We start from the raw sequence: 144,179 nt of genomic DNA, 5'->3' as shown, positions 1-144,179 counted from the left end.
TTTCAGGCAAGGAAACTGTGCTTCTAGTAGATTCAATGAATCTTCCACAAATCATCCAGCTAGTTAGCAGAAGAGCTGGCACTTCAACTTAATCCTTTCAATTCCGTGTTCTGTCTGCCACTTGTGACCTGACAAGGACAAGGTAGGTGGTGTCACATTGTCCAACTAGCCAGGTTGACAGATGACCAGGCAGTTATGAGCCCAGAGCAGGGATTGGTGGCTGACTTGGGAAGTCCTAATCACCACAAGAGTCTTTGATGAGGTTGAAGTTTATGACAGCTTTTAAGAAATGGGCATACATTTAGAAAGAAGAATAAAGGGGGACATGTGATCAGGTGGTATGACACACAGAAAGGGGCAGATGAAGAAATAGCCTCAGGAATGTGTATCTGCCAGACAGATTATGTTGATTATTTTGCACACCTCTGAATTATCATGCATGGGAGAGTGGCTAGAATGTAGTCCAGGTGCCCGACAACTCAACACAACCTGCTAAGCACACATTTTAGAGTTTGTGAAGTGAAATCATATGCATGTTTTGATGTGGGCCTTCAAAACCACTCTCTGATATTTGAATCATTATTAGTATTATTATTCCTCTTCTACAGGTCAAGAAAGTGTAAGGGTCAGAGTGGAGGATTTGGTCAGGCTCCAAGGTCAACTAGCAGAAGGACAAAGACATAAATCTAGGACTGTTGACCTGAAATCTTTTAAACTTGTTTACAGCACTACACCTGGTTTTAGTCCTGTTCTCTCAACCTGGACAAAACCTGAACTCAATCCTCTTTCACCAGTGTAGATAATTACCATCCTACCTACCCATGGCACTCTTTGTGAAATTTATATTAACAACCCAAATGGAAGCCCACTGAAAAATCCAATATACCAGGCTATAAAGAATTGGTATGAGTTTCCATTTCTGCTGCCTTTCTGCTCCATGACTCTCAGTCTTAACTCGTGGGGCACCATCTTTCTCTGCTGGCCAAATGAATGATCTGAGCTTGCTTCAGCCGTCAGCACAGTGTGTCCTGATTCTTGCACGGGAGGCTCCGGCTAATTACGGTGCTGTTGTTGGATCAGAAATGTCAGAATGTCAGTGTGGGAAGTCAGATCTCATGGGTCAAGCTCTTCTTTTTGCAGGGGAGGGTAGGCAGGTTGGCAGTGGTGAAATGCAACAGGCCCAAGGTCACACAGATCGTTAATGGAAAAGCAATTTCTAATAAACCATCTGTGTTTTTCTTTTCTAGACCTTTAGCCTCTATTTAGGACTTTCCTGTCCACATCACTGTATTCAAACAAAGGGGGGAAAAAGGATACTCAGACCCCTTGTTTTAAACTCCTTTAACTTTCTGTCCTGTGGTCCAGGTCCAGGTCTAGGCAGGGGGTGGCAAGGAGGGAACACTGATTAATCATATCACCTCTTGGAAGAGTATGTTAGCTAAGGGTTTTTTGTTTGTTTGCTTGTTATTATCAACACTTTGGCAAATGTAATAGGCTTCTGGCTGCTTCCAAAAGAGGAGAAAAGTAAAAAGAGAAAAAAGAGAAAAGAGGTGGAAGATAAGATACTGATGGCATAAAGGAATATGTGGAAGTGATAATAATAATAGTAACTAGTATTTGTTGAACACTGAGTGTGTGCCTAGGAGCATGCTTTACAACATCCTAGTTAATCCGTGAGAAAATTCTATGAGACAGTTATTATTTGTTTTGTTTTGTTTTTTCAACATTTTTTTATTGAGTAATAGTCATTTTACAATGTTATGTCAAATTCCAGTGTAGAGCACAATTTTTCAGTTATACATGAACAAGTATATATTTACATTTTTTTTCACTGTGAGCTACCACATAATCTTGTATATATTTCCCTGTGCTATACAGCATAATCTTGTTTATCTATTCTACAGTTTTGAAATCCCAGTCTATCTCTTCCCACCCCCTGCCCCCTTGGCAACCACAAGTTTGTATTCTATGTCTGTGAGTCTATTTCTGTTTTGTATTTATGCTTTTTTTTTTTTTTTTTTTTTTTTTTTAGATTCCACATATGAGCAATCTCATATGGTATTTTTCTTTCTCTTTCTGGCTTACTTCATTTAGAATGACATTCTCCAGGAGCATCCATGTTGCTGCAAATGGTGTTATGTTGTCGGTTTTTATGGCTGAGTAGTATTCCATTGTATAAATATACCACATCTTCTTTATCCAGTCATCTGTTGATGGACATTTAGGCTGTTTCCATGTCTTGGCTATTGTAAATAATACTGCTACGAACATTGGGGTGCAGGTGTCATCCTGAAGTAGGGTTCCTTCTTGATATATGCCCAGGAGCAGGATTCCTGGGTCATATGGTAAGTCTATTCCTAGTCTTTTGAGGAATCTCCATACTGTTTTCCACAGTGGTTTTCCTTGCTTCCCTCTCCCACTCTTAATGATTTAGATGTCTTCTTTTACAATTTTGTGTTTATTCTATTTGTAATTCATGGTAGTTATCACCTTTCCAGTTATGAGGTTCTCATTTTTGTAGTATCTTGCTTCTTTCCTATTTAGAGTAGACCTGTCAATATTTCTTTTAGCATGGGTTTAGTGTTGCTAAACTCTTTACATTTTTGCTTGTCTGTAAAGTTCTTTATCTCTCCTTCTATTCTAAAGGATAGCCTTGCTGGATTGAGTATCCTAGGCTGCGTCTTTTTTTAATTCAGGACTTTGAATATATCTTGCCACTCCCTTCTGGCCTGTAGTGTTTGTGTAGAGAAATCAGCTGAAAGCCTTATGGGGGTTCCCTTGTAACTCACTCTTTGTTTTTCTCTTGCTGCCTTTATGATCATTTCTTTATCCTTGAGTCTGGCCATCTTGATGATGATATATCTTGGTGTGAGTCTATTTGGGTTCTTCCTGTTTGGGACCCTCTGAGCCTCCTGTACTTGGATATCTGATTCCTTCTTTAGGTTTGGGAAGTTTTCAGTCATGATTTCTTCAACTACCTTTTCAATCCCCTTTGTTCTTTCTTCCCCTTGTGGAACCCCTATTATGTGTAGATTGGCACACTTTATATTATCCCATAGGTCCCTTATATTGTTTTCATTGTTTTTTATTTGTTTTTCTCTCAGCTGTTCTGATTGGGTGCTTTCTGTTGTCCTGTCTTCTAAGTCACTTATTCGTTCCTCTGCATTACCTAGTCTGCTTTGCACAGCCTTTAGATCAGCTCTCATCTCAGCAAATGAGTTTACTAATTCTACTTGGTTCTTCTTTATAGCTTCTATTTCATTTTTGACATATTTTATATCTCTAAACACTATTTCTTTTAGTTCCTTCAGTACTTTGATCAGTCCTTTTTTGAAATCTTGATCTATTAGGCCATCAATGTCTATTTCCTTGATCGTGCTTTCAGGGGATTTCTCTTGATCTTTTAATTGGGAGTGGTTCCTCTGCTTCTTCCTTCATATTGCTCATATCTCTCTGGCACTGTGGCTGGTGGGTGGGCAGGGCACTCCCCCTCCTGATGCCGCAGTCAAATGCTGCACTCGGGCGAGGAAGGTGGGCGGATCTCACCCCCTCCAAGCACCGTAGTCAGGTGCTGCATTCCTGCAAGGAAGCCGGTTGGCTGCCCACCCTCTCCTGGTGCTGGTTACTCTGCTGCTCTGTGCAGCTGCCTGCTCCACCTTGGTTGGTGCTCCATAGGCAGGCTCCGGGAAGACCATGGAACAGCCCCGCCCCTGCTCTGTGCCAAATGTCAGCTCCTTGTTTGTCTTGGTGGCGCTAGTTCTCTGAGGTGCCAGGGCAGAAAGATTCTATCTGCCTCGGGCTGTAAACAAGTCTCAGTCCTGTCTAGGAAGTTGCAGAGCCCCTGGGTGTGGATTCAGGTCTCAGCCCTGCCCCCACCCAGGCGCTGCGCACAGGAGGAGATGGCAGCTGTCACTGCACCCTGCCTCTCTTCTTGTAAGAAGCACCAGTAATGGCGCCATGGGTCTGAGGAGACAAAGGCTATGGCACCGCCTCTCCCCCCCCCCCAGGGAACACCAGCAATGTTGCTTTGCTTTTGTTGCAATTTATGGGGGACCGAGGTGGTTCTGCTCCATATCCCCTCCCAGCCATGGCATGCAGCACTCTGCAGTCCCCCGGGGCTGCCTCAGTGTGGCTGTCCTGGTCATCTGCCTGGCTTGGGCAGCCTGTCCCGGCCCCCAGCTGCCAGCTTGCATCTCAGGCTGGGTGTCGTGGGAACCCTTTGTGCCCATTTAACTTAGTTCTGTAGGCCAAGGGGTGCTCGGGGGCAGATCTGAGCCTTGAAGACTCCCCCTCTGTCCCACTGGTCTCTCAGTTGGAGGGGGGAGACCCAGCAAATGAGCACTAGTCCTCCTTTGCCGCTCCCTCCCCACGGGACCAATCCTGCACTGTTTTGCTTTTTTTTTTCTTTCTTTTTTCCTTTTCTCCTATCAGATTTTCGGCATCTTTGGCCTTCAAAGAGGGCAATGTTCTGGTGGAGTTCTGCAGGTGCTCTGGTTAGCTGAGTAGGTCCGTAGATGTGAGTTTTGGTGTATTTGTGGGAGAGGGTGAGTTATGAGTGTCCTCTACTCCACCATCTTGCTTCTCTCCATTATTATTATTACTTTTATTGAATTATGGTTGATTTACAATGTGTTAGTTTCTGGTGTACAGCAAATATATATAAATATATTCTTTTTCATATTTGTTTCCATTATGATTTATTCCAGGATATTGGATATAGTTCCCTGTGCTATACAGTAGGACTTTGTTGTTTATCTATTTTATATATAGTAGTTTGTATCTACTAATCCAAAACTCCTAGTTCATCCCTTCCCAGCCTTTTTCCTTTGGTAGCTGTAAGCTTGTTTTCTATGTCTGTGAGTTTCTCTTTTGTAAATAAATTCATTTGTGTCATATTTTAGATTCCACATATAAGTGATATCATATGGTATTTGTCTTTCTCTTTCTGACTTACTTTACTTAGTATGATAATCTCTAGGTCCATCCATGTTGCTGCAAATGGCATTATTTCATTCTTTTTATGGATGAATAGTATACCATTGTATATAAATACTGCATCTTTTTTATCCAGTCAGCTGTCAATAGACATTTAGCTTGCTTCCATGTCTTGGCTATTGTAAGTAATGCTGCTATGAACTTTGGGGTTCATGTATTTTTTGAATTAGAGTTTTCTCTGGATATGTGCCTAGGAGTGGGATTGCTGGATCATGTGGCAATTCTATTTTTAGTTTTTAAAGGAATTTCCATACTGTTTTCCATAGTGGCTGCACAATTTACATTCCTACCAACAGTGTAGAATGGTTTCCTTTTTTTCCCACAGCCTTTCCAGAATTTGTTATTTATAGACTTCTTAATGTTGGCTATTCTAACCAGGGTGAGATGGTACCGTATTGTAATTTGATTTGCATTTCTCTAATAACTAGCAAAAGTGAGACTCTTTTCTTGTGCCTATTGGCCATCTGTGTATCTTCTTTGGAGAAATGTCTATTTAGGTCTTCTGCCCATTTTTTGATTGGATTGTTGGTTTTTTGTTATTAAGTTGTATAAGCTGTTTCTATATTTTGGAAATTAAGCCCTTGTCAATCTCACGGTTTGCAAATATTTTTTTCCAGTCCATAGATTGTGTTTTCAATTTGTTTATAGTGTCCTTTGCTGTGCTACAGCTTATACGTTTGATTAGGTCCCATTTGTTTATTTTTGCTTGTATTTCTATTGTCTTGGGAAACTGACCTAGGAAACTGATGAGATGATTTATGTCAGAAAATGTTTTGCCTATGTTCTCTTCTAGGGGTTTTATGGTATCATGTCTTTATTTAAGTCTTTAAGCCATTTTGAGTTCATTTTTGTGTATGGTGTGAGGGAGTGTTGTAACTTCATTGATTTACAAGAAGCTGTACAGCTGAAGCAGTTATTATTATCCTTAGAAAAAGGTTTAGCTCGAGTGAGTTTACATGATTTTGAGCAGCATGACAAGGTAGTAAAAGGGAAAGGTGGGATTTGAACCTGGGCCATTTGGTGCCAAAACTTTTATGCCCATGCATTATACTACATGGTGGGCAAGTAACAGAGAAATATTTGTTTGGTTGCTAGGATTTTCAGATAATCAAGATATCAATGATGTTAGTGCCTGGTAGTGGTAGTGCTATTCACATAGAAGATGATCTGGAGTCCTCAGGGACTCATTTATTCTTTCATTTGACAGGCACTATCCTATAGGTTAGACATTTTAAGCAAGTGATATATAGCTGGTGAGAGCTGTATAATTGACCTTTCTTGATCTGTGGTTCTTTGTTAGCTGTGTCAGGCAGAATTTTAAGATGATCCCAATGACCCTCACCCTTGTCTAGTCTCCTCCCCTATACTTCCAGCTCCTAAATGTCTAATATAACCTTAACTTTTGGGTATATACCTGGTAGATTTTCAGATGCCTCTAAGTATTGTAGTTCTCTTCCTCCTGAGCATGTGCTACAATTGCACTTTTCTTGCCCCTTGCAGTTAGGCTTGACTGTGTGGCTTGTTCTGGCCAATGAAATGTTAGTGTCTCACTTCTGGGAAAACACGTTAGAACCAGTTCATAATTGCTATGTCTCCTTCCCTTTGCCACTGTAATCTGCAATGGTTTTGAGAGGACTGCTCTGATGGCCTGAGCTCTGGAGAGAGAACAACCTAGAGCAGCCTCCAGCTAAGCCACGGTGAGCATTTATGTGAACCAGAAATACATTTCTGTTGTTTTAACCCATTGGGATTGGGGGATTATTTGTTACTGTACCATACTCTAGATTATCCTGACAACTACAACATATCGGTAAATAGCACTGGGTTCCTCATTCTTGAGTCATTCCAAGGTGGTTACAGGACACCTGCCAAGTGCAAAGGGCCATTAAAAGAACAGCAACAAAAACAGCAACATAACAACAAAAATAGAAGCAGCAGCCACAGTAGAAGTAAAGACAACAGTAGCTCTGCCCCCTGCTCTCTGGATATCCATGGCAATTATAATCACTGTGAGGGTTGCATTGGCTTTTCCAAGAGCTCACTCTTCTTTAAAAGCAAGAGCTATCTATCCACATTTACCATATAATTTCTCTACAGCTTGTCCTTAGGGTGGAAGAATATTCCACTGGCTGGGTTTATGATGTTCTGCTTCACTCTCTCTGTCCTGAAGTAAAGTTGAATTATAAAATAGGGCTAGCATTATCTTAGGCAGTCATGCAACAATGGTGTCTGGAGGTGAGTACTGAAATATGTCTTGGGGCTTTGGGAGATGTTTTCAATTCAATATTCTGTGATCATTGTCCAAAGATTCTTGATAGTGTCCTTTAGGAGTCGCTGAATACAAATAGGAAAAAAGAAAAGAAAAGAAAAGAAAAGAAAAGAAAAAGAAACAATCTTGCATTCAGATGCCTTAAACTAATAAATAAGCAAGTAAATGTCTAGAAAATAATTTGTGGATTCAGTAAGGATAATGACTATAATTTCATGTAAGTATCACAAGGAACATTAATAACTAGTATAATCATATATAATTACATAAACTCACATATATTAGGGCTCGGAGCCTTGGTAGAAGACTACATGGGTATCAGAAGACTTGGATCTTGTTTCAGCTCATCATTAATCAGCCAGGAAATCTTGGGCAAAAAGCTAAGCTCCTTTACATTCCTCAGACTCAGAGAAGTTTGCATTGTCGAGATCTGAAATCTGTAAATTTAGGCTTACAACGGAGCACCCCTCTGCCTGCCCCCACTTCATTAAGTTTGCTCTTCTTAAAAGTGTGTCACTAATTTTTCTACCAAGTGCTCCTAAAGGCAGAGGCAAAGGAGAGACTACTTCAGTGGGTATCTCTGATCACAGCTCCAAGTTATCCTTTGCCTGTTAGTTACTCACTGCTTTATAACAAATGACACCAATAACAAACCTTTATTATCTCGTAGTTCCTGTGTAGCTGGGATCCAGAAAGAGCTTGGCTAGGGTCATCTGGTGTCTACAATTAATGAGTCAACTGGAGTTTTAACCATGACAATACTCAAATGTGGAAGGATACACACCCAAGTTCACTTGACCAGTTGTCAGCAGAAGTCTGTTCCTTGTAGGTGATATGACTGAGGACCTCAGCTCCTTGCTGATCCTTCCTTGCCATGTGAACATCTCAGTAGAACAGCTGACAGCATGGCCACTGGCTTCATCAGACTGATTAAGTGAGGAGAGATAGACAGGGAGACAGAGAAGGGAAGTCACAGTCTCTCATAACCTAATTTCAGAAATGTTATCCCATCATTTTGCTGTATTCTATTCTTTAGAAGAAAGTGACTAGGTCAAGCATACTTCAAGGGGAAGAGATTACACAGGGACATAAATACTGGGAGGTGGAGATCACTGAGACCATCTTAGAATTCTGCCTGTGACACCTTGTAAGCCAGATGTGTCTTTGAAACTTTGTGTTTTATCCTTAAAATATATGCATATTTGCATTTTATGATAAAGCATATGTTTATTTTAATAGGATGGTAATGTTTGAATTACTCATTATCAGAAAAATAAAAAAGCTTTTCTAGGAAGATGCACCCTGCTTATCCACCAAATTTCAGTGTGCCAGCTTGCAGGCATAGACTGTGTTTAGAGGTGCGTGGCATTGGGTCATTTCCATATATCTTCAATTCTAGTTTCATCATTTATATAGGGGAGGAAATTAAGGCCAGAAAGAGTCAGTGACTTGCTCAAGGTCACTACCCCTCAAGACAATGACAGAGTTAGCACTAGATCCTGGGATTCTGGGTTTTGGGTCCAGTGTGGTTTTTTCCAAGACTTTCCTTTTCTTGGGTGTCTACCATCTGCTCCAGTATGCATCACCTATGGCCCTCAGCATGCTCAGTGTCCAGTACATGTGGCTTGTTCGTCTAGTGATGCTGTAAGGTCTCAAACTCAGGAACCAGGTCCCATTGTTCCTGACCCATTGCTAGTCACATAAGATGTGCTCAAAGTCTATTACATATACTCTTTTTTTCTTAATTTGGGGAGTCTTGATCATGAAATTCCTGATAGCTACTGAAACATTCTTTTTCTTCACAATCTCTCAAAATGCTCTCTCACTCTCCTCCAAAGCCCTCACCCAGGCCTTCATCTTTGCTTTTTGGATTTATGCTAACAAGCTCCAAACAAATCCCTTGATTCCAAAGTTCTTTTCCATTTTATTACATTCTCCTCCTTTTAGTTTGAGGAGGGAATTTAAAACAGATCTCATTTCCCTGCTGAAAACCCACCAATCTATTCCCATTTTTTTCAAATGTGTCTGGTGTCTTAGTTCGGCCAAGTACCATCTTCATGACAAGGTCCTTGGCTTAGTGATTAGTCTCATCTCATCCCCCCTTTGGCATGAATCCTACTCAGGGGATCTGCACTCCATGAACATTCCCAAAAAGGCAGCGCTCAGCCCTTGTGCCCACCTCCGTCCTGCACCTTCAGCTCTGAGTCACCTTTCCTCTCGCCTCTTCTCTCTCCTACTCATTTGTCAAGATGTATCTCAAGCATCCTGCTCTTTGAAGCCTTTTCTGTGGCCCTTCTCTCCCAAACTGCATTTCCTACCATTTTTCTACACCTCCCCTTCACCTATTATAATTACTCCCTATAACTTCAGTGTGGCACCCAGAACAGGTGCCATCAATCACGAATCTCAACAAAAAAGATACAGCAATGAGCTTTTAGGATATCACTTATTGAGTTATTATGACATCTCAAACACTCCACTAAGTATAATACACATTGTCCTGCTTTTCTCACAGTAAATTCAAATGTTCAGTATTATGAGCTTTATGAAAAAAGTGAAGTTCAGAGGTTAAAATACACCAGATCTCACAGCTAGTCCAAGGTGGAGCTGCTCCACCAGTCTGGGTCTGTCTCATGTTCTCACACTATGATCAATTTCTGAGCTTTAGAATGTTGAGGCAAATTATCAGGTAAAAACTGAATCAGCGTGACCTGTAGGACATTGTCTCTGCAGTGTTCCTGTGCACACCCTTGTGATTGATCAAATTTGTGCTACATTTGCTAAACCCCAGAAACCTTCACTTTTCCTAATTAAATTTGAGGATTCATTTGAAATGGCTCCTGGAGGGTGGGTACTAGGAACATGATGTGGGTATCACACAGAGCTGTTCCCCTGCTTTGTCTCTATAAAGTCTTAATAATTGCCTTTGAAATCCTCACTGATCTGGTCTCTGCATCTGGATTTGGGGCATCAGCTGTTTACAGCAGTGGATCTCAAGCATTAGCTTGTTAGATACAGATTACTAAACCCTTAGGGTTTCCAATTCAGCAGTGTGAGATGGGGTCTGAGAATCTGCATGTCTAACATGCTCCCAAATGATGTTGCCGCTGCTGCTGGTCCATGGACTGCAGATCATCTAATGAAAACCATTGATTTACAGAAATTGCCTGGGAGTACTAGGGGGAAGGAGCCAGTTGTCCCACCACACAGGAATTAGCCAAACACTGCTCCTCCCACTTGGAGAAGGTTGCAACCACTTTCCAGTCCCTCACCCCAGCTGACCTGCTTTCTAAGCAACTAAGAGTGAGATTTTAGGGTCATTTTAAGATAACCGTATAAATTACTTGACATTATTATTATTAAATCAAGATTTTTTTTTTTTTACTTTTTAAATAAATATCTTTATTACTTAACTCAAATTTTCTTGGGGCATCTGTTAAAGCATCTTAAGTGATATGGACCTGTACATGAACTTCTGAAAAGTCTCATTTCCTCTTCGATTCCTTCACTCATCACTATCGCCGTGACTACACTTTTCTTTTTCCCTCCTGTTGAATGAGGAAGGGGTCTCTCCCTCTATCTCAAGTGGACATTTTGGTTCCCTTCCCTCCAGCTTTACTGAAGTTCTTATTCCAACAATTAACCCCTTTAACTTTCATTTATCAGCCCTTTACCTTGTCCTCTTCAGCATTTAACACGTTCACGTCTCTTCCATCCTTAAAATAATATTCAGAAGATGCTCTTCTTTTCCACTTCAACTGCAAAGCTGAAGACAAAAGTTGACAACCAGACTCTCCACAGCCCAGAAATTGTTGACATTTCTGAGGCTATGAACACTTACTGGGGGAAGCCCTAGTGGTTTTAGACAAAGCAGTGTTGACCTCATTCTCCTGGAAAGAAACAGAGAAAGTGCCAGCTTGGCAAATGGCGGGGAAATAGAAGGGAATGTGCTGTTGTCTATGTGAACTGTGCTTGTATGCAGAACATGCCTAAAGACATTGACAGGGACTTCAAGAAGAGCATAAGTTCTATATATGGTCACCTTCCTTTTGTAGAACATGTTCAAGAAAAAGTCTCTCTTGTTGAAATCTGAAATGTCTTTTTTTAAACATTTTTTATTGATTTATAATCATTTTACAATGTTGTGTCAAATTCCAATGTAGAGCACAATTTTTCAGTTATACATGAACATATATATTCATTGTCACATTTTTTTTCTCTGTGAGCTACCGTAAGATCTTGTATATATTTCCCTGTGCTATACAGCATAATCTTGTTTATCTATTCTACAGTTTTGAAATCCCAGTCTATCTTTTCCCACCCCCTGCCCCCTTGGCAACCACAAGTTTGTATTCTATGTCTGTGAGTCTATTTCTGTTTTGTATTTATGCTTTTTTTTTTTTTTTTTTTTAGATTCCACATATGAGCAATCTCATATGGTATTTTTCTTTCTCTTTCTGGCTTACTTCACTTAGAATGACATTCTCCAGGAGCATCCATGTTGCTGCAAATGGCATTATGTTGTTGGTTTTTATGGCTGAGTAGTATTCCTCGTATAAATATACCATGTCTTCTTTATCCAGTCATCTGTTGATGGACATTTAGGCTGTTTCCATGTCTTGGCTATTGTAAATAATGCTGCTATGAACATTGGGGTGCAGGTGTCATCCTGAAGTAGGGTTCCTTCTGGATATATGCCCAGGAGCAGGATTCCTGGGTCATATGGTAAGTCTATTCCTAGTCTTTTGAGGAATCTCCATACTGTTTTCCACAATGGCTGCACCAAACTGCATTCCCACCAGCAGTGAAGGAGGGTTCCCTTTTCTCCACAGCCTCTCCAGCATTTGTCATTTGTGGACTTTTGAATGATGGCCATTCTGACTGGTGTGAGGTGATACCTCATTGTAGTTTTGATTTGCATTTCTCCGATAATTAGTGATATTGAGCATTTTCTTCATGTGCCTCTTGATTATTTGTATGTCTTCCTTGGAGAATTGCTTGTTTAGGTCTGAAATGTCTTTGGTTTTAAAAACAAACAAAAACAAATCTGCAGCTTTGCTTTAAGACAGACATTTCTCTGCACTTCACACACATGAATAGGTAAGGTTCTTAAAAGAAATGTGAAATAATTTGAATGAAAACTCAGGTAGTTTGATCCAACAAGCCACATCAATTTTATCCCCTGTCCCCCTCCCCCTCACTGAGGCCTTCAGAAAGAGTTGACAGTAAACTGTCTCTAGTTCTTGAAGTTCAGTTTTAAATTGGCTACAATATGTTCTCTACCCACAAAGGCAGCACTGACAGCCTTGGGACAGTTCAAAATGATCTCTTAATTTTCAGATTCAGTGGACATACATCAGCCCCTCATTTCACCTAATTGACGCCATTTGACACGGTTGACTATTCTCTTCTTTAGAAAACTGTCTTTCCATCTTCATCTTTCACCTTGGTCCTGGTCCTCTGTCTGTCTGTCTTTTCCCAGTCTTTCCGGGCTGCTTCTCACCCTTTCTTGTCCATCAAATGTTTGCATTTCCCTGGATTTTGTTCCTGGTCCTGTATTACTCTGTAAAAACTCCCTGGGCAAATTCTCATGGCTTTCCCTCTATCAGTAAACTTCCTCCCAGTCCTGGACATTCTTTAAGTCAATGGTTTACCTTCAGAGACATTTTGAAAATTTGTGGGGATTTTTTTTTTTCATTATCATGATGAATGAGGGAAAAGAGCTACTGTTATTCAGTAGGCAGGGCCGACGGAGGCTAACATCTTGTGATGCATTGGATTGTCCCTCCCACACAATAAAGAATTGTTCTATGCTCTGCATGACTTTGAATGTTCATTCTATCATTCATGTGAGTGAAATAAAACCTGATTACATTGGTTGAATCCAGAAAGTATATCTGTTTTTTTTTTTTTCATAAAATCCTGAAGAATTTTTTTTCCTTTTTGTTATACTTTAAATTTCCAAGAATGAAATGAATGTGCAAATCAATAAGTAATTGTACTTTTCTTTTTCAGGATTTTATTCTGAGTAATATTACTGATCACCATTTTGAAAAATCACATTAATGATGACCATATTGTTCATATGATTTGCGTCTCCAATTTAACACACTTGTGTCAGTCTGCATTCAAAAGCTTTCCAGTTATTTATACCAATATGCCTAATTATCCCTTATTTTAAAATGCCACGTTAAAAAAATCAACAATACTTAGCTGGAAATTACGTTAACATTTCTTTTTTTATCTCAGCCTGTTATTCTTGCCTTACTCCACATGGCTAGCTCTAGACTATAGAGGGGGAGAAGATATGTAATGAATATCAATAAGTATTAGAAACACCGAAATACCATTCATTAATTATTAGGCACTGTTATAAAGACCTGGCATATTTTAACTCAATCCTCACACTACCTCTAAAGGTAGTTATTATCATTGTTCCCAGTTGATGAGGACATGGAGTTTAGGTAAGTCTCCCAAGGGAAAAATGGCTAGTATGTTTAGGTCTGTGATTTGGATCAAGAGTCTGTGTTTTTAAATCAACATGCCAGACTGATTCTGAGAAAGGCAGGAGCTTAGAGGATGGTCAGTTAGTGAAAATGTAGAGGAGGGAAAATATCAACATTTCAGAAAGTCCTAGAGAGAAACCACATCGAAAAGGGCCTATAAAACCTGTTTATTCCAATTGCAGGTGGACATGTACATTGAGAGGCAGGGTATTATTAATAATTTTTATGGAAAGACAAAGTCCAAGTTGGCAGAGCTTCCTGCCACGTAGCCAAGGGCTTGATCTGATAGAAAATGTGTCTAGTGCAGTGTTTCATTTATTCAGGGAGTCTCTCCACTCCAGCCACTCTTCTAGCCACTCTTAAGGTTGGATTTCTGGTACATTACCTCCATTCTGCTCATGTCTTAGATCCTATTTTCTAGCTCCTAAGGGCTGCTAACTTAGTTGTCTGTTGTCAAAGTTAATTTTTCTCTCGGCCGCTGCCTTCTTTATTGCAAGGCCCCGTCCTTCCCATCCCAGACTTCCAGGACTCTGGCTGATGTGCAAATCTCTGGACTTCCGTTTAGTTAGGATGAAGCATAGAATATCAACAGAATTTCTTCTGTGTCCAACAGAGAAAGAGCTGCTGGAATGGGTGTCTCTTAAGATTCTTTCTTGTTCTAATGATGAACATTTTTTTTTTTCAGTTTGCAAATGGTCCCATCATTTAATAGTGTTTATGACAATATGTAATAAACACCATAAAAAAGTATGAGTTGTTCTGGGAGGTGTTAGCTCATTAAAATGAATGCTTACTAGATTCTGTAGCAAGGTTTGGAAGCGTGGTACTAACTCATGTAAATTACCAAGACAAATGTGTTTTACGACCAATAAAGTGTGTCCTGATTCATTAATAGTCAGATCCACCATCTCCCTGTTGGTTCCCCAGAAAAGTTGAGTGGAGATCGGTGGAAGAGAAATTGCTGCCTGTGTTCTCCCAATCTTCAGGCATTCTGATTAGCATGTGTGATTTGGAGGCTGTCTTTTGTGATGCTGTGCATCTGCGATATTGCCCTCCCATTTTTGATCCTGCAAGCTCTGGAAAGGCCTCAGAGCTCAGTACATTCTTCCTGCCAATGCTTGATGTGAAGTCGTTGGATTTATGCAGACTCCCCAGCCTCCTTCTGGCTCAAAAAAAAGAAAAAAAAAAAAGAAACTTTACTGAGCTTGGAAGGGGGCTGCCAGATTAAGCTCAGCACAGGTGAGTGGCAATGGACTCAGTCCAAACAGTAAACAAGCATATCTCCTGTCTCAGAAGCACAGTGGAGCCACAGGCATAAATATGCAATAAAGCTGCACTGAGGGGAGGCAAACTCATGTTTTATAATGTATTTATGTTCTACACAGCATCTGAGATTCCAGGCACAGATGAGACTGTGGCTGGTGGGGTTTTTCCAGGAAAAAAGCACTTCCCTCATTACTTAGTAAAAACACGATTTGATTTGCAAGAGGTAGATACGTTGAAATATGCCTTTGTTGATAATTTTGCTTTCAAGCCTTGTTGTTTAATTGTATTTTATCCAAGCTGCTTCAAGAACAAAAGATTGAAAGATGTGTTCAACAGAAACATGTTGTCCTGGGAAGTCACATGTCTCTAGACCTCAGTGATCTGGGGAAGTTCTCTCACCTTTTACACTTTTTTTTACAATTTACAAAGTTGACCTTTCATAGTGCATCTGATAGAGATGTTGACTAAATCCGTGGGGCACTTTAAACTTTATTGCACAAGCTCATGAGTGTCCTTTGATTGATTTCTCTAAGAAGGCATATTTCCCAGTTTACATTTGAGAAAAATGAGACTCAGGATAGCTAAGGAAACCGCCCACTATCATACAGCAAGCAGGCAATATACAAGAACTAACTCACGTCTCCTCATTTTAAGTCTCATGCTTGCCTCACTCCATTTAAGTGCCTTTTGGTGGGGAAACGAGCATGCCCTCTTCACTACTTCTACGTCCTGCATTTTCATCTCTTCTGGGGAGTAGACCTTGCTGAGCTGAATCTGTCTGCCCCGACGCTGGCTCCTATCACCTTGTGTTTGTAGAAGACAGTCAGATACATGCCAGATGGGAGTCTATAAGCAGCCAACTTTGATGCTTTTCTGGTGCAGAATTTACTATACATACAGGAGAATAAAGGGAGCTATAAGATTGAGTTAGTCAGGCAATAGTCAGGCAAGATCTTGAGTGCCTTCTAAGTTCCAAATATATGGTTTTTATCTTTTAGACTGTTTGGAGAAACCAGATTTTTATGAATATATCCATCTATCCATGTACCTCCCATCCTATCATCCATCTATCCATCCTACTATTCATCCTGCTATCCACCCTACTATCCATACATCCAGTCATCCACCCATTCTTCCAATCATTAGTAAGTTTAAATCATTTAAGTGCTAAATAATATGTAATAGGGTCTCCTCCAAAGAAAAAATAAATAAAGGGAGAAAAAATAAACCTCAAAACACAAAACAAATAAAATTCCTTTGGACTTAATATACTCAAACTAAGACTAAAAATTATCTTCTTGAGAGTAAATTGCCACATTTATGTTTTCTGCATCCTACTAGGGGCCAAGTATTCACTCAATAAACTTATGTCCATACTATATGTTGAGCTTGTATAGTGACCACAGCCAGAATTGCCTTGACATATTGGACTCCTTTCTTCCATTCTCATGTCATATATTTCATGCCAATGAATATAGCTGACCTCAAGCATATTCCTCAAAGTTTTCTTTCCTTTTCTTTCTAAGATGAAGAATCTCAGACATAAAGGAAGTGCTTTGACAGTAGCTTTGAAAGCTTTCTTATATGTGGATTTACTGCTATTTCTAGTTATAACTATCAGCCTGTACTTGTGTGTCTTTCCTATGTAATTGAATACTTAAAACAATGAAATATGCTTCATAAAATGCAGGTGTAAAATCAATTGCAGCAAGATTTTTTTTAACAGTCTATCAAGATTTATTGGCATTGATTTTATTTTATTTATTTTTCATTAGATTTATACTTCAGTTTCACTACCTCAATTTCTTATTAAGAGACTGCATAAAAAATAAGTCTTTATGCAAAAGTCCAAGTTAAACAAGGACTAGACACAACTCGGTGAATGCATTATTGTAAAAATGAAATATTTACCAAAAATACAGGAGACAAAAAAGAAGAGCTAATGTTTACTGGGTCCTTACTAAGGATCAGGCATCAAGTAAACACACATGATTAATTAATTTACCTTCACAACAATTCTTTAAGTTAAGCAGCACTGTTACCCCATCTTACAGTCTGGCAGTTGGGGCATGTGTGAATTACGCAGTCCATCCAGCAGTACGGTGCTAGTCAGTGGCGGAGCAGGGATTCAGAACCACATTGTCTGAATCCCACTACTGTTATTTTCTTTAAGGAACCTTGGATCCATCAAGGCTCACTCTTCAGCTAATAGGAAAAGAAGCTTCCATTTCCCCTTTCTCTTAGCTTCTTTTCTCAGCAAAGAAATAAACATTCAGGGATTGGTGAAAACACTTTAGATAGCAAAGTAAGCTACCTGCTTCCTTGTAGCTAGAAAAGTGTTAAAACAGGCATTTCAAAGAGTGAGTGAGATATGAGAGTGGGTGGGACCCTGGACATGCTATTTGGAAGGACAAATAAAAGATAATGAAGTGAAATTTTGGCTACAATAGTAATCCATCTGTGCTTCAGTTAAAGTGACAAGGGATAGTAGAAGACAAAGTTTGGTTGAGGGTACAGTTAGTTTGAAAATGTAAAAAGAAAACTATAAGCAGGAAGGTAGATAAGTGAAGACACCTGCGCATATTGGAGAAGGTGGGAGCAGGGGACTGGTGGGTTTGAGAGTTATATTCCTTTAGGAAAATATTAATGAGGGGAGAATGTTGGTGGTGTATAACCTGCTTGTCCTCATTACAGCCTAGATTTCAATGTACTGTGGCTTAACTTCTACTGTTTGACATAAAAATCCCCCCAGGAGTGGATTCTCTCTACCTGCTTCTAGCAACTTTGTCCCTTGGCAGGTGCATTTGTTTCCAAGGGCTGCCATGATGCCACAAACCTAGTGGCTTAAAACAACCGAAACTTATTGTCTCACTGTTCAGGAAGCTGGAAGTCCAAAATCAAGGTGTAGGCAAGATTGGCTCCTTTTGGAGACTCTTAGGAATAATTTGCTCCATGCCTCTCTTCCAGCCTCTTGTGGCTATGGGCAATCCTTGGCATTACTTGGCTAGTAGCTGTATCACTTCAGTGTCTCCCTCCATCCCTTGCATAGTCGTCTTCCATCTGTGTCTCTCTGTCTTCACATGGTGTTCTCCCTGTGTGTCGGTGTCCAAAATTCCCTCTTCATATAAAATCACCAGTCATACTTGATTAGGTTCACCCTATTGACATCGCTAGATTGATTATATCTACAAAACACCTCTTTACAAATAAGGTCCTCTTTATAGGCACTGGGTGTTAAGACTTCAGCACATATTTTTTTTTGGGGGGGGACATAATTCAAATTACAAAATCAGAATTAGTGGGTATGATGCTCACTGCTTCCTCACATGCTGGTTTTCCAGATTCTACAACTGACAAAACCAAGGCTTAGAATTTTCACTATCAGGTTTTATTTGCGTGAGTGGTTCTCAGAGTTTCATAGCATATGTAGTGAGCCAAAGGCATTTCCAGGAATCTCAATTCCAACAGCCAGTCCTTCCCTACTCACCTGTCTGACCACTCTGGAGGGATGGTCAACACGAGGCCAAATCATTTGCACTGAGGATACTACAACATATTCAAAATATCTACTAATCAAGAACATGTGAGCCCACCTTCTCATAAGGAACCAGAGCTTTTGGGTCTGAACAATGACAAGCTGAGCCAATTATTATTGGGGGAACCTACAGTGAAGGAGGAGAAGAATATGAAATGAACGTTAGTCACAGTACTGCACTGACAGACCCAGTTTCTACTATCCAAACTTCAGGAGTCAGAGCTCTGAGTTTTTTAAATCTAGTTCACTGAAGATTTTAATGGAAGAAGTGATTAAGATGGAAATTTCTGCATGCTTGAGCCTATTAATTTGGAAAGAAGTTGAAATAATTTTATTTAAAATAGATGGATAACTAAATCAAGAAAAAAACTTTGGAAGGGGTTTAATTGATCTGCTCTTTAAGATTAAGGAGTTTAGAGAATCAGATGACTCTGAACAAGGCAAATGTTCAAACTCTCAATTGCATTTTTACACTGCTATGGCAGAGGTATGGACTCACCAGACTCATGCTCTAAAAGGAGAATATACACTTTGACTCTGCTGATTTGTTTGAGGAATTAGAGGCCCTCAGAAGCAAACTGGACATGTGTATTGAGCAGATGGAGACTTGAGATGGCACCTAATTCCCATTCCTACACTACTCTGATGTCAGTGGAATCACAACTGTCAAAGAATTGTAGAGCTATGCAGTAGAAATGAAAACCTAATTTCAGAAACAACTCATAAGTTTGATGGACATGCATCATATCTTATGCTTCCATGTCTGTCTTTAGACTCCCAGCTCTCAGGGTGTATCTCAGTCATTTAGCATCTGCCTCATCTTTGAGGTTGAATTTCCAGAAAATCTCACTGAACCCAAGGCACGATATGGTTGCCAAGAAGATGGCAGAGCACAACAATTTGAGAGACAGGCATAAAAACCCCAGAGATGGCTAATAAATTGTAGTTCTGTGAACAGATTTTGGAATGTTGGGTCTATTGGGCTATGTGAGGTTGTATTCTGTTTCATAAAATGACTGAAACTGGAACATTGAATCACCTTCAGTAGGATATAGGCTTGGAGCTGGTGCCTCACAAAACATTCCACTTTTAACAGCTGCGTCCTGATTGACTTGATCAAAATTGGTCATTGACTATCAATAGACTACAGCAGCACACTCTTTTAAGAATAAAATTGATTGGGTTTATTTAGGCTGTTTTTGTATTACCTTACAAATCCATTCATTTACATAGCTAATAGTCTAATACTTTCCATTGCAATTGTTCAACATTCCATGAGGATTTTTGATCAAGAGAGTTACCACTGAGAAAAGAATGTAGATTTGTGGTAAATCCCCATGATTTTCTTGAATTGTCAGGACTTCTGACCATCACTAGTGAGGAACTTACAATGCTGACAGCTCTTTATCTAAGCTTTTTCATTTGTCAACTACTGAGAGCTTTCGGGGTACCTGGATGTTGCAACAGAGCTGTGTTCTAGGATTAATCACTTCCTTCTGAGCTCTGAGCACTGAATCTGTTTTATTCTTTCTGTTGTTGTTTGCTTTTAATATGAGGAAGAGTTCTCTTCCCTACCTATTTCAGTTTCTGTTTCCTTAATCATAGACCTGAGAAAATTTACTTGGTTTCCTAATAACCTGGGAAAGTTCAAAACAGAAACCATTCAGTGGCTGTCATCAGCATCTTAAGTAGTCCCTGTGAAATATGGCCAAGTGTTGCCATGGAAATGTGGTGTCCTGGATGGAAGAACATTCTGGATTTCACAGATTGCTTCATTCTTTTATCAGAAATGTCATTTTAATGATGGCGCCTACAGGGTGAGCTGTGACATCTTATCTAATCTAAACATCTTTCTTCCTCTCCTTCCAAGTTGTGGAAGCCAATGATCTCATTCCATCTCTGGCCCCCAGTGAGGTTTAAATTACACAAGCAAGATATATTTATTATCCAAATGCTGAAGATTGTTGGGGGTAAGGAGTGATTGTTTAGCATCAACATTAATGACAGTTAGAAATCAGATACAGGGATATGAAATTCTAAGCCTCTTATGTGTTCTGAAAAGTTAAATAACTGCTTTGCATTAGTTGGTGCCTTTTTAAGAGGGTCTAGGGTGGATGACTGAGGAATAAATAAATGGATTCTCTTTTTAAATTAACACAAGACAAGACTGGAAAAGAAAGAAAAGAGAAACAAGAGCTGTATTATGATGAATATTGAAAACACGTTAAAAGGTGAATTCAGTATTTATTTTAGGGTTTTCTGCTCATTGTGTCAAAATTGTCACAGATTTTAGTACAGATAAATTTTTTTTTTAATGAGGGAGGTGCATAAGACAGGTATATATGTAGAAAATCTCACGTGAAACTCAAGAGCTTCAAACAAACAACTATGTTCTACTTCTCCATGACTGCAGTGTCTTATTTAAAACTCAGTGTCTTATTGGCAGAATGCAGACATGCTTCACAGAGTTATTCAACTGTCAAGCCATAGACACAGTATTGGGCACAGCTAGAATGAGGAAGGACTCTTGTCTCTCAGTAACTCTTCCCTCTCTGCTGCTAATCCAGCACCATGGCTTTTGACAACTCTTGAGTTTCATCTACTTCAAGAGATTACCTGGATTCCCTGTATCAAAAGGCTAAAGTACTGAGTCAGGACTCTGGCTGACCTGGTCTGGGTTAGATACCTACCACTGGATGAATCACTGAAGCCAAAAGTTAGGTATCCTGATAAAGAGAATGCTGGTTTCAATGGCAACCTTGTGGTAAACAATAGTATCACCCAGAAACCTAGGGTGAGAAGCAATCCTTTAGTTAGCCAACACTCCTGTTTGTCACATAATTGAAAATGACTTCCCATCTTCTGTGACTGTTATCAAGACCAGTGCACACATTGCCCCCATCTCTAGAGAAAAATGTAAGACCGTGTGATACGAAGTTTACATGCCCTGTAAAGTTGATGAAGCAGGAACCCTGCCTTTCCATCCATACATCCCTATCTAGATCAAAGCCTGGCACTGTGGCTTCTCAGCAAACATATGCTGAATGAATAAATAGGAAAAAAGATCTGGCTTTATTTTATTTCTTCTTACTATTTTATTCTCTTCTGTTTCCCTGCTTACTAGTGTTTAATCTTGTTGTTTTGTATATAATTTTGAAATCCATCTCAAATCCAAAGGACAAGGAAGGAAATTGTTAGGATTTCAGGTGACCAGAAATAACACTCCCTTTCTCATTCTGAGTTTAGAATTACTGAGAATAAGATGTAGAGAAAGTCTGGGGTAGAATATGACTTTAGGGTTACAGTCAAATAGATTTGCTTGTCTTTCACTTCAGAGTTATACAGACTTGTCAACCTAGCTGTTGCCACAGAGAGGCAATTACAGACATGCCCTGGAAAGGGCTGAGCAGAGCCTTCTCCATTTCTTCTCACATATTCGTCACTCAGATAAATCTCTCTGTCTATTGGGAACAGAGGGAGTCAGAAGAGAGATCAACACTCTTTGTCTAGTGCAAGTCCCTTATATGGAAACCCAGGCTTACAAGGGGATAGAAATTATTCCTTAACACATATAAAGAAAGACATGGAGGAAAGAGAAAGGAAGTAGAAAATCTGCCAGGAAAAAAAAAAATCAGACAAAACCAAGTTCTTATCTGGATACTCCTTTGACATAGTTAGCATCCATACCAAGCCTCTGTCCCTTCCACACTCCACCCACCTCTGTTTCAGCAACTGCTTTCTTTCTTACCTTGCCTTTGAGTTTTTGTCCCAGGGTTTCAATATCCTTGTTCTCTTCCTGAGACAAGTTTAATAATTATAACAAAACTGGCAAAGATATCAAATCTCTCTATCATTTTCAGCTCAAACATCCATTATCTTAATTAGCTGTAATTATTAAATAGTTTCAAGACCTGTGGGATGAGAGGAAATCTTTGGTCATCACTTAGAATCCATCCCATGGAGTCTAAGACATGGATATGAGAATAACAAACCCTTTTCTCTTTTCTCATGTTTACAAAGTGGAAAGTGGTGAGGAAACTAGAATTATGTCAACTCAGCCAGATATTTATTGGCTTTCTAACATATGTAAGACATTTTACCTCAAAAAGACTAAAATTAAGTTTGATTCATGTACATATTTTTAAAATGATATTTAAGAGAACAAGATAACACCATCAAAAGGTGGCCCAGGACAACAGCCAGATGAGTTATATATAAGGGTAGAAGAAGGAAATTAAAACAAAACAAAAACAAACAATGACGATAATAAAAAATGTTTAAACAAAAACAAACACAAACAAACAAAAAAACTTCCCCCTTGTGCAGACATTTTGCCAGTTGCAAAGTAAGCGTGAACTGGATCACTAGAATGTACAGCATAGTAAAAAGACCCATAAAAGGTCCTGTTATTTTTTAAACTCTAAATAGTTAATTTAAGGCTTTTCATGAAAGGTGAAAGAAAATTTATGAATGAGTCAATCAAGAACATGAACAAACATCTAACAGATAGTCTTCTCTCATAGACTTCAAAATCCATGAAAATAAATCTTTCCTAAGTGGTAGAGAGATAAAGGAATAAAGCAAGGAATGAAAACAGCTGCACATTAGTGATAAAAGTACCAGAGGATACGAGTTGTACTTTAAATTCCGCTTCAATTGTTTTTCTGAAAATATAAATGCAATCTCTTACATTAATTTTTTAAATCACAATTTAAATATATATATATATATATATATATATATATATATATATATATATATATATATAATTTTTTTAAACTGACATTGAATGCTACATTTTCGGAGATTCAGCAGTCCACATCTGGAAATTAGATATTAGCTAAAGCAAGACCTGAGGACCCCTACAAGAAAATGCAGGCAACAATGTTGACTGACCTCTAGAGGGCTCCCTGTAAATCAGATCTGTTTCATGAAATGATACCAGTCATCACAGAGGGAAGGCACTTTCCTTTAAAGGTGGTTTACACAGATTTAAAAGATTTTTACTTAGAGATACTCATGCCTAACTTGCTTTTACAGATGACAAATGAATCTTCACTAACCTCCAGGCATAGCTTGGTACATTACAAATCTTAATCTGGGTTATTTGCCTTCTCTGTAGTGCTGAACAAACTGTACATTCCAGGTGTGCCCAGTTACCTTTGTACCCAGCACCTAACACAGCACCCTGCATAGAACTGGGTGACCAAGAATTACGTGTTGATTTGAATCGATCTGCTCTTGTGGTTCAAATGGTGTCTGGAAAATATTATCAACACAAGAGGAAGCGGGAAATACTGAAAACACATTTGACATTTTTGTAGCCTGTAATACTTAACACACACTTTCATGTGTATTACCTTCCTGAAGGCTTAAAATATTAGTGAATCAGGCTTTATTATTGTTTACATAGATGAGATGATTGCATCTAAGGGACCTGATGTAATAAAGCGGAGATTCAAATTTAGTTCTTTTGATTTCAATTTCAGTGACCTTTTCATTGACTCATTGCTGCTTCTGATTATCCAAATAATGAAGTGACAAATTGGTAACCTTTCTTAAAAGTGTCCCTTGGTAAATAGACTCATAAAACCCGAGCAAGGGAGAATGCGTTAGATGTGTTCTCACCTAATTAAAGCTGGTTGACTCATGAAGGAAACCAGGTAGTGGGGCCTTTATGTATCAACTCCTGGGGAGACTGAAGGCCTCAAGCCTAATTGTTCAACTTAACAGGTGCCAGGAGTAGAGATCAGAGCCAGAGAGGAGAGCCATTTTCTTAGTTGAAAAACCAAGGAGGTAAACAGATCTCCGGGATGGTCCCCAAGTCACAGGATGAACAAGGCCAGAGCTGAGTATCAGGTATGAATGAGAAGTCACGTGGAGGAGCACAAGAGAAAGTCATCAGCGTGGGGTCCGGTGGACCTGAACCTGGCTCCAGGTGACTGGGTCTGACTGCGGAGTCCTAGTTTATTTTGCCCATGCTGTTTCTATCTTACTGATGCAGGGCTCGGGACAGGAGGAGGAAGAAGGGATAGAAATTGTTAATCTAAAAACAAACAAATGATTCATTTTCTTCCTACTCATCAAATGATACCTGGCAGTTAACCTGGGGAATCATAACCAAGAGAAATGCATGCTTTGATAAATAGAACATCTCTATATTTGGAAATAAGAGTAGGTTGATGGGGCTGTTTCTAGACAAAGCACCGAGTGTGATAAAATATATTAAGGGCTGAAATGGACAAAAAGTGACAGAGAAGAGAGGATGAGTTCCCAAAGGTCAGTGGCACCAACCTTGCAGTCTTGCTATGGACTTGTCTTCCATCACATAGAAAGAGCAATAAAGCCCAGAGGCTAAGAGTACAGGCTGCCTGGGTTTGAATTTTTTGCGCCTGTCATTCACTTAGCTGTATGCTTTGAAAATATTTTGTAAAATTAAATTTCTCTTCTGTAGAGTCAGGATACTATAGCATCTACTTCTTGGGTTGTTGTAAGAAAAAGTCTTCATTTAATCTAGGGCTTTTTCAACTTTACAGAAGTCCTAGTTTAAACATTAAAATAATTATATATGTGTCTTATTCAGATCAGTAAACCCCCAATAAGTTTCAGTTATTTTGATGGGAGTGGGACTTTGGTGGATGAGGCATGACTATGCTGCGAAAGTGCAGCAATTTGCACGAGCAGAAAATCAGATCGGATGTCACATCCTTAGGATACAGATACCTCTTCAGGGTCTACAGGAAAAGTCTGGACGTTTTAGCATGAAAGACTTTATCGTATGTTAATGAAGTTCTTACCCATATCCCTCGTTTACCTCTCCAACTTTCCGTCCCAAAGGAAGGCATGCATCTGTTCTAATTTATCCATTAATTCAGCAGATAGTTATTGAACATCTATCCTCCAATGGCATGATCTGTTCCAAGCACTGAGATACAGTGGACAGAATTCCCTGCCCTCTGGGGACTTATGTTCCATTGGGACTCCCTTAGGTTCTTGCTCATGTTCATCTCTGTGCTTCCTGGCGGTTGTGGAGAATGGGTTTCATTTTTGCTCTAAGTGTTGAGGACCCTAAGCCTTTTTACACTGCTATGTCCTTTGGATATTTTTCAGGAAAACTGAGCTTCATTTTGGTGCCTGCTACCCATCCAGCTACCAGAAGGGATAGTTAAGAGGGACTCCAGAGTCCTACGTCCACTGGTGAGCAGAGCACAGGACCCTGCCTTCTCTCAGCTGGGGTCTACTGACACTGGCATGGAATCCTGCTCTTGATTTTTGGTGCCTTGTCATGAAAGCCCCGACCCAGTCATGAAACTGACTGGGATGGCATTTCCTCAGTCTCCGTCAAGCCTGTCTGCACGTGACCCAGCTGTGCTCTCCCAGAGTGACTGTCCCATGGGACTTCCTGTGGGATGTTGGCAGAATCTTCTGTTCTTTGATAGTCACCTCTTTCTCCAAAGGTTATTCCCTTCCTGAGTTCCCACGCCTGGCCCACCACCAAGACCTAGTAAATGTTTGTCAAATGAATCCAGGTGGTCTGCAAGATGATCTTACAGAGAATGTGGATCAAGAATAACTCACAGAGAAAAAAATGTGACAATGAGTGTGTATATGTCGATGAATGACTGAAAAATTGTGCTGAACACTGGAATTTGACACATTGTAAAATGATTATAAATCAATAAAAAATGTTAAAAAAAAAGAATTTGTGTTTTAAGAAGTTAATGTTTACTTTAATGCTTTAGGAAAGATCTCACTTGAATGAATAGATGAATAGATTTTTTTTGAAGACCACCAGCTTTAATTGTGGCACAAAACTGATCGAAGTCTGAGTACCCCTGGCCCAGTGGCTGATAATACAAGCTTTATAGTTTTACTAGCTGGGTTTCAATCCTGGTTCAGGCACAAACCAAAAAAGATCAGCTGAGTGACCTTGGGAAAGGGTTCTCTGGACCTCAGTTTCCTTATTAAAAATGAGGCTAAAAAGAGTACTTATTTTGTAGCATTGTGGCCAGTAAATGAAACATAAAATGTGTAATCTATGTGAAGTGCTAAACTCTGTAGCAGACATGTGAATATTCAGTAAATGACTATTATTAATCATTGCTATGATAACATAACTACCACCTTGTCAACTCCTACTTTGCATCCAAGTACCATTGAATGGAAAGCTCAGGATGCTGCCTGATTCCCAAGAACTTGCACAGGACTTGGAGTAGGCCCAGGGGTGTGCAGCAGACACCAGTAGACATGCTGAGAGGAACACAGGACATAAAGTGAGAACTGTGCAGGGCCAAGGAGAAGCTGAGGCCCAGGCAGACGTTTTGTGACTTAGCTCACAAGCACGTCTCCCAAGCAGTGGAATGGGAAGGCTGCAACCCCTTCTGACAACCCGGAGACTGCTTTGTCTTGCCAAATTTTTTAAATTGATGCACTTTATCCCTTGAAAAAGTGACCTGGCTTTTCTACATTTTAGATATATGGGTGCTGAGTCCATATTCAAAGCTATGAAGCAGAAATTCTGCAGAGCAGTAAGGAGAACACACACATAAATAAGTTTTGTTTAATCATAAAACCTGAAGTTGGTTAGTCATTACATTGTAATCTAACCTGATCAAAACAAGGCAGTGCACATATGCCATATAAGCTTTTTCTCTTCTAAAAATATCTCATTATCATCCACAGGAACAGGTAAATATAGGTATTTTGTTTTTATGGCCTTTATTTCTGAAACATAAAAGGTTTTATGTTTCTAATCCCCAGACAATTTTTCATGGTATTTCTGTTTATCTTGCATTCTACTTTCAAACCATGTTTTTGGGGAAAAGTGCAATGATTTCAGGAAAGTCTAAAGTGTTTTTCAATTATTGTGAGTGAATCTGGGACTAGAGGAGTCATTCAACTCCTCTGATGTTAGACAATTGCTCTGAGTGACAAGAGTTACTCAGGTTGGGTTTTCACCCTCTTGGTTTCTTTTGAATTCTCTGTGGTCCATCTCACTTTCTTTTGCGTTTCTTTGTTGTTTATTGCAGTGAGTTTCAGTGGGGTTTACCAAGACTGGTTTTGTTACAATAAAGAATGGTTTGGTTGAATGTTTTCCAAAATGAGAGTTTCATCATACAGAAAAGTAACAACCTGGAGTCAGTTTCAAAGAACTTGGGGTAGATTTGGACAAAGAAGTCTGAGGACGTGAATTGAGCAGTGGTAAATTTTATGTACATTCCTCCCTAGGCAAGGCAATTTCTGTGGTGTGCAGCCTGTGCAATCACAAAGGTCTCCACACTTAGAAGAGCCTTGACCTTGGTTTAATGCTCTGCTGGCACTATTTGACATTCTCAATTTTTGAACAATTTCTTATAAAGTCATGGACTGCCCCAACTCCAAGCTTGATGCCACAAAATGCTCCAACTGCTTGGAATGCCACCACTTACTTCTTCCCTTCCTGATGAACTCATAGTTTAAGGGTCATTCTCTCTGCATAATTTTCTCTCCCTTCTCCAGGCAGAGTTAGTCCCTCAGTGTCTCCATGTTTCCATGGCAACTCACGCACACCTTTAGATTGTACTTTTCATTCTGTAGCATATGTGAAGGTGTAACTTTCTGTCTTTCTCAGTCATGAACTCCAGGGCAAGGATAAGGTCTGAGTTTTCCCTTTTGTTCCTCTGGAATAGTTCTTGATACTTGGCAGTGCTCCTTCAATGTGCAATAATGAGAAAAGTTGCAGTAAGCATTTGCATTTTGCTGCAGCAACATGAAGATTTTAATTCATTTCCTTTGTGTATTGCTCTCTCTGCACAAGATACTATTCTCCATTCTTTGAATATGCAGAACTATTATCTTGAAATGTCCAACTGAAGGTCACTTCTTCTGGGTAGACTTCCTTGAATATAAAAGAAAGAGGAAATCACTTTTTCCTCTGTGCTCTTGTAGCACTTACCTCATGGAATTGTGTTTGAAATGTATATTTCCCCCTGACTGAGAGCTCCTAGAACCTTGTGTGTTATTCAACTTCATATCCCAAGCCCTGGCTTGGTACCAAGAAAAGAAAAATGAAAGAAAGGAAGGAAGGAAGAAAAGAAGAAAGGAAGGAAGGAAGGGAGGGAAGAAAGAAAGAGAAAAGAAAGAAAGAAAGAGAGAAAGAAAGAGAGAAAGAAAGAGAGAAAGAAAGAAAGAAAGAAAGAAAGAAAGAAAGAAAGGAAAGAAAGAAAGAAGGAAAGAAAGAAAAAGAAAGAAAGAAAGGAAGAAAGAAAGAAAGAAGAAAAGGAGGGAGGGAAAAAAGGAAGAAAAAATGAAGTAAATAAGCAAAAAGGAAGAAAGTAAGAAAGGGAAAAGGCAAGGGAACAAATCAAATAGTTGCATGATACCAAAAAGATGATGTGATAGATGAAAATTCCAATTAAGCAATTCAGTTGTATTATCTGACATGCTAAGAGTTGATTCAGTGTAGTTTTCTTTATACCCTAGTGTTTGGAAGAAAAATAGAGGATCCTCTAGGCTAACTGATTTTTTAACACAGACTTGAATTATCTAGTTATCAGTTTTATGGATCCAGCTAAACTAGAACCCATATTATTCTCTAGGAAGGAAAGAAAAGTTTTAAACTTTAAGATTAAAAAAACCAAAAAGGTAGCTCCCTTAAAGTCTTACATATGTACTGATCAATATATTTTATAAAGTAAATTGTGCTTGTGTATTGTGCATTGTATATTCTTGGCGCCCTCACTGAAGATCTGTTGACCATATATGTGTGGGTTTGTTTCTGGGCTCTCTCTATTCTGGTCCATTGGTGAATGTGTCTGTTTTATGCCAGTACCATGCTGTTTAGATTACTGTAGCTTTGTTATACATTTTGAAATCATATTTCCTCTCACTTTGTTCTTGTTGTTCAAAATTCTATTGGCTCTCTTGGGTCTTTTGTAGTTCCATATGAAGTTTTTTTGTTTTTTTCCTATTTCTGTAAAAAATACCACTAAAGTCATTTGAAAAAAATTGCTTCACTTACTTCACCCAATACCTCTGCTTAGTAAGCACAACTCTGACCATTTTCCTGGTTAAAAAAAAATGAACTTAGAAAATCTGAAAATCTTATTCATTGTTATTTGGCTGATAAACAGCATTAGAGCCAAACAAATTCAATTTTATCCCAAACACTATTTTGGGGTTTTTGCCAGTGGTGGTGGTGGTGGGGGGTGTTTCTTATCCTAATAGGCTAAACTTGTTTCATTTTAAAGATTCAGAAGGCAAAAACTCATTCTAGTTAATAGGTGCCAACTAATTCCAATAATAATCCTTTGCAAGTCTCTACTTGCTAGAGAGTGTTAACTGTTTAGAAGTAGTCATTTTTAACAAGCCCATAACATTGCCATTACATGAATTATACATGGCTTATAAAATGATTATTTAGTCAGTGGAAAATTAAATCTGTCAGTGTTTTCCAAATCGGAGCTAGGACATTCATCAGAAAAAACTGTTAAATTTTTAATCAACTGTACTGTGGTTGATGTAGCTATCAGCCTAAATTGCTCTTTCTCTGTCATCTCCCTTGTTGAAGAATATAGTGTAGAATTACCAGCTCTACGAAGCTAATTGATTTTTTTCTCTTGCAGAGATTTAAGACACAGTGACATGCCATACAGAATTGAAATAAAAAAGTTGCATGAGAGTCAAAGACACATGTCACATACACTGAACAGTAATTTAACATTTTAGATTTGTTTTTGTTTCTGCTTTTGTTTTTTACTTTTCTCCCACTGACCCAGCTCCTCAAATTGGAGTCCACCTTGAACCAAGATCACATTCTAAATATTCAGACCCCAAAGGTAAATTTAAAAGATAATATAGTGCATTAAAAGATAATAATTGTTATGAAAAAAAGCATAAGAAAAAGGAACTCCCATTTGTATATCAATAACATAACATAATAAAACAGCAGATTCCTCAAATGCACAAAAGTATGACTAAAACTCCATACAGATAGATAACTCATGGGACATTTATCACAGCCATAAAGTGAGTTAGACAGTTTCTCACTTTTTTTTTTTTTTAAATAAATCTCTCCTTTGTTTTCCAGTGCACTTTAAGTTCTTCTGATGACAATCAAGGGGAATTTTTATATTTTTCTTCAGAGAAATTCATTTATTTATTAGCTGAATCTTCCAAAATTGTCTTTGTATCTATTTAAAGAAATACCTTCATAGGTAAACACAAATAAAGAAGGGCCCTGAGAACACTTCTTTGCCTACAATTCTGTGTCAGAAGCACAGCTTGAACCAGTAATCAGAAGAATTCAGTGCCTACCTGTGCCCTGACACAGCACTGTGCATCCCAGGCCCCGGCTGTGTGTTTCTGTAGTTTCAAGTCCTCTCTGGCTTTCTTAGGCATGACTTATTGTGGGCAATAACATGTTTATCTAGACTAGTATCTCTCAGAATCAAATATTCATGCAGCTCACCTGGGAGTCTTGCTGAAATGCAGATTCTGATTTTGCTCATTCATATAGTGAGGGACACCATAAGAGATAAGAATACACTTGCTCAAGGCCCCTATTGTCTGTTCCAAACATTTTCAGTCCCACCGTAGTCTGGATATAAACATTCACTGTTTCCCTAACATAGTCTGTGCTTAGAAACCTCTGTAAATTTGCAATCTCTGTTCCCCCTAACTAGAATATCCTTCCTCCTTTCCTGCTTGATGAGATTTTGTTTATCTTTCAACATAGAACTCAAATGAGAAGCATGCTCTGTCCCCTGCCTGGGCACTCCCCACCCAGGCAGAAGTAACACTCCTTCCGCTGGCCTGATGTTGCTGTTTTAACAGAGAATAACAAACCTGACTCCGTATTGAATCTATTCCTTTAGTTCTAACCTTTGTGATCTGTTGCCTGTGCTTAGTCATGCTAGCTCTGTACCTTTTGTAAAAGGATTTTGCCTATAGCCTGAAATATACACAACAGCCCATTCTCAAGGCTCTGACCTTTAAAGGCATAACACGTTTCCATTCATACAGAAATAAACAGAGAATAATATTTGTCTTGTTGGAGGTTTATAGGAACATTGTGACCAGATCTAGCAAGATCCAGCACCAAGAAATTTGCAGCAACCAACCATACCCTCTTTCCTTTTAGTATGAATGAAGCCTGAATTCTAACTCAGGTAAGGCAGTTTTTTAGGACACTTGTCCACCATCTTCTTGGTTCACTGGCCTTCCAAATAAAGTCACTATTCCTTGTCCCAACAACTCATGTCTCTATTTATTGGCCTGCCATGTAGCCAGCAGTGTGGTCTTGGACTCAATAACACTGTGATAGCATCTTAATGGTTCTTCCTGCTTCTGTTCTCACAAACTCCACCCCACCTTATAATCAATTCCAAATTCTGAAAATGTAAATCAGAGTGTAAAAATCCCCATGAATGGCCACTTAAACACCTTAGTAAAATTCAATCTCCCTACCCTGGTCTACAAGCACGCAAATGACACATCCTTGTTTACCTCTGGGACTCCTTTCCATGCAGAATCTCCTCCTATATAGAGGCTCTGGTTCCATCATGCTTCCATCTGAACCTGTAAGAGGGTGAGTTTGTTCCCTCTCAACCATGAGCTGTTCCCTCTTCCTGGAATGTTCTTCCCCAGGAGCTTCACTTGCCTGCCCTCTTCTCATTCTGGTCTCAGCTCACTTCATCAAACCTAAAGTTGAAGTGGCCACAGGGCTCTTTCTGGGTATTGTTCTGTGTTGCTTCCATCACAACCTTTATGATTACCTGATGTTTTCTTCTTCGTTTATTGTCTGTCCTCTTCTACCAGACTTACTAGTCCTCTAAGAGAGGGTACTCGGCCTTTTCTATGGAATGCTGTCTTCCCAGAGTCTAAAGCAATGTTTGATGTTTCAAAGACTTTTAAATAAATATTGCTTGAAAATATTCAACAAAATGAAATCCCCTTTAGAAAAACAGACCTGGGCTTGAATGCCAGCCCTGTTTTTTGTGAGCTACTTACCTCTCCTAAGCCTCACTTTTCTCATCTGTAAGATGGGAATATTAAGAGTCACACCCCTGGAAGCTGTTGTGATAAGTAAAATCAGATAATGCACATAACACGTGTAGCACAGCATGGCATAAGGAGCAAGCTCAGTCAACGCAATTATGATTTTCATTACCATCAACAGTTTCTTAATTTACACAAAAGGAGCAGGAGGTGGGGGGCGGACCAAGGAGAGAGTGAAGGCACATGCCTTAGAAACACATGGGAACCATGGCCTTCTCTCCTAGCTCCAGGAGATATCTCAAGATGGGAAATATTTATTTAGAGAGTCAGCTTGAAAGTTAGTAATTATCTGATTAATGATCATCTCACCAAGGGCTTCTGTTCCAGGATGATGGGTTTAAGTGTATCTGGACTCAAGGGGAAGATTCTAAACTGCTGCTATATGAATAGTGAAATGTTTAGAACTGGATGTATGGAGCAGGAAGGTAATTATGTGTGCAGAAAACATATGGCAGAGGCTATATTTCTCCTGCTGAAAGAAACAAGTCCAAATATGTAACGTACACACATTCTCCTTCCTATAAATACACAGATTGGATGATGCTGTGGCAACATTTTGTTAAGTACCAGAATCCCAGAGAAATCACTCGAAGCACGTTATCCAAAGAACAGATGGTTGGTGTCCCTCCTGATTTGAAGGTATTTCTGGCTGTCATGTGGTTATTCTATAAATAAACCCCACTGTGAGGCAGTGGAAGGTAAACAGTCAGATGCACTCTCCAACTTTACAAAAGAAAGCCCTGGGGAAAAATAATAAAGGCTGGCTATTTTAGAGATGATTCTATCACAGAGACCGAGGGCCATGGGGCCTTGAGAAAACATCAAGACCATCTGCTCTTCCTGGGTGAAACATCACGGAATTAGACTCAGCTGGACTTTGAAGACCTGCAGAGGATGACTCCAAATTTCAATCATGACGTGTGGTATTTTTCCAAAATGCGGGCCGTGTGGACTTTGTCCACCCAGATCCTATTCTCTCAGCTTCTTCTCTCCATAGCCCACACCCCCGGGAACTTGTTCCAGGTCAGGTAGCCCAGAGCCAACTCAGTGTTTCTGCTGGTCTTGCTGTGACCTTGGGTCAGGACCTGTGAAGGGAGGGACTGGTAACCAAATGCTAACTGTCCCTCAGACCATTTGCATTCGACCTGTTTTTTTTTTTTTTTTCCTCTCTCTCTTTCTCTCTGTCTCACAACTGTATTACAAGACCTGTTTCATTATTTTTATTTTACAGACAAGGCTTTGAAGTCCAAGATATTAACTCTTCAATCAGGTCACAGAGGTTGTAGTTATAAATAAGATAGAGACTGTGCCCAGGTTGTCTGCCTCCTCGCCACTTCATCAAACCTGTACAACAAGCTTATCTTTTCTTTCCAAATTCCTTATGCTTAATATCCCTATGGAAAGTCTCTTTCCAGAACTAAGGGACAAGCATTTATCCTCTAAAGTAGAACACAAAACTCACATATGGGTGGGCAATGCATAGCTGTAGAATAAGAATCTCTTAAGTCCATTCATTCATTTATTCATTTTTTTCCCTTGAACATGATCATGAAATGGAAGGACCTATTGCTCAAGCCAGAAACCTTCTGTCATTCTTTAAGTGTCTATTGCTACCTCCATTTAATCCTGATTAGTTACTTGAGCTTTGGAACCATAGTTTCCAGACCTGTAAAACAGAGACATTATGTGCCATAGCGAGTGGTTGTGACTATGACAAAGTGCTCTCTGTGAAGTGCCTGTGCCTTTAGCTGGTATTAGAACCCTTTCTCTCTGTGAGCAGAATTAAGTAGGTTGGAGACTACTGTCACATTTACCATAAACCTTCCTTCAGTATGGAAGAAACATGTGTCTACTTTCCAAATTCCTGGGACTGGATCTGTAAGAATTACTTAGAGTTTAAGCTCTGTTGGTCTAATTCATTGATGTGCGCTCAGAACCAGAGTAAGAGTAGGGCCAGTCCAAAGCCGGTATTTAAAGGGATTTTGTTGAATACACATATTGATAAATGGAATCTGGGAGCAAAATAACTTTTTCTGAAAATTTTCTACTCATTTTAGTTTTTGTAAAATAGACTTGTTCTTCACACATTAATAATCACTATTTTTAAAATGACACCTTTATATTGGATTTTTATCTTGAAGTGGTAATAGTCTCAGCCATTTTTAAAGAAAATGAGTTTTCAAGCTGCTAGGAAAATTTACATTATTCTTCAAATTCTTTGTTTCTGCATTTTAAGAATAACCAAGATTTCCAACTTGAAGACCTCAGTGAAAGAATAGCCTTTTATTTTTCTATTTAATTTTAGAAATTGATATTTAAGATCATTTTAGAACTTACATTTTAGGGAAAAAAAAAGTCCTATGTTGTAAATAAAGGTATATTGGAGGCTTTTAAAAGACTTTTGCATTCCTGTGTCATTTACAATTACTACTTACTTTATGTAGAAAAAACATCCATCAGTTAGGGAAATGGCATTTTGAACAATACAGCTGTAATTTCATTGGCAGAGGTAACCTGTTTGCCAACTTTTTTTTTTCTTCAGCAATCGAATTTCTTTCTGAAATATTAACTATATCTCTATTTTTCATTTTGTGAATATTTCTTTGGCTCTGACATTCACATTTCCTCCAGAAATACAGACATACGGAATTTAGAATTAGAATGACAGACAATCCCAAGAGATGAACAGATGGCAGGGGTCCTGGCTTTGTGCCTACCCTGGGGTCACTGGGGGAACTTGGACCAAGACACTTGATCCCTCTGGGACTCAGGTTCCCCAGCTGTGAATTGTTTAAGTTGGACATTTTTTAAAACATTTTTTTATTGAGTTACAGTCATTTTACAATGTTGTGTCAAATTCCAGTGTAGAGAAATAATTCCTAAATTCTTCTCTAGCATTCTTAAAAATTCTTCTCTTTTTTCTTATTAAAAATAACATATGTTCATGGTAGAAAAATAAGCTACAGGAAAAAATCTCTTTTGAAATTATCATCTTTCTATTTATATCTACTTATGCATATTTGCAAGTGTGTATACACACCCTCAACACACACAGAAGCAAGCATGACTTGTTATAAATAATTTGGAACCCCTTGGACTAATCAGAATGAACATTACAACCTGTCCTTAGAGCACCTTGCTGCCTTTGTCATTTTTATTTTTACTTTTTGGAAATAATTACAGATTCATAGAAAATTACAAAAATAATACAAAGAAGTACCATGTACCCGACCCTTCATTCTATGACTGAAAGAAATCTGGTTCTTATTGTATACAAGATATAATTCTTATAGTCCTATTACACATATAAAGCAGTTTCAAAACTGCTAACCTGTATCCCTGTGAGAAACAAATTTACTAACTAAATTGCAGTATTTGTGTAGAGTTCTTATTGTCTTTCACTTTACTAAGTATATCATCCAAATTTCAGTTTTTCAAAGTTTTTTAGGCTAGTTCTTTGCTTTCTCAAACTCTTCATTTTTTTTTTATTTGTTGTAATGCAATTAAGTTCATTTGATATTGTTTCTATTCCACTTTGGATTCTTTGCATTCTGGTTGATTTTAATTATTTATTTTGGGTGTTTGTTACATATTCCTGTGATTCTAAGAGTTGGAGCTATACCAAGAGCTGTCCCCTTCTCCTTATCCCTACTACCTATTTCTGTTCCATGCTGTTCAGCCTTTTCCTATCTATCCTCTGCATGGAACCAGTCTCTTTAGTTTTTGATTTATCCTTCCTGTATATCTTTTGCAAAATTGTGTTTGTGTGTGTGTATGTGTGCATTTTCTTATGTCCTCTTTTTTCTTACATAAAGGGTAGCTTACTGTAGACAAACTTTTGTACTTTTCACTTGACAGTATATTCTGAAAATCAAATTTGTTGAAAAGATCTTCCTTTATTTTTGTTATAACTACATATTATTCCAGTGTGTAGATGTATATTTTTTGTCAATAATTCTTCTTTGTAAGTATTTAGGTCATTTCTAATATTTTGTAATAACAAACAGTGCTGCAGTGAATACCCTTGCACATCTATGTGCTTCATTCTGTCAATTCCTGGGAGTGGAATTGTGGGGTCAAAAGATGAGTGAATGGTAGTTTTGTTGGGTCTTAATAAACTCCCCTCCAGATGGGTTGTGTTGGTTTCTGTGTCGGCCAGTAATGTTTGAAGAGAATGTGTTACCTCACAGGTATGCTAACAGGATATGCTATCCTACTTTATATGGTAAATAGAACTTACGTTTTAGGGTAGTTTTAGGTTCACAGAAAAACTGAGTGGCAAGTAGAGAGTTTCCATATATTCCCTGCCCCATATATACACAGCCTCCCTCGCTATCAGCATCCTCCACCAGAGTGGTACACTTGTTACAACTAATGAACCTTCCTTGACACATCGTAATCAACCAAAGTCCGTGGTTTTCACTGGAGTTTACCCTTGGTGTTGTGCTTGTATGGGTTTTGACAAATGCTTAATGACATGTATCTACCATTATACTATCACATAGGATAGATTCACAGCCCTATAAATTCTCCACACTCTGCCTATTCATCCCTCCCTCTTCCCTAAACCCTGGCAACCACTGGTCCTTTTACTGTCTCCATAGTTTGGCCTTTTTCAGAAAGTCATTTAGTTTGAATCACACAGTATGCAGTTTTGTTTTGTTTTTTTCAGATTGGCTTCTTTTACTTAGTAATATGTGTTTAATGTTCCTCCACGTGTTTTCATGGCTTAGTAGCTCATTTCTTTTGAGCCCTGAGTAATAGTGCATTGTCTGGATGTGTTACAGTTTTATTATCCATTCACTTGCTAAAGGACATCTTGGTTGCTTCCAAGTTTTGGCAATTATGAATGAAGCTACTATAAACATCTGTGTCCAGGTTGTTGCGTGGATGTTAGTTTTCAATTCCTTTGGCTAAATACCAAGAGATGTGATTGCTGAATCGTATGTTAAGACTATGTTTAGTTTTGTTAAAAACTGTCTTTCAAAGTGGTCATGTTTTTTTGCATTGCCTCCAGCAATGAATGAGAGTTCCTATTGCCCCACATCCTCATCTGCAAGCATTTGATGTTGTCAGTGTTTCGGATTTTAGCCGTTTTAGTAGGCGTATAGTGGCATCTCATTGTTGCAATTTGAAATCCCCTAATAACATATGATGCTGAACATCTTTCATATACTTATTTACCATCTCTGTGTCTTCTCTGGTATAGTGTCTGTTCAAATCTCTCACCCATTTTTAAATTGAGCTTTTTTTTTTCCTATTTAAGAGTTCCTTGTATACTCTTTTTATATTTCTTATTTAAGAATTCTCTCTTATTTAAGAATCTAAATATAAAAAGTGAAAGCATACAAGTAGTATATGGGCGATCGCCTCTTTAACTTCAGAGTAGGAAAGACTTTCTAATTTCTATGTGTAAAGGAAAGACAATCCTTTATCAGATGTCTTTTACAAATACTTCCTCCCAGTCTGTGGCTTGTCTTCTCATTCTCTTTATAGTGTCTTTCACAGAGCAGACATTTTTAATTTAATAAAGTTCAGCTTATCAATTATTTCTTTCATGGGTCATGCCTTTGATGTTGTATCCAAAAAGTCATCAGCATATCCAAGGTCATGTAGACTTTCTCCTATATTACCTTCTAAGAGCCTCACAGTTTTGCATTTTACACTTATGTTTATGATCTGTTTGGAGTTAATTTTTTTGAAGGGCATAATGTTTGTGTCTAGATTCATCTTTAGCATGTGGATGTCCAGTTGTCCCAGCACCTTTTGTTTTCCTACTTTTAAATCTTTGTCAATCTGAGAGGTGAGAAATGATACCCCAGTGTTGTTATAACTTGTATTTCTTTAATTATGAGTTAATTTGAATATTTTTATATGTTTGAGGGCTATTATATGTATATGTTTTTGTGAGTTATCTGTTTATATTTTTTTTCTGTTTTTCCACCATTTTTTGTCTCAGAAGTTTTAAGAATTCCTTATTTATTAGGAATCTTAAGCCTTTGTATATGGCACACATTACAAATATTGTCTCACTATTTTTTAGTTCTCTTGATTTTTATGGTGTTTTGTGTCATGAGTTTTTACAAATTTTTCTGTAGTCAGCTTTATCAGACTTTATTGCCTCTACATTTTAAGTCATAATTACCAAGTCTTTCCTACTCTGAAATTAAAGAGGAATTCACTCATATAGTACATGTATGGTTTTATATTTTATACTTAAATTTTAAGCCATTTAGTGTTGATTCTTGTGTATAGTGTGAGATATGAATCTAATTTTCACTTTTTTTTTCAAATGGCTACCCAACTCTCCTAGCACCATTTATTTAAAAATCCATCTTTGTCCAGAATTTATCTTGATCACTGTGTTTTGGGGCATCTGCTGTTTGCTACGGTCTTTATTATTAATAAAAGTGAGATACTAGACTTTCCTTTCACTAACACTTGAAGAACAGTTTCAGTATATATATATTTATATATTTATAATTTGATTGCCAGTGAACTGTAGCTTCTCCTTAACATGCCGCATAAAGCAGCAGCTTACCTACTGGGCTAGTTGAAGGTGAATGCTGTCAGACACTGTAGTTCTCTCTGTAGCTCAGCCTGGTACTCTGCAACTGCCAGCTGGAGTGTTGGAGATGGCTTAAACATCCTTCCACAGAACAACCTTTGCTGTTCAAAGTGGATGTTAAAATCATCACTCTCGTTTTAGGAAGCCAAGGCCCTTTTTGTATACCATTTACCACTCCTACCCTCACCCCCATATGGTAGCCTATAGGTTGTAGACTATGGGGGACTGATTTATTGTCTGCATTGCTGATTAGTATATATTCAGGGTCTAGTAAAGTACCTCATACACAGTGAGTAATAAATTAAATCTTTATTTAATGCCTATGAGAGTAAAAGAATAAATGAGTGATTGCTGTATTCCTGTTAAATTCTTTCAAGTACAGTGTTGAACCAGTTATGATATCATGTTAGCAGACATTAAATACCTATTTCTTAATCATATTTAAATAAGAAAAATGCTATTTATGAATGTGTGTTTTCACTAGGGATCAGTTATCTGTGGGTGTTTCTACTCTGGATTAGGTATTGCACTTGGACATTCACTTCTGTAAGCTCACTTCATTCTCATTGCCACACTATGAAGTAGACATTACCTGCTTAGCAATGAGGGAAGGGAGCTCAGAAAGTTTCAGTGATTTGCTAAGATGATGCCAGATCTTTGGGCTTTGACTCTACGTATCTTTTTTCAACAGTATATTGAGAAGTGTTAAGATTTTTTTCCTCCAAATGCAGAAATTTGGGAAGTATAATAAAGGTCACAACTCACTCCTTGCCATGGCTGATGTGTGATAATTTACTGATATTTACAATTTCTTGAGAAAGTATCAGAATTTTGCTGCTTCTTACAATATTATTAGCATACCTTAATCTGTAGCAGGTAATAAATAATTCAGACTGAATTTGGCAAGAACAAATGTTTATCTTTTTCTACTTTCTGTTGGCTTGGGAGGAAATTATTTTCCTTTCTTAATTGTTTACTGAACAAAAATGTATTTACATTGTTTTCTAAGCCATGTGTGTGGTCTTGCCTATTTCCCCCCATTGCTTTGATAAATAAATTGTGTAAAATCCACTTGCTTTAGTAGCAGGAGATCCTGCTAAGAAAACGTTCAGTTAGACTCACACAATAAAGCACACCAATCTGACGCCTGGGTCAGATTTAAGAAATCAATTCTCCCCTGCTTCCAAAGAAGTCATTTTATTCTGGAAGACAAACTGTCATGGTACAACTTGGAAAATGAAAATCTTTATTTAGAACCACTCTGGGTTTTAGTGGGTCAATAGTCGTATTTAATATATGTAAAGATAGGTCAAAGGCAGTTTCAAATAATGATGACATTTTCTTAGTCAGGGCCCCTCCTGATAACGACATGATGGGAATATCATGCATTTGTCTAGGGCGTTTTATTGTCAGCACAGTGTGGTTCTGCATCTGGAGTCCAGTCCTGCATCTGGATGGGCAGGAGGATGGAAGCAGAGCTGGATTTGGAGTCAGACACTTCAGGTTCAATTTCCAGTTGAATGACTTGTTAGTGACTTGACTGAAACAAGTGAATTACCCTTTCTGAATCAAGTAAAATGTGTAAATTTAAATGAGATTTGCATATGAAACGCTTTGATATAATTTAAAACACTATGCAAATGTAACATTTTTTATTCCTACTATTTTTCTTGTATTTTTTCTTCTCACTGATTTAGTAAGGAAGATAAAGATGGCAACACCCACCGAAATTTGCTTGAGACATGTGCAGAATAAGGTTTCTGGTTATGCCCGTTTTGTAAGGAGGAGAGCTGCCTTTGGAGAGGGAGAAAGCACAGGTCCTCCTGTCCAGGCTTTTACCAGCTTTTTTATCTTTTTTACACATATACCACTCTGTGCTGATTCCTTTTCAGACGCTGGGAAGAGACTGAAGAAGACCACGTTTACCCTGCTTACTCAATTGTTCTGCTGCGTAAGGCTCAGGGACTATTAGAAAAGGGTAAACCCTAATTCCTCCCCTCAAGGTGCTCATGAGGTATTAGGAGGGAAAGGCTGACACACCACTAAATAATTGTGACTGATCAGACCCACTTCACAGGTTTCCAGACAAAATATATTATATTTCTCTTGTTCTTCAGGCTCTTGGCTGAAGTCTCCTTTGCTTTAGTTTGCCACAAGTTCAAATTCTCTCCTGAATTCTTCTTCTTCCTCCTACACCAACTGGCCAAGAAGCATGGGATTAACTGTATCTCCATACAACAGAGAGAGAGAATAAAGCAAAATGATCAGTCCTTCTGTGGCCCAGCACATGGTGTTGTGATTCTTTTGCTGCTCCCCGGTGCCTCACTACTCTTTGTGTCCCTGAGGAAGAACCAGCAGCATTTCATGGTTGTGGCTCTCTAGCTTGCACTCACATGCTCGTGGTTCTAAAGCATGGCAGTAGCTGCTTAGACGGCATTTCTTTTCTTTCATGACCTATCCAATGTGGTGGCCACCTGTGAACTAGAGCACTTGAAATGTAGCTAGTCCAAACAGAGGTGCACTTACAGAAAATACATCCCTCCCACACTGTTGGTGAGAATGTAAATTGGTGCAGCCACTATGGGAAACAGTATGGAGTTTCCTTAAAAAACTAAAAATAGAGCTACCATATGATCCAGCAATCCTATTCCTGGGCATATATCTTAAAAGATGAAAATTCTAATTCAAAAAAATGTTCAAATATAGCAGCACTATTTACAAAAGAAAAGACATTGAAACAACCCAAGTGCCCATCAGATGATTGATTTAAGATGTGGTATATACACAATGGAATATTACTCATCCCCCCAAAAAAGAAATATTGCCATTTGCACCACATGGATGGTTCCAGAGAATATCGTACTAAGTGAAATAAATCAGACAGAGAAAAACAAGTATCATATTATATTACTCATTTGTGGACTCTAAAAAATAAAACAAATAAATCTGTATACAAAACAGAAACAGACTCAAAGACATGGAAAACAAACTCATGGTTACTAAAGGGGAAAGGAAGTTGGGGAGGGGTAAATTAGGAGTATGGGATTAACAGATGCAATATACTATACATAAAATAGATAAGCAACAAATATTTATAGTATAGCACAGGAAACTATAGTCAATATGATGTAATAATCCTTAATGGAAAACAATCTGAAAAAATATATATATAACTGAATCACTTTCCTGTACACCTAAAAGTAACACCATATTGTAAATCAACTATACATCAATAAAAAAAGAAAATACAGACTTGATTTCAAGATTTAACAAATAAAAATGAATATAAAAATATCCGATCAATAATTTTTATATTATTTATTTATTGAGATGATAATATTTGTAGTATATTATGTTGAATAAGATATAGTATTAAAATTAAGCACATGTTTCTTCCTACTTTTTTAAAATGTGGCAGCTAGAAAATTAGAATTACATATGTGATTTGCAGTATATTCCTGTCAGGTATTACCAGTTTAGTTGGTGGTGTTTTCAGATTACTTGTTTAACTGCTTCTCTCCATGATAATTTCCCCTTGGTGTTCTTTGGTGTTTTTTATCACTAGCAACTTTGGATTCTGACCATCATCATTCATCAGAGATGCTCTTAGATAGTGGCCCTTAAAAGAGAAAGAGGTCGGAATCTAGACCCTTTTCTTTTCAGGAGGCTCCTTCTCTCGTTCGCAAATGTACTGAGCCCTGTCTCAGTGCCAGCCGCACGTATCAATGAGCATCCACTTGTATTCCACTTAAGAGATTCGAATTGCTCTAGTGATTTCTCTCAGAACAGAGACAAGTTGGTGCCTCCACCCAGACTGGTGTAAAGCTGGTAATGCTTTAAGCAGCATAATTTATTACGCAACGTGACAAGCCACTTAATCAGTTTCATTCTTACCATCTATAAAATAGGTACAGCACGCTCTACCAACTTGATGAACAAAGTCCATAATGCGGTTGGCAAATTTTATAACACTAGGACCGAAAACAAAAACCCAGGAGGAATTTAAACTGTCAAGTGTGTTTAAATGGTGTTATCTGCACACCAGCTCATCTCGAGAGAAAAACAAAAAGAAGCAGCTGATGGGATTGAATCAGCTAGAGATGTGGCTCCCCTAGAAGCAAGAGAAATGTGTGAGAGCTTCAGGCATAACTCTGTGTGCCAGCATCAAAGCTCTAATAACATGCCTACTACCCCCCGGGGCCAAAACTAATTCTCCAGTGATCCCACAGCCAGACCATCTTCCTCAAATAAAGCATCCCTCACTGTAACAAAGTCCTTAAGTCTTAAGAAAGGACTTAGTGTGGATTATAGCAAACATCTCAGTACATCTTTCACAGCAAGGATCTTCAGGCTCCACTGGGGTGAATTTTAAATATGATCTCATTAACATATCCCTTTCTACAGCTCAGAAAATACAGGGAGGCACTCAGAATGTGAAACCTGGATTCCTTTCACTAAAGGAGTGCAAAATATTTGCAAAGTGGTAATTAATGGGATTCAAAGCCACTAGCCAAGGGAGCATCTGGGATAGCCAAGTGAGCTTCTGAAGCAATTAGCCTCAGGGATACTGTGGGTTTGGTCCCAGACCACCAAAATTAAGCAAATGTCAAAATAAAGTGAGTCATACAAAATTTTTTTTTGGTTTCCAGTGCATACAAAAGTTATTCTTACACTACACTGTAGTCTATTAAGTATATAATAGCATTATGTCTAAAATACGATAATAAAAATACTTTATTGCTAAAATATGCTAACCATCATCTGAGCCTTTGGCACGTTGTAATCTTTTTGCTGGTGGAGGGTCTTGCCTTGAAGTTGATGGTGCTGACTGATCAGGATGGTGGTTTCTGAAAGGCTGGTGTGACTGTGGTGATTTCTTACAATAAGACAACCATGAAGTTTGCCCTATTGATTGACTTTTCCTTTCACAAATGATTTCTCAATGCTGTTTGACAGCATTTTACCCACAGTAGAACTTCTTTTAAAATTGGTGTCAATCCTCTCAAATTCTGGTGCTGCTTTATTAACTAAGTTTATGTGATATTCTAAATCTTTTGTTGTCATTTCAACAATCTTCACAGCATCTTCACCAGAAATAAATTCCACTTAAGAAAGCACTTTCTTTGCATACCCATAAGAAGCAACTCCTCATTCATTCAAATTTTATCGTGATATGGCAGCAATCCAGTCATATCGCTAAGCTCCACTTCTAATTCTAGTTCTCTTGCTGTTTCCATCACACCTACAGTTACTTCCACCACTGAGGTCTTGAAACACTCCAAGTCATTCACGATGGCTGGAATCAATTTTTTTCCAAAATCCTGCCAAAGTTGGTAGTCTGAATTCTTCCTATGAACTATGAATGTTCTTTATGGCAAATAGAATGGTGAATCCTTTCCAGAGGTTTTCAATTTACTTTGCCCAGAGCCATTGGAGGAATCGCTATCTATGGGCACTACAGTCTGACAAAATGTAGTTCTTAAATAATAAGACATGATCCATGGCTGCAGAATGGTGGTTGTGTGAGGAAGCATGAAAACAATATCGATATCTTTGTACGTCTCCATCAGAGCTCTTGTGTGACCAGGTACATTACCTGTGAGCAGTCATATTTTGAAAGGAATCTTTTCTTTCTTTTCTTTTTTTTTTTTTTTTTTTGGTCTGAGCAGTAGGAATCAACGGCAGGCTTCAAATATTTAGTAAACCATGTTGTAAACAAATGTGTTGTTGTCTGGGCTTTGCTGTTCCATTTATAGAGCACAGGCAGAGAAGATTTAGCATACTTCTTAAGGAGCCTAGGATTTTTGGAATGGAAAATGATTACTGACTTCAACTTAAAATCATCAACTGCATTAGCCCCAGACCGTCCTTTGAAGCACTGAAGCCTGGCACTGGCTTCTCCTCTCTAGCTATGACATTTTAGATGTTATCCTCCTTCAGCATAAGGCTGTTTTGTCTACACTGAACAAAACTGTCTGTTCTTTAGTGTAGCCACCTTCATTGTCTTAACTAGATCTTCTGGATGACCTGCTGCAACTTCTCCATCACCACTTGCTACTTCACCTTGCGCTTTTATGTTATGAAGATGGCTCATTTCCTTAAACCATATGACCCAGCCTCTGCTAGCTTCAGGCTGTTTCTCTGCAGCTTCCTCACCTCTCTCAGCCTTCACAGAATTGAAGAGACTTAGGGCCTTGCTCTGAATTAGGCTTTAGCTTAAGAGAGTGCTGTGGGTGGTTTGATCATCTACCCAGATCACTAAAACTTTCTCCAGATCAGCAATAAGGCAGTTTCATTTTTTTCTTCTTTTTTTTTTTTTTTTCTCAAGAACTCTTCCTGTGCAATCACAGTTTGGCTGTTTGGTGCAGCTTTTGGCCTAGCTCAGCTTTCCACGTGCCTTCTTCACTACACTCAATCCTTTCTAGTTTTTAATTTAAAGTGAGAGATTTGGGACTATTCCATATGGTGAACACTTAAAGGCCATGGTAGGGTTATTAATTGGCATAATTTCAGAATTGTTGTGTCCCAGAGAATAGGGGGGCCCCAGGAGAGGGAGAAAGATGAGGGAATGGTGGGTACATGGAGCAGTAAGAACACACACAACATTTGTAGATTTGGTTAGCTGTCTTTCATGGACTGGTTACAATAATAACATCAAAGATCACTGATCACAGTTCACCATAGCAAAGATAGTAATAATGAAAAAGCTTGAAATATTTTGAGCATTACCAAAATGTGACACAGAAACATGAAATGAGAAAATGTTGTTGGACACTGGACCACTCCAATTTGAAGCAGGGTTGCCACAAACTTTCAGTTAGTTAAAACTGCAACATGTGCAAAACACAATAAAGCAAAGCACAATAAATTGAGTCATGGCTATGCTCAGAAAACCCTAGGCTTCTTTTCAGTCTAGAAAGAGACATTCAGTTTAAAAAGGAGCTATTGTGTACCTCCTCAGTAGCTACAGAGTGTTGAAGTGTTAAAACGAGGTCCTAATTATTTAAACAAGAGTGGGAATGAGGAAGGGGCATTGACTATTACTCTGTCTGGCTGTGGTATCCCAGGAGATATGGATTATGAGGTATACCTTCTGCAGGTATTGAAGGCTGGGGATGGGTGGTGGGAGCTTGGGGGTTTGATTCAAAACGCTGGGCTGAGATGACCTAAGGAACAGAGGTACATAAAAGGCCTTTCTGCTCAGGAAAATCTGCTCTCCCACTCTAACGTCTTCTAAAGAGAGTCATCAAGTCAAATCTGTGACTGGCAATCCTAGAATTAAAGTTAAAATACATGCTCACAAACAGATATGTAAGCACACATTCATAATAACTTTATTCATAGCAGTGAAACACAAAGTAAACATTCACCAACAGGTTAATGGATACAGAAGTGTAGCATCTTCATGCAGTGGAATACTTCTCAGTCACGAAAAACTAACAAACTACTGATAAATAAAAATAGCATGGATGAATCTCAAAAACCTTATACTTGGTACAAAAAGACCATAAAATAAAATGATGTGTTATATTATTTCATCTATATAAAGTTCTAGAAGAGAACTAAATTATTATTTAGAGAAACTAAATTATGGTGACAGGTGTCAGAGCCGTAATTGTCTTTAGGGATGAGAACTGACAGGGATGTGATACTAAGAGGGAACTTTCTGGAATGATAAAAATGCTTGGCATCATTGTTTGGGGTAGTGTTTGTACAAATGTATATATTTGTCAGAACCCATCAAAATGTACATAAAATCTGTGCTTCATTCTATATAAATTATATAGAATTATACTCCCATTTTTAAAATGGCAGAAGGATAAAAGCCATTTTTCAAGTTTAAATACAATTTCCTTAAATCACAGCTGTTCACAGGTCTATGGGTTCAATCTGACTTCAAGATTCATCCATACATGCAGTCTTCTCTTTTCCATGACTTTTAATAAAACTTTTGTCCTGCACTATTTTCCCGAGAAATTAGGAGAAAAGGAAAAGGAGCCTGAACATGAATGGGCTTTTTTTCCACCAGATAAAGGGTTAGCCCAAGCATTTGCCTTTAAAAGGTGAAAGAATAATTTCCCTTTCATCAAATGTCTTGTTTCAGAGATGGTTTTAATGAAAATTGGCCTATAATGGTTCCCTTAGCAACTAGCAACTAACATCTGAAGTAGAACTTGGAGTTTGAGGAAAAAATCTTGAATTATTCTGGTCACTTTTCCAAAGGGACCAGTATCTAGAAAAAAGCATCTTCCTTTTGAACAGAACGACTGTAAAGATAACATAGACTTTAAAACAGAGAGATGATAAACTAGGTTTTACTGTACCCTTTTCTACTTCCTTGATAGTCGGTCAGCAAAGTTTATTCTGGCCTCAGTCTGTGTCTGTTGATCTGTCAAGTTCAAATGAGTATATGATGATTAAGTGAGCCTGGATGTGGACCACTGAAACTAAATTCTCTACACGTATTTTATAATTTTTCAACTACTCTTGATAAAGTAAGCAATCTTATCTCAGTTGGTGTAAAAATGATCTCATATAAACACCAAAAGAGCATGGGGGGGCCTAATGATAATAATTAATAATCTATCTATGCTCCAGTTTCCTGACTTTGATGGGTTCTCTTTGACTTTCAAGCATAAGATGATAAGAATGATGATGATGGTGGTGGTGGTGGTGGTGGTGGTGGTGGTGATGAAACTGCTTGTGAGAACGCTGGCTGCCAAGGAGAATGTGGGGAGCAAATTTACTGACTGCAATAATTTCACACAAGGAGTTTCATCTTGCGGCTGGACCGCTCTCCATTCCCTTGCTCATACTATCGTGTAACATCAAGACTATGCTCTCTGCCTAATTTACGAGCCCATCCAATCTTCTACAGCTCCTGGACATGCCAGTGACACCTTTTTCCTCACCATCACATGATCAATATATGCTTATTCTTATAATAGGAGGGTTCTATCTGGCATGAAAATAAGCTCCTAATTATAAAGGGACCATTCATTAACTTTATGTATTTTTAAAATTCTTCTTCCACAATGTTAATTGAGTGTGTATGAAGCACAAGCCACTGTATTTGTCAGATATAGGAGCACAAAGCCATTAAATAATTCTGATGCATTTATATATAAGATACAGATAGACATAGGTAAAGATAATCAAGTTATAGAAAAACTATGGAATCATGAGTAACCAGATTTGCTAAAGTGGCTGTATGTTGGGCATTGGTTTTCAAAAGTTCAAACGACTACAGTGAAAGTTTTTATTTTAAGAGCAATCATTGAAAGAATCAACTGACCTTGCTCTTCTCTGTCTCTAGTCAGAAAATAAACAGTGCAAGTGTATATTAGTGGTTTGCAAGTGATTCAGAGCAGGATGCTCAGCTATTAGAAAGACATCGATTGGGCTAGAGGAAATGAGTTGGCTGCAGCATGAGATATAAGCCAATGCCCAGGATTGTGAGGTCAGGGAAGGATGCCAAGGTGCACTGCATTACTTGGCAGGAATTCAAGCTCATTGCTAAAGGCCTTGCTCTTACTCTAAATCCAGGGTTTTCAATCCCTTGCAAAACTCTTACCTTGATATTCAATATTTTTCATTCAATCTTCCCATTTTTCAAGATTCTTGATATTGATTTGAAACATTCCTCTTTGATTATGGTCCTCAAAGCCACCTTTTTAGGTTAAAATTCATTGACTGTTTTTCAACTACTGTTCTTTTAGATTGATAATCAAATTTGTTCACAGACTCTGTTTTCAGAAATATCTCTCACTCTGGAAAATAAACAAGTCTGCCAAGAACATTAGTTGGAAAAAATATTAATGGTTCAAGAATATCAAATCCATTAGCCACCCTCACCAGACTGCTTCAAACAAGGTGTACTGGGAAGGGTCATGGCTGAACGGGAAACCAGCAGACATCAGTTCTATTCTGGGCTTGACTTCTGTGTGACCTTGAGCAATTCACTCAATTTTTCTGCAGTTCAGTTTGCTCAGGTTTCAAAAAATTGAAATGATAATACCAGGATGTTATGGAGAGTCATCAGATTAGCGAGATGCTTTGGACTCTTGAGACACAAGCTAATGTAGAAATAGAAGATATCCAAGACGTGCCTCCCAGCAATGCATCTTGTATCCTATGTACCGTATTCTCCTATTTCCTTTCCTCACTGCTTTAAAGCCCCATGAATTATTCCTTTCAAACACTGTATTGTTCTATTTGAATTGTTGCTTGGTTACAAATGATGGGATAAAGGTACAACCTACCAAAATCAGTTCAGTTCAATTCAACACAGGAAGGACTGATGGAGTACTTATAGAAAGGTTATTAATTTGATGACAGTCCATAATCTCCTAATATTAGAAGAGCCTCCTGGTTTCTGTCTCTTTTTCTGAACCATAAAGCATCTGAAGTTGTTTTACTAACATCACCTCATATTTGATAAGTGATTATTAGCTGCTAAACACTTTGCTTGCCTTATTTCATTTAGTTTTCACAACCCCATGAGGTGTGTTTTATTAATATCCCTATTTTACAGACCAGAAAACTGAGTGAGAATTAGCAAAGACTCAAGTTGTCAGGAGCATAACTGCCATTCAACCTAGGGTCTCTTAGCTTCTAGCCACTAACTTACAGTTTCCCAAAACTAATGATTGTCAAACATGGGCATGACATGCTTTTGAATATGTGACATGCTTGTTAAAGATACAGATTCCCACTCACGCACAGATAGTCTTGATGCTATGGCTGTTAATTGTGCTTTAGAGACATATCCAAGAACTGAAAGTGAGGGGCCCTGTTGTGGACTCGGTGAGGACAGAGGGTCAGAACAAAGACCTTAGAGAAAGCCAGTATGGGACCCGCCTGTTGCTAGGTTGAGATGAGTAGATGGGGACAGCAAACCTTATGACTTTCAGTCATTAAGTGGTTAAGCAAGTGTGACTAGAGATTGACAAAATGCAACTGTTTAAGTACCACTTAGCCACAACTCAACTCTTATTCCCATTAACTTTGGAACTGCTGTGGGAGGTTGCAATAAGATAGTCACTGTAAGTCAGAGTTTCTCAACCTCAGCGCTGTTCATTTTGGGCCATATAATTCTTTTTTGGTGGGGATTGCTCTCTATGCTGTAGGGTAGTTAGCAATATCCATGGCCTCTAACCCCTAGTAGCCTGAAGCATGCCCTCCCTAGCGATAAAATTTTTTTAAAAGCTCCAGATTTGTCAAATGTTCCCTGAAGGGCAATCACCCTTGCTTGAGAACCACTCTTCTCTTTAATATTGGAAACCTTAGGGTATTGAGAAGATCTGGCTGTGGAAGTCTGTGTTCTTTGTACAACTTATTACTTGAAATGGATCTGAAAAGAATCCAGAGTTCAATAAGGCCTGCTTTTTGCAATTAAGACATCTATATTCTACTAGAGGAAATACCATATTTGAATATATAACAGTAATATAAAGTATCAATGAATGTAAGAAATGTTCCAAAACCTGCATGGACCTAATGGCAGGTGCCCACCCCAGACTCCTGAGAAGCTCTAAATCTGGGGACCATGATAAGAAAACCATCCAAGCAAGAAAAGATAGAAGACTAATCAGAAATAAAGGCTGAGAACCACAATTTGGAATAGCTGTGGAAGCCAAGAGGGGAGATTTAGGGACATGGCCCTACTGATGGGGCACATTCTCCACAGAGAGTGGAGGGAGGATGCAGAACAGCCAGGAGCCTGAGGGAGAGACAGCCCTTCTTGACTGAAACTAAAGCACTTTGGCTGAGGAGACAGCAGGCGGATGGCAGCAAGGGAGTGAGAAGTGATGGAAGATGAGGAAGTGGAGGCAGAAGAGGAAACCAGTTTGGGAAAGCTTATTTTGGAAAAGAGTGAAAGCTATGGCCTGAGGGTAAAGCAGAAGAGGGAAATTTAAGCTGGTGTATTCACAGAATGATTCCAGAACCAGACAGGCTGGGTTTATAACAATAAAGGTGTAAAAAGCAATGTTGTTTAGGTAACTAAAGGGCTCTTTTTGTTTTGTTTTGTTTTTGGGGTTTTTTTTTTCATTTTATTTATTTTTGAACGACTTTGAAGATTATGCACCACACAAAGGTGAACAGGAGGTAACTGGCCAGAACTCTTCACAGAAAGGAAGACAGTCGCAGGGATGGATCTCTCTTTCTTGCTGGCACTTCCCTGAGAAATCACAGAAGGAAGATGCTTTTCTCTTCAAGCCTCTAAGAGCCAGGTACCCCTTTAAAGCAGTGACTTTCTCAGGACCGCAGCTGATGCTGTGCCAGAAGCTGCCTCTCTGAAACAAAACAATATGAAACAAAACAAAACACTCCAATTTGTAGCATTTGCTGATTTCTGTGGTGTCAGTATCCAGCCCCTGTGCCATGGCTAAAGTTAAGCTAGCATCGAGAATCTGTTCTCCTAGGGTATGGTTCTTGCTAGCTGGTGTGAGCTGGCTTCCCGCATGGTGAGCCAGTATGAACTGGTTGCAGCTCACCAGCGTGGCCTCAGTCTCCATCCGCTAAGTCATGCTCTCTGGAAGGCTGTCTTCCCAGCATGTATGTCTTGACTAAATGTTTGGGCAGAAGCAAAACTTTCAAGTTAAGGGCTTTTTAAGTGCCCCCTTGTCTCAAGGTAATAGTTTTTATTTTTGTGACTTTCCATCTGTAACTCCACTTAGAATGTACAGGATTGGCTTACACATAGAGCCAAAGGCTAACTTGAAATTTGCAGGGCAAGTGTGGTCCACCAAAGATGTTTAGAACAACTACAAAAAGTGAATTTAAAAAGGGGAAAAAAATGACCAAAGTAAATGGTTCATGGGGGTAGAATTTAAATTGGTAGCTTCTTCTGTTTGGTTATTTTGAGAAGACTTTCACTTTATGCATTTGGACAGACAGAGAAGCAGTTATGTTTTTTTCTGGGTTGGGCTCAAGGAGTAGCTGTGTAATAGAGGACTTCCAGTCCTGAGAGCCATCTGCAATCCTGACAAGGAGAAGTAGTTTGTATATTCTGAGGTAGAAGAAGGGAGTAGGGAAAGACAGGGCATGTGGCTGGATGCACTGTATCTAGAAATTCTCACCTTTAATTCCACTGAATTTACATCATGAGGCTAGGACATTACATAAACTCCCAACTTAAGGGTAAAGATCATTGGTGCCCTTGTCTTTTGTTTCTTGTTCATTATAGGGAGGCCAAGAATAATTCTTCACACATCAGTGTCATCAATTTAGGATCCAAATGGCCAGGTGTGCATGGTTTGGTTGCCTACTGAAAACATTTTTTGGAGATTTTTAAAAAATAATGTATTTTCATGTTACCAAAATATGTAGGAAAAAAACAATGAATGATGGAGAAAAAAAAAACAAACCTATAATCTGAGAGGCACCAATGTACTTTTGTCTTTTCCTCTCTGGTCTTTTTTTCTTATTATTTTTTACTATGTCTTTTATCCCTCAGGTCTTTTGAACAATGAGGTATGTTTCTAGTTCGTATCCTCCTTTAGAAAAGAAGTATCAGTTGGTTGATGCTGATGAGAGAAATAAATTTGTTAACCTACCCCTGTCTTGCCTCTTCTGTCCCTGAGTATGTAAATTAAAGATATGACCAAAGGCTGGTGCAAAAAGTCAGAATATTGAATTCCTTAATTTGAACTCAAGGCAGGTATGTGGGTTGGAGAGCTCTCTGGGGAACAAGAGCAGAGCTTTTGTTTGCTTAATAACTGGAGGTGTTGAGTTACCTCATTAGGCCCATGCAGGTTTAATGATGCTTTACTGAGGGTGCACTGGAAGGTCCCTGCAGAGGGCAGAAATTGTTTTCCTTGAAGATTTCTAAGGCATTTGTAACTTCTTCTCTATAATTGCCCCATTTGGTTTTGACTTTCTTTTAATAGCACAGGCCTTTTCCTAAACATTTTTATTTTCCATCTATCATCGTTCCTCTCACACAGTTCTCAGCTGATTTTTCTTGCTGCGGAGCCTATAATCACTCAGCTCTCACTGGGCCCTGCACTCGTGGAGAGCTGGGGATCGTGAGATTTTCTCCTGTTGACCCCTTATAGCACCCAATGGCTAATCATGATGACAATCCCTGCCAGTTCCAGGACGTGACAATCTAACTGGCTCTTTTATAAGCATTTTCTCAGTCTATCATCACACACCTGGGATGAATGCAGGAGAGGGTTTTTTTGGGGTAAGTGGTACAAGGGGAAACCCAAGCATTCGGGACAATATTACGTTTGGAGGTAAAGGTACTTCAGCACTTGTCTTAAAACTTTCTTAACTTTGTGCTTTGCCTTTATCTCCTCTTTCATTTATCAGAAAGGATCCATTGCCTAGTTAGACAATACTCTTCTCTCACAGATGGTTTTAAGGTTGGCTTTTGTAGCTGTGTGTTTAGCATGGAAAAGCTGGAATTATTTCTTATGTGTCATCTGTGTAATCTTGGTGCTCCCTTACCTACTGATGCTGGATTTATGCTCCACATAGCATCCCCATTGCCATGGTGATCTAAAGTGGCCTAATCCAGAAAGAGGGAGGCTTTCCAGGACTGAACCATCCAAAAGTTCAGACAAAAAGGTGAGATCATCAGATCAGTCCTTTGGGAACAAATGCCTCTGAATTTAAAGCACAAGTCACATTTCTAGACTTACTCTTGTAATCTCCTGGGATTGCAGCAAGCAAATGTGCTGTTGGGATATCAGAACTGCTGAAATAGAATTGGATTGGCAAAGGTAATTTAATGGGCAATGAGACTGGTAAATTTTTATAAATAAAGCAAACATCTTTTTCCTTTGAATTGAGCTGGACATATTGCAACTTCTGCTTCTATGACCCATCCATGCACCAAGATGTCAACCTTTTCCCTTAATATTCTACAAGGCACTCACTGTCTTATCCTTGACAAGTCCAGGGAGCCTTACTGAAAGCTGTGTATGTCAGAAAGGTGGGGAAGAGGTGTTGAGGGCTTCTGGTAATTGCTATGATGTTATTATCCCACTTCAAATGAGCCTGAGAGCAATTTTCCTGCAGTTCATAATTGGTCAAGAGTAAAAGATGGAATTCAAATCCAATTCTGCTGTGAGGCCTTCTAACTCTGAATCCAATTTTCTGTCCTTTCTATCCTTGTTGCCACTTACATGTAGAGTGTTCACTAAAGGTTTGTTGAACTGGGTTAAATAGAACTGCAGGGCAAAGGGAGTTTTAGATCTGCCTTTCCAATAAAGGACAATTTCCTCTGGACCAGATTCTCAGCTTTCTGTTCTGCCTCTGAGTTCATTTGATAAGAGACTTGATTTGGGCTTGTTTTAGCAGATAAGTTCAGTTAATATTTACTTCAGGAAAGTGGGATTAGTGAAGATAGGTGGAGAATGAATTATACATTCTCTGAGCAACTGAAGGTCATTAGGAAAGCATGCAGCGGTCAGAGATTTCTAAGTGAGACCTGCACAGAGAGGATTGGGGGCAGTTTCCAAATGTTCTGGCTTTTATTTTTCAGAGTCATTTTGGAAGTGGTGAACTGGGACAATTAGGCTGTTAATTCAAATAAAAGGGAACTTTTTAATACAGAAAGTGACACATGCTCATGTAAATACGGAGAAGGCAGCCACAGAAGGCTGGTGGACAGGGCAGGCAGTCGGAGTGGGAGAATCACAGGAGCTGAGTATTTTGCTGAGTCAGTATATTAATAACCCAGGAAAAGGGACATGAGTTAGGGAGAATCAACTCAACTAGCAAAACAGACCCTAGCAAGGGCAGTAATTCTAATGCAGAGTCCAAACAGTGTGTGCAATTCAGGTAGCTTTTTGATAATATTAGCACTGGACATTTGTCTCCAGAGGAAAAGAACATCTCCTGTAGGATGAAACTGGAGGTCAAAACAGGGCGATACCAATAGCTACTAGGTCATCCTTCATCCTCCTGTCCCATAGTCCAGGCACTGAGCTAAGTACTTCGCATAGATTAGCACATTAAATCCCCCAAATAGCCTTAAATGTCAGGGACAGTCATACAAAATTTGCAGATCAGGATAAACTGAAATTTTAATTTTTTGCCCCAATTCATACGCCCAAAGTGGAGGATTATAATGCAAACTCAGATTCAGTTGATGTTGAATTGTTATTGTGTATCATGTATCAGAGTACCTAAAAGTGCATGGCATGCTTCTTTCGAAGGGAAAACATGAGGGCTAGGACGAATGTTGTTTCAAGAGTCCTACAGAGAGATGGACTAGAAGCATTACAATTTGAGGCGGGGAGGTTATGGGTTTCCAGAGTTCATTTCTATCACAGGACAAACTCAACCATTTGGAGAGGAACTATCCAGACCTCATCAGCTGATGGGGTGGAGGTTAAGGATCATCTTCTTTCTCTATTTAGAACTGACTGGCTCAGGAAAAGGGTAAACATGTTCAGGTGGGTAGAGTGGATGCTGCTCCAGTAACAGAAAGCTGGTGAAAACAAAGGCTGAAGAAAAAAGATGATCTGGGTGTCACTCACTATTCATTCAACAAATATTTGTTGAGTGTCTGCCATTTACCAGGTAGTGTCCAGGTGTCAGGACACAGTACATGATGCAGGGAACAAAACCATAATTAAAAGGAGCAGAAGCTTTGGTGGTAGGCAAATCCCAGCATTGTCACTGACCAGCTGAGTGACCTTGGGCATGATACTCGACCTTCTGAGTCTCTGCCTCTTCTTCAACATGGACATAAAGGAGTCCATCTCTGAGAGTTACTGTGAGAAGTAACTAAGATGATTCATGTGAAATGCATGGGTCATGGTGGACACACACTAAATAGTAATGATACTTCCACTCATTACTGAGAACTTAACTCTACTGAGAAAATACATGTCTAGTTTTTTTTTTTTTCATAATGTAATAAGATGTCATCTTCCTTGTGCCGCTTTCTAAGTATTCTACAGAATCTAAATGTTTCATCTTGTTTCCTGGAGGACACTAACATATCAATGGATTTCTTGGGTCTTAAATTCTACGTTTCTGGGCTCTACTCATCCTCTACCTCCCTTTTTCCTTCTACATAGCTTGGCTAATATGATGGTTAAATTTATGTGTCAACTTGACAGAGCCACACAGTGCCTGGACATTTGGTCAAACCTTATTCCGGTTGTGTCTGTGAGAATGCTTCTGGATGACATTAATATTTGAATAAGTAGTCTGAGTAAAGCAGGTTGTTCTCCCTAATGTGGATGAAGCTCATTCAATCAGTTGAAAGCCTGAGTAGAATAAACAGGCTGACTTCTCCCAGAGTAAGAGGCCACACCTTCTGCCTGACTGCCTTGAGTTGGGACGTCAGCTTTTTCCTTCCTTTGGACTTGAACTAAAACATGGGTTCTTCTTGTTTCCTGAACCTGCTGGCTTTTGTACTGGAACTACACCACTGGCTCTCCTGGTTCTTAGGTCTTCAGACTGGGACTGAAAAAGTGCCTCTCATGGGCCACCAGTGTTCAGCTTGCTGGCTACAGATCTTGGGACTTCTCAGCGTCCTTAATGGCATGAGACAATTCTTTATTTTAGATAGATAGATAGATAGGTAGATAGATAGATAGATAGATAGATAGATAGATAGATAGATAGATAGATAGATAGATAGATATAGTAGATAGATAGAAATAGTAGAATATATCTATATCTATCTCTATCTATCTATCTATCTATCTATCTATCTATCTATCTATCTATCTATCTATCTATCTATGTATATATCTCTACTGGTTTCTCTGGAGAACCCTAACACAGTTGAGGATGCTGAAGTGTAGAAATGGGATCTTCCTAAGGTCATGCTAGTTCCCAGGGGAGAAAACAGTAATTTCCAGCTGTCTTGGCTTCCAGGCCAGGGAACCTCCTGTATATGTCTTCACTTCATGCTTTCATTCTGCCTCCCAGTAATAAATGCTACTTCAAAATTAAAGAAGAAGGGAATGTAGATCAAAGATCTTCACAAGTTAGATGGGATCTAAATTAGGCAGCAATGATGCTACCTAGACTGAGAGAGAAGACGGGCCCTGCCAATGTCCGAGGGGAGGGGACTGGCTTATTTATTCAGCACACGCTCTGTACAAAGCACACTCACAGCTCTCATCTTTTAATTTTCACGGAAATCTACCTTTGCCTCCATTTTTAGATGAGGTCATTTCTGAATCCAATGCTTACATTCTCACCACGATGACAAACTCACTCCCCGAAGCCCAGCAGAGGAATGGATGGAATGCCCTGGAGATCCCTTTCCAAAACTCTGAGTAGGAGAGATGCTGAGGGGGCCTGAGGATGTGTGAGATGGCCAGGTTCAGCTTTTCACTCTGATTCTAGTCTTGCCTCTTTCCCTCTTTATCACCAGCCCCATATGCCTGTGTGGTGCACATGAGTCTGGGGAGATGCCAGGGCCTGGCAGGCAATGCCTGTTTTACAGCCAAGCACACCTGCTTTCTGCAGCCTGCCAAACCCTTTAGCTGCTGGCTCCTGGGCTGGATGATTATTTCTCTTCAGATCCCATGCCTACTTCCCTTTCCGTGGAAGAAAGAATCCTCTCTCTCTGCCTCTCTCTCCCCTTGCAACCCCTCTCTTCCTCTCTCCCTCTCTCCTCTCCTTTCCTCTTTCTTTTTGGTTCGATTTTGTTATTCTACAAAGATTAAAAAAAAATCCTCTCTCAAACTTTTGTGCTGTAGTTGAAACTTGTAGACAGGACTCATTCTATGTAAAAACCTTATGCCTCTGGACGCCCCCTTTTGATCCTTAGTTTGGTAACCATTTCCCTTTGCTGCTTTCTCTTCCTGCGGAGTGTTTACCAAGCCCTAAACACTGATGTTTGTTCTGACTGGTGCTCTGCTGTTGTTCATGCAAATAGGATTTCCGCTTCAAACATGGTTTTAATTTAATGGATGTTCTGGTTGTTTGTCATGGAAGCAAGATCCTGCCAGTAGAACATTTTCTTAGCCAGCTCTGGTAACTCCCCAAGTTCTCATAGTTACTCCAGTCATTTAGTCTTGTTATATAAGGCCCAGATATTAGTGAATTAAAACCACTTTGATTATATGCATTAAGTTCATAATCTGTAACATTTTTACATACACATATAAATGCATTTTTATCATAGATTTTTAAAAGGTTAAAAATAGAAATAATTTTTCAATGTTTAGTATATAAATACATATATGCACATATGTTCATACACAGATGTATATATGTGCATACTTAATATGTATATATACTTCAAAGCTGTGAGTCTGCAATTACTTTATACTTGTATTCATGAAACTAATGAAGTCTTTTATTTACCAAAAAAAGCCAGAGAGCTAGATCCTGGTGCCCAGTTTCATATGCAGAGAGAAGGATCAACAGTAGAAGTCTGGAATTGTTAGGATACTGTGTGCTTGGATGAAAAGGTGTGTGTGCACAAAGTCCATAAACAATGTAATATACAGTTGGCCCTCCATATCTGCAGGCTCTGAATCCACTGTTTCAACCAACAGTAGATGTAAACTATTCAGAAAAAAAATCCAGAGATGATTTAAAGTACATGGGAGGAAGTGTGTAGGTTATATGCAAATATATACCACTATACATGAGGGACTTGAGCATTCACGGATTTTGTATGAGGGTGAGGGGAATAATTCTCTGCAGATACCAAGGGATGACTGTAGGGGTCAGGAGTGTAGTAGAACTAGAGACATGCAGAGGGTGTCAGGGGTCAGCCCCAGGAGAGCAGAAGAAGAGAGTCTCTCATTAGCTCAGTATAATTTATACTGAGATAAGACCACTTAAAGTTAATCCATAAAAATGGGATCACAGATATTGGAAAACATAAAAGCACGTTTGGCTGGGATAATGTATGATAAATAAAACTAGCAACCATGAAAATAAATTCATTTATCATATTTAGAAGTGCAAGTTACATGCGCAATTATGATTTAATTCTTAGAATGAACAAAGAAAGCATCAAGTGGATTTCATTGTTTTTGAGGTGGATGAATGATTTTTATCAAAAGTATATGAGATCAGAATAAAATATTCTTCACTCCCAACTGCCCTTAATACCATGACCTCAAAGAGAGTACTGTTTATAGAAAGAATATTTAGTACTTTACTCAAGTACCAAGAGCCTTTCTTAATCTTTTGGTAATCAAATTATTTTCTCCTGAAAAACTTTAGGGTTATCTTTGTAGTTTGTCCTTTCTTCAATTGTTAATTGATTTAGCCTGGCACTTTCTTATCTATCAATGATTTTAAAGGAGAAATGGGACCTTCTCCAAAATCACCCATCACTTTCATCAATTTAATGAAATTGTTTGCAAATTTTGCAATTCTTTTGCAATTACTTGGTATTGTATTCCTCAAGTTGGGACTATCATATCAAAAGAACAGAGTAATTTATAACACCTGACAATCCTTAAGAGTCTAACCAAAAAGACATTGATACAATAGATCAGAATGAATGTCAACGTTAAAAGGGAGATACATGTGATTAGTGACTCATGTTATGCATGGTTATTTCATTCATGAGCATTCTTAAAATTATTTTGACTTTTGCTTTCCTAGAAACTGTATAACTGTGGGAACAAGGACAGGGAGAATTGAATAAAATATAACACCTTTGGTCAAGAATTCTGTCTTAAGGGCTGCGTTATAGTTTGGAAGCAAGAGGGAAGGAAGTGTTCAACATCCAGAGATACAGGAAATAGACCAGAAATAGAGAAAGTCAGAAATGGCTTATTCCACAGGCCCTGGGTGAGGCCTTTCCAGAACCTGGTTTCTGCTGGGGACTTATGTACAGGTGATGGACACCTTGGAATTATAATAATGCCATAGATTGTGTTCTCTGGGAAAAAGGCTGAAGTGGAGATTAGCAGGCAGGAGGTTTTATCAGGGAGTGCTCTTAGTATCCACATCTGTGGCAGGGAAAGGAAAGAAGGATTTGGCAGTGGAGAAGTTGCAACACAGTCTTATCAGAAGACTCAGTGAAACTTCTGAGGCTGAGATGACTTCAGAATTATTCTGTGTTGAGAATGAGGGATCCAAGACCAGTTTAAACCTTCACATTAAGCAGTCATATGTGCAGACAGTCCCAGGGAGGTCATGTGAGTTCGGGCAGGAGCCTTTGTTAGCAGAGGCAATTCCTATAAGATACTGATGGGTGAGGCTGTCTGCCAGGACAGTCCCTGAAGCTTGGGATGATAACAATAATAATAATAACTCATATTTATTGAAAGCTTACTACATGAATGTGTAGTCACTATTCAAAGTCCCTCACTTAAATTCTTTTTTAAAGAAGAATTATTCTAACAAACTTGTAAGAAAGATGCCATTATCATCCCCACTTGAAAGACGGGCAATTGAAAGATGATGCAATTGAAGTTTAATGTGTAGGTGGAAGAACAGTAAGCCTACTGTTTACAGTGCAACACTCTGCCCAAACCATCAGCATTTATCAAACAACTCTGTGTAACGCCTCCCTAACCACCAAAGCAAACTGCATAAGCTATCTTTCTACAAGTCACGTAATCCTCATCTGGCACATTGCTTTTCTATTCTTTCTTTTCATTTGTTAAGGGTGCCTTACAGAGTATACTTCTCCTCTCTTATTTCCTATAAGGGACGGATGCATATGAATCCATATTACAGAGGGGAAAATTGAGGTTCACTTATTCATTTATCTCTGACATTGAAAAGTAGCTAATCAGCATCATTATGTAACAAGAAAGGTGTGAGTTTAGGAGGAATCAGTAATAAATAATTTAGACAAAGTCACTTCCCTTAGCAAGGTTATAGCCCAGGTACTCACAGAGATAGACTTTTCCAGTCATAGATGTGACAATGGGCAAAACCAGGACTGATACTGGGACATGTTGACTCCAGAATCTCTGTGCTTGCCTCTGAATCTTGCGTCTTTACTACAACTTCCTCTCGCCTGGACACAAATGGAGGGGCTGCTCCTGGGAAATTTGCTTTGGGCTCTCCAGTCCCCATGTTGAAATCCTACATGGCAAAGTCACCCACTCAGCTGTCCTGACCTAATGCTTGAGTTGTCTTACCTTAACGCTTAATGCTTTTCACTGTCAGCCAACAAAATCAACAAACACAGAAATAAAGCTAACTGGAGAATAAATAGCCTCATTTACAATCAGCCTAGACAGTTTGAATTTTGGATAGATGATTTCAGTGCAACATCCACCCACAGGCAGAAGCATGACCCGAAAAATCTTTAGCACTTCTTTCCCACTCCGTGAGGCTGCCATCTCTCCTTCAGAAGAGAGAGGACTCACTGAAGTGGGGAAGCTGAAGGACAAACGTAGGTGATACAGATTTTTAGAAAGATCTGAACCAGGTTAGTGTAGAATGGATTTCCACAGGAATTGATCCATTTCTGTGCACAGTCATTACCGTACAAAGTGGATGCCCCAGAATGAGGACTTTTCTCCTTTCCTGCTTGAGGTTTTCTTGGCTGATGGAAGTCAAGTGGATTTACAAGTAGTTTCCTTAATCTCTATGAATACATTTCAGTTATGACAATTGTATAAATCTTTCCTCCTCAGCCATCTGAGCTAAAAATATAAAAACTATCAATACTTACCCAGCAAATGCAAGAATATAGACATCCTGGGTCAGGAAGATGGGAAATAGCCACTAATTCTAATACATCGTGTAACTGCAGCTCTGTCATCATTTATGAAAGTTTTGTTTTAATGCATTATTTTTATCCCTTTCACATATATTAAGCAATTAAAAATAATGGTATAAGTTCTACCATTATTGAGGTCCTACTATGCACCAGGAACTTGCAAAACATTTTATATGCACCACTGTATTTATCCTTCTACATCTGAAATCAGATTCTTTACTCAGAACACTTAGATTTTAGAGGTAGAACTAGAATTTGAGCACAGGTGTGTATGTGACTAGAGATTGTGATTTTCCCTGATCACATTGGCTGTCCAGAATTGTTGTCCATGTGCACATAGTTGTATGTGTCTTCATCTCATAGGTTTTCTTGAGCATAAGGAAGGGCTTTCAGAGGCTGAATGGTAACAACTATTTCTTGAGCTCCTACCATTGCCAAGCACAGGAGTTGACATTATAAAGGAAGACATAAAACAGACATTGTTCTCACCTGCAAGCAGCTTACAATTTGTAAGGAAATAGTACATTACCATTTACAAGCACTATGGCAAAATATAACTTATATTTTTGAATTTCGTCATTCCACTCACCTTGTGAAATAGAGAAGAGCAGGTATTATTCACCTACTCTGGAATATCAGTTGCCTCACTTGTGAAGTGGATTCCCACTTCATAGAGTATCTGATACAGGATTGCAAGTGCTTTCATACATGGTACACATTACTTCTGGTTCAACGGAATTTCATGTTTACATGTGCAAAAGTTAATAAAATTAAATTAAAATTAAATTTTAAAATATAGATTCAGTATTGTGGGAGTGGGAGAAAAGATAAGGAAGGAAGAGATGAAGGAACAATATACAATTCTAGTGCAGGTCTTCTTTGTATGAAGTGTTCTGTATATTCCAGTTTTGCAGAGAGAAAGAATAGGTAGAGAGATGTAAAACATTTCGCTCAAGATTTCATAGGTAGTAAGTGATACAGACAGGAATGAAATTCACTCAAACCTCGTACAGCATCACACAACCAGCCCCAGGGAAGGGCATTCAGAGGAAGAGGAGGTTTTTCTGGGGCTCAGGGAGTATCGCAGTGTCAGCTCTCAGGACAAAGACTAAATTCCTCTTTTCTCTCTAAGTGCATGTCATCGTTCAGATTGGTAGCAGGCAGCAGTGACAATCAAGGGATTAGCTTTACATAATTATGAAAGCTTTTTTTTTTTTTGGTTCTGCTAATATCACTGATAATTGGATCAGACTCTGGATAGAATAGACAATAAAGACAAGTATCCTAGCACAGATGTCTTATATTCTGTTGCTAAATATAAATATTAACAAAGAAAATGCACTTCCTTCCATTTGGGGAAATCAGTGCTTGCCACACAAAAGCTTATTACAAATCAGAGAGTTTATTTATAGGTAAAAAGTGAAGTGTTCACAAAAGTGAAGCCTAGAAGTGGTGATGGTCTCTAGTTCTGATTTCTGGGTATTTTTGGCTCTCTTCTTTCTGGTCACATGGGAACTTCTGGTGCCTTTGAAGTTAGGAAGAGCTATATGAATAGTTTTAGGTCGAGCTATATGAATATTTCTGGCCAATGAATTGTGAGCAAAGGTGCTAAGGAACAAGTATTCAATTACTAGTGTGAGACCCTTCAGTCTCTCATTCTTTCTGATATGTTGACTGGTAATGTGTGAGATGGTGACTGCTTCATCAGGTCGGATTTCTGAGTGATTTTAATGAGAAGAGCCCCCACCCACACCCTTCCCCTAATGACCTGCAGTGGATATGTAGCATGAGTAAGAAATGCATGTTTCTTATTTTCAATATTGAGATTTTGGAATCAATTGTGCTTATTATCTACCTTAGTCTAGCCCGACTGAAATAGGAATAGTCATGGGACACACTCAGTACAAACGTTGATATTTTTTCCCACAGTCTTCTTTATTATAAGCCTTTCTTGTGCATCCTTTTAAGAGTGTTTCTTGAAGTCTAAAATAGCAATCCTTGCAGCTGAAGAGTACCTTCTTTTCTTTTCCTGAGATCATCTCTATGCCTGTTCCTAACATAATAGATTCAGAAATAGAGAGACAAATCTGAAAGTGTTATTTGTAGACACATTTTGGATTGTGGATGATGATAAAATCTGTGTTCCTACTGTGTGTGGAATGCATACTAGTGATAGGTGTCACTTAACACATGGTAAATTTAAGATTTTTTACTTCTGAGAGAATCACGTGGGCCACCCACATCAGTCAGTGGAATTACTACATAATCCTGAATTTCAAATATTATTGAGGAACTTTGTTTATTCTGGATTTTGCCATCCTAGGAAGTATAATAAAGCATAACTTACTGACCTTATATTCACATTTTTATATGAAAGTAGGCTACAAAATCATAGTTTTATATGATTTAAAACCCAATGGCTCAAAATTGAGAATAAAATCCATAGAAAAGAAAAAATCATCTTCAAGCAGTTCAACTATAAAAAAAACAATCAACAAACACACAAGAAAACCTTTCATTCTTACACACCTCAGAAACAAAAGGAAAAAAGCTTTTTTTTCCAACAACTTATAAATCTATGCAAAAAAACCTCAAAAATATATATCTGTGTATTAAACACTTAGCTGTTGACAAGCAGAGGTAATAGCCACCAGGAATTGAAAAGCTAAGCAGAGAGCCCTTTTGAGAAATGAAATCCTAAAATAATGACACACAGGAGAAGCAATTTTTAAAAAAGAAACCTTGGCAAACTTCAGAATTTGAAAATAACTTTTCTTAGATCTTGGAGAGAATTATTCAAGACTGACAGAAAACTAAAGTATACATATAGGTAACTGGCTAAGGTTATCTGTTCAGCATCATTTATTTGCAGACAGTTTCAGACAGATAATTCCTTGGAATGCACACTCACATATATAAATGGCTGTTTATACACACACACACTCTCTCTCTCTCTCTCTCTCTCTCTTTCTCCTTCTCTCTCTCTAATCCTTTCTGATTTGACTTTATTTTTATATGTATCATCCTTTGTTCTAAATTTTTTGTGTATTATTTAAAGACATTTATTATATCCATCATTGTAAATTTCTTCATTCTATTTATTTAATACTTTTTGCTTTCCTATTCAATTATATCTTACAGTACCTGAACTCAATGCCTTTTTGTAAGTAAAATACCCACAGACACATTTAAAAAAAGATATGTACATGTATATTCAGCCCTAAATAATGTATAATAATTTTCTTTATATCTTGAATGATTCTTGATATTTTTGCATTTCTTTCTTAATCTTTATCCTTTATGCAAAAATCACCTATAAATGACTGGTTATAAAGAAAGATTTGGTTACCAGTGATAAATATTATAAGACCTAGAACATTAACTCCCTTTCCTGACCATCAGCCTCCTGATACCAAAGCAGCTTTTTAAGTAGCCCTGTTGTCCTTTTTGACTCATGCTGAGTTTTCAGTCTTTGAAAATTCACCTTCTCTCTTAATTGCAGTTCTAATACCTAGTTCATAGAATTTTTAAATTTTGAACAAATGGCTAGAAGACATAAGGTGTTGGTTATTATAATTGTTATCTTGCTCCTTCTCCTTTTCCTGGTTCTTCTCCTTATTATCTGCAATCTTTGCATCACCAACTTCTTCACATTATTCATGTCTCAGGGAGAGAGAGGGAGAGAGTTCCTTCTCAGAGAAGCCCTCCCTAATCACCTTAGCAAAGAATTCCTTATGTCTGGGGACTCCTCTCTAGACTAGAACTATGGTTTACTAACATCATAATATTTTTCACGGTCTGAAAGTTTTTTTGTTTTTCATGTACATGACTATTTTACTGACAAGAAATTTGGTTCTATGAAAGCATTTTTTTTTCTATTCTGCTTACTGTCCCAATGCTTAGAAAAGTGCCTAGTCCTAATAAGACTTCAGTAAGTATTTGGTTAATAAATAAAAATAAACTTTAAAGTTAAATCCTTTTAATTCCATAATCCACACTTTCTCTTAGTCAGTAACATTTCATAATTGCATGCTATAATTCTCCAGGCTATCCAAAAACTATAGTAGTGCAGTAGCATTACCAAAGAAAAAAAGAGTGATTCTGACTGGTACATTTTAAGATAATATTTTGACTGGATCTTGGAGAATGAACAGACTTTTAACTTGAGGAAACCAGGCAGATAATAATAAGAGACAATTTATTGCTAACAACTCTCACACAAACATCAGGCAGGAGGTGGAGAAAAAAAAAGGCAGGATTTCTAACATTCCCCTACCCAATCATAGGCTAATGATAGATTTGAAAATATAATAATCAAGAATATAATAAAACCATCAAACTAGTGCAAAATCAGTGACATATATTACAAAATATATCATGATTCAATTCATTCTGCAATAAAATAGAAAAATGAATCTTTTTTTTTTTTGTTGTTGTTGTTTTTTTTTTTTTACCAAGATAGGAAATAAAGACAGAATAAAACTATTACCATTGATGATATAGCTTCAGACTTGGCATCCTAGTAAGTTGATTATATCAACACTAGCACAGATTTTATATCCCTGGCTCATGTATTTCTAATTCTATAGTTGCTTTGACAATCCAATAATGATATATTGTTCCTTCCTCAGTAATTTTGGATTTCTTAATAATGATGATCAAATAAAGATCTTTCTTTTTATTTTATTTAACTTTTTCTAATTGATAGAATAAAATAATCAATATTTTGCATTACCAATAACTTCTATCCATTTTATTTGTGATTTGTCTCTCTTCTGCATTCTATTTTTGGTCTCTCATCTTATCTGGTTAAGAAATTTTAGGAAAAACTGAACAGGAGTTACTCATTTCCCAAAGTTTAAAAAGTCAGTACCATGGACAGCACCACAGACTGCATCACTGCCTTCACATTTAGTTACGTTAGACCAATTTTCCTCACTTGTGTCATTCTTCCTTTCTCTTTGCTCAATCCTATTTTCCTCTAACACAAATTCTAATTGTGTACTGCTACAAGCTTGCCTCATGAATACCACACAAAGTATAGTTTGATACCATGTCTTATCAACCTAGTTGCACTTATTTAGCTTTATTGTTTACATTCTTTAATTTTGGACACTTATTTTGCAGTACCAGGATTTGTCAGGTAAAAAGAAGTACGTACAATTCTTAGCAGGAAAATACCAAGTAAGTGGGCCTTTGTCAAAGTTAATTCAATCAAGAGGTATTATTAATCATTTAAACTGTGGTACGTTCTGGGGAAAGATGCTGAGAGAGAGGGAGAGGGAGAGGGGGATGGGGGTGGAGAGAGGGAGAGAGATGAAGAAGAAGGAGAAGAAGGAGGAGGAGGAGGGAGGGAAGGAGAGAAAAGGGAAGATAAATAAAAGATACAATCTCACTGACAACGGGTACTCTTATTATAAAGAGAAGATTGACATATGCAAAATTATCTATCACATTGGATCATCTGTGATTAGTACCATGTTAAAACAAGCAATGAATTTACTAAATATGAATCCTTTACAATTTTATATAATTTTAAAACTTATAGCTAATGTTCTCATATACTTAAAACTTAATTAAAAAAACAGCTCTGTAAGATCAATATCCTACATAACATGCCTTATTTTATAAATAAGAGGAAACAGTGAGATCAAATGACTTGTCTGAGTTCTTAGAACTAACAAATAAGATGTTTGGTCCTAAAATCTAAGTCTTACTATCAATATTTCCCAGTATTTGCCTATTTTTAAGATGTATTCCTTCTATGATGTTTTATTCATATTTTAGCTTCAGTTTTTTTGCTTATCAGCTTATCATTCCAAGTTATCCTTTCAAGAAAAGGAAAATAGTACTGGTCTTGGTTTGTGAACATTTGTGTAATATAACCTGTATAAAGACATAACATTAAAAGTTATATTTCAAAACCACATAAATTCATTAAAATACTTTTAATTATTGTCTACATGTGCAAGATACTATGATAAGCACTACAAATTCTAAGTTGAACAAAATAGAGCTGCTCATATTTAAGAGCTCAAATGTGAAGAGACAAAGAATATTATTCATCTACTCTTACAGAAAAAAGCACAGGGTATGAGTCAGGAAAGGCACAGCAGGAACCATAATTCAGCACAGATGGTACCCTGTACTTGCAGAACTCTGAGAGTTTGTTAACTTCTTTGTTTTGTGTTCAGGACTCTCATTTGTCTCACCCTAGTCCTAGCTTTGGTGGCAGTGATGCTAATTCTGTGATATTGCCACCTGGAATATACATGTATATAAACCATCGGCCTTAGTTTTCAAGAAAGGTAGTATGAGAGTGGAGTAGAAGAAATAATACAACAACTTAAGTTATGTATTGATAAGCTTCTTGATGATCATGATTTTACTTTCCCACCACTGACTCCAGGTTACTCCTATTCACTGTCAAGCCCTTAGATGCAGCTTATTCCTTGTAGGGTGGCCCAAATATTTATTTCTAAATAGTTTATCTTTGATAGATTGTCATAATTTTTTATTGAGCAAGACTATTGGCAACGGAAATGACTCATTGGGTTCTAATCCGATTTCTCCTTTTTCCCATTGGGTAGAAGCATCTTAATTTCTCTTTAATTAATATAATCAAGCCCCTTGTAATAATCACCTTCTCTTTCAGTTCAGTACTATGGGGAACAGAAATAACCAGTGCATTTTCTTGGCTTTTAAGTTAATAGGAACTTGGCTGTTCTCCCTGTGGGAAACATTTTTTGCTTAAAGAATACAATAATTGGGATTCAAAAACTCTCTAAGTGAGTTATGGGGTTCTAAGAATGATTTCTTCTAATTCCAGTACTAGTTCCCTATCTGGCTTTGGGGAAAATGACACCATGGGATGGTTATTGGTTTAAATCACATATTAGATCATGTAAGACAACATTCATACATGTGAGTGTCCTCTTCCAGCTAGTGCTATAAGTAAGCTTTAGATAGCAGTCTTGGCAGCAGGGAAGGAGGCTATGTATGAGCCCTACAATTCTATTGGGCCAGATGTTTATGAACAAAGAATTACATGATAAGATAAGCAAAATTGCATAAGCAAAAGCATTGTTTCATTTAATTTGCCATGTAATGAGATTCTTAGTTGGAAAAGATGTTATATGGGGCACCAAAGTGATGAGATTGGAATTCTGTAAGTCCATAAATCATGGTGCTGTCAGAGCATGGTAGGCAGTAAATCCCTGTCCAGAATAAGATTCTCAAATATCTATTCCCCCAAAACACAAATTATTATCTCCATGGTGGAAGAGGTCCAGTGTAATCAAGTAGCCATTAGACCACTAGTTACAACCTAAAAGCATACCACCTCACAAACACATTTTAAATGTTTCATCTTCTCTTCTGAGGTTTCCCTGTTCCTGCTGAGATGTGACGGATGACTCAGGGTCCACCCAACCATGAAGTGCAATTAAATTAAAACTATGTGAGTGTAACTTTGACCAGTGGAAGTCAATGGAAAATGACAAAGTCAAACATCAACTAAGGAAATGAAAAATTATAGCTTTTCATCCAGTTTCCACCTGATGTTGGTTCACAGACCCAGTCAAATGATTAAAAGCAGAGTCAGAATCCTTTAAGCAAAGACCCTGTAATGCCATCACAGATATATAATAAATATCTCTTTCATAATTCCATAAAAGTTCTTTTAACTTCCAAGGAAACTGTGCTCTGGGAATATTTGAATTTTTAAGACTTTTGGATACAAGGTTTTCATGACTTTGGTGCTGACACAATCTAGAATTGTCCTTATGGTTCTCTGGTTAGACTGGGAGCTTACAGAAGCCAACCAAAAATGGAGTTTGCCCCAAGTCCATTTCCAATTGTGTTTAATACATTTGCAGACCTAGCCTGTGATTATATCCCTGGTCTTTTAGTCTGTAAGTATGAACTATATATATATGTGTGTGTGTATATATATGTGTGTGTATATATATATACACACACATACACACAGACGTATATATGTATATATATGTATGTATATATATGTATGTGTATATATATACATACATATATATATAAAACAGCTAATAAAAACTTTATATTGGTTCTTTGTCCTGTAGAGTAAATGTTATTATGGCATATATGCATATTGATTACTAATATTAAATATGACTTAGCTGGTGAAACAGGAGACTAGAGAAGGTATACAAATGTAATACTGGAAACAAGGAGTTTTAGTAAAGTGATACATATATGAACAAATGGGATTTTAGCATATGGTGTAAGTCAAGATTTTTTTTTTATGGATACACTTTTTTTTCCCCAACACCACTATTCAACAGTCCTTTTATTTTATTTAGCTCCAATGTGGCACATCACTCCTGTTATATACTAAATTTAACATGAATAAGGATCTGTTTCTGGAGTTCAGTCTATTCCATTCTGTCCCCCACCTGCATCAATACAATATATTCTCCTAATTGAAACTTTATAGTAAGCATTTGTATTTTAAGCCCTCATCTCAGTTCCCTCTTCCCATTGTTCCTTTTTTCAAAAAAAATTTGATTATGTGGATCAGTTTGGATTTAATTCACTTTACAGTAAAATTCTTCATTTACGTTAGTATGCTCATGTATCAGTTTGGGTCCAATCAGGAGAGAGAAACCACTTAGTGAGGTGAACACTGTTACAAGTAAGAAAATTAAAGTTTTTATCAAAAGACTCTTGGAAGAAAGTGAATATCCAAGTTATACACTTAGAGAAGACAGGGATATCTTTTACAATAATAAAGGATTGATGTCAATATTATACAGTAAGAACATTGATAACCCAACAGAAAAATGTATAAGAGACACAAAAATGCATTTCATAGAAGAGCAAACACATATTTGGTAAAAATATGAAAAAATAGAAGGGGGATAGCCTCCCTTATTAGCAAATCAATATTACAATGACATCATTTTATAGCTATTGGATTAATGCAACTTAAATGAAATCACAATACAATATGTTGAAAAATATTTTTTGTATAATTTTTATGGACATGTAAGATGGTAGAATCACCTTGGAAAATCGCTTGATATTATTTCCTAAAATTGTCATACTTTGACTCAGAAAACCCAGTCCTAGACTAATGCTGAAAATAAAACCCTTACTTATTCATGAGCAGAAGCCATATATAAAAATGTTTATGGCAGTGCTATAATAAATACTATAATGAATACTATAATGAAAACCTAGAACCAGCTTTAAGTCTATCCTCAGTGGAGTAAGTGAATAAACTGATAGAGTCACACAGGAATATTATGCAGGCTCAAACTACAGAAACAGTATAGATGAATGGTTAGTACCATAATATTAAAGAAAAAAGTAACTCTCAAAAATTACTTACTACTTAAATTTTTAAAAATGTGTGTGTTTTGCTTATAACATTTAGCAACTCAAATAGAAGGCAGCATGCTAAAAGGAAATCAAGGGAATGATAAACACAGGATTCTGACTGATATTTACATCATGTTAATGGAAACAGTGATCTGGGTTGATGAGAGAGCCTTGCAGAGGTGTAAGCTATTATCAAGGTCCTAGTTTGTGTTTTCATCTTGGGTTGCCATATGTTCATTATATTATTAAAAATAGCTAAAAAATCTAAATAAAATTGGAGTAAATAAAAAAGAGTAATCACCTAATATAGTGTGGACCCAGGGAAATTCTTAAATCTTAAACATATTCTTAGATCAATTTCAGAGGATTATGATAAAATGTCATATAGTATGGTATTTCGGAACATAGGCTCTGATATATTCAAAGCCTGAAATTAACACTTACTTAGGTAAAATTTCTAATCTCTCTTGGATTCAGTTATCCTACAGCTAGTAGTACTTTCTTTTTAACAACATGAATGATAATTGTGCCAAACTCAAAGGGTTGTTATAAGGATTATATAAATGAATACTTATCAAGTACTTAGTATGCATCCACAGTAAGAACACAGTAAGTCAACACACATAAGTGCTCAAAAATGATTTTCCATTTGTTATCCCATTTAAACCTCACAATAAACATGCAAGGTTACCCCTGTTTTACTTATGACATTCATATTGGTTACTTTCCAAAGCCTCTTGGTTTAGGATTTGAACTCAGATCTAATGGGCACCAATGTATCTCTTGCGCTTTCTTATACATCTTCCTAACGTATTAATTTGTTATGATCATCAGATCTGATTGGGGACAGGAAAGGCTAAGTTTGAATTAAAATGGTTTTAATTTAAATGTAAGTAATATCTACTTTTTCAGTTTGAACTTTATTATTGAAAACGGTGGGGTCACACTGAACAGATTTTATATAGTTTTGCCATTTAAAGTAGGATGAGTGATCCAGAGGGAACCTTAATTCAAAAAGATACATGTTCCCCAATGTTCATAGCATGACTTTTTACAATCACTAAGACATGGAAACAACCTAACATTCATTGACAGATGACTGGATAAAGAAGTTGTAGTATATTTATACAATGGAATATTACTCATCCATAAAAAATAATAAAATAATGCCATTTGTGGCAACATGGATAGCCTTGGAGAATGTCATTCTGAATGAAGTAAGTCAGAAAGAGAAAGAAAAACACCCTATGGTATCACTTATATGCAGAATCTGAAAAAAAAAAAGACTAACCAACTTATTTACAAAACAGAAACAGATTCAGACATAGAAAACAAACTTATGTTTACTAGGTGGGAAGGGAGTGTGAAGGGATAAATTGGGAGTCCGAGATTTGCAGATACTAACTAATATATATAAAATAGATAAACAAGAAGCTTATACTGTATAGCACAGGGAACTATATTCAATATTTGGTAGTAACTTATGGTGAAAAAGAATATGAAAACAAGTATTTGTATGTTTCTATATGACTGAACTATTGTGCTGTACACCGGAAATTAACATAGCATTGTAAACTGACTATACTTCAATTAATAAAAAAAGTAGGGAGAGTGAGTATACTTGTCCCCGAGCTTGGAGAAGTGAGTTATTTCATTGATAGAAGGTAGGGCAGAACCATTAAGATTTACTTAGATTCCCGATACTTTTGGTTGCAAGCCATGTTGTCTGAGGACACTTTCCAGGAATTTGCAATTGGTTGAGACTGTTCTCCATGGCCTGCTGAGTTCTGAGAAACATGCATCAATAGGCAATTGTTCACAGTGATCACATTTCACCTGAAAATGTTGTAAAATACAACTCAGTGTGAAAGGCTGTATCTCATAGAACCATTTTCAGATTTAATCTTTTTATTACTTACAAACTGGGAGCACATTCACACATACATACACCTTTACTCAGAGCAACGGAAGTCAACATTTTCACAGTCAACAGACTTCACGTTCAACAACCAACAGAAAAAAATACCAGCTTCACTCAGTCCCTTGAACACCAAGATGAGTTTCTCCAAACTCTGTGGTGGGCTTTTTTTTTTTTTCAGTTAAGAATAAAAAGATCACTACCATGGAATGAACAAAAAGCAATTTTTTTTTAATAGACTGAGGAGTTTGGGATCAAGAATTTCTTTCTGATCCAACCTAAGCCGATGAGTGGCATGACTGATGGGAAGATACTGGATTAGGCGTGCAACTCGAATCAAAACACGTCTGTATTTTGGAGCCTCATAGGTTCTCAAAAATCAGTTGTTTATGCATGTGAGCCCCTAAAGGTGAACCATGGAATTCTTCCTTTCAATTCTCTCATTTTGCAAAAGAAGATAGAGAAACAGAGAGAAATCTCAAATTCCTGGACTCAGTGTGACTCTGAATACGATGTCTTTTCTGTTCCACCAAAGCAGTAGCAGAGATTAAGAACGTTTGCTGTCCTCTAGCCCTCAGAACGGCAGTCCACGCTGTCACTTCACGTCTCACTTCCTGACAAGTATTCTGCGAACAGTATATTGTCTAACAATCCAGTTGGCAGATTTGGGGTTGTCATTCCAGACCCCATCCTCTGTGGCACTCTCAGCATCTCTCTGTGTGTTGACTTCTTATCTTTGTCTCCCATATACGTTAAGTTTTATTTTAACTTAAGTAAAACCTGCCACAGGCTCTGTTTGTGAAGTCAGTATAGCTTCCTTTATTTTCACGTTCAGCTCTTAGAAGGACCTCTTCCTTGCTCATTACCTGACACCTCGCCACAGTTTTGTTTTGTTTTTGTTACTTGGTTTCACTTCATTTTGTTCCTTTGCTTGTCTGTTTTCCCCCCAGATGTAAGAGTTACGTGTGAGGTGATTCCATTTTTCAGCAGTGCTTTTGCCTCAAGACTTTTAGCCTCCATCTCTTTGGAAATATTCCGACCACGTTTCCACACCCTATGCTGGAGGAGGGATGAATTGTTCTGTGAGGGAAATAATGGGGTGGCATGCTAGTTTAGACTGGGGGTGCACGAAGAGCCTCCTTGTGGAAATTACACTAAAGTCTAGTGTGGAGAATGAGGATGCAACCAGGTGAAGATAGGGATAGAAACATTCTGGGTGCAGGGACCAGCATGTGTACAGCCAAGGCTGCAGGGATAGAGAAAGTAGGCTGTAGGAAATAAGAGTGGAGGGTAGAAAGTAAAGCGGGAAGTGGAGTGAAGAGATTTATTTCCACATGATCTTCTTTTTTGTTGTGCTGACCTGTCCCCCATCCACCATCACCTGCTTCCATACTTATCCACATCCTTCCCCCAAAATAGAAACACAGATCATGGATCACCCTAGAATGAATAGCCCAATTTCCTTCCTCCCTAGGTGAATTTAGAAGATTCTTCTGCATGGTTTCTATTTCCTGGCTCCTGAGCATATCTCATCATAAAATTTTTCAATTTTATTTGTAATCTTGCTGTATGGAGGTCATGTTCTGCTCACCTCCATGAACCCAGAAAGGCTGAAAGCAAGCACAAAACCGAGCCTTCTGATTTGCCTTTAGAAGGTGCCCCTGGGCACTCAATCAGGTGTGCCTCCCACGTGGATGTAGAAATGGAGAAAAGAAAGCCTCTGTTCTGCGGGCTCACTAGGCAAAAAATAGAGCCCTGAAGGGGCTACGGCTGGCATTCTTGACCCTCCATCCCAATCTGGGCAGTAAGACAAATCACTCCTCCTCTTACAGAGAGGTCTGAGTGAGAGGTGGATAGAAGGGGGAATCCTTCTAACTGATACTTGCAGGAGGCCCCATGCCTCTACCTGTGGCATGGAAGGAACACAGAGAGAGGGAAATGAACTTTCTAGACAGACAGCACATGCTCTGAAGATCTTTAGAAATCGTTATTCACTTGAGATAAGGGTCACTCATTGCACTGTCTTCATTCGTTTTCATTCATTATTTTTCAATCACGAAATCAACTCCTAAAATACATAAGCCCTGATGTAGGCACAGGAGATGCAAAGATGCATGAGAAGTCGTCCATGCATTAAGGTTTCCACATAACATGGGGAGGGAATAAACACTGATTTTGTTTATTACAGAGAAAGATCTCTGTGGGAGAGTAAAAATGACCTTTTGCTAAAGAATAATCCAGAAGAGATAGAGAATGGACCCTCTGCCCTCATCACAAAAGTAGCTTAATTGAATGAGGGACATCATAGGTTATTCGTGGGGTTTTGAACCAGATTACCTGGGTTCAAATTCTAGCTACATGGATCACTTTGGGTAAGGAACTAACTACTCTGTTTCCTTATCTGTGAATAAAGAAAGTAAAATGAACTCTTCCATAAGGTTGTTTAAACACCAAATAAGATAGAGCATGTAAGGCTCTTGGCAAAGATCTTGTATATAACATGTACTCAATGCATGTGTGACTTTAAAAAGTAAGTGAATAAAATGGAAGGGAGAAACTCAAAGTAAATTCTATTTACTGTCTTAGAATAAGAACTGACCACTGCAAGCAGGAACTTAGTCTGACCTCTTGTAGCTCCCCCACATTTGCTGTTCTTATAGTATTCTGCCCTTTTCCCTGTAGTGATTACTCTGAAAAGGAAGGTTTTGATGGACTTGCGTTAGAGACAGTTAGGCAGTGAAAAGCTAAAGGTGCAGCACCCTGTTTCACAGTGTGTTTTGCGAAAGGCTGACTCCCAGGACTCAGAGCAAGGGTAAAAATGGCGGCCTATGCCTTTTCTCTTTCTGATCAGTAATTATGTCTTAATTCAGTGAACACCCCAATGTTGCATTGATTTCATCTGACTTGCTCAGTGGTGGATTTGATGAGAGTAATATCCGTGTTCATTTTCATTGTTTTGATTAATAATTAAATCTTCTTTACATCAAGAATTTCTAATGCAATAGTCATTAATTTTATGTGATTTCTACCAAATGAAGTTTATTCACATCTATTATTTCTAGTTCTAAGCAGACTCCCTTTTTGAAAAGTTGCCTTTTCATTTTTCACCTGTTTTCTTCTTTGAGATATGTTTTTATTCTTTTGGACTATATCACAATCTCAGTTTGTACTCATTCAAAATGATCTGAAGGGTTGAAAAGTAAAACACAGTTGAATTCAAAGTCTACAAAATGTTAATAAATTTTCATCAAAAATATAATTAAAATTAATGTATAGAAATCAAAAGATGAAAATTATGTTTGTTTATTTTTCAGTTTTCTTCTAAAACACTCAAAATTTTAAGTTGTTAAAATTTAAACAAAATATCGACTTATAATTCTTTATGTCAAAATATCAAAAATTAAATTTAAATTATTTAAATAAAACTGAATTTTTCAATTGAGGTATAGTCAGTTTACAATGTTCTGTCAATTTCTGGTGTACAGCACAATGTCATACATGGATATACATATATTCATTTTCATGTTCTTTTTCACCATAAGCTACTACATGATATTGAATATATTTCCCTGTGCTATAGAGTATAAACTTGTTTATTTATTTTATGTATACCAGTCAATACCTGCAAATCTCAAACTCCCAGTTTATCCCTTCACACCCTCTTCCCCCCTGGCAACCACAAGTCTGTATTCTATATCTGTGAGTCTGTTTCTGTTTTATATATAAGTTTATTTGTCTTTTTCCTTTTTAGATTCTGCATATGAGCAATCTCATATGGTATTTTTCTTTCTCTTTCTGGCTTATTTCACTTAGAATGACATTCTCCAGGGCCATGCATGTTGCTGCAAATGGCATTATTTTATCATTTTTTATTGCTGAATAGTATTCCATTGTATAAATATACCACAACTGCTTTATCTAGTCATCTGTTGATGGACATTTAGGCTGTTTCCATGTCTTGGCTATTGTAAATAGTATTGCTATGAACATTGGGGTGCAGGTGTCTTTTTGAATTAAGGTTCCCTCTAGATATATGCCTAGGAGTGGGATTGCTGGATCATATGGTAAGTCTATTTTTAGTCTTTAAGTCTATTTTTAGCCTTTTGAGGAATCTTCATAATGTTAAAACTGAAATATTTTGATTGTCAAGTTAATTAAATGTTAACTTTTTTTTCTTTTTGGTGATATGCTATTTAGTGTTCTAGTATGTTATGTTTATCCAGTTACCAATGTAAATAATTGGTGTCATGCTTCATGCCTGTTACATCTACAATGCAAACATATAAAGCTTTCAGAGCAAAATGAATTGCTTAATACAGAGAAATGCTTCCTAGCTGTCCTGAAGAACTGATGTGACCACCTCAGTGGCTCACATTTACCTCTGGAGCCAAGAGATCCAATATGAGCACAAAGCAAGAAAATGAATGCTTTGTGTCACTTTGTCATGCTCAAATCTCCTGCATTTGTACTCTCTGCAAGAAAAGACTTCACAAGTTAATCAATTTGTCTGTTCCATGCTTTAGTTGCTCCTGCTGCTCACATCCTGCAGCATCCATCTGTGATGTTGGCAGTAACACAGCTGCAAACCTTCATTATGTTCAGATGCACTTACCTTTTTTGAGGACCCAGGGTAAGAGATGTGGAGAAGCATTTTCCTGGGACTGAATGCTCACAGGAGTGGAGGTTCAGGGTGAGGGATCATGATGTGTCAGAACTGAGAGCTGGATGGCAAGAAGCAGAGGTGATGGTGATGTTTTATTTTTTTAATAAATGCATCTTTTACTGTGTGTGCAATATATAGCACCTTCTAAAGCATGGGGCCCAGAAGAGAAGTCCTTGTTGTCTCCACCCAAAGGCTACACAGGGAGGTGGGACAGTGACCATACTCAGGGTGAAACAAGGGTTCATCTTCAATTTCATCCTGCAGACAGCCAGGAAGGAAGGAAGTAAATAAGTAAGCAAGAAAACTGTGGAAAGCTAACCTGTTTTAAGAAGTGGCCTCAGTGATATTTGACATGAACATCAAAATAGTTTCAAGACTCCACTTAACTATGGTTTCTGGTTAAAATAATGCCAGAGATGCTACCTCCTCCAAACACACACACACAAACACACACACACACACACACACACACACACACCCTGAAGGATTTACAGCCTTACCTTGCTTGTGAATTTATTGGACTCTGTGGCATAAAAGGCAGAAGTATGACGTATTCTCTTGTACCTTAATCTACACAAAACGTCAAAGTGCCTGCAAAAAATCCATCCCAGACATCACTAACAACATTCCCTTGGAGACTGCTGGAGTCAGCAGTTTCTCAGATCACTGTATTTTAGAGACCTTCAGATTATCAGGATGATTTACTAGGTCGTTAAGGTAATGCTTGGATTTGCTAAGCAATGCAGATTCCCTTCCTTCTGCCACTGAGAACTGTCTGGTCAGATTTTCCATGTTGCTCCTAGAAAAGGCACTAGCCTGGAAGTCAGGGATCTGGGTTCATGAATCTTTCATTCAAGATTACAGTCTGTGTGCCTTCCATCCAAAGGGACCATTCCTGTCCCATGTGGTCAATGGTCAATCAGGGAGGACATCCTGACCATGGCTCTCTTATTTATTTATCACTGAAAAATATTGATTAAACTTTTTCTGTGTGTCTAGCACATTTCTTGTTGCAGGTGAACAAACCAAATCCCTGCCCTCATGGAGCTTACATTCTACTGAGACAACAGACAATGGGCAATTATCAGTATACATTTATACTAAGTCAGACAATAAAGAAAATATCAAAGGGTCAGGGTAATGGGATGTACTTGGGAGCATTTTCTATTTAGGTCAGTTTTTCAGGAAAGGTCTTTCTGCTAATGTGATACTTAAACAGAGACCTGAGTGGATTGAATGTCTAGATGTTAATATACCTGGGACACACACTTTCTGGGCAGAGAAACTGCAAGTAAAAAGACATGATATGCAAGAGTGCCTAACATGTTGAAGGAAAAGCACAGAGGCCGGGTGGCAGAAGCAGGGTGAGTAAGGTGGGTGCGGTGGGAAATAAAAGATTTGAGAGTAAGAGGTCCAAGCCAATGAGAAGAATTTTCTTTTCATCTGAGTAAGATGGTACTTCATGGAGGCTGACATGACTTGTTTATCAAATGAGTCACTCTTGTTGCTGTGCAAAGAACCCCACAGAGCAGGGGTAGAAGCAGAGAGAGCAGGGAAGGGGCTGCTATCACAACAACCCAGATGAAAGACGACAGTAATTGGGACTGCTTACTGAGCACTTATCAAGGATTAGGGTCCAGGCATCCTTTAAAGTGCTTTCCATGTGTGTCAATTTACAAGTACTCACAATAGTTTTATGAGGTAAGCACTAATGCTGCGTCTATTTTAGAGATGAGAAAACTGAGGCATAGAGAGTTTAAATAATTGGTGCAAGCCACACAGGTCATTGGTGAGTTGGACTAGTATTGTGACCTTGGAACTGATTGGATGCCAACAGGATGTGCTGATGGATTTTTTTTTTTTTTTTACTATTTCAATAATCATAGCTCCCACTTATTAAATACAATATGCTGACTTCAGGTCTAGGCTCTTAACATAAATTACCTCATGTAACTTTCCCAACCATTTTATAAATTGGCTACTGTTATTCTCCACAATTTACAGTTGTGGAAATAGAGTTAGAAAATTTGAATGATTTTGTTAACAGTCATAGCTGGCAAGTGCGTGAGGTTTGTCTGACTTCATAGCCTAAGTGACCAGGCACTGGACTTCCCCACCCTTCCCCTTGCCTGCTTCTCCATTCCTATATTTACTCAGGACCTTTGCATCAGTCTCTAGTCTTTGAACTTGAGAATTTGATTTGCTTTAGATGTTACTCCCTACAAGGACCTTTTTCTTTTTCTTTCTTTTTCAGTTTTTACTCTGTATTTTCTATATCATATCATATCATATCATATATCATACCGTATCCAGTTATATGTACTGTGGACTGAATTGTGTTACCCCATATTTATATGTTGCTGCCCTAACACCCAACATGATGGCATTTGGAGATGGGAGTCTTTGGGAGATAATTAGAGTTAGATAGGTAATGAAATGGTCCCATGATGGGACTAGTGGTCTTGTAAGAAGGGACATCAGAGAGATCGCTCTCTCTCTTCATCATGTGATGATGCAGTGAGAATGCAGCCATCTGCAAGCCAGGGAGAGAGTCCTTACCAGAACCCAACCGCGCTGGCTTCCCAATCTTAGACTTTCAGACTCCAGAACTGTGAGAAAATAAGTTTCTGTTGTTTAAGCTGTCTATGCTATTTTGATGTGGCAGATTGAGCAGACTAAGAAAATATGTATCATATAATATCATGTACAATATAATTATATATGATGTGTTATATAATAATTTATCATATCTATTTTCTGTTAGTGTATTCTTTTTTTGTCTGCCTGCTTCATCATTTATCTCTTGCATATTACCTAGCACATAGTAGGCATACAATAATATTTGGTGGGTGCATAAATGAATGAATGAATGAACCTAATTCCAGCCACCCTAAATAACCACCATTCTTAATGAATGGATTTGCCAACTTGGCTCCAGTCCATTTGCTCAGTGTCTCTAGGGAGCCTTCCTTTGGATCCAGAGCAAGATCCAACCCATTAGCTCCTCAGTCCAACCAATGCATTTAGTCCATCAACATTCCCTGAGCTAATCCCAGGTCTGTAACTACCTCCCTCAAGGATCTTGGGCAAGTCATTTCCCTCCTTGAGCTTCAGCTGCTGCTTCATGACCGAGTGAAACTCTGAGCCAGATAAAAAATCATCATCTGAGACAAGATTAAAATTGCAAAGAGCAGGATACATCAGGAAATCTTCCAAGTCAGTAATTCACCCTGGGAATAAAGTGGTAATTCTCTGTCCAGAGCTGTGGACCTGGGGACAGAGAAGGCTGCCTGATTGCCTCCAGCTGCCAAGCTCCAAGTCTGGGAAACTTGTCAAACCCTAAGCTGTGCTTTGTAATCTCTTTCAACAGGCTGCTCATATAGAGACGGTGTGGATCGATTTGTGGTGCTAGAGTGCTTGCACCCTTTCCGGAGGGGCAGTGCACTTGAATATTTAACAAGGCAGGTAATAGTCCTAAATGGGGGGTGGAATTGAGTTGGGTGGTTTGGGTCAGCCACGACCTGGATTATAAAACTGAAAAGAGAAGATGGACATTTTTTATTGATTCGAGGCCAGTTTTTTTCTTACTTTATTTGCTGCTTTAAATCTATGTACTTTGCTCCTAGTGGCTTCCTGTCTGGATAATAGAAAAACACTTTCTGTAAGTGTTTAACTTGACAGGCCTCCATTTGTACCTGGGCTGCCAAGAGCCACTTGTGGCTCTCATCCTGTATGTTTACAAGTCTCTATATGTCCAGAATTCATTTGTTTATCCAGCAGCTGTTCATCCATCCATTCGTCTATTCAGTCAGCTTTGACTGAGTTCTTAGTATGTGCATGAAAAAAAATCTTGCTCTTTGCAAAAAATATGAATAAAAATGTTTCTGCTCCAAAGAAGGTCTGATAGAGTGGGCACACTAAACAGGAGACACTAGCAATGTATTGTGTGATGTGTGCACATCCCTCCAGAAAGAATGGACACAATTCAGCCTGACTCGGATTGGCTGCCAAGTAAGCCATTTCAGCATATATGTCTCTGAGTTGTTCTCCACTCCTTTTATCTCAACACTCAGTTGTCAAGTAGGCAAGTAGCTGAATATCTTGGGGAGTCTGCTTCCCAAACTTAGTTGATTAGACTAGATTTTAGTAGGTTCCCTGGCATCCAATCAAAACGACCTTCTAGAAATCTAGTCTTTTCTTTGCCAGGGAGGTGGTGTTTCAGAGTGGCTAAGAGACTGTCTTTGAAGTCAGACAGTTTGAATTCAAATTCTGAATCAACTCAGGAAAAATACTGGGAACTCTTTTTATACTAAAAAGGGGAGGGGGTGTGGTTGGTTGTTGCAAACTTCTTGGTGTCAGAATACTTCGTTCTTGTAGCTGATAAGTCAGCTTGGCCAGGCTATACCACCTGCCCCGGAATTTCTCTTCTGTTTTATGTTTCCAGCTGGGCTGGGCCACAAGGAATATTCTCTCAGGAGAATTAGGGAGTGGGAAGGGAGGCTGTAGCCATCTTATAGCAATACAGAATTTTTCCATTATTTAAGCAAATACTAGTCTTAGTGTTTCTGTATAGGGATTTTATCAATGTGATGTAAAGTTCCAAAGTCATTGATTATTTTTAGTTAATCAAAAGAGAGACCATTGTGGGTGGGTGTGACTTAATCAGGTGGAAGCCCTTTAAAAGGAGACTAGGGTCTTCTTGACAATCAGATACTCCAAGCATTGTGCGGGCTGACATTCCTCTCCTGAATCTTCCCTTCCTAACTGCCTGCCCAGGCTTGCTTAGCCAGTCCCTAGAATGGTGGAAGCCTATTTCCTATTCCCTGTGCGTGTGTATATGTACTTACACACACAACCCCTGTATATATGAATATTCACATATATGACAAGTACAATGCACATGTGTATATATTCACACATGTGTATATGTATATATACATGCATGTGTGTGTATACATACTATATATGTACTGTATATATACTATGTATATCTGATTCTGTTACCAAGTCCAAAATTCTGCTCACTGCATGACAGGCCAATGAATTGGGCAGGAGACAAGGTGTTGGGGCAGGAATAATGACTTTATTTGGAAAGCCATCAGACTGAGAAGATGGGAAAATAATGACCTACAGAACCATCTTCCCTAAGTCAGAATTCAGGCTCTTTTTATACTAAAAAGGAGTGGTTAGTTGTTGCAAACTTCTTGGTGTCAGAATCCTTTGTTCTAGCAGCTGTCTACGTAGGTCAGGTCATAATGCCCCTGTAAATCTCCAACAAGACAAATGTTATTCTCTGTTTGTCTCTATATGAATGGGAAAGTGTTATACCCTTAAAGGTCAGAATCTTGAGAATAGGCTCTCCTGTATATTTCCGTCTCTAGGCAACATTCTTGTACAAAAAGTGGAAAACTAGCATGACTATGCACAGGACCAGAGCACAGGGTTGGAGCTGAAGAAACAACTCTAATATGGAGTCAGATTTATTCTTCAATATTTTAATTCTGCTCCTCTAGTTGAAGCCTACCTAGTACTTGTAAGCATACATTGTAGTTCAGGCCAGAAGGCCTCCTGGAGGAAGTGAGTTGAAATATGAAGGATGAACAGAAATAGGAATGTGCTAGAAGGAAACACTGTGTGTGGTCTGGGGCAGAGTGGGTGTGTCTAGAGATGGAAGGGGAGGAAGTGAGGTTGGAGATTTTGGCAGAGGCAAATGTTGAGCAACCATCAAATTATGGTGTTTCTTATTTTGTTTGTTTTAGTAAGACTGCACAGGGAATTAAGAAAGACAGGAATTTAGTTCCAGCAACTGCACAACAGGTGCCACAGAGAACTGAGCACCACTATTCAGGATACAACTGAAGTTCTGATAGTCTAATAAACACGTAATTTAGTTCCTCCATTTCCGCCACTTGTTACCTGCTCTTCCTTCTTAGTAATTCATTAACATCTCCACAACTCAAGACTTACATCTACTGCCTTTCTTTAGGTATTTCTCTACAACTTCTTCTTTGTACCATAGAGACTAACAGACGATATAATTTCTGGTCATGGGTTTGTCTGCCTCTATCAGGCTGTGATGAGAAAACAGCAATTCTGAGTTACTGCCTAGGCATTTTACCTTATGACAACCCTGCTCACACCCAGAGTGTGGACATTTACACAAGGACCTGAGCTTAGGACTCCTGCCCTAAGTGTCTGTTTCCTGGGGGCACCTTTTATTGTACTTTATTTTATTTTTTCATTTTTAATTTTTTTATTTGAAATGTAGCCAATTTACAATGCTGTTTATCTAAGAAAATGACACAAATGAACTTATTGTGAAACAGAAAAAGACTCACAGACATAGAAAGCAAACTTATGGTTACCAGAGGGAAAGAGGGGATAAATGGGAGTTTGGGTTTTGCAGATACTAACTACTATGTATAAACTAGACAAATAACAAGGTCCTATTGTATAGTACAGGGAATTATATTCAGTATCCTGGGGCACGTTTTAAAATAACCATTTGGAGTCCAGCCCATGAAAAATTAGTGACCTCCGTCCCAACCACCTTGGAAGTAATAGGTACTTTTTACTCTGCTTTCTGTCTCCTGCTCACTTGCTCATGACCTGAGACAGAGGACTGCTTTTCCCCTGGCTCATTGCAACCCCATTTCCCATTTCTAGTACTGGGAAGTAATAAACCTGTGACTTTACTTCCTTTATGTGAATATTGAAACTGCACCTTTTATCAGAACAACCCGGGTTTTTATTTCCTCAAAGAGGGGCTTGGATGCTAAGGGAGCTACTTACCAACCCCTTGTGGCGCGCTTGTGCCTCCTCGTTCAGCAGGTCATAATCTGCATCTCCTTAACTTAATACATCAGCGATGGGTCCTCCAAACACATAGCATTAACCAATGGAAATGTCTAGTTTCTGGTTCATTACAAACTGCTAAAACCCTTTTACCAAGATGTTTTCTTTGTATTGTCATGTTTTACTGTTATCTTCTTGGGAGGAGGGGAAAACAGTCTAATTTTTTTCCATGTATTTTTGTGTTAGAACACTTAATCCTTACAATTTTTGTGCAGAATACTCCAGTTGTTCTATTATAGAAATGTTCTCCCCATCCACTTCTTTTCTAATTGCCCCCAGTAAACATGAAGTTGCTATTTTACTTACTCTTCTAAATACGGTGCTTCCCTCATTTGTTCACTGCTCTGGCTCTGTGGTCTCTCCTTTATCGTGTGAAGGGATGGAATTTTTAAGTCCATTTTGGGAAAGAGTCATTTCCTCACTGGAGTCCATGTTGAAACAGGGGTTTCATTTTCCTTCCTTTGTAACATCATTAAATATTTTCTTAGGCTATCAAAAACCTGGAGTTTGATTATCGTATAGTTTGATTAGGGAGCAGAGTGTAGGCTTTGCCTCTAAGAACTTGTCTACATAGTGCAAGTTTCAACATTCAAAAGAGTAAGGACCAACAGTGAAGGCATTTCTCCTTAGTCAGAAATTCTTAGAGCCAATAAAGGACTCCTTTCCCCTCAAAACATGTGTCTCAGCCACAATTCTGCAGATGCAAAGGGCTACCGTGTAAATGAGCAAAATTTTTTTTTTCTGGAAGTGGCAATAATAGTAGTGTTACCATATATGGCCCGCATACTGCAAAAGCATGTTAAAATCATAATATTATCTTAATTAATAGAAGAGTATTTCTGTAAATAAAGTGCACAGTCGATGGCTGTGACACTATTCAGAGTTTTGTTATTTTTAAGTACCTGCAACTTTCTGTTTTAAGGTATTGTTCTGAGGAATAATCAGCTTTCAGAGTGTGTGCTCTGTTGAAGAATTTGTCTCTACCAAACCAGTATTTACATCATTGTCTTAGCTGTACTTTCTCTATGGTGACTAAGTGACCTTTGGATCATGCACCCTAGTTTGTGTTTGTGCAGTTTTGAAGAGAGTGAACCAAAAGGTAGTGAAGTTTCTTCCAGCTCTAAAATTCATGATAATCCTGAACACTGAAGCTCTTTAAGAACAAAAGTAGTATTAAAAAAATGGAGAAACAAAAGTCACTCTTCTTGGCCCTCAATAGAAAGCCCTATATACATCATTACCAACAACTACCTTTTATTGAGTGTTTGACATATCCAGGAACAGAGCAAAACTTTGCACTTCCACACATTCATTAAATTCTCAGACCAGCCCTGGAAAGTATGATCCTTATTTGACAATTGAGTCAATAGAGGCTCACTGATAAAGCTTGCCTGGGGTCGCATGGCTAGAAAGTGCAAGAGTTTGAACTGGAACCTAGGACTCTCTGACGCTAAAGACTTTGTCCTTTACCAGTATTTTCTGCAGTCTCCCTGCCTTTGATCTCTCCTTCAACTAAGTGCCCTGTATGTAACACCTGAGCAAAAGGTGTTGAGACATGGTGGTCTTCCCCTAAAGGGGTTAAACCTTTGTAACTGTGAAATGTGGTATGCAGAGGCACCTGGAAGTCCTTCCATTTGTCACCCCAACTTGCTTTTTCCCTGTGTTTATGACACTTTTTAGTCAGACCTTAAAAATGGCAATATAGATTGGTTTTAGAAAGGCAATGCTTCTAAGCACAGAAATTCATCCTAACATGTTTTTACAGTTTGTTTGAAAGCTTCCATGTCCCCCTGGAAATAGTGGGTAAAGAAAAAAATATATACACTCAGGTTTCTGTGATTCCATCATGGGCTATCCAAGGGCCATTCAGAGACGTTCATTGTTTCCTTTGCCTCACCTTGTCAATATTTGATAATTGTAGGAGGTGACAGTAGGGAGAAAGCCAACCTCATTTGCAAGATTGCTGGAACCCACCTTCGTAATTACTAATGATGGAAGTAAAATCAAATGTTAGTGAAGTGATGGAAGCTGCATATCTGAACATAACAGCTGATTCAGGGACCAGGAGGTGTCAGAAAAGAAAGGGGTATCAGTTGCGTTCAAGACAATTAAAAGGTCCCTGTTTAAAGTCTTGGGGTTCTTAGAGCCTGTTTCAGTGGCTCCAAGTCTGATTTTTGTGTTTGGTGTGGTGTGGTTTGGTTTTTCATTCCAGCCTCCAGTCCGTTCAGCACTGCTAAGACTAGCATGGAGATCTCAAGGTATCCATCAAACATCATGTCACACCTCCCCAAACTTTGTTCCACACATTTCACACAGCTTTGATATTAAAAGTCACTGGGGAGTGTAAGCAAACAGAATGATTATAATAGTATAAAGTGGAAAGCAAAATCATTCTTAGATTTGAAGAAATGAAGTAACTTGCCTACTGCTTTTGCTGTACGGACTTGGGAAAATCACTTGGCCCCTGTAAGGCTTGCACTTCTCATTTGCAGAATGAGAATGTGAAAAAACTTGTCTTGGAAGCTTACTCTGTGCAAAAAGGGAAACGAAGCAGGTTAATAAAAATCCTATTGTAGATGCTGTATTTGGAAGGAGTGGAGGCAGCTTGGCACCTGGCTGCTTGTGTTAACTGGTTCTTTTATTTTTTATGTTCTGGGGCTTTGCTGACTCTGGAAAGACTGCGTCTTCCAGGGTTAGCCAATTCACCCACCAAGCACAGTTTTCAAATGCAAACTAACCAATCTAGACTCCATTCCCCAACCCCCTCCTTTACTGGGTTCTCATACTTTGAGCCACTATTTACCTGCTTTAATCACTCCAGGTACCAGACATCTGGCCAGGCACCAAAAAACAGCTCCTCTGCTACTGAGCCTGCTGAAATTATTCAAACTCATCAGTTCCAAAGCTGTTTGGCTTGCCAGAATCCCTACGGCTACTGGGATCTATTTCTCTTTACCTTTTCTCTATTCACACAGACTCTTGTTCTCAATGGGCTTCTCATAGACAGGCCAAGATATCTTGCTATAGAATCGTGTTTCTCTGGTCATTTTATTCTGTCCTTCTATATGTGCCAGTGTGAAACTTACAAGAACCTGTTGCAGAGAGAGGCACACTTCTCACTTCCTGCACCGTCCTGCCAGCCAAAGTGATCCCTATGGGTACCTCTTCTGAAAGGAGCTCATTTAATCCAAGACTGGCAGTCCAACTCTACAGTCCAGGGGGTCTGGCAATGAGATGCTGGCAGGACTTACACAGTGAGATTTTAGGTCTGTTGACTTTTCTTCCCACCTCTTTCCCTCCCTTCCCTGGCATATACCATTTTAGAAAAAAATCATTCATTCACTTTAATGTCACAGCTCTGTGTCAGGCACTGTGCCCAGTACTAAAGATACAGACACAAATGAGTTGCTACCATTGCAGTCAGGACCGGTTGCTCCAATTGTTGGTCAAAATGAATAGCTGTGCATACGGATGTTCCCCTATTTCAAGTCTTAAATACTAAAAACTTCATTGTATACTATATGAGATCAGGGTTAGACTGTCTAGAAGGTGACCCACTGTTAAGGGGAGAAAGAAAAGCACATACAACATATGATATGAAGTAGGAGGTAAGGACCATGAGAAAAATAAAAGCTAAGTATAGCTGATATTTGCAAGAAGAGAGTATATATTTTGGGGAGGCAGGTGATATCAAAAATATCAAGAGAAAAAAGACTGTGAAGAAGTTTGCATTGAACAACTGATGTGATTTCAAAGTCATGAAATAAAAATGGAGAAGTTTTTAGAATAGTGAAGAAGCAAATCAACACATAGCATTATGAGTTGACCTATGTCCCTCCTTCCCCTAATACATATGTCTAATCGTAACCCCCAGGACCTCAGAATGTTACCTTATTTGGAGATAGGCTCTTTACAAAGGTAATCAAGTTAAAGTAAAGTCATTGGTGTGGCCTTTAATAAAAAATGACCTGTGTCCTTATCAAAAGGGGAAATTTGGACAAAGAGACAATGCACAGAGGGATGGCAATGTGAAGAAAGGTAACGAGAAGAGGCCACCTACAGTCCATGTAGAGAGGCATGATTCCCTCCCAGCTCTTAGAAGGAGCCAGCCCTGTTGACATCTTGATTATGAACTTCTAGCCTTCAGCACTAAGACAATACTTTTTCATTGCTTCAGCCACTCAGGCTGTGCAAGCTTTTTATGGTAGCCCTAGCAAAGTGATGTGCATGGAGGTTGGGAAGTATACTTTGGGAGGGGGCAAGTAGAGCCTGGGGCATGTAACGTGGACTATATGAATAAGGCTGAAGAGACAGGATGGGCCACACTGATAATACCAGAGAGAAACAGTGTGCATTTAATTCAGTGGTCAGATGACATTTAAAGAACACTTCTGGGTAGGAAAGAGAAGTGTTAGAAGGAGGATCTAGTGTTAGTATATATCTAGAGTATATATATATACTGTATATATATTATATATATATAGTGTGTGTGTGTGTGTATGTGTGTATATATATAAAGCTTGAAATTACTACTCAAAGTTCTTGCTGCAAGTGTAAGGGATTTATTGAGAATTCTACTTAGTTATTGTCTTAGTCAGCTTGGGCCACCATAACAAAACGCCATGGACTCAGTTCTGGAGGCTAGAAGTCTAAGACTGAGATGCCAGCATAGCTGCTTTCTATGAGAGCTTTCTTTCTGGCTTGGAGATAGCCGCCTTCTTGCTAAGTCCTCACATGGCAAGAGACAGAGAACTCAGAGTCTCTGGTGTGTCATCTTATAAGGGCACTAATCCCATTCCGAGGGCCCCACCCACATGACCTAATCTAAACCTCATTATCTCCAAAGGCCACATCTCCAAATCTATGTTGGGAGTTAGGGCTGTGACTCTTTAATGTTGGTAGGACTCAAGTCAATCCACAGCATTGTAAAATGTCATTATACATTTCTCACCACAGATTTAACTGTGCTGTATTAAGTTATCCTTCCTACTATGATTTCAAAGATATATGATTTAAGAAAAAACATGAGCTGGAAAAAGAGGCAAATGGATGTTACCTTTCATTTTTAAAATGGGTATTTGAAAGTCAGTGTATAATAGTTTATTTAAAACAAGGAAGAAATAGAAGGATAAACTATTAATATAAAAAAAAGTTTATCCAAATTTTTGGTAAATATCTTGTCATTACAAGAAGCAAGGAATACTAGAATGTCCAGAATTACATTAAGGAGGATCAGGAGTCAAATCAGCAGCCCTGGGCAAAGAAAGGACAACTGAAGCGTCATTAAAGATAACAATTGTGATGTGTTCATATTCATTACATTTATTTAAATGCATTAGTAGGTAATAGACACAAAAAAGCAAAAAAAAATTAATCATTTTTCTGTATATTTTCCCATTATTATATATTTTGGAAGATACCAGTGAATCATCTTGTTATGTTGAAAGTTAGTAAATAAAGGGAAAGAATAAACTATTTATTTTGCCCTGTTTAACAACCTGTATCTCAGATTAACTAAATACCTGATGAAAGTAAATTTCTTCTTGTAGGAATATTTCAGCTAGTAAAGAAATTAGGAATGACAGAATATGACAACTTTTGTAACTGCTAATGGATTTTTGATTCATGGCAAGGATCATTCATGACTACTAAATCCCAAAGAGACAAAATGACACTGCATACCTCGTGAGAGTTACACAGTACCACCTGTGAAGTAATCTTGACCAAATATAAAACCTGAATCTTATGAAGTCTCTAGATATAAGCACCAACTAATAGGAACTATAAACAACCATGAAGACCCAATCACTAAGACCAGATTGTGGGGAACTCTACATACAGCACAGGGAGCTGTATTTCACATCTTGTAGTACCTATAACGAAAAAGAATATTTAAAAACCCATAGAAGTATTCTCTGTTATTTCTCTGAGGAGTCAACTTCCCTTATTTATTTTATATTCCTGTTCACACTAGATATGTGATTCCCACTCAGATCTAAACCACCTCCTCTTTTGCAAATTAGTGTGTATAAGACTTGAACATTCAAAACACTTCAAGAAACACAAAAGCAGAACTTTTTATCTACTTTGTTCATTACTCTGCCCTCACTGCCAAGAATATTTTCTGGAAATTAGTAACTGCTCAATTACTGTCTGTTGAATGAATGAATGAATGAATGAATGACTCACTCATATTTAGTTAAGCATAAAGTTGAGATTTGACCCCATGTTTCTGATTTCCAACGTAGCTTAATTGCCACCTCACCAACATAGTAAACACTGTTGATTATCTGCCTCATACACACTGGTCCAACTGAGTGTACACCCCTAAGACAATTTCTAGCATGCCCTCAGCTTCCCACCTGAAGCATTCATTTTTTTTTTCTCTTCTTCGCCTGGTGGTTTTCTTCTGTGGGTATGAGGGCACAGCCAGAGTGCATAGCGCCAGGAAAGCCCCAGGCGCAACCCTCAAGCAAAGTGGGCCAGTGAACAAGTGCTCTAGCCTTTCCACCTTCTGATGGAGCAGTTCTAAAGTGTGATTCGTGTGGTGGTTCAGAGAACCCCAGGGGAGAACTGAATCCAGTTTTCCACAATAGGTGTCTAGAGAAGTTTTAGGGAAACTTACTTAAGCTAACACGTTTGTGCCTTATCCTTGCGACTTCTGTGATCGCAACTTTTCACAGCGGAAAGGCATAGCTGTTCCAAAATCTTTATATGCATTTATGCCTCACAAGCCCTTGTGAAGTAAGTGCTATTATTCTTAATTTAGAGGTGAGGAAGCTGAAGCTCAGAGAAGTTAACTAGTTTATCCAGAATATACCTGAAGGTAGTATTGGGGGCCAAGATTTCCATCTAGCTCTGTCAAAACACAGTTGTCATATGCTTTCAGCAAATATAAAGTGGTACATTATTGCATTTCTGGGCTAAGGTGGTCAGAAGAGCTAAATTAAATTCTTGATTCAATAGTTGGTTTAAGAGTCTCAATTTCATCCAGTTCATTAGCAAGTATCTTATTTTTCATCATTCTGGTGCTTGTACTAAAGAAAAGATGTATATCCTATAAATCACTGCTTCTTGTCTTTTCACCATTCCTCTTAAGTTTTTAAGGGGCAAGATGATGGAAAATGAAAAAAAAAAAAGGGGGAAAAAGAAATAGAGAAAGATAAAATCAAGTCTTTAAACAGTTTCAAACCTCAAAGCTATTTTGAAGATAAATGACATTCTGAAGGGATAAAGTTAATCTTGAACTTAAGACAAGCCCCTGGTTGGGTTTTCTGCTTGTCTTACTAATTTGATTTTGGCCTGGCAGTATTTTGTGCCATCAGACACATTTTCAAATCTGTGATCATATACTGGCATTAAGCACGTGTGCCCTATGTTTTGTTCAGGAGTAATAGTAAAACAATTGAAGAAAATATTAGCACAATGACTAGGGGCCTCCCTATAGAAGAATCAGAAGTGATCAAAGAGGGAGAAGATAAGTGGGAAACTGGAGGAGAATTTTCTCCAGGGGAAGATGTGAGACCCCTGGAGTCTGTGTAAATGGTACAGGGATTGTTACGAAGGCTGGATTTCAGCCCTGTTAATGCTTGGATCCATTATGTTAGTCATATCGACAGTCCTTTGGATTAGGAAGTAGGTGAGACCTGGGGAAAAGCAGTTTCCGTTAATCACTTCCATTCCACAGATACTAAGCATGCAATTCAACGACTTTCAACAAATACATCCATGCAGCCAACATCCAGATCAAGATTAAGAACATACCAGTACTCCAGAATGTTCTCTTGTGACCCTTCTCCACTCAATTCTTGAAAGTCTTAGACTTCTAGAAAAGGGGGAAGGGAGTAAATTTGCCTTGGGAAACCTGTTAGTATCATATATTGTTGGATTAACTTTAAGCTTTCATTGGGTTTTCTTTTCTTCCACTTTATTTCTCTAAAGATCTTTCTGTAGAATAAATATTATAACATCCACTTTGTACTTCTGGTAAGCAGAATTAGAAGATATCCCATAAGATTTCCTGATCCTGGTGTAACATGCCCTGTATAATCCCCAGGACTGTGAATATGATGAATTTTATTCCTGGTATTATGTTAAATTATATGGCACAGTTGACCTTAATATATGAAGATTATCTGGGTGGGCCTGACCTAATCCCATTGGCCTTTTGAAAATAGATTTCCTCTGGCTGCTCACAGAAGAGGAAGTCAGAGAGATTCAAAACTTGAGAGGGGTTTAATGTGAGTGACATTCCCCACTGCAGAATGGAAGGGGCTGCATGGTCAGGACCGGAGAGCAGCCTAGAAGAAAAGGTGGCCCCCAGCTGACAGGCAACCTGGATGTTCGCACTTCAGGTCACCTGGGAGGGACTGAATTCTGCTAAGAACAAAAGTAAGCTTGGAAGTAGATTTTCCCCAAGAGCCTTCAGATAAGAACTCAGACTGACACTTTGATTTCATCCTGTAATACCTTGAACAGGGAACCCAGCCATGTTATGAGGAAGTCCTAACCTACAGAATTGTGTGCTAATAAGTAGGTATTGTCCGAAGTCACCAAACTGTGGTAATTTGTTGTGCAGTTACAGAAAACAAATACCACATTATACTTAATATATGAGTACACTATAGATGTGTTATCTACAAGAACTCTTAATTACATATTATCTCTTATTCCTGGACTTGGTGGAGTCAGAGTGAGAGGGTACTGCAAATTTGCATAGCCAAGAGCGTGAGTATAGATGGCAGTGGGTGAAGAATTTGGGATGATTTGCAACCCACCAAACATAGAAAGCACAGTTTTAAGAACTTAGTATGTATTTGTCTTATCTCAGAACTTAGGATGCTGCTTGGCCCAAAATAGGAAATATTTATTGAGTCATTTTGATTTTATTAACATAATAACATATGTTTTAGGGTCTCCTCAACTTTTATTTTCTTAAAAAAATCACTAAAGTCTTAAATAATCAAGAGTTGATTGTACTTTTTATGTACTTTTATTGTACTTTTAATATGATTTTTATGAACACTCATTTTTATCATATATTTGCTCTCTAGATTGCTGGAACAACAAACATTCTGCTGTTCTTGTGGCTAAAAGAACTTCACTCCTTATATGATGAATGAAAAGTAATCTCAGAGATATCAGAAAAAAGAGAAAAAAAAAGCATTTATGTCATTAACTGATCTGGAAATCTATGACTTTCTTGATTTAAAAAGTGAGGTTCAAAATGAGGTGTTTTCTAGGACTAAAATTTTCTCAAGAACCTCTCAAATAATAGTACATTTTGATATGCATGATCTCATTTAATAAAATGTGAAGAGTTGAAATTATGACCTACATTTTAAAGAGGAAGAAACTAGTACACTAAGAAGTAAGGCTGTTTGTCCAAGTGAGAGATGAGGGTAGAACTCAAAGGGGGCTCTGAGCTTTTCCTAGGGCATAAGGTTACCATAGTTATCGAAACTATTTCTCACTTCCTCTTGAGGCTAGATGATCTCTCCATTAAAGCTCAACACAAGACAAGGGCACAACATTTCAAATGTTCAGAGTGAACTCCAGGATATGCTTGTTGCCTGCAGGAGACAGAGATATTCATTTGTGAAAGATAAAATGTGCGACAAAGGGTCAGTATTAGCCTCTAAGTTTGAGTTTAACATTCCTTAAAAATGTGTTTTAAGTTGAGGGTCTAGGCAAGGAAAAAGGCATGTGAAGCTACTCTGTAAAACCCTTTTATTATTTTTATTCTGATTTTGAACTGTATTCTCTTTAGCCAGCTTTAAAAATGTATTGACCTAAAGTGAAGTAATTGAATTTTTAGAATGCCCCCTAGTTCACTTATTCGACAAAAATTTATCATGCACCAAGTAAAGGCTGAATATAGTTTTGGGTGATAAAAACAGAAAAATTAATAAGATGAGACCCTTGTGTTAATAAAATATGTGACAGTACTATTAATAATGGCTGACATTTATTTAATATTTATTATATGCCCACTTCAGTTTAAATTGTTTACTTGTATCTATTCATTTAAACTTTACAGTCTTTACAGTCCAATGAGATAGGTATTATAATTATCCACATTTTATACATAAAAAAGCGGGGCACAGAGAGGTTAAGTGACTTTCCAAATTTCACTAAGTCAGTGAGTTGGAGAGCTGCAGCCCAAACCAAGACATTCTGGTTCCTGAGCCTGTGCCTAACTGCTATAAAATATTGCTCAGCACACTGCAAAGGCTTGAGCATATTACCCCATGAGAGTGACAATTGACTACAATTATTAGGAAGGCCTCAGTTGCTAATGTAACAAGAGACATTCTCAACCTTCATTTTTTTCTTCTATTTAATGACACAAAACAGACGGTTGCCAGTTACCAAATCGTGTGTTCTCTCTTATTCTCCCCTTGTATGTCTCATTTCCTTTTTTAAGAGCTTCTCTTAATTACTTCAATAAAAGAACCACTCTCCTATTAATTTCATGGAATGGTTGCATGTTTGGGATCGAGATTTCCAATCAGTTTTTCAAAGTCCATCTTGAGTTCTGACTATTCACCAAAGGGAACTGATGTATTTATGGTATACATTTAAGCCAAGGTACCAGGATGGCAAATGGTGCCTTTCAAGAGCTACTGTGGCCTGTGCTTCTTAGGATTTTCCACAGTTCACAGAAAGCTGGTGATGGAATTGCTCAGTGGAAGCAGCTCTTTTAATTATTGGAGGATTTGCATTAATGGCATGACTGTCCAGCTGTCAAGAAAAAGTACACTCTTCCGTGTTCCTTCTCAGTGCCCTTGGACCAGCTCTAGAACTAAGCTCCTCACTCCCAGAGTGGCACATTACACATGCACCATCACTCCCACCATTGCACCGTTGCTTAGCAACAGCAGTACTTGTTCCACTTGCAAGATGGGAAGGAGACAAGTGGATAACCAGGAAAACCCCCAGCCTTGTAACTTCTCATACCACTGCGGAAAAGCATAAAGTGAGTGCTCAGCCTTAATGCTATCTCAAAATTGCAGCCTGAAGATACTTTTGTTACAAGAAAGGAACTATTAGTATCCACCACACTTAAAATAAGGGGTCCCTTTATCTCTTACAGCCTCAATGGTTCAAGCAGTGCTCTTTATTTATAATCCTGATTGTGTTGTTAACTACTAGGGAGATATTAGTGGTAAATAATCTGATAGTTAAGTTGCAGGTAAATTGATGAAGAGAAATCAATCAGTCACGCAAACTTTATTGAGGGCTTATTAGGAACACTAATTGCTATCATTTGATGAGTACTTTCTACGTGTGCAACTTCATGCTAAGTACTCTATACATCACCATGTTTAAGGCTTACAACACTCTTGTGAGATAGGATCTATTATTCTTGCCTTAGGGATGAGGAAATTACTGGCCCAACAGGTCAAATAAATTGTTCAGTGCCATGCAGAGTGTCAGACTTGAACCTAGGGCTGTTTGACTTTAAATTCTTTTAACCTCTAAGATCATTTGTCTACTCCACTTGCTACCCAATCCGTGTGCCAGTCTCTGCGATATTTTACAATGGCAGTCATTCCAAAAGTTCTTACATGGCACCATACAACTGACTGACTGAAGCTGTCTGTTTTACTAATTCCATTCCTCTCCTTTAATTCTTTTATATTTTCTCTGATTGTTTGGAAGTCAGGAAGATCTGGGATCAAACATGGACTCTACAACTTACAAGTTTATAAACATTGGTGAATGAGGTTGTATTGTCCATAATTATCAGCTCATAATTATTTTATCAGGCAAGTACTGTGACGAGTCTGAGATTTTTTTTTTTTCATTTGCAGGATAACAAGCGAATCTACTGCACATAGGTGCCAGTGGGAGACACAAGACTCCTGAGTCAGAGGTAAAGGCCTTAATTATTCAAGGCTCAGTAAACATCATGAGCTTCATGCTCATATTGGCTTTTCTCGTCCCCAAGGACCATGGGGTGATACAGAGTGGGCCAAATGGATGCTATGTACTCAACTGGCCTGCATCACAGCTGAGAAATGTTAAGCTTAGAAAATTGCAGTCTTTTAAAGGGGTCTGCTGGAAAGTGTACCCAACATTTGCCCCATAGGGAGACATTGTCTTTATACTGGCCAGGAAACAAATTTTCCCTCTGCCCTGGGAAAGACACTATCCTTATCTTTTAAGTATGTTGCTATACAAACATCCTTAAAAAGCTAATCCAGAATGATGGCTGACATAAGATGTGCAGAAATGTGAGAGATCCGTAGAGAATTCTCTCCCAACAGGAGTATCAAACAATCAAAAAGATGCTATGAGAAAATTGCCTGCAATAGTATCTTCCACGGAGAAGAAATCTAGTATGTGTTTCTTGAATGAATGAATGAATGAATGAAGAGTTGACTGATGTTAAGATCCAAATGAGTGAGAGGCTGGAAACAGAAAAATAGGAAAAACTTGAACCTGATTATCAAAAAAAAAATCTTGATTTTATAATTGGTTCCACAGTTTTTATAGGTGGGGTTTCGAATATATTACAAAGTTTCTGTGAGTCTCATATTTTTCATCTGTAAAATGAAAATTGTAACAAACACTTCAGAGTTACAATAATTACATGAGACTATATACACACATGTATGCATATATGATGCACATATTGTGTATGCATATGCACATACATGCATAATATATATTACCTGTTACATAGCTGGCAAACAATATATTATTATGGACTCTTGCTTTCATATAATGGAAACCAATCTGAGCAGACTTAAGCAGGGGAGGAAACTCAGGGATGTCTCATAGAACTCAAAGGAAAACTTGCTTCCAGCTCCCAGGAAAGATGGGAAAGAGAGACTAGAAGAATATAGGAATCCTTTCTGCTTCTTATTTCTATTGTTTTTATTTGTTTATTTTTTTTAGTATGTCTAATTCCTTCTTTTTTCCCTATTTATCAAGATTGTCTTTCTCTGTGTCTGGTATACATGGCAGAATGTAGCCATCCCACCCCATGAGATAAGATATGTTTGGGCTCAGCCAGACAGAAAGACATTTTGGTTCTAATTCCAATTTAGGCAGTGTGGAGAGAGCTTTTCATTCACTGGGTTAGATGTTCACCTTGGATCAGTCTGCTATGGCCCAGGGCAGGCAGAAGATGTCATGCATAGAAAACCTACCTCCATGAGCCCACCCCTGTGGCAGACGGATGGGCAGTATGCAGCTCCTTGAGAAGAGGGGTAGGTGATAACTCCAGTGTAAAGCTATTACCTTTATTATTATACATACTTTGAGAAGGATTTCTGTCACTTACAAACCAAAGAGTCTTGACCAACATGCTACACAATTAACAGGGAAAGTAGGGTTGGTATGTGTGTGATGGCTGGGGAATCATGTTTTGCAAAGAGAGAATGATCTGTGTAGAGGTATATCTGGGGGGGGGAGCAGAAACAAACACATCAACAACAACAACAACAACAACAAAAAACCAAAGTGTAAATACAAAACAGAAATAGACTCATAGACATAGAATACAAACTTGTGGTTGCCAAGGGTGTGGAGGGTGGGAAGGGATAGATGGGATTTCAAAATTGTAGAATAGATAAACAAGATTATATTGTAGAGCACAGGGAAATGTATACAAGATCTTATGGTAGCTCACAGAGAAAAAAATGTGACAATGAATATATATATGTTCATGTATAACTGAAAAATTGTGCTGAACACTGGAATTTGACACAACATTGTAAAATGATTATAAATCAACAAAAAATGTTAAAAAAAAAAGAAACAAACACATCATCAAAGAGTCATTACTTTTCATATATTGAAACAAAGACAGTAATCAAAATTCGCACATTTTTATAAGTTCTCTCTCATTGATAGTGGGACCTGGTTATGTTTCTAAGTCTGTGCAAAGGGCAGGCAGTGAGGGGGGTGGTGGGATTGGGAGGAAAGAATTAAGGCAGGAGAAATGAGCAGGGGCCAGAGGATGCAGACAGCTGTAAAATATATTTCAACTTGATCTAAGAGCAATTAGAAACCATTCAATGGCTTTACGCAGCCATGATCACATGCAAACTTCAGAAATGACATCTGGGCAACAGTGTAGAGAAGAGTTGAAAGGGGGAAAGACAGGAGACATGAAAGCCTGTTAGGAATTATTGTGGGTAGAGGTAATGGTACCAACATGGCAGCAACTAGGAGAGGAGGGGTGGAAGGTAGTTTCCACATGGCTGGGTCATTGATTGGATATGAAGGTAAAGGGGCAAAGAAGGAGATAAGGATGATGCCTGGTGTCAATCTCTAGTAATTTACAAATACAAAAGCACATTCCCTATGATGAGAGTCCAGCAGGAGGAGGTTTGAGGGGATTACAACATTCAAGTAAAGAGGACCAGATAGCAAGTTTAAATCCCAGAGATGCTTCTTAACATGCATAAAGTGAAGATCAGGACACTAAAGCACGTAAGTGTAAGAAAGCTGAGGAGGAAAAGTCAAAAAAGCAAGAATGGGACTGGAACTTCATATAGAACTATGAAGACAGCACCAAAATGTGAGACTGATTTGAATCTCATTTCTGTTGCTTTGTAACTGCAAGAACTCCTCTGAAAATTCAAACTCAGCACTGCAGCTAAGGTGCAGGACTTCAGCATAGGTAAACACGTGACCGGCACTAACTCTAGGGACTCCGCTTGGCAAGCCTTGATGTTTGCCTCTGGGGGACGCTGACGTCTGAGACCTGGATATATTACCATAGGCCTTTCTATATATCTACTTATTATTTTCAACACCCCAGTGAGCTATTTTATCTTGTTTTATTGAGTTTCTTATTTTTTTTATATCTTCAGTGGGCAGGACAGAACATTCTAAGTTCCCTGCCCCATCTTGCTTTTTTGGATGGTGCTTCCACCTTCCTCATGCTGGTCTGGGTCTGCTATTGTGCCAAAAGAATGCAATAAATTCAATAATGCTATATGCTAGTCTTGTTCAGAGATTACATGGTCTTCATCTTTTTAAATGTATCTTAGAGTAGACTGCACTGTGCCCAAAGCTGCAAGAAAAAGTACAACAGGAGTTCACAGAGAGGGCTGAGAGTGATCCAGTGGAGACATCTGCCTTATGGGTGTAAAAGATTCCACAGCTACAGTCCCACAACCCAGAAGAATGCTGCAGAATCCAAGACCTAGTCAAAGTTTTCTGGAACATCTACATATCTGGGTAAATTCACATGAAGCTCAATTAATCTGTAATAGTTTAAAAAGCAAATAAGGTAAAATAATAGAACAAAAGAATTCCTCTTGAGGCAGCAAGATTTTTATAAAAATTCACTGGGGTTAAGAATGAAGCTGAAGCTGGATGCCTTGCAAGGTCATGAAATAGCCTTGCAGTTTTATCTCTGGAATCCAGTGTTTACCCATTTTTCAAAAAAAAAAAAAAAAAAAAAAGAAAGAACACACACAATAGCTGCACTAAAATTTCATAGGTTTTATGCAAGTAAAAGAATGAAGCATGAAGCTTTAGAATATGATTACTTTGTTATTTTGCAGGTGTGTGATCCTGGGCAAATTATTCAAAGAATTTATTTTTCTGTACCTTTATAATCAAGATATAATACATACCTTATATTGATTCCTATTAACTACATAGAGAAGTGTCAGGAATATAATAGTAAAGGCTTAATAAATGTTAGCTATAAACACTATCATCTTTCCATTGTAAATGAGGAAGCAGAAATTTAAAGCATTTATGAAATGTTCTAAGGTCTCACATGTAGGAAATAGAAATGTTAGAATTTAATCTCAGATCCATCAGGCGCCTTTTTCTCCAACACTATGCAAACAATCTCTTTCTAGAATTCAATCAGGGCAGCCCAGGTGATGCCCAGGCAACAGCTTACTTGCCTCCGGTAGATCATGGGTATTTAGAGGTTCCCCCATTAACCCCTGTCCAAATTGTTCTCCTAGGGACTTTTATTTATCTAGGGTTCATCAGGTATAGAAAAAAATGCATGATATTAATTAACAGCAATTATAAATTCAGTTCAGAGGCATCAAGGTGGAAACTGTATTTGTCAGCTAAAGGAAAAGTGGTCTGAACACTGGCATAGGCTTCCACGCATGGGCAATAGAATGGAAATTAATAATCACCTACCACATAGGTCATTTACCCAAAAAATCCCTAGGCAATCGTTTGGACCAAGTATATAGAAAATATTAAGCTGGCCCCTAATCTGATGGTGATGATTATTCATGATGCAAAAGAAAAGGGTAATTCTTGAAGTAAATTTCCATCTATGCTGGAAAAAGGGGAAAATGTCATACATTCAAGTGAGTTCAGAATTTAAGGAAGATCTTTGGTCAAAGGGAGAAAACCAGATTCGATCCTTTAATTAAGCTTAACTTCTTTATGCATTACATCTAAGCAGCGTGGTTTGGTGGAAAGAGTTATCAATCAAGATGGTATGTAGACATGCAGATCTTAAACTTGGTTCTCTGAATTGTGTGACCTTGAATAAATCATGTTTGTTCTAGGTGTTTCAGTTTCATCTGGCATAAAATGAAGTAGTTGGACTTGTTTGGGGTATTTCAAATTTCTCCCTCACAGACAATATACTTTTTCAAGATTTTTGTTTACTCAGTAAATTATACTGCCCAATACACAGTTAATTGAGTTTACATTTTTTAGATTAATCAGGCATAAATAAAACTGTCCATTTGGACTTCTGGTCATAATGAAGTAACCTATGTTATTGAACGGATTCTTTTTAAATCATTTTGGGCAATTGCAAAGCAACTGCATGTTTAGAAAGCTTAAGAATCCAAGAATACTAAGGATGTGTACACCGAAGAATCCTTTTGCAGATTTACCACCTCAGAGCCTACAGAGCTCTACAGGACATGGCTTCGTGGTTTTAAGTGCCTGACATGGAGCTTTTGATTGTCAAGGCATCCATTTCAAAAGACATCCACCTTGAACAAGCAAATCGCCAGCTGTGTGACACAGCTACTAAAAAAACAGCTAGATAAGGAATTCGGTTGCCACTACCCATGAAGTTCTGTCTTTCAGAAAGCCCTGGGTAACCTAGGTAACTGACCACTTAGTGACCCCCCATTTCTCCCTTCCCATGCCTTAATTCTCACTCTTTTATTTAAATAGCCAGTAAAGTGTGATCCTTGAAATGCTTAGATGCCCCAGCACTGGACCCTAGTAAGGCAGAGCACCTGTTCTCTCTCTGTCTCCGTCTCCGTCTCTCTCTCTCTCTCTCTCATCTCTGTCTCAATCACCATCTCTATCTCTATCTCTCTGTCTCTCTCCTCACCACCTTTGCTGTGTGGCTCTTGGATGTACCATTGTCCTCCAGAACCTATGGGTAATATATCTTGTTTCTCAAAGTTCCATGATGGTTTTTGCGAAGGGCATCCTGCAATCATAATAAGGACCAAGAGAGCAGGTTCAACATTGGCCTTGGTGGCGGAAACGTCTGTGGGGACTCTTACCAGCAATACGGCCCAGGTGAGCACCTTAAGCATTCCTAGCCATAGTGTCACTATCAGGGGGGCCAACATAACCGTCTTCTTCATACTTCCTACCTTATCTGCTGCTACTCTCCCTTCACCCACTGGTCCATAATAATACTGGTTCCCTTTCAATTCTCCAGCTTTTCCTTTCCTAAGACTTTATTCAACATAGGTTTCTCTGCTTGTAACGCTCTTCCTCCAGTTTTGGTATAAATGCCTCCTTCTCAGAGAAGCCTCTGTGACTACGTTCACCAAGTTGATTTTCTCTTGCTAATTTCTACCACTTAACCCAGGTTTCCCCTCAACCCTTTATTTTCTTTATAACAGCCACGCCTATGATTTAGTTTCTTGTCTTCCCCATTTGTGTGAAAAATCTTGAAAGACAGCATCCCGTTTGTTTTTTAACCTCCTTACCCTATCATGGCACCTGGTGTAGAGTTGGCAAAGATTGTTTATTGGATGGAGAAAGACTTAAACATAAACAGTCTTCATAAAAAATGGACAGTAGTTCAGGCATCATCTCTATGAGTTTTAAGAGCCTCTTAGAATCTGAGGAAGCCAAGTAATTAGTTGGCCCCAAAGTCCATTTCACCTAAAATAATCTAAGGAAAGATTCCTCAGTCTCCACTTTAGTGACATTTTGGTCCAGATAATTCACTGTCATGGAGACTGTCCTGTGTATTGTAGGATGTTTAGCAGCAGCCTTGGTGTCTACCCACTAGATGACAACAGCAAACTTAGTTCAATGTCCTCTGGGGACAACATTGGCCCTGGCTGAGAACCACTGATTTAAGTAAGATAATAGATTAAACCAAACACATTACAAGTTACATTGATTTTGAATGTTGAGACCATTTCACTTCACCTATTTTACAAACAGACCTCAATAACAGCAATTTTCATAATAATTGTTTTAGAAATGTCCCTAATCGTGCCACGTGGGTGAGGGAGTTTATCAGCCAAGAATGTTAACAGCAACAACAGAAACTTTCTTTGACTAATGTAAGAAAGAGAGGACTTTATTAAATGTCTGTTAGGGAATTACACAATTGCCAGGAAGTTTGAAGGACCAGGGGCAGATAATGGCCCAGAACAAGGAAGGCTAGGCCACCAGCACCCCAGCCAGAACTGTTCAGTGCCCAGAATGAGTTTGACTAGGCACTGTCGCAATTGCCCAAGACTGCAGGACGTCCCAGTTTACATCCCTCTGGTGGTCATCTTGGGTACTGCTTCCTTCGTGTATGAAAATTGATACCACATGGCTTCTTCCCCCAGAATGCATTCTCTTGAGGCCTCTGCTTCTTTGCGTTCCTTCTCCCCAATTCAGAGTTAGTGTTGTGTGCATTTGATTAGCTAACACATGCCAAGTCCCAAGGTGCAAGAGAGGCTAGAAAAGTGTAATCTGGCCTTTTGGCTTCTAAGGTGGGAAGTCGGTTCTGCATTTCACCAGGACCATATGGTTGGGAATTCACTAAGCATAGGAAAAGGGGTTTATATTCCAGAAAGCCCCAAAGCAACTAATACATACTAATCAAATATGGCAATTGATCAAAAATATTCACAATGGAATGGAGCCAGTTACATATCCACCTCATCTATTGAAGAACTAAACACGTGATGTGATAGCATGTAGTTGTCCCTTTCCTCAAGAGGCTTTTGCCAGTCTTTTCATTTGGAAGTAGCACACCACAAGCCAAGCTTCACCACCTCACTGCCTTTCCCTCCCTTGGCTATATCTGGGGCAGGTGCAGTGAGAGACAGTCAGACCATTCTGTGAATATCCAGTAAGCCTTGAATGTGCACTCCAAGGCCCATTTCCTTGATTCTGCTCCCCAAGGGGCATTGAAATGGCTCCTGAACATGGACAGTCACATGATGTTCCAGCCACCAAAGTGCAGCAGTGTTTGCTGATCTCTAATTTGACCTCATTGCATTTCAATGTGTAAACTTGTCCTCTGTGGGCCAGGCTGCATGATAAACAGGCAGCGCCTTCATGGATAATTCAAGCTTCAGTAGTTTCTCAGCTCAGATGGAACAGCGCCGGCTTTGCTAGAGTGGAAAACAGATTATAAACCACAAACTCATTTACTCTACAAATGTTTGCTGTACTTAGAGAAAGCAGTTTTCCATAATTTTCTTCATTTCCTTCTTTAGTCAAATTGGCTCTCTTTGAACATTTCCTAATAAAATAGCTCCAGTGAATGTCAGAGCTGGAGATGATAAGAGAACCATTTGTCTGTGTGATCACAGTGGGGACCTATCTTTTCTGTGTCTCATTCTTCATTTCTTAACATGCCAAACACAGTTTATTCAGAATTGGTTAGATTATGCTGGGGTCAAAAATTAACCACCAGATATCAATGATTTAATTAAAAAAGAGAATTATTTCTCATTCAGATGGCATGTCCAGCATGTTTTACCAAGGCATTCTACTCCATGCAGTTCAAAGTCACAGACTTAGGGCATCATCTGAGCATAGAGGAGGGTGCCTACTCCAGAGTAGACAGGGACTGAGACTTTCTGCATGTGGTGAAGCCTTAGATAAAACTCCAAGGATGGGAAGGGGTTAGCTAAATTTGCTTAACTTTCATTAAACAAAGTATCAAAGCAACAAAGAGCAGGATGTGTGCAGAACATGAAGTTAGAGACACAGAGTCAAGAGATTAGACTAGGAAGGGGTCGTATTATGGAAACTCAGAGTCATCTTAAAATATTTAGACCTGACTTTCCATACATTAATTATACTAACTCCCTTTGAAGGAACTTAAAACAAAGTGTGACGTGGTCAAGTTGTTGCTTCTGAAAAGTCAGCTTGGCTGCAGTGTGCAGAATGCGTGTGGATGGAAGGGATCTGGTGGCAAGGAGATTGGCAGGAGGCTGTTCATCATCCAGTGTGAAGAAATAAGCAGGAAAACCGGTAAGGATGGAAAGGAGAAGAAGCAGACGAGAAACATTTGGAAGTGTAAGAGTAGGTCATGCGGTGGGACTGATGGATAAAGAGTCTGGAAAAGGGGGGTGGATGGGATAGGGGTCCTTGGCTTTTATTTTGATAACTGTATGGATAATGGCCCCGAGATACAGAGTGAGAATGGATTAGCAACCTCAGGGAGCAATGCATTCGGATACGGGCCAGGCCACTTTGAGACATCAATAAGACATTTTGATAACATCGAACAGGCTGTTTATCCCCACAGTTTGTGACTCAAGGAAGAAGTCTAGGATTAATATATATTTTGGAAGGCATCAGAGTATAAGTAGCAGTAGAAATCTTAAAAGTAGGTAAATCACCCTTTTAGCAATAGTATATTGAGGGGATAAGGAGCCCAAGGATCAAACTTGAGGGGTGCATAGTGGAATATGTGGTAGAAAATTAAGCCGATTAAGAAGGACCCATCACAGAGGTAGGAAAGCAGCTAAGAGTTTGATGGGTCAAGGACACCAAGGGATTAGCTTGTTCATAGAACTTGGGTCACCCAATGGTGTTAAATGCAGCAGAATAATCCTAGAAAGTAAAGACAGAAATGTATTCACTAGGTTTAATAGTGATGATGTGACTGATTAGTTTGTATAAGTTACAGTAGTTTTAATCACCAAATATTTATAAAGTAGCTACCATATATCAAGCTCTGGGCTTAACATTGAGAATCAGTGTGAATAAAAATGATATAGTCAGGGGGAGAGTGTAGCTCAGTGGTAGAGTACATACATGCTTAGCATGCACAAGGTCCTGGGTTCAATCCCCAGTACCTCCATTAAAAAAAAAAATGACCTAATTACCTCCCTCCCAAGACAAATTTAAAAAGATATGGTCAGGTCCTTCTCAAGCTTGAAGTCTAGTGGGGGATATGGGCAATAAACACAACATTTAGTGATATATAATAAAATATTTGATAAGTATTATAAAGATAAACATTTAGAAATAAATTGGAGGTGAGTGTACATTATTCTTCCAAGACTGTGTAATGAAGGGTAAACATGGAGACTATACTGTGTTTACAGGGGGACTGCAATCTGAGTGTCAAGGAAGAGTTATTAAGATGAAAAAGATTTCAACAAGTTTATAAACTAAAGAAACAAAAAATACACAGAAGTAAAGATACAGGAAAGAGAGGCAATAATTAATAGATCAAAGTCTAGAAAAAGCAAAGAAGCCCAATGTTTTATACAGAGGATTTGGCTTTATACAAGAGGAGGAGACCTGCTCCTCTGAAGAGAAGCGTGACCAGCTAGAAAGGAGAGTGGAAAGTTTATCTGGTGGGGTTGATATTCTTAATGAAGTAGGAGTTGATAAGGGTGGGGAAGATGACATTTAAGTAGAACAAGACTTTGGGAAAAAATATAAAAGTAAGTAGCTATTTAAAAGCAAAGGACTACTTTTTTTTTTTTTTTAAATAAGCAGAGAGCTTGCAGATGCATATAAGCTGAACATGTTTTATGACCTCTGATTCATGGGCAAAGCCATGTGGTCATCATTCCTGAGCCTACATTAAAGTGACACATGCCAGTACCTCTTACAATTGAGTTGTAGGCCATGTGATCGCATTCTGGTGAATAGAAGGTACAGAAGTAACGTACAATACTTCCAGGCTTGGCCCTTAAATATCCTACATGACTCTCTAGCCCTTAGGAAACACAACTTCCAGATATGGGATCTTAGAACCGTCACCTAGAAAAGAGCTACCGGGAAAGCTACAATTATTCAATTTAGCTGTGTTGTGAATGAGAAATCAGTTCTTTTTTGGCTGAAATCACTGAGATTTCTTGTTGTATTTTCCAATGTCATATAATTTAGCTTATTCTGACTAATATAATCACTGTTAAGATGTTGTATTAATTGATTCATAACATAGTAATTCAACAATTATTATTATTCTTCATTATTATTATTTGCTGTGTAGTTGTTAATTCTGCTGTTTTATTTTATCAGGAATGTGTTTAACACGGCACTGCTGTGTTTATTACTTGAATGTCTTGACATTTCTTTTAGAAAACAATGGACAAAGGTCTGAAGCATAGGATTTAGGCAGATAAAAGTAACACTGCTTAAAAGCACAATTTGTCCTGTTTATAAGATCTGACACTCAACTACTGGGACCCATTTCCCAACCTATTTCTTTGCTTTCAAGATCAAATTGCCCCTCTCTACCTGTTCCTCAGAACATAGGTCTCCTCAAAGAGGCAGGTATTGACTGGCAAAGACAAAAAGATAAAATACTTCGATTTCTTCCAATAATAACTAAACCTTCCAATTATATCTGACAGAATGGAACATGTAATGTGAAGTCTTTCAGAATCCTGGAGTCCAAGATTATAGAACTTAAGGGCCATCTACTTTAGCCCTTATTCCTTTACATCTAAGAATTTTCCCGACCCTGTTTTTCTCTCTCCTGAATGAAGACCTCAAGATCCTCTGCTCCCCCTTCTACCACAGCTGGAGGATTCCCAGTATTCTCAGTGTATTTAAATGCACTGCCAGGATTGTAACAGCACAGGTTTGTGGTCAGGCAAATGAGTTCTTGAAACCCATTTCTGATCAATTTTTCCTTTATGATTTGAAGATATTCCTAAAAATAAGAGCTTGTAATCTTTGTAACCTTGGAAAATTATTTAACCTGTTTAAACTTCATTTCCTCATCTATAGAACAATAGTATTCCCATTCTCATCCCTGGTGGGAGTGAAAAGTATGTTAACTAATATATGTAACATACTTTGCACAGACTTTGATATAGTCTTAAAGATTAGTTGAAATTAAAGAAAAGGTAGTTATCATAATTGAGTACCTAATATGTGCTGAACATATTTCTTTTTACAGATTATCTCTAATCCTTAAAAGAATGTTGTCAAATAGAAATTTTTGTAACGATAGAAATGTCCTCTATCTGTTTGGTCCAAAAGGACAGCCACCAGCATATGTGGCTACTGAGTACTTCAAATGTGGCCAGCCCACCTGAGGGATTGATTTTTAATGCCATTTAGTTTCAAATAATTTAAATTTCAATGGCAATATGTGGTTAGTAGCTACTAAGCTGGCCAACACAGCCTTAGAACAACCATTAAAAACAGACATCAGCTTCCTTTTATAAAATAGAAAATGGTGTCATAAACATTGGGTAAATTCTTTAGGGTTATTCAGCCAGCAAAGAAATGAGCTGAGATATGATTTTGACTATTCCTTGGCCATCTTTCCTTCCCTTCACCTTATTGTTTCTGAGGATTTTATCATTTGTGTATATTCAGTTCCCTCACATGCAACACTTTTGCATTTATTTCAAACAGACTTCCCCAAGTCTATAACCATGGAATCCAGGAGAAGTCTGGGAAGTAGCTTAGTTAAATTTCTTTCTCTCTAAGCCAGGAATATTTTCTTTATTTTCTGCTAGGTGACCTTCAACCTCTTCCCAAATACTACCAGTGTCTGGTGGCTTGTGACCTCACTGTGTCACCTGTGCTGTTATTATAAAGTGCTTCCTTATCCTGTATTAAACTGCAACTTGATCCCAAGTGTCATGAGATAAATGGAGAAGATCAGATGGAGCAACTTAAACAGTGTCTTCTCAGCCCGTCAAAGTCACAGTCCAATGATCAAAGGCTTGTATAAGCCAGTCTTATATTGTGGGTTCTGAGAAGGATACAATGGGAAAGAGGTGATGAGTGGGGCAGCTGTCAGGCCCACTGGCAGGCCAACCCTGGAAATTTATGCTGATGGTATGTGCTGATGCAAGGACATTTTGTCAGAGCAGAAATCACTCACTCATGTGAATGTGTTCCTGTTATGACTAACACATTTGGCAGAAAACAGATTCACAGGCTTATGTGAGTAGAGAGTTGAGGGAGTGAGCAGAGGAGGTTGAAGCTGGAAAAATAATTGTATAGTTGATCCAATACAAGAACTAGCACATTCCTTTTAACTTGGAGGGTACTGCTTCCATTAGGGTTCTGCCAGAGGGCATTTGGGACGTTCAGTGGAAAGAGTTCAGGCACCACTGGCAGAAAGTTCAGCTCTGCCCGACACTTCCAGATTTCCAAGCCCAGTTTTTTCTTTTTATCATAGCTGTTTCAAACCTTGCTGTTTCTTCCCATACTTGGGTGCATTGTCATCTTACTCCATCATATTTAACGTACGCTGTTTTCTCTGCATTAAAGAGAGATTAGAAGCCCTTCAAGTATCTGTCACTAAACTTATAAACTCACCCTCCTAGGTGTTTCTTCTTCCTTCTTGTTAAAATGCTGATGTTTACCCATTTCTCCGTAAGAGCAATCCCTCCGCCTCTCAGGGGCCCCGCTGTGTTGATTTGACATCCTTTACTTGTGTCTTCAACGTTTCCCCCTTTGTGTACACATTCCACCAGGCTTTGAACCTGCTCAAGCCTTTCTCATTTGACTCACACACATACCTCAAAACTTTCTCAATCACCTGTCTCCCTCCAGTTATTACCCCATTTCTTTTCATTTTCACATTAATCTTCTCAGGTGTGTCACCCAAACTGGCTGTCTCTATGACCTCCTTTCACACTCATTCTTCAACCGAATGCAGCTTAGATTTAATGCCATCATTCTACTGAACTATTCTCACTAAAGCCACCAAACACCAGTGCGAAACAGCATTTTTGGTCCTATTTCTGAAAGAACTCCCAGAGGAAGTATATCATATTTACTACATTTTCCTCTAGGAAATGTTCACCTCTGTGACCCCACACACTCTTTTTTCACTTTTGTCTTCCTGGCTGTTCCTCTTGAATCTTCTCTGTGAGATACTTATCTAACTATACCTAATCTCAGGACAGGAAGAGATCTTGTTTCAGTCTGCCTTATAAGTGCTGTTTCTGCATGGGACTCTATTCTTCACACTTTTCCCCCACCCTTTCCTCTATTCATCCTATTCTTAAGGCTTCAATTACTATTTCAAGCTTTCTGTGTTAACATCTTTTACATCTAGATCCAATCTAATCCTTATTGAGTTCCAAGTCCATAAATCAAATTGTTAGTGGACATCTAATATTTAAATGTCTAAAAGGAAACTCATTACCTTTGAACCATCAGAAAATAATCTCACTTTCTGCCCAATTTCCCAAGCTTAAAATGTAGGAAAGATCTTCCTCTTTATTTTCTTTCTCATATCTAGTTAATTAGTCACTGAATTCTCTTGATTTTATTTCTCAAGTATTCCATACAGCTCCTTTTTGTTTCCAATTTCAACATTAGTCTAGACTAGTGTCATCATTCCTCATCTGGTCTACCTTAACCATCTACCAAGTTTTTTTGTTCTCTTTATTCTCTCTTGCTCTCATCCAATCCAATCTCCACATTGTTTTTAGAGTGATATAATTTTTTAAAATAAAGTTCAGCATACCATTCCATCCATAAACTACTCGAATGACTTCCCATTGCCCTAATGTACAATTCAAACTTGTTGACTAGTCTTAAATGGAGGTCTAAAATCTATCTCCTATTTCATGATAGCCAACTCCTATCTTTATCTTACATGTACTCTAACTTCTAAGGTTCCAAATATCTTTACATCCCTCTATCACAGGTTAGCTCTAATTCTCTAAGCTCTGGTCACTTTGAAGAGAAGATCACTCTTAACACAAAAGATATTTGTTTCAATAAGAAAATCATAGAACTCAATAATTCTAGGTTCCTAGGTCCCTAGGCAACACCTCAATTTATTATTCTCTTTATTCCATTGGTGTACAGTTCATGAGGTCACGTATTTCTTCCTTGAAATCAAACATAACAGGCAACTTTGAATCTGGTGCTCTAGCAATGAGGTAACACATAGATATCCTTGACTCTGGAAACACTAATGTGTTTCTCAGAGGAAATTTTTTTAAACTTTTTTTTTTTTATTGAGTTATAGTCATTTTACAATGTTGTGTCAAATTCCAGTAGAGCATGATTTTTCAGTTATACATGAACATACATACATTCATTGTCACATTTTCTTTCACTGTGTGCCACCACAGATACTGTATATATTTCCCTGTGCTACACAGTACAATCTTGTTTATCTATTCTACATTTTGAAATCCCAGTCTGTCCTGTCCCATCCCCCGTCCCCCTGGCAACCACAAGTTTGTATTCTATGTCTATGAGTATGTTTCTGTTTTGTATTTTTTTTTTTTTTTTTTTTTTTTAGATTCCACATATGAGTGATCTCATATGGTATTCCTCTCTCTCCCTCTGGCTTACTTTACCCAGAATGACACTCTCCAGGAACATCCATGTTGCTGCAAATGGTGTTATGTTGTCAGTTTTTATGGCTGCATAGTATTCCATTGTATGAATACACCACATCTTCTTTATCCAGTACTCTCAGAGGAAATTTTATAGCATTGGCAGAACAGAAAGCTGCTCACTCAAAATGGCACCTCACCACTTACTCACTGGACAAACTGAATATGGAAACTCCAAATGCTAGGCAGGAAAGAGAAAGTGATGGTGCTAGCCACTGGCTGGGTTCCAGGCAGGGGATTAAAAATCTGACTTTGGCTATTGATGTTACCATTGGTAATATCAGTTGCCATAGAGAAGAGGAAGTTCAGATGACCAAAGAAGAGAAGAGACCAGGAGACCAGTACACCCTTGGCTGTTATCGCTTGCCGACCTATTTGCTAATCTCTTGCATCATTTCCTTGACAATCAAGGCCACACAAATGTGAAACAGAGTTGAGGTTTTTTACCGCATCATACTGTTCCCCATCAGATAAGGGTTTTAATGAGTTGTTTCTTCCCTTTGTGAGTATATCCTATAATTGATATTGGCAGGGAATTTGCAAGGAAGAGCTCAAAACAAAACAAACAAATAAACAACAACAAGAAAAAAACAGACTAGGTACAATAAATTTAAAGACAGTTTAGGTGAACTAGTGTTATAAAGAAGAAATTCCTTTTATTTTGTAATCTGTGCATTCTGAAAGTCTGCAACCACTTGAAACAGACATAAATAGCAAGCATAGTGCAGCTGAAGAACAGTACCTAAGAAATTCCTCTGAACCTAGATATTGCTGATTTAAGAATGTTTGGATATGTCATTGTAACTAAGGGATGGACTCTCAGGAGGAATCTGTATTTCAAGGAAGAGACTTTAGTAAGTACCTGAAGGAAAAGAGAACAACAGGCATGGTAGGTGAATTCACCTTACCCCAACCCCATGAACTCACCCCAGATGTCTTTGGAAAGGCAGTACAGTACAGTGGTTATAAATGGGGGCCCTGCAGTCAACGTGCCTGGGTACCAAACTGAGTTCAGTCACTTGCAGTTGTAAGACCCTGGGCAAGTAGCTTCCTGTCTCTGAATTTTGTTCCTTATCCATTAAATACAGAAAATGTATCATAGGGGCAATGCAGGGCTGAAACGAAATCTTCCATGTTTTGAGTGTAGCACAGAGCTTGCAACAGAATATGCGCATAATGCAAATTAGCAATTAGTATTAGGGATTATGGAGAGAGATACTTCAAGCACAGACCAAAGAAGTGGTTCCTGAGAAAGTCCCTATGAGGTTGAGGCATGGGTAGCTCTGGCTTTGGTACTAGGGTATCATGTTTGTGCAATGAGGATCTTCAAACTCTGCTCCAGGAAATGTAGCTTGAGTCTAGTAACACAGAGGGAGGCATTGCTAGAAATTCCAAGAGAAGCCCCTGTCCTAAGGTAGACTATGGTGTTCTCTCAGAGACCCCTGTGCACACTGGCAGGGATGAGCACTCTGAACACTGACAAGCGGGAAGGAGAGAAGGAAGCAGATTAGTGGGCACCTCTCTTGACTCCCTGGGTGGTTTGGGGGCCATTAAAGTTCCTGCATAAGCCACTGTGGTGAGAATCAAAGGATCTCAGTTATTAGTAAAGTGACGCCACTTATCCCCCCAAGGTGACAAGTTTCCCAGAGAACCGGGGGTAGACGTCTTAGCATGTTGTGTTGTCCTCTCTACCAGATGATTCCGTGTTTTCAGATGAGATTTCTGAATCAGAAGTCTGTTTATTCCCTTATATCAAAACCTCGTTAATGTAGCAGACACATTCTTCTTAATCTAACCCCAAGTCTGCCTTTATAGCTTTATATTCTGACACTTCATCCACACAATCTATGTTCCAGCCGCATATACACAAAGTGCAATTCTCAGGAGCTGTTTTGCTTTCCTGCATCCCTCTCTAAGGTCTCTGCAGATGGTATGTTTCTTTTTGGAATGCTTAATCTCTCCCCATGCTTTGGACTTCAATTCAGGAAGGACTCAGCACAGAAAAGAATTCTTTCTACCAACTACTTTGACCTTTACATCAAAGCAGCTGGATCAAGAGCTTTCTCCTCTGTTGCCATCTATTACATGTACAAACTATGTTGTACTTAGAACTTACTTCCTCGCGAACAAGTTTTTTTCATGCTCATGCACTCTGTCTCAGAAATTTTGTACTTGCAATTTCTTCTGGTTGAATGGCATTACTCCAGATGCTCCATATGGCTGCCTCCTTTTCACCACTCAGGTTTCAGGTGAATTGTTACTTTTGTAGAAAAGTCTTTCATCATTTAAAATAAAGCAGACCTGACTCACACTCAGTTACTCTTAACTACTGTCTCTCCCCTTACCTTATTGTACCTGTACCTGGTATCATCTTATTTATTTGGTGACCAATTTATTGTCTCCCCCTCACCAAAAGTAAGGTGCTTTAAGGGCAATGACGGTCACTTCTATTTGTTGCTGTACCTCTGGCACCTTGATAGGGCCTAATGCATAGTAACTGCTCAATAAACATTTGTTGACTAACTGACTGTTCTCTCCAATAGACAGTGAACCTTTAGGAGGGAAGCTGTGCATTTCCACACTCAGAACCTAGTACAAGGCCTGGCAATGTTATGAGCTACACTATATATTGATCAAATGCATGACACTTTTAATTAGCCAATCAAGAACTGATTATACATTGAGAGGTCAAGAAGCCAAGTAATTCTAGGGAGTTTAATTACTGGGGAGGGTATTCAGTAGAGACAGGCTAGAAGACAGCAAAGAATTGATTAAGATACAAAGAAAGGAAACCCACTGCTTTGTGCAAATAGTGCAGGCTCAACATATGTTCATAACACTGACTTACCAAAATGGGTTTTATACTTCAACACTAATTCTCTTTTCAAAAAATATCACTTGAAACCTGCCATAGAATCACCTGCTGCTTCATTCAAGTGGGGGGGTGAGTTGCTCTGTGACAGGTGTCAGACAACATGCTAATAGCCAAGTCTATTCAAGGCACAATGTCGACTTCCGGGATCGCTTTCTTTTTCTCCCCTGCCCCACCCCCCACTTCAGGAAAAGCATGCTACTCTCCTGAGAGCATCACAATGGCAGTCCACAAATGTACCCTCTTCCTCTGAGAGAGACTAACTGTAGGGGAAAAGATAATTACGTAGTTCCTTTATCTCCAAATTATTTGTAATAAAATCTGAAATCACACCACAAGGTCTTTCATGAGGATGTCATAAATTAAGATGCATCGGTGTATCTAGTGCATCTGTTCCGTTCTCTGGTCCTTTGTCTTCTGCAAAGAGCACACCAACCTCAATACCCAGCAGACAGCATTTACGCAAATGATGTCGTGGTCTATAGCATTAATATTCAGTGATTGTCTGTCATAGACACCTTACTGTACATCTGTTATGCAAATGTATGTTAATTCCGACTCACTGACAGCTGCCTAGCTTCCCTCCCTAAAATGATCTTTTCCATTTTGAAGTTTGCAATCTGTTCCCCAAAATGTTAATCCAACAATTAGCTGAAATTGCTAAACAGAAATTGTACATGTTCAGTCTAAAATAGAAGGTGGCATTTTAAAATAGATGGTGAACCTTCTTCCCACGTCGTGTAGTTTAGATGTGCTTCCACACAGTGTAAACACTGATCTCTGCACAGCTTGGCTTGGGGCAAGTGGTGGGTTTGCCTACCCTAGTCCCAGGAGTTTGACAAGAAGGAATGGGATCACCATCCTTGTCATTCAAGGGACTTTGTCTTCAAAGATGCTTTTAGTGATGCACAGAGTTTCTTTCCATGTCTGAAATGTCTCTGTTTTCTCCACCAAAATGATTATTATCAAGCACTTGGATATTAATAAATGAATAAAGTGATGAATGATTGAGGAAAGAGATCTAAGAGCACATCCCATGTGACACAGAACCCAGTAGACACTCTCTCTGCACATGTTTGATGGATGTTAAATAGAGGATGCTTCCATATTTACTACCTCTATGCATTTTGAGGGATAGCTGAAGGGTTTTGGAGCAATAACAGAATAATCTGCTAATACTTTGAAAGGGATTATGGTGCTTAAGAGTATAAAAAAGACAAATTACATGAACATTTATTGAAAACCTACCAAGGCTAAGTAAGTACTTATATTGTACCACTATTGCTAGTCAACATGTTGGCCACATGAGTTAACTTTTAACAACATTCTTGGGAGGTAGATATCATTATACAGCTCATTTTAATAGTGATCAAAGTGAGGAATGATGTCTACAAATCCATATCACTACCATGACCTTCACCCAGTTTTTTTTTTTTCTGATTTTCTGTATGAGGAAGAACACAGACTAATGGAGAACTACAGAATGTGTGCAGTGAAGCAGAAGTCACAAGCGTCTTCTTTAATGAAGAGGCTATTTCTGACTCTCCTCAATGGATATCTGATGGTTAGCCTTCTGGAACACCGACAGCCCAACTAAGGGAAATGGACTTGAATCCACTCTGCTCCAGTAATCCTGAGAACTCAGTTTCTTCAAGGATATTTGCAGATGGGATTCCTCTCTCACCATTGAGAGTCAATTTCTAAATTGATGGTGCTAAACCAGATGATTCCAATGTTCAACCCTAGTCTAACATTTTTTCTTTGTAATTTATTTCTACGTTAGTAATGAGACAATGGTTGGATAAAATATATTAAAGATATCTAGGATATATGATATCTAGGATATATGATAACTATGAGGCACTATCTAATCAATTTCTAGTATCATATATATGAAAACAGACATAAAGAGGTTAACTATTCTGTCCAAATTTATATAGGTAGGAAGTGGAATAACTGAGATTTGATCCTAGACTGAATCTCTTACTTCCTTTTCATAGTGCCACCCTATATACTATCTTCACCAACTACACTTCAATTAAGAAAAAGAAGAGGAGAAGATTATAATAAATTGTTAATGTATCTGCTTAATGTTAGGTGGCGTGATACATTTTTGCACGTGTGCTGTCTTGACCCAATTTGGAGGTCCAGACTAGGGGCTGGACAGTTCTTCTTATTGAGCATCCAATTAAGCACCATATCCTCTTTCTTTATCAGGATCTCATACTTCAGACCATGATACACCTTCCTTAATTGTCTTGGTCCAAGTACAGGGTAACAGAGGACCTGCTGAACCCCCCCAGGGCCTTCTGAAATGACTCACATTAGCTAACCCTAAGCCTACTTGCCCTGCCTTGCTCTTTGCTTCCTGAAGGAACCACAGTAAAGATGCTTGCTCCCGGTTTATCTCTCTGCCTGCCTTGTGAATGACCCTGGTGATCCCCCATGTGGTCCTACATACTGTGTCCTGTTTTCTCCAGGGAAGGGTAAATAAATAAAACTGTAAACTACTTTTTAATTTCTCTCTTTCGATCTACATCTATCCTCACCACACCTCACTCAAGGTAACGTGGTTAAAATAGGTAGTAGGAGATTTAGGGATTAACAATTCACCCAACATGATTCACTGCAACTCAGTCAGGAGCTCTGAAAGACTGCCACATCTGACCTCATGGTCAGTGAGGAGAATCTCTCCTAGCCTTATTTTGCTGACCTGTGAAGAGATGGGAATAATTTCCATCTCAAAAGAGTTGATGTGCATTTCCAATGAAAGAACACATGATACAAAAGCTTAGCACTATGCTTGCCTCATATTAGGTGCTCAAAAAGCATGCTAAAGGAAGAAAAAGGGGCACATATCCTGTCTCAAAAATTATAATTAAATATATATATATATATATTTGCATGTATGTATATATCTCTTTTTTGCATTTTACAAAGAACTTTCCTAGACATTATCTCATTTGATCCCCTAAACTCCCTGCTGAAACAAAAGAGCAGTTTCAATGAAGTCCATTTTACAGATAGAGAAACGGAGGCATGAGATAATTTATTGTGTTGTCTGAGATTTCTTGCTTGAACCAAAAATCCAAACCAAACCAAAATTAAAACCAAAATAAAGCAAGAAACACCTCATATTACTCAAAAGAAATTTTAGTGGTCATTCATCTAAGCCATGTTGCATTTTTGGTGGAAGTGAGCAGTACTGGTTACTAGACACAACTCTGCAGAGGTCCAGAAAACAAGGTTAAGGTCACAGTTCTGCATTTCTATGGGAAACTGTTGTCTCCTTCTTTACACTTTGCAACAATTTATGACAATGAAGTGATTGTATTCATCACTTGTATCTTTTTATTTTGTTTTGTAACGAATACATTATTTTATAAAACATATTCTGTGACCTTCACAGTTAAGGATTTGGAGGTGTTTTTGTTTGTTTGTTTGTTTGTTTTGGTCTTACTATTTATTTTGCTCCTCTCCTCCTCTGAGTTTCTGACCAAAGCTTTTATACAAACCATTAATAAGCTAGATGATAAAGTGCATAGAACTGATAGCTGGGATTCGATTTCATGATTCAAGGCTCCATACGTAATGAAATGCAAGAATAGTATCTGGAAGTAGAATCTATTCCTTTATACCTACTCCTCAGTAGATAGAAATGTCTGGGCCCTGAATTAGGCTGTAGAGAAAATTTACCTTCACTAGGAGCAAAATCCTACCCAGTTCAGTTTACCACAGGTAAGAATGAAGACCACATGTAGGTATTGATGGTTAAGGCTCATGAATAAAACACGCTTCAGTAAATGTCCCACATTTATAAATTAGCACCTTTACCTCACTTAGAAGAATCTGCTAAAGGGAAGAGTGCAGAGAGGCAAAAACATGGGGAGAAGGGCAGAAGTTTCCCTCCAGAAGAGACGTGGGAAAGGTCTCTATTCCATGCATTCATGAGAATCTGCTGAGGCAGGCTAAGTAGAAATTATTATCCCCACTTTATAGTTGAACGAAATTTAGACCCAGGGAAATTTTACTACTTTCCTAGAATATTCTTATTGGAAAGAGTCACAGCCAAGCCTCAAAGCCGCTTTTCCTGACTCCTGCTTCACAGGTTTTTCCACCGGCCCAGATGGTGTCTACAGATTTGGCTCTCACTTTCAAGCTTCACTGACCCTGGATGATAAATGAAGATTTGCTCTGGGTAGCTGAGCCCAGGCTGAGGTGCAGGTGCCAGACTCACTGTGGGCATTCCACTCACTCTTGCTGCTGTTCAGTGGACCTTCCCAATACACTGCCTACACTGGAATTGTGATTTATCCCAGAGACAAAGGACAAGCAGTATCCGTTCTCTGAAGAAGCTCTCAGAAGGTAAGATCCCGCGGCACCCAACTGATGTGATTGCTCGACTGACTTGGGTAGCACGCTGGAGTCCTTGGGATGAGGGAGTTGCTAGGAGGAGAATACCAGATGGAAGGACCCAGCAAAAGCATCCACGACACAGACTTAACAGTGTAATATCTGTCCCCGTTGTGGAATTGACCTCCCCTTCCTTTTCTTTGGCATCAATTTGGGAAATTAATTTTTTTTTATAATTTTACATTTCACTACTAATCTTTTTATTTGATGCCTTTGAGGATAATCGTTAGTTGGCTAATCAGAAAGGTCAGTTAAATTGAAGAATTGATGAAGACATTACACATACCTACCTTAAATACTTTATTTTAGCTTAGCATGCACTCATTCAGCAAAGTTTTGATGTAAAGGCAAGGTCTTTGACTTAAATACTGCTCTTCTGATTGGATTTCTACATTGTATTTCCTACATAAACCTTATTCTTGAAGCATGCTTTAAGAATTCCGGTTTCATTTTCCTTAAAATGGGATAAGATTTAAACACATTTGTGAGATAATATGAATTCAGATTCTTACTATATTAATACTATTTCTTTTCCATTTTTAATGTAGTATTGCCACAAATTAATCTGGTAACTTTTTAGTGACTTTCCATTATCCATTCTATGCAAAACATTAAATTAACTTGATTTTAATAGAATTAGGCAGAACAAACTTGTTGTAGGTAAAATAATGTCGGGTGGAATTTATAAGTCTTTGAAAGAATTAGCTTCACCACTTTATAGCAGAGCATGCTTCAGCAAGGTGTTTTATCTCACTAAACCTAAGTTTTTAGTGACAATGACAATGATGAGTAACTACCTTGCCAAGCTATTATGCAGCTTCAATGAGTTGATGCTTGTGAAAGAATCTGGATGGTTGAAAGGCAAAAATTATAAGAAAATGTGGGAGAAAAAGGGGACAATACAGGAAGCTGCAAATGGGGCATGAGGATGACTGTCCCTCTCTGCAGATTTCATTCTTGCCACCAGTTAGGAAGCCAGAGCTATAGACATGGATATCACTAAATAGCCATATAATTAATGCATGCTGAATATCAATGAGTGCTGCAGATGGTCCACGTCTAAAACTTCAATAACATGAAGTCTTGGGCCACAGGGCAGAGTGAAGTCAGTGTGCCCTATCAGGAACCAATTTCTTCATGTAAGTTTACCAGAAAGAGTAATCAGTATTATAGATCAAAAACAAATCAGTGGAGGCTTCCTAAAAGAGAGAATCCCTAACTCTGGCCATGAAGCTTAGGTAAATATGGCTGAGTTTGGAGGATTGATTGATGATACTTCAGGCAATAATAAGAAAGCCAAACAAGGAAACTGCACCATGTGTCTCGTGGAAAATCACTAAACACAATCATGATAGTGCTCCTGTGAAGCTTTTCCTTTCCCTCATCCTTTCTGTGCAAAGTCAGACCTTGATTTAATCTATTTATCCCCCAGCTCTCCATGGGGTGTAAACAAACACAAGTCTGATTCACAGAGCTGTTTGTTTTTCCGGCATAAGAGACTGCTGTGGAGAATAAAATGAATTCAGAAACATTTATAGAACTGTTTAGAGGTGTCATTGGCATTTCCGAGTTTTCATGCAAATTACCAAGGGCCTAATTCATCCCATGTTCCTTTGCTCAAAAGCACAGCTTGGTATCAAAGATGCAAAATAAATGAGCCTGAAAAAAGCCAGCATCTTCTCTTGCTGTCTAGTTGGAGGGATCTAGAAACAAGAAAAGGAATATTCCCAGATCCTCCTGCTAATCTTGTGTTTCAGCCTTTTGACCCAGGGAAGGCAGGTATTTGATAAATAAGATTCTACTATTCAAAGAAGCAGAAAATTTTCTTCAGTGATTGTTCCCACAGGTCCCAGGTCTGAGAAACTCTAATTTTTCCTGTCCCCAAATCTTTGATAGTTTTAAGTAAGTCACAGGAGAAACCCATGAGCCCACAGAAAATTGTGAAATTCATAGAAGTCATCTTTGGAGACTTCATCCTCCACATTTCACGCATTCTACCATCATGCCACCTAGAAGCCGTTTTTAACTGATTTCTTTCTACAAAATCAGGCTGTTATGAAAAGATGTATATCAGTGAGCTTGCTGTTTTTTTTGTTTTTTGTTTTTTTTCCTTTATTAAAGATATTTTCATTTGACTTTGGCACCAAAGGTATTTTGGGAAAGGTATTTTGTCAGGGAAGTCAGAAGGTCATCCCAGATCTTCTGATGTCATAGTGTTTACCACACTAGCTCTTCCTGGAAAGATGTTGAGTTTTGTTTTTGCCCAAAGCATATATTTTGAATTATACAGTTAGGGGACAATGGATACAACTAGGTGTGTGCTCAAAGGTTATTAACCAAGGAATTGAAAAAAAGAGAGATCATGCCAATAATCACAAGAGTAGCTACCAGGACTTGAGGAATTTCTCTGTGCCAGATGAATTACATACATCATTTCCACCAAGTCCTTCCTGAAATATGCTCTGAGGACTATTGCTAATAATTACTAAATATTACTATGGTCTTGACCCTTGGAGAGTAGGTCATTGTTATGGAGAACACTCTACACATATTTCCCAATGATGACTCTCTCTCCTCTTGCCAGAGCCACATGGCAGGCTGCAGTTTTCACTGTTAGGACCTGTTGGGATTCCTAGAGGTAAAACCCTCAATGGAAATTGTGGCTTTCCTCCTAAATCTGTGGTACCCCAAGAGTTTCTCTTTCATGTTAATCCATAATCAGACCCCAGCAATTAGACAAAATCACTACTGAAGTTTCCTCACCAGCTTATAGCTCCAGTGGCTTTTGCTCCAGGTAAGCAGATCTCACCTGTGAATCTCTGCATTAGTATGTCTCTCCAGATTTTAAGGTGGTAGCATGCTCTGTGACTTCAATTCAATGATGGGTTCAAGAAACTTCATTGATATTCACTCTTTAGCTTTTCCTTGTTTTAAGAATGGAAGTGAGAATTTCCAAAGCTCTTTACTTGTTGGAGCTGAAACCACATGTTCTTCCCTGAATTTTTCAAGGATATTTTCACTGAATATAGAATTCAGTTTTTTTTTCTTTGTCTTTCAAATACATCACTCCATTACCTTCCTGCTTACATGATTTCTAATGAGAAGTCTGCCGTAATTCTTATAAATGTTTCTCTTTCCGTAATTTGTCTTATTTATTTTTTTCTGGCTGCCTTCAAGATTTTCTTTTTGTCTTTGGATGTAAACAAAATGATTAATGTAGAACTATGTGTAGTTTTATTGCTGTTTATTCCACTTCATGTTGTCTGATACTGAATTTATGGTTTGGTATGTTTTTGCTCCTTTTGGAAAATTCTCAGTCATTATTTCTTCAAGTACCTCTTCTCTTTCTTCTCCATATTTTATTCTAGTTCCATATATGTTAGATCATTTAATTTTGCCTCTCATATCTCTGATGCTCTGTTCTATTTTTTTCTCAATTTTTTTTTCCTCTTTGCATTTAAGTTTGGATAATTTCTATTAATCTATTTTAAGATGACTGATTCTTTCCTTGATTGTGTTAATCTACTGGTAAGCCCATTGCAGGTATTCTCCATATTTGACACAGAGTTTTTGCTTATATTTTTAGATCACAATTTTATTGTTTTGTCTTATGGCTTCTGTCTCTAATGACATTACTTATCTCATCTTGTGTTTTGTCATTTATTTTTTTTTCCAATAGAAGATTTCACATGTTAATCATAATTATTTTAAATTGTTTTATTTGCTAATCCTAATATCTATGAATATGTCAGTCTGGTTTTTGCTTGTGGACTACGTGCATTCAACTTCTGTGTAATTCTTTCTTTTTAAAGTCTGGCGTATTGTGTAGGGTAATAGGTACTGACATCAATAATATTTATGCTTGTAGATAATCATGCCTTTCCCCACCCCAGCTCTTTAATACAATGATTTGGTCTAATCTACTCAGAAATTGGACTGGATTTGAAGTTTTCTAACCATTCGGTTTTGGATCTCCCCACATGCCCCCAGGTCTTTCATTGACTCTGCTCCCCTGAGAAAATCTGTCTCTTGTAGCAATCCTTGTAGCAATATTCCAATGTTGTTTTTATTCAGTGCTAGTTAGTATGTAGGAGGGGCTCCTGGGGGCATTATTTGATGTTTTAATTAAGCTTTAGTCTTGGGCACTGTGAACTTGGGCCTTGGAGTATGGAATTTACAATTATCCCTTTCTTCCTCTAGAAGTAAAGTGGATCTTCCATTTGTTCTTCCTTATTTCCCTCCTCCAGCTGCACTGGGTTTCAACCAATGCCCTCGGGCTTAAGTTTGGTTGCTTTTCCTTATGCAGGTCAAGTGTTTTGTTTCAAGGGGAGATAGTGGATTTGGGACTGGGCGGAGTATCAGCAGTAACTCCTGTTTCTCTCCTTTAGCCAGTACTATGGAGATGGTTTTCTTGAGATTCTCTCATATATTCCCTGTGAGCACCTGATGGGAAAGCCTGGGAGAGTGTACAAACATCGCTGTCTGTGTCCCATAGTAGCTTCATACTGTCACTAATCTATACTTAGCCTGTAGCTATTAATTAAAATTTACTAGTTGACTCTTCTTGCCAACTTAAATGGCAATCAGTGGCTATGTAAATGGTAAGTAAATGCTTAAATCTTGCTTTTAATTATTGATGTATCCTCTATACATATTTTAGGTTAATTATTTGCCCTTGTGACCTCAGTTCTCAGATAAATGTAAAACAGACAAACAAACAAACAAAAAAAGTTTTGCCCAGCTGGTTTTCTTGTAAGGGTAGGAAAGACACTCATTCTAACTGTATCTCTTAAGAGCTGAAACTGCTGGCCACTCACACTGGTTTTGACTTTAACCCTAAAATTTGATTTTTCTTTTCTGTATTCAATCTACTAGGTTTTATTCCCTTGCCCTTATAATAGCTAGTAGGTCCCTTAACCCAGACCCTTGGTTGCTTATATGCCTCAGCTACTCCCAAAGCAGAGTGAAGACCCTCAGACTTTTTGTGAATCTATTTTCTTTTTGGCATCTATACTTTGTATGTTATGTCCATGGCTCACCTTGCCTTCTGGGCTAAACTTTCATAATTCCATAAAATTTGTTCCATAAATACTGTCTTCCAAGAGTTAGTGCAAAGCAGAGCACAGAAATTAAGTCGACATAGTTCTCAATTCTAAGGAAGGCACATTCTAATCAATGATATAATGTATACATACACCTGACATAGATAACTTAGCATACAAGGCACAGATGAGAGAAACAAAGAATGTTATAGGAACCAAGTTTTATAAGTATATAACAAAATATGTGCTTTAAAATATTTACATGTACACCTGTATTTTAAATAAATATATGAAATACACCATGACAATATAATATTGACGTCAAATATATTAATATAAAATATACTGTATTTATGTTAAAATTTTATATCGTTACCTTTTTTTAAATTTGATCATGCAAGTGTGATTTTTCCCATTTGTTCCATGCAGAGTGCTGGCGAGGACATCCGAGACTCCTTACAGAGGCAAATCTGCGCCAGAAACTAATTGAACACTGTATGCTTAGAGCAAAGTTATTCTGAAACTTAGCTGTGATTATGTAAGAGAACTCTGGGACAGAAAAGAAGCTCAAAGGGCAGTGCACTTTGAAAAAAAAACTAGTTTAAAAGTGTTCCCCAGAATACTTTTAATTCCTGTGAGATTGCAAGTGAGATAGGAGGGAGGAGAGAGCGCAGTGCATTTGTTATTTTTAATGCCTAAGCACAGACTTTTGATTTTTCTAAAGAAATCTTCCCAAAGAGGGGAGGAGATTTCCAGCAGCCTTGGACATAATGGAAAGGCTATTCTTGGAAATGCATTCTAGAGCCAGGCTGGTAGTATTGTTGGCAGTAAGAATGATGCAACAATAGCTGCTGAAGGTTTAGAGATGCAGGAAAGCACATATTTCCATCAGAATGTAGTAGCACCAAGCCCTTCATGTCTCGCACGTGACTATTAGGCATTCTCAGAATAAATCTTCCTGGGAGTACTCATTACCTTCATAGTAGTGGTTGTACCTGGGTCTGGGAAGGGCTCAAAAATAGCTACAACTACACATAAGCGTGCTGATAAAAAAGACCCCAAATCAACATCTCAGAACTGTTATCACATGTTATATCTCCTTGTTGGACACATTTTCATATTATCTTGTACACTCCTCTTTATGTCTGGATTTTTTAATAATAAAAGTATAGACAATTCAGATTTATTTCCAGTTTCTGATTCGGCTCATATATGGAGGACATGTTTTCTGGTGAGTTGTGAATTGGTGTGAAGGAAACACATGCTCGCACAAACACATGTGCAAAAAAGAGAATGTTTAGATTAAATATCCATTCTAGTTCATCAAAAATACAAAATCTTACCAGCAATGGTGTAGCTACACAGGGCAGGAACAGATGTAGTACTAATTCAGCCTGGCTTTTCTTGGTCCCCAGAACCCTCGTTGGGGTCTTATAGTTGTCTATGTCACTCTTGCAAGGATGGGTATTACAGGAAGTGCAGAGTTCAATTTTCACATTATTGTTGCCCTTTTTATACATGACCTTACATCATGCTTCTAGACATACTTCCACTTACACTACACATGCTTCTTTTTAAGAGATGCTCTCTAATGTTGAGCATTCCTTTCTAGAACCAGGTTCTGAGTCTGCAAGTTTACATACTTATTCAGGGGAGAAAACTGGGTCAGTGCCTGACATCCCAGAATAATTTTGCCCTTCAATTTTTAGCAGTTTGAAAAGAGCCCCTTCCACAACCTTTTAAACTGAAGGCTAACAGAAAAAATGGTAGATTATTTCCCCCAAGAATTTTAAATGAGAAATTGAGTAAATGATGGTTCCATTTAAGAAGAAAAAGAAAATTAGTGGAAGAGGAGGTTTAGGAAAGGGAGAACTTAAGAATTATTTTTTGATCATATGTTTGAAAAGACTACTTGACATCCAAGGAAAGATTCCAAGTACACAGTTCTATATAACTATGGGTTGTGTAGAACCAAATTCTACTGGTTAAAGAGAGCCATTTCACAGTAGTGGCTTAAAGCTGGTCACGCATTGAGAGCATTTGCACCATGAAAATCATTAACTGTTACAGGCCAGTATTTTTTTCTCTACAAAGCAGGTAGGAGGAATATATGGTACAGAGAGCTTCAATGAAGTACAACAGAGATGTCAGACTGAAGACTGAGATTTAATAGTCATCTGTTTATAGATAGTATTTAAAAATTGGATGAAGCTACCTTGGGAGTAAACACAGAGAAGAGATAAAGTCCAGAAACTGACATCTGGTTTCCTCCAGAGTTCAGAAGTGGGGAAGATGAGAAGTGGCAGCCATTTAAGTAAGAAGAAAACCAGGAGAACATGCCAAGGGGAGAGACTATTTCAAGAAAGAGAGACCAAGCAGTTGTGTCCAATCCTGGTGAGGAGCTGAATAAAATAGTGGTTGAACATCAACTCTTCATTTTGGCAATGTGGAGCCACTGGTGACACTGATTACCTTTGTCCCATTGGTGGATGGCGTGGAGGTCTCATTGGAAGATGTTTAGATGAGGATGATGGCTTTCTTCTTCCTCAATTCACTTAATTACTTCCAAATTTTCTCCTGAAGCACAGGTTTTTCTAAGCTCTTTAAATAATTAATTAGTTAATTAATTACCTGTTTTTTTCTTACTTTATTCATTGTCTTTTGCACTTTCTTTAAATCATTTTCACTTAATAATGCAGGGAAGATGGTACTGACAAAGCATGGCATGTTTAAGTGATACAAGCATTTGATGTGGTCCCATGGGAAGAATAGCTGGGATAAGGCTTTTGCACACTCTGCTTCCTCCAGCCTAGATTTGCAAACAATGTTTAAATATGGCAGGCATGACAAATTTGTTAGATTGGATATTCAATTTGAATGATTTTAATAAAATATTTTTGCAAATTGCTATAGCAAATATTTGGATAGGGAAGTCTCAGACAGTGAGGGAGATATGTAAAGCAAATGAGAATAATAATAGATAATGTCTCATGTTTGAAAAATAGTTTTAGGTGGAGTAAAGGCAAGACAATGTACTGGCAATATAATCTGGATTTTATAAATTTGACTTTGAAGCTTAGTTTGGCAACCAAATACCTGGGACAACCCGTGTGACCTCAGCTAGCCATCAAGCCACTCTAAGCCTTTATTTTCTCTACTGTAAAACTGAGTGACAATTATAGTATCTTAGCATTGTTATGTGGATTAAAAGGGATGGTATACAGAAAGGGCTTAGTATCTGACTATAACTCAATAAAATTTAAAAAAAAAAAAGAAAGGGCTTAGTAAAATATGTAGCAGCTAATAGTTACCTATAAATAGTAGCTAGAATAAAAAGGGAAGTGTGTTTGGAGAGATGATGTTTTGACACACTAGTGACTACTCAGAAGACGCATTTGCGTTAACTCTGAGAGGTTGTTGGCTAGTGAAAGGAGATCACATTGGGGATATTTTAACCCCTATTACTGCTCATGTTCAGATGCATGCTGAGAAATGCTGAGGTCCTCAACTCTCTTTTTCTCTAATATTCCATTCTCTTACCTTGTAGACACTGAAATGGTCAAGACTGGCTGAACTGGAAGGGAGAAAGAAGCAGAAAAAAAGTGCTTTAAATATTTGGACCAAGTATGTTGGGTCGAGACTGCTTATTTAATATATGAACAGGTTATAAACTGGCAAGGCCAATGAGCTCATCAACACCAAGGTATTCAACATCATTCTCTTGAGTTCATGAACCATCATCTCATTTAAAATATACTGAGGTTGTCTAGCCCAATTGCCTTATTCCACAGGAGAGTCCCTGAGACCTAGAGGGAAAGTGACTCAGCTAGACTCCTGAACCAGCCGCTTCTGTGTAAACCAGATAATGTATAAGAACTTCTCTGTGCAGTTCAACATAACGAATGGAGTTCCTCGAGCCTTTCACTCTTATGGACATTTATTTCTTTTAATATATAGAACCCTGAAGGCATTATAGAGATTATCTAGATCCAAGACCTTATTTTTCAGAGGAAGAAATGAATGCATGAAGAGGAGAAATGGATTGCCCCAAGGTCAACTAATGGTACAGCTGAGATAGGAATCTATGTTTCCTGACTTTCAAACCATTTCTCTGTCCACTAAAACAGAATACTTGGAGGATGCTAAGACTCCAAAGGACATGTAATTGGATTCTTAGACACTGTCAAATATTAAGAATGAATAGTTGCAAGTTCTTCATTTAACAACGGCCAAGACACTCATCTTGCTTTTCCCCTGAGAAATATCAGGCTAGAAACTGGTTTTGCAAGCTTTTCTTCTAAGATACAGACTCCCTGGGCGTGCAATGTTTTATTTTTCCTCAGTGAGTTGGCCTAATGCCTAGAGCTCCCATTAGGTTTCCAGCAAGTCTTTTCTGTAAATTTGATGAAGAATAGTATTTATTTATCTTAAAATATGTATCTTCTAGAATATTTTGCTTCTATTTACAAATGCTGATGAATACAATCTGATTATGTGGGTGGGATTCACTGAGACTTTGGTTATTAAATGTTTATTTCCTGGGGTAAGAAAAGATTTTACCCTGTCTTCAATGAGCATGGTTGGCATTATCTAAGAAGTTTTGGAAGTTAAATTTGCTGAGGCATCTGAGAGAAGCCAAATATCGTTGTGTACATTTAATCCACGATTCTTTGACTCAGCTCATTCTCCACATTTTCCCCCAATTTTGGTCAGCCTTGGGCAAAAAATACTGTACAATTTTGGAGTAAGTATAACTTTTTCTTGTGTTAAATGTTATGTGTGACATTACTTAGTCTTTCTCTTAAAAGTGTTATGGATTTTACTATTTTATTACTTTTTAGACATGTCTATTGTTTGTGAATGGGCTATAAATTCACAGAGTATATCTATATCTATTTATAAAAGTATACAGTAAAAAGTTGCTTCACATTCTATCCTCCAACTACTCAGTTTCTACTCTCCCTTCTTCAATAGGTGCTCATTATTATTGGTCTCTTGTGTATTTCCAATTATTTTTTACAAGATTAAACACAAATATATATTTCCTGGAATTTCCAACTTTTTTCAAATATTAACATCTCTACACTCTTGATCTACATATTCATATTTTCACTTGACAATATATCATCGCTATCTTTCCATGCTGTTTGACAAAGAACTCCACAATTGGCTAAGCAAGCTTCACATTCCATTTTAGACTATCATCTTGTTCATGGACATCTGGATTATTTCTAATCTTTTGCAATTAGATATGATGTTGCAACAAATACTATTATAATATGTCATTTAAAGGTAAATAGAGTGTAAGTTCCTAGAAGTGTATGTAATTGATAAATCAGGGGGAAAAAAAAGCATTTGTAACACTGATAGCTATAGACAAATTACTTTCTGTCTGTCTTGTACTAGCAATTTAATAACATATTTCTTCACAGCTTTGCCAACATAATGAGTTATAAAAATTTAGATTTTCTTAACAGTCTGATAAATCAAAATATGTTTCAGGCTTGTGCTTCTAGAAAATATGAAATAGTTTATAGGTCAATGAAAAAACAGAAAAAAAGTATAGATTACAACAATCATGTTTTCAAGATAGTGGAAAGTTGTAGAAATAATGAAGTCAAGATAAAATACAATTCCATAAAATAAAGAGCACTTAGGTCCACATAAAATCTGCATAGGATTGTTTATGGAAGCTTTTCTCATAATTTCCAAAACTTGGGAGGAAACAAGATGTCCTTCACTAGGTGCATGAATCAAGAAGCTGTGGTTCGTCCAGATAATGGAACATTATTCAGTACTAAAAAGTAATGAGCTATTAAGCTGTGAAAAGACATGGAGGAATTGTAAAGGCTACATACTGTATAATCCTAACAGTATGACATTCCGGAAAAGGGAAAACTATGGAGAAAGTAAAATGATCAGTGGTTGCCAGTTCTTGGGTATGGGGGAAGGGTGGACAGGCAAAGCACAGAGGATTTTTAGGGCAATGAAAATATTCTGAGTGATATCATAATGATAGATACATGTCATTTTACATTTTTCAAACCTATAATGTACAACACAAGGGTGAACTGTAATGGACTTTGGATGATTATGATGTGTCAATGTAGTCTCATCAATTATAACAAATGTGCCAATTTGGCAGGAGATGTTGATAACATCTCCTGGAGTTTATGCATGTGTAGGCCAGGACATATATGGGAAAACTCTCTACTTTCCATTCACTTTTGCTGTGAACCTAAAACTTATCTAAAAATAAAGTCTCAATTAAAAATTTGATAGAAAGAACTAGTAAATATTTAAAAACTAAAATTATGTTAAAGAATATAGAAGCAAAAGTAGATGAATAGAAAAAAGACAGTTAATTTCAACAGATGAATTGAATTGATAAAAACTCAAATAGATACCCTAGAACTGACCAAATACATACTCATCTAGCATTAAGAACTCATTGAATGATTTAGCAGCAGCCTGGACACCAAAGAAGTTAGAACTGAGAACCTCAAAAATAAACCAGTAGAGGATGTACCCATACTGAAGCACAAAGAGAAAAGGGATGAAAAACCAGACACAATGCAAGGGACACAGCCAAAATATTTCACATGTGTATAACAGGAGTCCTAGATGGAAAGAAAAGAAAGGGTTAGAACCAATGTTCAAAAGGACAATGGCCTAGAATTTACGTGTAAACTTATTCATATATCAACCCACAGTTTCCAGGAGTTCAGCAGATGCCAACAAGATAAAGAAAATGAATCCTGGGTACATTATGGTCAAACTTCTGAAAACCAAAGATAAAGAAAAATTTAAAAGAATGAGTGTGTGAGTGTGTGTGTGTGTGTGAGAGAGAGAGAGAGAGAGAAAGCCTACATTTTGTCATCAAAGAAGCGAACATAAGACACAGAAGAGTGAAAATGCTAGGTCATAATTTTGGTAAGTGTTTAACTCTCTTAAAAATTGAGAAAAAGCTTTTTACAAAAGTAGTTGTACTATTTTCTAGCCTTACCAGCAACGCAGAGGAGTGAAAGTATCTCTACACTGATGAGGGGATATCTGAGCTGCAGCTTGAATGAGTGTAGCTGGCCATTTGAAGATCTGAGAATAAAGGAATTCCAGACAGAGCAACGCCAAGCTCAAAGAATCTGAGGCATTTCTATGTAGTTATTTCCATGAAACATCAAATGTAATGCAGTTAAAATCTTCTCACCATTGGCCCCCTTGATAGACCTTAAGTTTGATTCAAACTTTATCAAGAGATATTTCTGATGGCATATAAGAGGCTAGACTTTCCCCGGTTTTATGAAATGGTTGAGAAGGATCTACTGATTGTTATTCCATGCACTATTAAATAAAACTGCCTTAGTTTCCTATTATGTAAGTGTAGCATAATCAGCACCATTTTGATAGACATTTAGATTATTTCTATTTTACTTTAAAATGTAATACAAAACTTACCTTGTAATATCATTTTGAAACTGTGTACATTTATAAATTGTATGAATTCCGTAAGCATAACTACTGAATAAAAAAAGAAAACACTTGTAATTCAAGAGACATTTAAAAAATGAACTTACCAATGTGTCCTCAAAACTGTATTACCAAGATCCACTTAACAAATTAGAATACGGTGAAACTCAACACACTGGTTTTAGAATAGGTCACTTTTTTTTTTTTGCCATTAATTAACATTCAATTTCTTAGCCTTTTCTAATACCTCAAAATGTATTTGGAAATCTCACTGCAGTCTTTAAATCAACAGAAATTTTCTCTAATTCTTACTTCAGCTTTAAATTTCTAAAAACAGGAATAATTCTGAGAAAATTAATGTAAAAAGTCCCAGAATTTCTGGTCTTTACCAAAAATAAGGAATCTAAAGACAGAAACTAAAGGTGTATTTTAGGGTCAATTTATACAGTATTTACCTTAAACGCAATTTTGTCCTTGGCTTACAAGTTCTTTAAAAAGATCCCATTCTTTGGAATTTCCATAATATGATACATCTATATTTTATTATGTAATTCTCAAAATATCTTAAGATTAGGAATAGTTGACTCTATAATAATAGGTAACATTACTGAGATAACTATGTGTCAGATAAATGCGATATTATATTTTTACATATAGTTCTACATACATAGAGTACATACATTTTAAAATACACAATTCTAGCCACAGTCCTATAAATAGTTCTTATTTTTATATAGTACATCTGGGGAAAATGAGATTCATTCAGAAAAAAAAAAAAATAACGTGTAAACACCATAAAATTTTTGAATAGTTGAAGTCGAATTCAAGCTCAGATATTTCAAAAAAAAGGTGGTAAGCTGAATATACCATTGCTGATTCAAAAATCAAGGTAATGGAGTTTGAGAAATGCAGTAGTTTCCAAAAAGTTATATAAATAATTCACTATAATATTTTTGTGAGGTAGATAACCATCAAAAGATCTACTAATTACTCTCTGCATATTTCACCGAAGGTTGAAGGACAAAGTCAGTGCAAAGGTATAGCAAGTGGGCTTAAAGGCCCTTTGGTTGAACTTGCACCCACCCTTCTTCTATGGCAGTGATGTCATTAACTCAAACTTGATACATGTGGATGGTTCTGAGAAAAGTGCACATGCTTTCTGTTTTCTTACTAAGGTGACTGGAAGCATGTTCTCTTGATGGATAGATGTAATAAGGCAGAGTCTCTAAACTTGGGTCCTCTATTGACCTGAGTGGTTCAGAGACCCCTCCCTATCTTCGTTAACACGCAGCATGAATGAGAAGTAACGCTTTGATGTGTTAATCCTCTGAGATTTTAGTTTGTTACCACAGTTTAATTTATCCTACCCTGATCAATGTTCTACAACATAAGATTTTTGTGAGGATTAAATGTTTATACAACGTTTGTCACATAGTCCACACACAACAATTCCTAGATATTATTATCAGACATTTACAATTCCTTAAGTTACTCTACATGCTTTACAAAGACCTTTGGAGGAAAATACTAAAAATTTAATCTAGGACCAGAAATACAGTTATAAATGTGCAAGATCACCTTTTAGCATAGTTTCCTGACAAAAATGCAGCTAAAATAAATAATGATTTTCTACCACTGACACATTCTTTCAAAAATAATCCTTAATTCCTGAAATTCAACCAAAATTGATGAAAGTAATGAAAAATTTCTTTAGATAAAGGATTTATTATCTGCAAAGATGCATTAATCTGTTTATTCATTCATTTATTTACTAATTGTTCTTGATTCAATAGTTTAGGAAACATATATTGAGCTATGATTGGCTATTTCTGTCTTGGTTTTAATAGGGAATCCTAGTGATGTGGGACATCTGAAGTTGATGGGAGACACGGAGAGGTTCCCACACAAGTCGAAATGGGCCAGAAAGAGAGGACTGAGTGTCTTGGTGGCCCCATCCGAGAAGGTGAGAAAGGCACGGCAGAAAGTGTGGGTGACTATGCCCTAGAAGGCCAGCACTAAAACATACTCAAGAGACACTGAGGAAGAGGGCACCCACTCAGGGGTTGTCTGTGGGCATGGGAGACTATGACGGCTGTAGCAGGGACGGGGAAGCTGAGAAGTAAGAGAAAGCACTGGAGGCTGCGGGACCAATGTGATGAGTAGAAGGGGCCTCTCTGAAGATGGTGAAGGCCAGCACTGCTTGTGCCCATGGGGTCTTTAACACCTCTGACAGTGCTGGCATGCTAGGGGGTGTGCCAGACCCATCAAAAGCACTTCTAGCAGAGGCTGAATATGAGGCAGAACTGGGAATCAGCAACTTGTACCACAAGGCTGTTGGAGGGATAAAATGAAATTTGCTATTTATATAAGAAACTACTTTATTACACACACATGGTGTTTTACAGTCATTTAGTTATTTATCTGTTTAAAAATATTATTGACAACCTATTCTGTTAGGAACAGTTTTAGGTTTTGGAGACTCAATGATGAATAAAACCAACTAGTCCTATGCCCTCTGGGAGCTAGTATTTAATGGAAAATAAACTTCTGATAGAAGAGTAAAAAAATAAGCATATGATGCAATATCAGGTGGTAATAGGTTCTGTGAAAAGGAATAAAGCATGGTCAATAAATAAGGGATAATGAGGTTTTATAAGTGGAGATTATCTAAGATTTAATGAATGTTATACAAATAAACTTTGATAAAAATGGAATGTATTCAAGGTCAGATCTCTCAAGGTGAAGGAAACATTTTGTCATGGAGAGAATCCTGAGGCAGAGAGAACAATGATTGTGAAAAGGAGGGGAATGTTCTAAAGTGGCAGAAATGGGAAAAGAGAGGAATGTCTCTCACCCAAGAGAGACCACATACAGAGTCAACAAGTCTTCTGTTCTTCAAACGCTCCAAACACAGTCTACTGGAGATATCGCTTTATAGTATCTTTCATTATTGTCTCTAAAAGTTATTTAAAAATGTGACTGCTTTTAGATTAGCTTGTTAACTTGTGGAGAGAAAGAATTATATCTGCTAAGAATTATATCTTTATACTTAAACATCTATGTACAAGGCTACTCATGACCTTAAAAGGACAGAAAATAGAAAAATACAAGAGAATTTGATTAACTATGTAATGACACACTCACATGAAGAACTAGTATTCAATATTTAACATTGTGCTTTAAAATATTTACTAATGGAAGAAATGCTCAAAAATTAATGTTAAGTGAAAAACTGAGATGAAATTTTAAGAACATCTGGTTTCTGGTTCCATATATAAGAAGCGTGAACGTTTCTACTCTTTTTTAACAACAAATTAAAAAATGAACAGACTGAAAAACAACTCTTTTTGGATTTATTAAAGAGGTGAGGATGTAGGGCAAACACTGCCTCCGAGATCAGATGGACAGACTGGTGAATGCAGGCGGTCTTACCAGACTTACTGTTAGGCTTCCTGGAGCAGAGACTCCCAAGTAGAAGCCATTCTGAGAACCAGTTCCAGGGGAGGAAAACTTGAACCGTAATTGAAGAATGACTGGGGACTTAGCATGCACAAGTCTGACAGAAAAACAAAGCAAAAAAAAAAACAACAACAAAAACTCCGGGGGCACCCAGTCAGTCATGGGGAAGTCTCAAGAGTTTTGCGAGTTTTACCTCCAAGAACGCAACCAGGTTCTCATAGTAACTATTGGAGAAAAATTCCTTAATGCTTCTGGAAAAAGGTACCATTTTGAAATGCACCAGAGCACTCTGTTCTTAAAAGGACTGCCCTCAGGAGAAACTAGCTAACCAGGGCCTAATCTGCTGGGGTGTTATCAGGGCCAAACCGACCTGAGGGAAAGGAAATACTCAACTCTAGTCAGCTCTAGCCATCCTCTCTCACCTAAGTGAAGAGAAATAAAACTGAGAAACACTTGTGAAGTTTATAATCCAGATGCATAGGGTCATTAAAAGACTAGGACCTAATCATAGGACTATAGAATGCTTCTCCTACCCTCCCCCTCCAACACCTTATCACCACACTAGAAAAGGTCTCCTTACAGCAGTTCCTTTTACCTAGTACATCATGTTTGGCTATCAAGAAAAAAAATTATAAGGCATACCAAAATAAAAACAAAAAAATACAACCCCTGCTAAAAAGAACCCAAAAACAAATGAACAAATTCCTCACTATTTTAACAGACAGAGCAAACATCAGAATCAGACATGGCAGGGGTGTTGGAATGATCAGATTGGAAATTTAAAACAATTATGATTAATATGCTAAGGATTCTAATAGGTAAAGTAGACAGCATGCAAGATCAGATGGGCAACGTAAGCAGAGAGACGGAAATTCCAAGAGAGAATCAGACAGAAATGCTAGAAATTGAAATCATTAACAGAAATGAAGAATGCCTTTAATGAGCTTATTAGTTGATTGGAGATGGCAGAGTAAAGAATGTCTGAGCTTGAGGACGTATCAGTAGAAACCTCAAAAGCTGAAAAGCAAAGAGAATAAGGATTGGAAAAAAACAGAGCATCACCTGCAAGAACTGAGAAACAACTATGAAAGATGTAACAGACATTCAATGGAAACATCAGAAGAATAAGAGAGAGAGGAACAGAAGAAATATTTGAAACAGTAACAACTGAGAAGTTCCTCCAGATTAATGCCAAACACCAACCCACAGATCCAGGAGGCTCAGACAATACCAAGCAGGATACATGCTAAAAAAATTCAGTAGGCATATCATCTTCAAATTACAGAAAATCAAAGATAAAAGAAAGATCCTGAAAGAGACCAGAGGGGAAAAAAAACCTTATCTATTGAGGAGAAAAGATAGGAATTAAATCTGACATCTCAGAAACCATGCAAGCAAGAACAGAGAATGGAGTGAAATATTAAAGGGTTGAAAGAAAACAAAAACAAAAAATTTCTATCTAGAATTCTTTGCCCTGTGAAATTATCCTTCAAGAGTGAAGGAGAAAAATGACTTTCTTAGAGAAACTAAACTTGAGGGAATTTGTTGCCAGTAGACCTGCCATACAAGAAATGTTAAAAGCAGTTCCTTAGAGAGAAGGAAAATGGCTTAAGTCAGAAACTAGGATCTACGTAAGAAAAGGAAGAACATTAAAGAAAGAGTAAGTGAAGGTAAAATAAAACTGCTGTTTTTCTTATTTTCATTGACATGACAGATAACAGTTTGTTAAAATAATAATAGCAACACTGTAGTTGATTATGTTTGTTTATACATATATATATGTATGCATATGTCCATGTATATATATGTATATGTATGTGTGTATATTTGTATATGTGTGTACATATTAGTGCTTATAAATATATGTACATGTGTGTATGCTCATCTAGTACATAAGTGAAGTGAATGACAACAATGATACAAGGCTCAGGAGGGAGGAAGAATTAGGGTAATTTTGTTATTATAAGGAACTCATATTACGCATGAAGTAGCAAAGTGTTATTTTAAAGTGGACTTGGATTAAACATGCTCATTTAAAACCAAAAAGTCAGAAAAAGAATGAGAGACAAAAATAAGAACAAAGAACAAGGCCAATAAATGGAAAATAGTAACAAGTATGACAGATATTAATCCAACCATATCAATAATCACTTCAAACATCAGTGGTCTAAATATACCAATAAGAAGACAGATTGTCAGAGTGGATGAAACAAGACCCACCATATGTTGTCTATAAGAAACCCACTATAAAGACACATACAGATTAAAAGTAAATGAATGGAGAAAACATTTTTATGCACGGCATGATTGCAGCTTCGTCAAGAATTGTGTGTGAGTGAAGGTGTGTATGAGTAAATGTGTTTATAGCATATGACTGAAAAAATATAAACCAACATATTTACAGCTGTCATCATATTGTGAGTTTATAGATAAAATTTTTATTGCCTATTTATTTTTATATTTTCTAAAATTATTCAATAATTATTGAACTCATTATTCATAGTACCTTTATAATCATAGTATCTTTATAAAATTGTACTAAAAATTCTAACACCCAGGTTAATAAATGGACAGCGTATATAAACAAAAATTTTGCAGCAGAAGAAATACAAATGTCCAATAGACATATGAAAAAAAACTTCAAAATAACTAGCAATCAAATAAGTGTGACAAATAATCAAAGTGTTGTATTTAAGGACCCTTGGATTCCATCTTGGATTAATTTGGAGTTCAGCTGAAGATGCATTTAAGTTATATTCACCAGAAAATTTTTCAATCATAATGAATGATGGTAACAAACCTATGATTTCACACTAGAGGAATGATTCAACAAATGATATTGTATGTATAGGTATGACAAATACTATGCATATTTTTTCAAAAGAGAATAAAGATCAAATATCTCTAAGAAAAAGGAAATAAGACAGTATTTATATTCTTCCAGTTTTGTGTATTTGGTTGTACATAAACACATCAACACCTAGAATGTGGTTCTCCATGCACTGTAGAATTATTAGAAGCATTACTACTCATTTATAATGTTTTTTATTTGTTTGTTTTCAGACTTCTGAAAAATGTAAACTAAGGTTATGAAATTCAGATCCAGGATGTTAAGCGACCTGTGCCTAAAGCCCAGGGATTTTTATGTCAAAGCTCAGGCTTTCTCCCACACCGTGTGGCATCCACTGCTGCATCCCAAGGCTGGATATGTTGCCTACGTGGAACCATGTTATTTGCAGGGACATGCTGACTCAACACAAAACACCTACCTATGAACTTTCAGTTTTCATAAAGACAGCAAGTGTCCTTGTCCTCTCTCAGAGTCTCATCTAATTTCTGAGTGTAACCCATTTCTAGCTACTGAGAATGAGAAATATTGGGGTGAGGGCCGTTGGTATGAAGTTTAGGGATTGTTAAGGGTTAAGGAAAATAATATAGCTGGGATTAGGTTAAGCATAATCCAGGAAACAACTCCTAGACCACCAGGGTTCATATGAATCTTTCAAAGGGAAGAGTATGTCATTCTCTAAGAATTTACTTTAACTCTTAAGGTCTGTATCACATTGACTCAAAATTTTTATTTAAAGTTACATTACTATACTGATTTGTACTTAATTAATACACAGATATGGCTGTTTAAAAAAATTAAAACAAACAAAACCTCCTCTGGTTATATTTGAAAATCCCTAAAAGTGCATCATTGCTATTTATAAATTGGTTGATTAGCCTAATTAAACCCAAAAGGTACTATGAGGTCAAAAAAATAATCCTTTAATTTAGTTCCAAGCCAAATTAAATAATAACTTATTATTAAATAATTAAATAATGTAGGTAATTCTCAATAAACTTTTGGGACATTTGAAGACTCACAGAAAGATACAAATATCATATTGAATATTCTAACAGTCTTTTATAACAACTTTGAAATAAATGATGTCTTAGATACTAATCTAGCTGTAACAAAGTTTAATTTTTTCTATTTTTAGATAAAAACAATGTATTATGTTAAAAAAACCTACATTGTTTTATTGAAACATATAAACAATATATATCTTTAAACATAATTTACATTTGGCATGATTCCAGTTTTATCAAGAATTTTGTGTGTAAATGAGTATGTTTATGGTATAAGACTGGAAAAAATTTGAACATATTAACAGCTCTTATTTCTTTGAACTGAGTTTATAGATATTTACTGCTCATTTTTTTCCTAAAAGTAGTAAATACATATTTTACAATTAAAAGCTGTATTTTTATAGAATCATATAAATAATGTGGGTGTTTAACAGAATATATGATTTTTATAAAAAACAGAAAAAAGTTCTGTATCACTTATATGTTCTACAAACATAGAATTTAACACAATAAAAATTAATTATGTCATAAATTGATTTAGAGATTTAAAAAAAGGATAAGCATTAGAAATACCTTGTGTGTATTTCTTCATTATAAACAGAAGCTTGCATTTCAGCCTTGAGTTTTTAGTTTCTCTGCATTCTATTTTCAAAATGGCAATATTAAAAAAGCCTCAGCATCCACTATCTCCTTTGTCTCCAAGACGATATTCTGTAAAACTGATTTGCTGGTGGAGTCTTAGAAGGGTGCATTGACATGGATGTTACTGAGAAGCGGAAGAGTGATTGTGATCATCACCACATAAGCACAAGCACCATCTGGATGGGACCAGGGCTTCTCTGTGGACCAAAGTTGGTTCAGTCACCCCTTCATCACAGATCCAGACCTGACAGATTTCTAATATGCACAGCCACCTGGAAGCATAACTCTGCCCAAACCCAGCTGAGCTTTCATTCTGTGGTTTTCATTCTCTTGTGTTTGATGTCCAGCGTTCCTCTCTCTGATGTCCACTTCTGAATTCCCCAACTGATGATCAGCATCAGAGAGAACCGCAGTGACGGCTCTGATGATTTCCAAAAACTTGCGGCATCGGTTGCATTCAGGTCTCTCCTGGGTCCCACACTGCTCATCACTTTTCCATTTCTTTTTCCCAAACAACACTTATATCCAAGCACTTTCCCCCTTTCATTCTTAAATCTTCGAATTCAAACTCTCAAATGTATTTACATTTAAATGGAGTGCTGAGGACTTTCGGTATTTGAAAAAGCTTTTGAGATGTTTAATGAACTTCTAAAAGGTTCTTGGATTGAAGCTTTGCCAAGAGTAGTTCTATGCTGAACAATGGGGAGTCTGGGTTCAATTTAGAACTACACAATCATCAATCCAGGACAAACTTGAGCCCTGAAAACTCTGCAATTCTTCCACTGCTCCGTAGCCTTGCACCCAAGGCCTTTGCTGATGGACCTGGTCTACTGTGCCAAGCTCATCTCTTACCCCTCAGGAACCACACTAGCCTGCTTGCTCCTCCCCAGATACCCCTGTTTTCTGTTATCTTTGTCTTGCCACTTACTTTCCCCGATGGCCTGGAACATCCTCCCTCACTCCTTATCAACTGCCTTTTCAAAATTCGTGGGCTAAGTTCAACATCAGTTCCATTATGAAAATCTCTCTTTTTGCATGTGAGTGTTTAGGGAAAAGAGCGTACGTTAGTCCCCAGAAGTTTCTGACTTGATGGTTTACGTGAGCCCTCAGAAGCCATATAACTAAGGCACATGCAGTACTGCTCCATTTTAGGTACGATGAAACTTACGATTTCTTTTGCATGACTTCTGTGTAAACAAAGTAATGTTTATGAAGCTCTTGGGATGTAATCAGTATTTCCATAGCTCTGAAAATTGGGGAAAATTACTTACCTTTTCTCTGCCCCAGAATTCTCACTCCTGAAAAGCAATCCTGAAAAGATTGTAATGAGGATTAAATGAGGCTAAATTAGGAATTTGGGATTAACATATGCATACCACTATATATAAAGCAGATAAACAACAAGGTCCTACTGTAGAGCACCAGGAACTGTATTCAGTATCTCTTAATAACCCATCATGGAAAAGAATCTGAAAAATAATATACGTATATATATAACTGAATCACTTTGCTATACACCTGAAACATTGTAAATCAATTATATTTCTTTTTTTAAACATTTCTTATTGATTTATAATCATTTTACAATGTTGTGTCAAATTCCAGTGTAGAGCACAATTTTTCACTTATACATGAACAAATATATATTCATTGTCACATTGGTTTCTCTGTGAGCTACCATAAGATCTTGTATATATTTCCCTGTGCTATACAGTATAATCTTGTTTATCTATTCTACAATCAATTATATGTCAATGAAAAAAATAGCATTATGAAACAAGAGTACATTTTGCAAATATTCCCATCCAAAAATGAGGAAATCTGTATAAAGACCTCAGAAAAATATCTGGCAAATATCAACAGCTCAGAAAAAAGTGAATTATTCTTATTAACTAATGTTCTCTTTCTGGCTCTATGCTTATTTGAACAACCTTTGTATGACATAGGATTGCTTGCACCTGTGTGCAGGTTCCTTGCCTTTCCCAAACACTGTATGCTACTTGATAACACAGACCATATTCTCATAAGGTCAATGACTATGGGTGGTACATTACAAGCCTTTAATACACTATCTATGCAATACAGTCAAATTAAACTTAGAAAAAGATATAAATTCTGCCCTATATTAATGGCTCCATACTTGATGCTATCTGACAATGTGGACAAATAAACCCACTACAAAATGTGAACAACAGAGTAAGTTTTGACTTTCAAATAAAAATCACTATCACTTACCTTCCACTCTTCTGCTTCTTTTGGAAGATAGAAAAAGAGTAACAACATTCTCCCAAAATAACGTGCTGGTCCCTTTAACTTTTGGCTGCTTTCTTTTGCTTTGGAAGGCAGACCACAATAGGGTGCGTGTTATAGACAGATGACATTTTTTTTTCCAATTTAGATGAAAGAACTTTGAAATATTGGTATTTGGTTGAGCATACTGGGCTGTTCCAAACAAAGACTTTTGATCCTGAGTGTAGACCTGCCAGGACTCCATCTTTCAGATTGATGGATGATCTTGCCATAATCATATTTTCATTATTTTTTGCTCTTCTGTTCTATGTGCCAAACCACCATTAAATCACAGATACTAAATGTTGAATAAAGTGAAACATCTATGAATTAGAAATGGGCCCTTTCATTTTTTTAATTCACTTTTCTCATCCTATGCTACACTTTCCATCATTCATCTGGTTTTCCCAGTCTCCCAGTATATCCTTTTTGACCTTTCTTTAGATTCCTTACATTTCAAAGGAGTCAGTGTGGGGAACCAAAATGACTTTGAGCTGAGAGTAAGAAAACCTGGCCTTTGTCTCAAATTTGCTTTCAACTTGCTTTGTCACCTTGAGAACCTTTTTTCACCTTTCAATAACCAAGACGTACAACATGGTCTCTAAATTCTTTGCAACTTTATGATTTCTGATTTTTATTTAGAGCTTTGCCCCCTTGATATTCTATTCTGAAAAATGGATCTTTCACTCAACTTAAAAAAGAAAAATCATGTTGGCTAGTATTTTAATTGTGTCCCCTTTTCCCTATTTTCTACCCAGAGCTGTTTTAAAGATTAATAAAATAATCTGAGTAAAATATTCTAGCATAATTGCCCTTCTTTTTTAATCCTTTTAAAATTCTGCCATTTCTGCTTTCTCTATACCATTCTTCATTTATTCCATAACTATTTTGATTCTCCCATTATTTTATAACCTCAAATCTGATTCACTAGAAACTTCATTGTAAATTTATTAAATAAGTATATAGCTCAATGGGCCAGGCACTGTGTTATTTAGCTGTTTTGGAGGGCCCAATAAATAAAATTCCAGTGTCTCAAGTAAGACAGGCATGAACATCACTCTTGTGGAGTTTACAATTTGGTGAAGAAAAGAGAGCTTGAGACATAGTAATCAGTAAATGTGTAATGCAGAAATAGGGCAGGATAAGAGCTAGAAGGCAGGGGAGCTTACTCTCTCTGGGGAGTCAAAGAAAGGTTCTCCTAGGAAGCAATGCATAAATAGAAGCCCACAGATGAGAAGGAACAAGACACTGAGCTGGCTGATGAGATGAGAAGAGTATTCCAGGCAGTGAGAAATGCAAAAAACGCTTGTGGTACCTTTGGAAACCTGGAGTTGGCCAGGGCCTGGACAGTGAGTATGAACAGTGCTAGATGAGAAGGAAGGTCAGGGCAGAGCCCAGGCCATGCGAGCTAGAACTTAGACTATATCCTGATGACAACGAGGAGACTTTGAAGTGTTTTAAGCCTCTGTAGAAATCCAAGTGAAGATGTCCAGTAGACAATTGAGTCTAGGCATCCAAAGAGAAAGCCATGTAGGGTATTATAAACTTAAAACTCATTGGCAAACAGATTACTACTGAATCTCAGAAAATAAATACAATTGCCTACTGAGTAAGTGTTGCGAGATCAGAGGAGAGTATATGAGTGGTTCTGAGAATCGCCCATACTCAGTGACTGGGTAGAGGAAGCTAGAGAGCTAGGACCAAAGGGAGGAGCCAGAGAACAGTGTTTGGAGATGGAAGACACCACCACTGTCCACGCTGCCAAGAGGTCGAGTAGGATGAGGACAGAAACAGGACACACACATTCGCCTTACTCTGCACCATTTTTCTTCCTGCCTGTGATAAGAAAAAGAGAGAGACAGTTTTTCTTCTTATTTTTCATGTCTTTGTTGTTCATCTATTGATTCATCCTGAAATATTTTGAGTGAAAATATTCTAGAAACACCCTTAAATCCAGTTAAACTTTGGCACGCTACTGAAATTGCTTCTGCTAATATTGCTGACAAAAATTATTAATTAATAATGGAAATTTCAAAACTTTTATGTTTGGTGTTTTCGAATTTGTTTGTAAAGTAGAAGAAAGTGGTATCTACTAAGAGTGAGAGAAGGGGAGGGGACAGACTTTGCAAAGATTTAAAGAGCAGGATGATTAGAAATACATGTCCAGATATTTGGGGCAGGTTATAAATTATAATTGAAATTAGGCTCAGTGAATTTACAGTGGTGCAACTCTTCTGGTTGGGTACTTCATAGATCACACAAAAGGGAAGAGCTTTGTTGATTGAAATAAAATCACACAATGTGAGGGTTGTGAATTCAGTTTTACTGGGGGCAAAATAAGGACTATAGCCCGGGAACCAGCATCTCAGATAGCTCTGAGTAACTGCTCTGAAGAGATAGGTGGGAAGGTCAGTATTATATACGATTTTAGTGAAGAGGGGCACATGCAGCCAAGCACACATGTGGCAGAGGCTTGCTGCTAGTTACCAGGAGCAGATGTCAGCATTAATGATTTTGGTGCTTTTCTAGATAAGAGGAGACAAGAATCTGGGCTCATAAAACCTTCTTCGGAAAATATCTAACTATCTGAAGACCTTTTCTGCCAGTTTTTCCCAGAGCACAGAAAAACCTCATTCCTGATATCCAGGTTGTGTTAAACATCAGCGGCTGCAGTAGCTCACGATCTAATCCTTGCAGAGGCAGATGGCAAGTGCCAATTTTTAGCTGGCAGCTGGAATCCATCCATAGAATTTTTCAAAAAGATTTAATGAATGGACAAAGCGGCAGAAACATACAT

General features: G+C 37.9%; 1 long non-coding RNA gene across 1 annotated transcript; it reads right to left on the bottom strand.

Moving 5' to 3' along the window:
• Window positions 1–40,376: 40,376 nt before the first annotated feature.
• LOC123613684 (uncharacterized) lies at window positions 40,377–124,530 on the bottom strand. Its single transcript, XR_006721071.2, has 3 exons — window positions 124,047–124,530; window positions 77,700–77,808; window positions 40,377–51,472 (listed from the first exon to the last, which is right to left on the bottom strand). It is a non-coding gene; the product is annotated as an uncharacterized LOC123613684 (long non-coding RNA).
• Window positions 124,531–144,179: the final 19,649 nt, after the last annotated feature.

This window comes from Camelus bactrianus, chromosome 2, assembly GCF_048773025.1.
Source record: "Camelus bactrianus isolate YW-2024 breed Bactrian camel chromosome 2, ASM4877302v1, whole genome shotgun sequence".
Classification (NCBI taxonomy): Eukaryota; Metazoa; Chordata; class Mammalia; order Artiodactyla; family Camelidae; genus Camelus; species Camelus bactrianus.
This window is presented reverse-complemented; position numbering and strand designations above follow the sequence as displayed.